This window comes from Lichenostomus cassidix, chromosome 4, assembly GCF_008360975.1.
Source record: "Lichenostomus cassidix isolate B80296 chromosome 4, HeHo_3.0, whole genome shotgun sequence".
Taxonomy (NCBI): domain Eukaryota; kingdom Metazoa; phylum Chordata; class Aves; order Passeriformes; family Meliphagidae; genus Lichenostomus; species Lichenostomus cassidix.
The window spans coordinates 25264303-25384447 of NC_139484.1; the positions used below are offsets into that span (position 1 = coordinate 25264303).

The 120145-nt window shown below is 40.2% G+C and overlaps 7 protein-coding genes across 8 annotated transcripts; 4 read left to right on the top strand and 3 right to left on the bottom strand.

The window, feature by feature from the left end:
- Window positions 1-204: 204 nt before the first annotated feature.
- On the top strand, window positions 205-45660 carry MCUB (mitochondrial calcium uniporter dominant negative subunit beta). The gene is made up of 8 exons (XM_085058381.1): window positions 205-581; window positions 37710-37785; window positions 38053-38223; window positions 41660-41764; window positions 41968-42128; window positions 42810-43013; window positions 44405-44521; window positions 45458-45660. The coding sequence occupies exons 1-8, from the start codon at window positions 483-485 to the stop codon at window positions 45533-45535; spliced, it is 1011 nt and encodes a 336-aa protein (XP_084914507.1). The 5' UTR covers window positions 205-482; the 3' UTR covers window positions 45536-45660.
- Window positions 45661-46037: 377 nt separating this feature from the next.
- Window positions 46038-55742, bottom strand: CASP6 (caspase 6). The gene is made up of 8 exons (XM_085058380.1): window positions 55581-55742; window positions 54013-54054; window positions 53216-53258; window positions 51336-51482; window positions 50844-50920; window positions 50216-50391; window positions 47998-48154; window positions 46038-47469 (listed from the first exon to the last, which is right to left on the bottom strand). The coding sequence occupies exons 1-8, from the start codon at window positions 55609-55611 to the stop codon at window positions 47231-47233; spliced, it is 912 nt and encodes a 303-aa protein (XP_084914506.1). The 5' UTR covers window positions 55612-55742; the 3' UTR covers window positions 46038-47230.
- A 3035-nt stretch (window positions 55743-58777) lies between these two features.
- On the bottom strand, window positions 58778-63348 carry PLA2G12A (phospholipase A2 group XIIA). Its single transcript, XM_085058383.1, has 4 exons — window positions 63008-63348; window positions 61307-61383; window positions 60711-60876; window positions 58778-59678 (listed from the first exon to the last, which is right to left on the bottom strand). Exons 1-4 carry the CDS (start codon window positions 63219-63221, stop codon window positions 59560-59562), a joined length of 576 nt encoding a protein of 191 aa, XP_084914509.1. The 5' UTR covers window positions 63222-63348; the 3' UTR covers window positions 58778-59559.
- Window positions 63349-65368: 2020 nt separating this feature from the next.
- Window positions 65369-77370, bottom strand: CFI (complement factor I). The gene is made up of 12 exons (XM_085058379.1): window positions 77110-77370; window positions 75176-75497; window positions 74406-74550; window positions 72889-73067; window positions 71764-71874; window positions 70902-71018; window positions 69743-69781; window positions 69131-69234; window positions 68405-68520; window positions 67402-67679; window positions 66185-66286; window positions 65369-65812 (listed from the first exon to the last, which is right to left on the bottom strand). The coding sequence occupies exons 1-12, from the start codon at window positions 77167-77169 to the stop codon at window positions 65595-65597; spliced, it is 1791 nt and encodes a 596-aa protein (XP_084914505.1). The 5' UTR covers window positions 77170-77370; the 3' UTR covers window positions 65369-65594.
- A 262-nt stretch (window positions 77371-77632) lies between these two features.
- On the top strand, window positions 77633-83182 carry GAR1 (GAR1 ribonucleoprotein). Of its 2 annotated transcripts, XM_085058385.1 has the most exons (7): window positions 77633-77736; window positions 79030-79202; window positions 79283-79437; window positions 80867-80926; window positions 81341-81473; window positions 82233-82343; window positions 82650-83182. In XM_085058385.1, the coding sequence occupies exons 2-7, from the start codon at window positions 79043-79045 to the stop codon at window positions 82661-82663; spliced, it is 633 nt and encodes a 210-aa protein (XP_084914511.1). In that variant the 5' UTR covers window positions 77633-77736; window positions 79030-79042; the 3' UTR covers window positions 82664-83182. The 2 variants fall into 2 exon arrangements, with proteins under 2 accessions (XP_084914511.1, XP_084914512.1); XM_085058386.1 differs by lacking the exon at window positions 77633-77736 and having other exon boundaries at window positions 77895-79202; window positions 82266-82343.
- Window positions 83183-83866: 684 nt separating this feature from the next.
- On the top strand, window positions 83867-99759 carry RRH (retinal pigment epithelium-derived rhodopsin homolog). The gene is made up of 7 exons (XM_085058387.1): window positions 83867-88905; window positions 93656-93846; window positions 95038-95137; window positions 95815-95968; window positions 96333-96501; window positions 98571-98749; window positions 99629-99759. Exons 1-7 carry the CDS (start codon window positions 88800-88802, stop codon window positions 99756-99758), a joined length of 1029 nt encoding a protein of 342 aa, XP_084914513.1. The 5' UTR covers window positions 83867-88799; the 3' UTR covers window position 99759.
- A 1302-nt stretch (window positions 99760-101061) lies between these two features.
- LRIT3 (leucine rich repeat, Ig-like and transmembrane domains 3) lies at window positions 101062-116287 on the top strand. Its single transcript, XM_085058384.1, has 4 exons — window positions 101062-101270; window positions 102576-103054; window positions 110768-111073; window positions 112100-116287. Exons 1-4 carry the CDS (start codon window positions 101062-101064, stop codon window positions 113161-113163), a joined length of 2058 nt encoding a protein of 685 aa, XP_084914510.1. The 3' UTR covers window positions 113164-116287.
- Window positions 116288-120145: the final 3858 nt, after the last annotated feature.

A 120145-nucleotide genomic window follows, 5' to 3' on the forward strand; every position in this document is an offset into this window, starting at 1 on the left:
CGCAGCGACAGAGAAGCCACGTGTTCTGGTAAGGCAGGCATTAATGGCTATTTTAATCTTTTCTTATAGAAATCCGGTGTCAGTTACAAGCAGAAGGACGCAGAGGAATGGGCCCAGCACCTGAAACCAGAGGACGGTGGGTTGGGCACGGCGGGGCGAGAGCAGCTCCCCGCCGGGCACCGGCGCATCGCTGCCGCCGGGGATCGCCCCGAGCCGCCAGAGGGAGGGAGCGGCACGGCCCAGCCCGGCCCCTCGGGCGGCGGGCGGGAAGGGGCCGAGGGAAGGCGCACACCGCCCCGGGCGGGAAGGGGCCGAGGGAAGGCATACACCGCCCCGGCCGCCGGCGGAGCCGCCCTCCGTGCGCTCGGGCTCGCCCACGCCCAGCGCGGCAGCGGCTCTGCCCGCCCCGAGGCTCGGCAGCGGGCGCGTCCGCAGGGCTCGGACCCCGCCGGGGGAGGAGGAGGCGGAGGAGGTGCAGGACCATGCTGGCGGGGCTGGGGCGGGCGGTGAGCGGCGGCAGGCGGCAGCTGCCGGTGCTGCTGGGCAGGCGGCATGGCTGCCCGCCACGCTCGGCGCCTCAGGTAAGGCGGGGAGCGGGCGAGGGGCGCGGCGGGACAGCGGCGGGCAGAGGCGGGACTGCCCCTCACGGCTGCCAGCGCCTCTGCCCGCTCTGCCCCGGGGCGCGGCGGGGCGCAGAGGGACGCAGCCTGTGCTGGGACAAGTGTCACCCGGCCGAGCTGGGGCCGGACAGGTTCCGGGGTTCCCCTCGCTTGCTCAGGGCGGTGCTCGGCGGGGCGGCGGAGCTCGGCGGGGCGCGGTGACTCACGAGCGGCAGCAGCCGCAGCGCGGGCCGGGCCGGGGGCCTCTGCCCCGGGTGACTCACGGGCTGCTCTGGTAAACAGCGGGGAGTAAAACGCCACTGCAAAAAAAAGTTTCCCTTGCGGGCTGTCGTGGTGCTACTGCCCTGTCCGTGAAGTGTTGAAGTCTGTCCGCCTCTGAGCTTCTCCAGGCTTCAAGAAGTCACGGGGTGAGCAGGAACAATGAAGGCAAACGGGAACTCAGTGGCACAATGAATTTAAAGATGTGCTGGCATGTAGGACAGTGTGATATTAAGAGTCCTGAGCGACTCTTAACTGTTGGGAGAGGAGGCAGTTCAGTCCTTTTTCATTGTTCTTACTAATGGAGATGCCATGTGTGTGCTCGGAAGCATTGCCGTGATGGAGCACGGCAGAACCCTGTCCCTGCCCGGGGCCAGCCAGAGCCAGGGAGCTGTGGGGTGTGTGTGACATCCCAGAAGGAAGTCCAGGGCACTCGGGGCTTCTTACTGAGCAGCGTCCACAGCCTGTGCCTCGGAACCTGCGGCGGTGGGTGGAGTTGAGGAGTTGTGCAAAATGAACTCTACTTTTTCCCAATATTTTTTTCTCAAGCTATTCAAAAAGCCTTTTACAGAACACCATTGTATTTATTTGCCCCACATCCTTCTTTGCTTTGTCGTGTGTGTAGATGAGGCCATCTAATTAGGTAATTTAAGATTAATATTGACTTAGCCTCCTTAATCTTCTGAGGTTCTAGTAGGGTATGCTGAAAGCGCTTTGCACCTCACTGAGAGCATTTACACCGTCATTCAGGACACACTGATGCTATTCAGTTTGCCACCTCTAACTTTTCCAGGGTACTGCTTTGCAGACAAGCTTCGTGCTTTTCTAAGGCTCTAAATCGAGACTGAAAGCTGATAAAGCGACACCAAAAATGAGAGGAGGAGGAGGAGGAGGAGGAAAAGCTCTTACTTTAGCAGCACTGTCATGATCAGAAAGAGCAGAAAAATGATTGTCTCTGTTACTTAGTGGGATGGAATGACAGTCATGTGCATTGCAAATTAAATTCTTACACCAAATAGGTGAAGCAGAGAGATGTTGTAATATTGAGGAAAAATCTAATTGGGAAAAGTGTTTAATACAAGGTTTTGTTTTTTTATTAAGTGGAAAATTTCGGAATAAATTAATATACAATGCTTTTTATATAGGTGGTTGATAGATACAGTTTTCCTGCAGAGTTGGGTGCATGATAGTTTATGAAGCATGTTTACTGATATCCCCACTTCCATTTTCATCTTTGGGCTCCTATCAGTTATCTTGGCTATGTAGTCAGCAGTGCTGTCCAGGCAGTTAAATATCTGTTCTCATAAACTTCAAATGAATGGGCTGTAGCTGTAATTTCAAGCTAGTAAAATAAAAAAGTTCCAATTGTTATTGCAGTCATTTAGCTCTTTACGTCTCGATGCAGAGCAGAACATTAGATTGCGTTCACCTCGTCCAGAGCGAGCACTGTTATGTTAATTTCATTTTCCCCCCCATTATTGTTCAGTGTTCCTATCTCTGCTGTTTGCCACTGCAATTTGGTTGAACAAATACTGTGCTTCTAGCTCTGGAAGGGAAGGTTGGGGTGCTTGTGCAGGGCTGAGGCAAGCAGGTTGTTGCCGTAATGCTTGGTGTGGTCTGTGCAGCTTGATTTGTGCTGTGTTAGGTGATGGGAATCAGCTGCCCATGTACATTTTGGGGCCTTGAGTGGAGTTTCTGCTTGTAAAGCTGGAGGTGGTACTTCAGAACAGGTGTCACAAGGTTCATGCACTTGGTCATCACGTACTGCAAGATACTGAGGTGCTGATGGGCATGTGTGTGAGTGCACAGTGTCTTTGTGTGCTGTGTTTTTGACTAATAAATACACTTCCACGGGGGTAAATGAGGCATTATTGCTATTGTGCTGTCATTTTTTTCAGGATTACAGCAGGGATTGCTGTCCTAAAGACCTGTATCCTTAATCATTAGCTTCTCAGCTCCACTTTTAAACAAGATCCACAACTCTTCCTATGGCTGTCATTAGCTGCTTTGCCTTCAGAGTGACGCTTATACCAATTCTTTATTTTGTAATATTGAGGGTTTTGTTATATGGGTCTTTCTGTATTTAAAGTGGTTAGTGCTGAGACAGACTCTAGATGCCTGGGATGTCCTGGGATTGCTGCTCTGACAAGAATATGTCAGAAATCCAGACGGCAGACTATGTGCAAAAGAGAAGAGGGCTTAGCAGCATAGGCAGTTTTTCAAACTAAGTGAAGCATAATGCATTATATTCTTTGGACAAGCATTATTATTACACATAATTCTGTTGCCAAAAGGCTGCAGTTCCTTTAACTAGAGTCCAAGATCCGTAATTCTGCATTTATTTTGCATGTGGTAAAACCTAAAGGTTGCCAGCTCTTTTGCTTCCTCTTCCCTTGCACATTTTAACTCCTGCAGCCTGTACTGAAGGAAGTGCCCTGCTTGCATTGCTCTCTGTGATCTCCCCTCACCAGATCTCAATGGAGAATACATTTGTTAACACAGAATCAAAGCTTTAAATTGCTGGAGGGTTTGTTGTTTTGTTTTGTTTTAATTTATAAATCTTCTAAACACTGAAGGCTGGATTTTTTTTCAGATGGTCCTAGTTAGTTTCTCTATAATGCTGAATCCTACTGATCTAAAACTGTCTTTCTTTTTATGGCCATTCATGTAAGTGAGATTTCTAGTTTAGTCTGTACTATGGAGATCTCTACCAGCATGCCCACATTGCTTAGGATGTGTGGCAACCACAGAAAATGAAGAAGTCTGGGTTACACGGTTTCTCTTTGCTTAAAACCAGGTTTCTTTGCAGTCGCACAGCCCTGTGTCTTGCTAAAACTGTTTCTATGCTGTGTGCAGGTGCTGGAATAGTGACATTTTCTCTGCAAAAAAGCAGGGCTTACTTTGAAGAAGTATTAGTGAGGGAAATAAAATGGGAACACTTGAATTGATTTCAAAATGTAAGTTTTTTTAGCATCATTAATTCAGAATGCATTCCATTTCGATGTGCAAAATTCTCTTAAAACTGTGCCCCTAGAATACGTTGGCAAGGGGAAAGATCGTGTGTAAGCTGGCAAGAGCAAATTGCAAAGGCTTCTGTGAAAAACATTATGGATTTATTTTCTTTCTTGATTGGGATATCACATATGCTTGTTGCTGAGGGGAATTTTCTTCCTCGTTTCAAACTGCAGCCAGTAGGAGAACCCTTGGGTTTATCTGCAGAAAGCAGAGTAGTGAGAGTTTTATTTTGGGGCTTTTTGTTTTTTGGTCTGTTCCCAATGTCATCCATATCTGTCAAAAATGTTTCTTTCAGTGTTTTCAGCTGGTAGGTTTTTGACTACCCTGTTCCTCAGACTGGCTTGAACTTTTTTCTTTCCTTACTGTTAGTTTTTATAGTAATTCTTACTCCCAAATTACCATAATTCTGCCAGCATTATACCTATCCAGTTTGTCCTTCAGTTTTATAGAGTCTTGCAAGCAAGGATCTAAATGTGTCCTAATAGTCACAGGATAATTCCATGGAGGTTTTTTATTTTGCCTCTTTCTGTTTTGCACATGATCTGCTGCCAGGATTTCTAAGATACTCTGACAAAGCAGCAACCCCAGGACATCCCTAGCAACTACAGAGAAGCAGATTGTCATTGAGTGTCTTATGCAGCCAAATATTTCACATAAATGTGGTTTAAGTCCCTGCTTTGTGTTTTCAGCCCACTCAAGTCCTTTGGAAATTGATATCTAATTGGAGCCAAGAACTGGGAGTAATTTGTGGCTGCTGGGCGTGTGTTCCCTTGTCTTTCCTCCACTTTGAAAGCCTTTCACAACAAAAGTTAGCTTGTTGATCCAAGTCTTATTTTATAAACAGAAAACTCCTGCTTATACTGGCAAATATCAACAAAAACATACAAACTGCTAAACTGTTTGTTTGTGGAAGTACTGTTCACTCTTTCAGATACTGATTTCTAAATGCCTTAAAAAAAAAAAAAAGCTTATTTAGAAGATCTCCAGTGCTTCTGCTGCAAAAAAATGTTCCTGTCTAAGCAAGTTCATTTATTTGTCTTTGATACTCTGTCTGTGCCAGAATAACAGGGTGGCACTGGGAATGGCTGCTAGTCATTTGCTGTTGTCTCTTCTCATCTGGCAGCTGGGAGAGGGCTATGTTTTCCTGGATAAATATACTTTTGGGGAGAGATGTGATATATAGCACAGAAATTCATCTGTCTTTGTACTTTTTCAGGCACTCTCACATGCTGCATTTCTGTGTGTTGTTTCTCCAGTACAGATTCTGCAGTAACTTACTGGGCTGTGAGATACTCTAGTATGTGCATCTACCATTACCTGCCAGACACTCACTCCCTTAGAGGTTTGGGGAATTTCTAATAGCCAGCCTCACTCAGGGTTTGAAACCTGTCTCAACAGGGAGACTTCACTAAATTCTTGGTGGTGTTTTCCAGTGGGGCAATTGACAGAAAAGCAGCTAATTGAGATGTGTAGATCAAATCATCTTGTCTTGCATAGTGTGTTAGGATGCTTCTTGACTGCTCTGAGTGTCAGCAGATGTGTGTCTTTGGTGGTTGTGTGAATATGGCAGTTCCAAAGGAAAGGAAATGAAAACCAGCTCCTGCAAGGCTGGAAAGTGTGTTGTCATTCTCTTCAGGATCACAAGCTTAAGGAAGTTGTAGCTTTTGTGTGCTAAGTCAAGGCTGTAAGGTACTGCAGGAAATGTAAAGAAAACTGAGATGCTGGTCTAACATTATGTCTATAGCAGAATCTGTGTAATATTTTAAATAATTTCTCTAAGAGCTTTCTAATAGGTGCTGTAGGAGTAATAGGTACTGTGCTTCCCAAACTTTGGGAAGTATATTACTCCAAATCTATTCAACAGGTTTATTGCAAAGGAAAATAACAATTTATGTAACTCCCTGTCGATAGTGACTTTTATATTTATATATATATATATATGTAATTTAGAACAGGGTTAGAAATAGTCATACTATCGCATGATACCTCTGTTGGATGCTCCATGATTGATAAAGCAGATGACAGAAAATGATGCTGTGATTTCATTTGCAGTGAATGCTGTGGTTGTACAAACAGTGCTGTAACTGTAATTTTTTGTTGCTCATAAGATGAAGCTGTCTGGCACTGTTCCTTCTAGCACTCTTAGCAAGGCCTTTACTCACAGTTTTTATGTACCTGCAAAAAAATAATACTAAACCTCTAGAGGATGTCTGAGAAAATTGCTTTGGAGTGTCTTAGATGCTCTGTAGATTTACCACAAATCACTGAAGTGCTGTGCACTTAAGACTGTTGACAAACTTTGTTTTAAGAATATAAGCCTCCTCTGATATTTTTTTCTTTTTACATTTTTATGCTTGAAAGCTTATAGGGCAAAAATGTAGACCTTATCCGAGAGTTTATAATATCTTAATTTCTGAAGGGATAGGAGAAGAGGGAAAGGGAAATAGAGATGTTGCTTGTTTGGGTTTTGGTTTTTGCTTTCTTGTACTGAAGGTTTCTCCTCCTGAAGTCCTTACACAGTAAGATTTTTGGTGTCAGAGGGGAAGCAAACAGCACACCTGTTCTCAACATCTAGTTAAACAGTAAAATTTTCATTTCCCCCTTCCCCTTGAGGTGAAATGAGTTGAAGGAAAATGAATGTGTGCTGTGCTTGAGTTAGACTTGCTTTCTCTGGAATCTTCTTCACCCTGAAGACATTCTTAGAAAACAACATCAAAGGTGAATTTCTCATTGGGTTGCTCATGTTGAGAGAGTTCCTACATCCTAATGAGAAGGCAGTAAACTCTTCAGAGCCCAGAGGTGTTTCATGGCCACTTCTGTGTCTTTTTATAATATGATGTTAACTAAGTGTCTGTTAAGGAAGGGCATGTATCAGCAGCCCTTGCTCTGGGTTCGCTTCTTACCTCTTTTGCTCTTTTCCAGAAAGATGAAAGGAAGAGGTAGATTCTCTGTGTTGCTGCCTCATTCCCTGTCTTGCTGTCAAGATATTGAAAAATAACCTGCTGATTAGGTTTGCATAGGAAAGAGATGGCTTTTTATAAGGTCACTTCTGCCACTCAAATGACTGCTCACTCTGTTGTTTCTGTATCCCAACCTAATCTGAGGAGCCCAACAAAAAATTAAATTAAACTCTTTTTCCTGTGGGCTTGCACAGGGAAGCTGGGAACAGGACAATTTTCAGGCTTGCAAGTTATTTGTTGTGACATTTTCCATCCTCAGCTCATGCATGAGTCCTGGATCATCTAGAAATACCTGCCATCCAGGTGCTGGGAACGTGTGGATCTCTGAAGATCAGGTCCATCACTAGGGAAATAAATCCTTCATGTCAGAATGACTCTGTGGCACAGCAGCTGAAGAAGAGAAATTAAAATGAACCTTGTTTGGCTGCTTGCCTACTAAGGATGGTAGCTTTTGTTCATAAACTAATTCTCCTTTGTTGAAGTGAGGCTGGGTGTGAGCAGGCAGCACTGTCAGCTGTCAGCAGTCAGGGCATGGATAAACAAATGGCTTTGTGCTTGTGTGATGGGGACTGGCAAACACAACCTCCCCTCAGTGATCAGGAAATACTCAGTGCTGCCTCGAACGGAAATGGAAAAAAGATGTTTACTCTATAAATGTGACATTTATGCCTCTAAAAAAGCTGAATTTATCATCTCAAGCACAGGCAGTGCATCTTCAAAGGGACAGAAAAATTGAATACATTACACATAAGCAAGATATGATTCACTTTCTTCTTCAGATTTTGAACAACTTTGAAAACAGTTTTGAAGCAGTTGTTTTCGCATTTACTAACTGGTCATTTTAGATCAAAATTCCTTCAGTCCTCATATTCTAGTCAGATGGAGAGAAATAAGTTGTCTTAAGAAATATTTTTTTTATCTGTAAAGTAGGCAGTGATTTCAACTTCCCAGCATCTCCCCATTGTTACCTAAAACTAAAGAGACCACAAATTGATTTAGAGATCACAAAAGCTTCCTTAAATGTATTGTATGTTTGCCAGAGTAGAGGAAAAATTACATTTCTTTTCTTCCTGGCAAATCACTCTCAATAGATCAGGAGGATATCACTTGGCCAGAATGCAGTGGTGAGGAAAGGATCACAGGCTCACAGAATTGTTCAGGTTGGAATGTGCCACAGTGGCTCATCTGGTCCAACCTCCCTGCTCAAGCAGGGGCATCCTTGAGCACATGGCACAGGATTGCATCCAGATGGTTCTTGAATATCTCCAGTGAGGGAGACCCCACAGCCTCTCTGGGCAATCTGTTCCAATCTGCCACTCCAAGATGAGTGTTATGTGTACAGTGTAGTCACTGGTTCTACTTGAAGTGCTTGTGCCATACTGTTCATAGAATAATGTTTCTGTGGGCTTGTTTGAGGTTTCTTTTTTCTAGGGCCTGACCTGACCCTCTCTGTACCTTCTCTTGCAAACTTTTTGTTATTTATACTCTGTACTTGCTGTTTGAACCAGCTGCTCTCTGCCTGTGACAGCACAGCTGTGAGCATATTCCATTGTGCTATCTGTGGAAGGAAGACTTCTGTAAAACACCTTTATGTGTTTGCTCTAAATAGGAGTATAAAGTGCCAGACCCCTCGGACACAGCAGCATCTATGCTCCTAGAGACTTCTGTGGCCTCAGCTACTCCTCATCCAGCCCCTCTACGCTGGAGTCCCTCAAGTGAGACATGGTCATGACAGGGTTCCTGATCTAAGGGGCAAACCTAGCACAAGTATGGGTTTGCAGCTGGGCCCAGGTGAAGGATGCACAGACAGGGATGAAGAGAAGTTTGGTGTAGCAGTGGGATAATCTCCAGGCTGAGCTAGGTAGAGGCTGGGAACTGGGGTGTGATTCATCTGGGAGTGGGGCATGGGTTTTGGCTAGCTTGAGGTATGTGGTTTTAGCAGGTTAATTGCAGTAAAGATGGGCTAAACTGTCTAAACGTATTTTGAGAACATGGCAAACCCAGTGCCTAGCCACAGAGTAGCTCAGCTTCCTTTTCTACAGATACTGTCTCTGCCTTTCCCTAGACAAGGAAATAAGCTGAATGAATTATTTGCAATCCAAAAATATAAGCTGAATAGAAGAAATATATCCGTAATCAAAGCAATGCTGTGTGAGAAGTTGAAGTTAGTGGTCTTGCTAACCTGAGTGCTGGACCCAAGGCTGATGATACTGAGTCAGCTGAGCATTGGAAGTCAAGGATCTTGACCAGTGGCTCAGGTAAATACTTGACACTTTTACCATAGATAAAACAGCTGAAACGTAGAGGCAGTTGCTTTTCACAGCTGTATTGTAAGAGCTGTAAATCTGATCTGCATAGCTGACATGTTTTAGGTAGAAAGGATATTTGTGAAATGGCAAGGTGGGGAGTTTATCTTTACTTCTCAGTGAATAAGCTTCACTTTACTGGCCCCTCTCCTTCCTCTCCTTGCAGCTTTTCAGAATTTTAAAATTCCAGATAAAACTACCACAAAGCTGTTAACAACGTACCAGTTTATTAAAAGACAGCATCAGTTTTTAAAGTTTTCACTGAGATCATGACTTCCCCCAGGTCTGTAAATACTTTTCCAGAGCAATACACATGCTAGTATTTTTAACTAAAGGCAGGAAGTCTCTTAAATTTGGGAAGGGAGGGAATGCAGACACAGCAAATAGTGATCTTGAGCAATCACTTTCATTCTGTAGCCAGAGGGTGAGGATGTCTTTCCTGCCTTCCCGTTTTGATTTGTCTGCTGGATGGCCACAGCTGTGTTGAAACAGGAAAGCTGAATCAAGTCTTGGAGCTCTTTTGTGAGGAGCTTTTGTGTTCAGTAACCAAATACAGAGTAGGGTTGAATCATGGTGTCTCTGTTAGATGGGACTTTGGTTTTTTTGGTTTACACGTTCTCTTTTAATCTTAAATGCTGCTGGCAATATCCTGGATTCCTACTAGTGCCTTCCCAAAGACTGGTTTTAAATGGGTCCTGAACTATTAAGGCATCATGTTACATATGTTTGTGGCACATCTTTTGGCAGTTTGCCTGTTGGCTTGGAAAAGATTTTTAAAGCCATAATGTGTTTCCTGTAATACTGCAAAGCCTAAGCCTTGCTAAAGGTGCCACACAAAGGGGCTGTGAAGGTTCAAAATGGGGAGGTTCCTGGGGGTTTTGCCCTTGGTAGACCTGGGAGATGACCTGCTGCAGGATGAGTTGAAACTCACTGAAATGAAGAAAATTATAATAAAAATCTTGAGACAAGATTCCTGCCAGAATGTATTCCCAGGCATTGGCACCACAGCAGTATCTTTGGCAGTCAGTTCTGACTGGTAAACTTTCTCAGGTAGCTGCGGTGGATTTCAGTCAAAAGGAGTTTTTTAGTGAGGCAGGTAACACTATTATTTTTTTGCAGAGCTGGGGCTAGTCCCAATTTAATGTGCAGGCACTGAAATTTTCTGTACTGAATTGTCTGCCAATTTTTTCCCTTTTAATCTGTTGGTTGTGAAGTCATTCTTCAGTATTCTTTATTGTAGTGATTTTCAATAACATTATTTATCTGAAGCCATTGAGTTTGATAGGCTGTAGGATATGAAAATACAATTCATATATATATCTGAGTGCTTTAATCAAAAGCCAAAGGCGTGTGCTTGGTGTTTGTAGCCTTTCTGGTGTAATAAAATCAGGAATACTTAGAAGATTGCGATTTGAAGGCTGACATTTCAGGCTTGGTCTTGCAGTGCTCTGTGACTTGAAGCACATTGGAAATAGGACTGAGCTGGAGTAATTTAAAGAGATGTCAAATAACCCAGGCTCTAAAACTGAGTTATACCTATTAATCTATGAATGCTCCTCGGAGTACTGACCCCAAGCTGTTCTTCGTGGCAGTGGAAGAGTAAAGTGAATATATTTTGCTATAGATCAGACCCTGATACGACTTTAATCTGTGCAAGCCATCACAGTGGTGCCATTCTTTAGCATTTCATAGTGCTGTACAATCTGTAGCTTGTTTCCTTGTGAGTTCCTGGTTACTTTTCCTTCTGCAATGTCCATGTTACTTTTCTCATGAACAGGGATGCAACTGTCTTTGGGGATTCCACTGAGCCAGCAGATGAAAACTGATCTCACTGGCATTCTAATACAAATAGAGCTTTGGATTGTTGGGATCCAAGGGCTTATAACTGTGCACTCTACTGCTAACAATTACAGCTCATCGCGTCTCACTTGGCATTAGCTATCAGAAGTTAATACTTTTCTTGACATGACAAAAGATGTGGAAGTTAGGAATGATCATAACTAATGAAAGAAGTAACTGCTAAAGGTACATAATAAGGTAGGAGCTATCAAAAGCTATTAACAGGTTTTAAAAAAATGCTGATGCAGAGCATTCATATGCTGCTAAAAACTTTGAATGTCATATAACATTTAGAATTCAAACTCCTAGATACTGCTGTTGGCCTTTGTGGGGCCCCTAACAGTTTCTAGATTTTGGGTGAGTCTCTGCAATTATGTGTAATCCCACAACTCAAGGACTTGAGCTCTAAGAAAAATGCAGAACACCTTGTGGCAGCAGTCAGAACACCAGAAGGAAGCAGGAGCAATGTGCTGGTTCACAGGTCAGTATATGTGGCAAAGGTTAATCTTATCTGCAAGCATGCAAGAGAATAATAAAGTATTTCCATGGCACAAATGTGAAATACACCATATGCACAAGCAATACAAAGTTCTGGGAGTGGCCATCATAAAAAACAGCCAGTCAGCAGCTATTTCTAGGCCTGGAGCCAGCAGGGGAGCCATCTTATCTGCTGCTTTTTCATTTCATTTGCAGCCAGACTCAAGACTGGGATGGCAGGTCACACATTCTATTTAAATCAGTTGGCTGCTGGTATCATAGGGACTCCCTTGCTGCTGTTAGAAGTTAGAATATGTGTCATTTAAAATTAAAAATAAAAAAACAGTTTATCACACTTGTTGCTGACCACAGAAATAGCCCAGCCCAATGCAGTTGGCCCTCAGTGTGCCTCTAGCTCCTGCTCCAGAGGTCACCACTACACAGAGCAGCTCAGAACTTTGCAGAGGGGTGAGGGTCACACCCCTGCAGTGCTGCTTTTTCAGCCTGTGTGGGGTCATGGAGTGGTTTTCAGTGTTCTTAGGGCATCCACTTCAGGGGGAAGCTGTAGTTGGAGGAACTTCTGTTTTGTTCCCTGCTTTCATACTCTCTCCCGGTCTACCCTCCATGGATGAAAGCAGAAAAATCCAGTGTGTCTGAGTTCAGGGAAATATGTTTGCAGCCCAAAAGCACATATTCAGAGAGAGAAAATGTTGAACAACACTTACTCCAAGGCAGTGGTGAAAGCACAGAATTGATGGACTCGTGTGCTTAGCCCAGACTATCAATATGTAGTGGGCAGTTCACCTACATTTTTGCTAGGTGGTTGTTGCATGCTCTGTCTAGAGTAACATGCACACTGTGGTATTTATAACTCCTGATCACTGCAGAACTAACTATTCAGACTATCCTTTCTTGTTTAAGTTATTGTTTGATAATGTCTTTGTTTAAATTTCAGTAGTGTTTGCATGTTGCCTCAGATCCTGCAGCTGCAACAGGTAAACATGGCAGTAGGATCAGAGCATGAAAGAAAATAAAGGGGAAACAAGCTACAGAGACTCAACAGTCTTGAGTGAGGAAAGAGTTTTTTCATTATGTTTATTAATCCATATCAAATCCTGACTCTTGGAACTGAAATACTGAGAAAGCGTATCCCAGTGAAATCCTCTGGAATCAAAGAGATTGTGACTGTATTTTCCCTTGTACTTTCTTCCAGTATGAAATGTTGCAAAGATGGTTATGAGTCTCTATTCCTTACTTGTTGTTGCTCAGGTATTTTTTCTAATTTTCTAGACTTTTAATGAGCCATTCAGACGCTACTTTGCATGCCAGGAAAACACTCATCATAAAGACCTTTAGGACTCAATAAGTTCCTATAGCTTGTGCAGACTGCATTTTTCTCCAGAAGTTGTATAATGTGAGAAAGATTTACAAGAATCCTTTTACTGTGTGACTGTGGGGAAGTCAGCTCAGCTCCCACTGTCTGTCCTCCTGACAACAAAGCAACAAGACAGTCTAAAAGCCTGGCCGACCCCATTTTCTCTATTTCGCTGAGAAGGATGGTGCAATGGAAGAGTCCTGGGTATCTGCTTTCATATTGCAGATGGTCTTGGATATGCAGAGTGGGCTCTGTGAGCATGATTATGCTTTTCACTTTGTCTCGTTCTGAGTGGGCTGCTATATCCAGAAAAAACTGTCCATATGGGGAGGCTAGCTGGGAACCTGGAAGCAGAGTATAGCTGCTCAGTGTGATGGTGCACCTGGACCAGAAAGCCTTTCTGTATCGTGTGTGGGGCATGGAGTTGGCACCTTCTCACTGGCTGGGGAAGAGAGCAGTGATGCCAGAGCTTGTTTGAGGCTCTTGCTTCAGGATGCAGCTTTTTGTCCAAGTGTCAAATTCACAAGGTAACAGAAACAAAAAAATATTTCTTAACCAAAACAGGTTATAGGACACAGAAAACCTTTTGCTCTCTGTATATCTAGCAGTGAATGTCCTCTGTGTCTGCTTCAGTCACTTAATGGTAAGGAGGTCTTCGAATATTTTGTGTGTATTTTTTTTTAATGCCATCATTTCTCAGCAACATTAGGCACTTACATGCTAAACAAAATGTTAGGGTTCTCTGTACTTGCCTTCCACTGAGAATTGAGCCTTTGAGATGGATTTGAGTAGTGGGGTCTTTTTCAAGTTCTTTCACAATCAAGAGGATAATATTTTTTTTTTATAAAAACCAAGATTCTTATCCTGTAGACAAGCAATGACAGAAGGTCTAACATAAATAGCACAAGTATTTGGAGTGTGTGTGTCAGTGGATTGCTGATGGATCTATTTTACTCTCTGGCATTGGACTTTTTTTATTTGATTTTTTCAACTTGGTCAGGAGTAGTGACCTCAGTTAAAGATTGACTTGACTGAATGTGATTGGTGTTGTGTCAGAAGAGAATGGGTTTCAGCATCAAATTGATTGTACAGCAAAGGAAGTTTGATTATTGCTTTGGTATTTTTTCAGGTATTGTCTGTGAAAGTATTTTTGGTCTCATTCAAAAACTAAAAATACTTTCAAATTTAGTGTTCAGCCTCTCCTGCATAACAGAAGTCAATAAATTGTACTAGCATGATTTAATATAAATAAAAACATGTGACATTTATACCTTTTGAAAACTGTAACAAGCAGCCAAAGTCCTAGATTTGGTAAAAGCCAAGAAACTGGTGTTAATCTTAGTAATCTTAGTTTGAAGGATAAACAAGCAGTGTAATTATTTACGTGTTTTGCACATAAGAGATGTTGCTATACTGAGAGACTTCGTTACTATAACTATACTAGAAATCTTTTTCATGGCCACTTTAACAAGCAGGAGACATTTATCTGTTTACCATGAAAGTTCTAAGCTTAAAATACTTAGTATAGCATACTGTCATCATAGTTGCTATGGTTTGGGTTGGAAGGGACCTTAAAGATCATCTAGTTCTAACTCCCCTGACATGGGTAGGGACACCTCCCACTAGACCAGGTTACTTAAAGGCCCATCCAATCTGGGCTTGAACACTTCCAGGGATGGAGCATCCACAGCTTCTCTGGGAAACCTATTCCATGCCTATTCATTGATTATTTTCTGTATTGCAGCAGGTGGCTTTAATTAATGGGGAAGAAAAATTAAATGGATTTTTTGTTTTTTAATTAGGTACTTCAGAGGCAGTAGTAATAGCCAAAGTGCTCACATCGAAATATACCCTGTGTCTTTGTAGAGGTGTTTCCTGATGATAGCTATATCAGTAAGTGCTTTTTAATGCTTACAATGCCTTAGTAGGGATAATGTGAAAACATTTTAAAAATATATAACTGCATCTTTAAGTTCTTAATTACAGAGGCAAGAGCTAAATCCAGTGTTGAGCCAGCTGGACTCTAACTAACCATTAGTGTTCACTAACCATCGCTGTTCAGCAATAATGTGAATCAAGGTGAGCAGCTTGTCAAGAATAACACGTCAAGTTTTCTTTTGACAAGTCAATTTGTCTTTTTCTTTTCTGAAGCAGAGGTTAAGAATTTGGATGGGTGCTTAGTGGAAGCCAGAGGTGCTGTCTCTCAAGAAGAAAGATGCTGCCAGCTGGTTAATTGGCACTATCTTGCCTCTGCGTGAGGCAGTGGCTCTCAGTTTCCGTTCAGTGCAGAGCTCTGTGAGAGTCAGGAGCTGGGAGCTGATGAGGACTCACGATGCACTGGGATGCTGGCCCTGTGCCAGCCTACCAGCATGGTGTTCAGCACTAGCCATAGCATTTCTTTCTGCACCAACACCATGGGATGCTGATGTCTGCTTTGTAGAAAGGACAGGGTTCAAACTGGAAGCTATTTTTCTTTGCCCACTGCCAAATGCAACATAATCGTCTATTTTGTTGCTACTAATGCTAAAGCAATTTTAACTCATGCTCGTTAAATGCCTGCTGTGTGAGTGCTATATTTTTAGTGGAATACAGCAGTGAAACATCTGGTGTAATAATGAGCCCTGCTGCTTGCCATGGATCTGAAGGTATATTTGGGAGTTCAATCCTGGCATTACTCATCTAATGGTGCTGGTGACAGTTGAGCTGGTGTTACAGAAATAAATGATGTTTGAAATCCTCATTTAAAAACCCCAAACAATCAACATCTCCTCTGCTGAAAACAGTCTAACTAGAGTTTTTTGCTGCAAATTAGAGATATGAAAGAAAGCTGCTTTGTCCTATCTTTGCACTGGAACATAAAAGGCATAAAAAGAAATTGCAATGTTGCTTAGACCCGCAGATGTGTCCAGAGCTGTACCTCATATTGGCCCTTTGGATCTGATGCCTTTGTAACATTCTAATCCTTATGAATGCAGTCAATTTTCTTAGCAGATAGATTTACGTATTAGGACCCTGTGACTCCAGCTTTAGGGATTTTTAGGGCCTGTTCTTTTCTACAAGCTGCTCCAGTGATCCCCTTTCAGTTTTGAATGCTGACAGGAGAGTCAGGACTTCAGAGGATTCAACTGACTCTTTTTTCTAAGGACATCTGAATATGCTGGATATGCTAAGTGTGATTTTAACAGGCTGAAGAAGTAAGAATGAGGAAGAGAAGAGGGAGAAGTGATGGTGTAATGACAGCCACTCTCTCATTCAGCCTCCTCAGAGCAGGAGGTGCCTTGGTGCTGTAGTTCTTGCTGTGTGGCAGAGCTGTGGGCACTGGAACAGATAGCTGGAACAGAGAGTAGACAGGATTTGTCTTGCATCCTCAGAAGGGTGCAAAGATTGGAGTTGCTCTGCACTTGCTGCTGGCATTTTCCTCTACCTGCTGGGGCCTGGAGTTGTCTGATGACTTCTTTTGCATCTGCCCTTCCCCATCCTGGTCTGTGCTCAGCTGGAGAACACTTGATCGGTAATTCTGAAATGCCTCCAAACAATTTCAGAGGCTAAGCATTGTTCACTCCCTCTGCTAATAGTTGGGAAAAGTTTTTCTAATCTGTGAAGCTGAAGCTCATAAAGCAACAAGTGTAGAACAAACATTCATATGATTCTTTATCTGAAGAGATAAGAATGACTGAAGTTCATTTCAGAGTCAATGCTATCATGAGATATTAGCAGGCTCCACTCATATCCTAGAGAAGGAGTATTGCTAAATATGATATGCTCTCAGCTTCAGGCCATAAGGGATGATGAAAGCGTGATTCTGAAGTATAGTTAAGGAGAATCAAGCTGAGAAGTATGTTGGCACAGTCCTAGTAGTTAAATATTTACCAGAAGCAGATAGCTCTTAGAGTCTCATTTTTCTTCAGCCATTGCTATAATAAGGTAATAAACCATGCATAGATCATAGTTTTCCGTGGAAGTGGCTGCAAAGGCTGCTTCTTTAGCAAGGACAGTTAATATCCAGTTCCTTAAAAAAAAAAACTAGAATACATTGGATATTTATTAAGAGTCACCAGAAAACAAAGTTTCTGAGCTGTAACTTGGTGTAGCACAGCATAAAGGAGTTGTGCTGATTCCAGGTAGGGTAGAGTTAATTTTCTTCACCATGGCTGGTACAGGGCTAAGTTTTGAATTTGTGCTGATCACTCAAGGCCTCTCTCTGTATCATACATCACTTTTGCAGGTGTGGTCATGAGTTTGTTGTCCTGATTTGATGTTGTCCTCCTTCCCAGCTCTGGTCATTTTGGCTTTTCCCTCTGGACTGCAATCCTTAATGTGCCTGCAGAGGTCCAGAGTCTGTTACATGGAAGGGGAAGAGCAGCAGGAGTAGAGCAACACCTGTTATGTCTTAACAGAGCTGCCAACATCACCCTGCAGCTGCTACTACTGAATGGAGATTGTGCATACGTGTACCTTATGTTTTGCATAGGCAGAATACAAGATGAATTTCTGAAGTGGCTGGTGGGTTTTTTTTCCAGGTCTTGCTGTCTCACTGGTGCCGAAAACAGAGCCATTTGATAAAAGAAATTAATAACTGTAAATTCCTCTTGTGTCCCAGTGAAATTCAATGGCATAGATGTTGAGAGAGAATCTGAAAGGCATGTGAAGAGAAATGTAGAAGTGAGAGGCTTTATGGAGATTAACATATTGCTTATTTTGTAATCTTTGTTTAAACATGAAGTCACTTAATATTCCATTTTACTTGGCATTATCTCAGTGCTAGACAAAAAATTGCTGGTCAAAGGAAAAAGAGCAAATGTGTTACCTTTGTTGTGCCTTTCCTCATCTCCCTATGAGGAAACCCACTGAATTTTGGCACTCCTGAAAAAGGGTTTTAAATGAGGAATCCCTGTGAATATGCTAGGGTGGTAGAAAATATCAGTGCAGTTGTGTTGCATGTGAAGGAGGAGTTGTTTCAGGGGACAAGAGAATAAGAGTGCTGGTATAACAGTACTTGAAATATTGTATTACTGTTCATGTTCCAAAGATAGTGGTCATTGAAGGGAACTCTGAAGCAGTAAATGAGTAGAAGCTGTATAGATTAATTTATGAGGAAAAATGTAAGAATTAAATATGTATAACTTGCCTAAGCAGTGACGGCTGGGGTTCATAAATCTAACAAGCAGGAGAGGTGTAAGCACAGAAAGAAAATGGCTGGGGCTATGTCTGAAATGGAAACTTTGGGTATCCTACACGTGACTTCCTAGATGGATATCAAGTAAATATGTAGCAATGAAAATCTTGTCTTTTTGGGGTGATTAGAGATATCTATTGAGTCTGGCTTCATCCCATGACGTGAGCTGTCAGTGTGATTTGAATCTAGTCTTCACCTAGACTTAACTGTGCTGTCTTGGGGCCTACAGACAAATGCTGATATATAAACCTGACAAACTCCTCACTCTCTTCTCATCCTTGAGCACCAGGCTGGGGGAAGGAGTGTCACAATCCTTTTCAATCTCTCAAATTTACAGGACAATGTACTCTGTAAACTAAACTTAATTAGCTTATTGTGATTGAAAGCAAAAAAATATGTCAAATGAGCTCAATCCACTTTGTACAGACTAGTCTAAGATGATTTCACTAATTCATCACTTGATTCATAAGTGATTATCTTTTAAAGCCCTTTCAGCTAATTTGATTTTAATTCTCTGCCTCAGTACAATCAAGCATCTCTGTCTGTGATCCTCAGAGAACTGCTGCCGGCAGGAAAGAACAATTAGTTCTTTATGTACTTTGAAAAATGAACAGTTTAAATAATCGAAGTTACTTAAAGGTAATGCAGGTTACGTTCGCAAGTTCTCTGATTTGTAACTTGTGTAGCAGTGAGCAAAGTAGTGACCTCACTGGTGATGCTGATCCTTCCTTCTCCTGCACAGCGTGGGCATCCTGGTGTCTCACTGGGAAGCACAAAAGCTTCCACAGTCTGGCTGCTGCTGAATCTGCTTCAGAAGCTTTTTGAGTCAGCTAAGGAAGTTGGGTCTACACCATTCCCATAGGATTCTGGAAAAACTGCCAGGCAATAATGTGAAGGTGGTGGCTGCAGGAGACAGCAAGCTACAGGTGATAACAGCTTCTCTTCCTTTGCCAGGGACTCTTTCTTAGACTGTTGCCCTTCCTTGGTGTACTTTGAGAATGTGCCAGTTGCATTTTCTGCTGCTTATGGTCACTGAAGCATGCAGGAATAACAGAAGTCTACATGAAGCACACCAGAGTCTGGAATAGAGGTGGCTGCAGAGTGTGCAGACCCTCTGTGCTGCACTTGTTGCGTTTGTTTGTTGCAGCTGTTTTCTACGTTTGGCAAAATAGCTGAAGCCTACTAAGAAATTTGATATCCTAAAACCAAGTTGCTGAACGTCTTTAATACATGTGATCTTTGCAGTGATAGTTGTGAGACAAAGCAGAATCAGAGTGTGGCAGGGATGTCAAGCTGCTGCATTTTGTGAAACCCACTTTTGAGCTTTTTGTATTTTTCTCTTTCAGAGTGGAGACCTGTAAAATGGACTGTGAAAGGGAATGAAAATATTACTTCTTTGTTCTCATTCCTCCTTGGCCACCCATTAGGGATTTATTTCCCACCCACAGTTGGGTGGGAGGATGTTGAGCTAACTGGACTGTTGTTGGACCATGAGGGCCATTTGTAAGGTTTGAGAGCAATTCTTGAGTTTACTGTGTTTCTTGTTTCTTGTCGTCTGATGTGCTATGCCCTCAAAATACAGGCAGCAAATGTGACAACACTCCAATAAAACCAAGGGCCCCTGATAAAAACTATTTAAGTCAACAAAAATATGCACTCACAGAAGAAATGGATTTACACATAACAGCTTTAAAATTAAGAAGTTGTATGTGGATAGTTTAAAATGTAATACTTATCTTGGTAGGGTTGTGTTTGGTTTTTTTTGCTGAGTCCTGGAACAGGGAAGCACACGGCACTCTTTCACTTGTGATGCAGAGGTGATACTCAGACAGGGTTTGTTCTTTGCTCTACTATAAGTTTTCTATGTTACCTTTAAGTAACCTAAATTATTTAAACTGCATTCATTTTTCAAAGTTAATAAAGAAGTTAATTGTTCTTCCCTGCCTGCGGCAGTTGTCTGAGAATCAGAGACAGAGATGCTCAGTTATACTGTGAAGAAGAGACTTATAATCAAATTAGCTGGAAGGGTTCTAAAAGATGAGAACATAATTCTTGCCTCCAACCTTTCCCTCTTGTACAAGGCAATTTTTTCTAAAACATCTTTTGGCAGGTTCACTGCTCTGTGGTTGAGCAGCAAATACTGGCAGCTGTTATGTTCCAGGCAGAGGTGCTCCTTGCTGCCTGTGCCTGAACACCCAGCAGTTGCAAATACAGCACTGGAAAGGATCAGGGTGCCAGGTGTTCATTCTGTGTCAAATTTCAGATGCCAACTGTGATTACCACGAAGGGTCAAGCTGTTGAAGCAGAGGCATCTTTCATAGAACGTGGAGTGAGGAGCTGCAAAGGGCTGTCTCAGAGCACTCCTTTACCCTTCCTTGGCAGGTGTCAATCAGCTGCTGTCTCTCACAGGCTGCCAGTGCAGGACCTAGCAGAGCAGCTGCTCCATCCATACTGCTGCATCGGCACTACTGGGACAGGAGCGTGACTTTTTCCATGACAGGAACTAAACAGCAATGTGGACTAAGCTAATGGTTTGGTGTAAAGAAACAGCACTCCATGGAGACCTAGGAAACCTGCAGCCCCGTAAGAATTTTTGCTCTTGTTCCAGTTTAATTTTCAGAAAGCTCTTCTTCTTTTCTGCATTTGAGCTGTTTTCTATTTGTTTAAATGCAGCTCATGAAGCACATTGTTAATTTAGTCAGATACTTTACAGTTACTTTATAAAATCCAAATTAATTACTAAGTGCAAAGTAAATACAGGATTTCAGCACTTTGACTCATACAGGTTTGCATTTACCTATTGGACCGTGGCTAAATCTTCATGCTCCAAGCTGATGGATATTGTTGGTAGTTGTTCCAGTTCAGTCATCCATTAAATATTCACAGATTTATAGTCAACATAGAAGTGAAACTGTCAAAACACTTTCCTGATATAATGACAAAGAAATAGCTATCAGAGAAGTGGCAGGCAGCTTCTGGGCTGGTGTTTCACTTCAGAAATTTCAGTACCATTTGCATTTTGTATAATTTCTGGGAAATACATGATGTGCAAAATGCATTTGTGGTTTTTTTGAGAATTTTGAGATGTCCAAATTTGTCATCTGGCTAATGCTTTTCATGGTATTTTTCTTTGGGAAAAGAAAAAAAAAGGTAAATCGATTAATAACTTACTACATGTGTTACAAAAAATACATGGTGATGGGTGAATTTATACAGCTTAACTGCCTGACCCCATGGTGTGCAGGCAAGTGGTTGGATCTTATTTTTCAAAGTTTTCAAAAGAGACTGTCATATTAATAATAAAATTGGGTAAGTACCAACAAATAGAAATACAGCAGTTGAGGTCAGGTATTTCCCATCTGATTTCTTAAACACAGCTCTACTTCTTAGATGAAGGAAATTAAGTGGAATGGTGCTATTGTGTCTGCTTGGCTCCATGTGGAATGTCTTTCTTTCATGATCCTGATAATAGGAATGTGATGTAGAAATGGTCTCATCAGGGATATAGTTATTGTGAGAGAGTGTGGAAATATGTTTGTGAACGCTCTTAGGAGGCAAGCTAAGAGAGCTGCAGGAGTGTTGAAGATTAACAGCAGTGCTCCCAACAGCTTCCTTTTCCTGCCAGTGCTCCCAAATGCCTTTCTTTTCCTGCCCCAGGCATCTGTTCTTCCTGCCCTGCAGAGCTCCAGCAAAAAGGTTGCTTACCCTTATTATGGAGGGCTTGCCCACCCTGGATTCCTCTTCAGTGTCGAATGTTAAGTCTAGAAACAAAGAAACTAACCCCATAACTGGCAGTTTATTTTTGTTGACATCCCAGGTACTGTTAGAGAAAATGTAGGCTGCACAGAATACCTGCAAAATTGAGGTGGTAATAGCAAAATATAAGTGGTATCTCTGGGTTATTAAAATGCAAATTGAGAGTGAGAGGAAGGTGTCACTATAGGAATGGTGGCACTGGTGTAGGAGGCAAGGCTAAGGTACATAAGGAGCTGTGGAGAGAAAAGTAGCAAGTCTGTGGTGCTATAGCTTGGTGTTGTGATGCTGGTCACACCTGCACTGCTGAATTCCCTCTGATAGACTTAAACAGTACAGCAAATCCAAACATCATTGCTGGAACAAAGTACTTAGATTTTGTACCTTTAGACCTGTAACATGTAAAGGCTTGAGCCATTTTATAGCTACAGCAACGCCCTTCCCTTCTCTATCTGCTATGCTCTCACTGAAGTATCTGCTTTGTTTTGGGCTGAACAAAACAGCTTCTGCTTTGGAACACCAGAAAAAGTGAGTCTTGCCTTGTGGGAACTCTCTGTTCTATGTAAATTTAAGGTGTGTGCAAAACTGATGCAGAGCTAAAAGATCCCTTAACAGCCTTTTTGGATGTTTATGTTCAGGTAGCCTGTAATGATGTGATTCTAGGTTGCATAGGACAAGCCATTGAAGTTAGGTGGCTCATGGACCTAACAAGGCTGCTTTTCTGCAGGCAATTGACAAATATCCCCCCAGTCATCCTTGCCTTTGCCCACAGGACATGCCATGTTGCACTGAGAGTGGGAAGTGTCAGTGGGTCCCCAGCTGGTAATGCAAGGACTGTGTGCCTGCTCTGGGAGTGGGTGATCCACTGCCTTTCCCTCTCTGGGGATGTCAATTCGCATCTCTCTCATCCTCCCAGCTTCAAATTTTTCCATGCAATATGCAAGAGCATCTATACCTTCAGACCTTACCATCTCTCAAGGTTGAGTTAAAATTTGATAGCAGGTTCAGGAGCTCTAAGGTAATTCTGCGTTGAGATTATTTTTTGTCTTTTATCAACTTAGTGTTTTGATGACCTTGGACAGGTGGATTTGGGTGAGTGCTGGGATACATGGTGGATCTCTCCCAAAATGCATTTGTTCAGCGTGCTGATAAGTGTGTAAGAGACTTCTTTAAAGAAAAAACCCAATCTTTAGGGTACTAAGGCCCGTTGGGAGCTCTATGAATGAGGTCTTAAAGCCTGTGTCTGTATTCCCAGTTGGGCTGAATAAATGCTGTGCTACTTTTGGAAAACTGGATGCCACATTTCCAGGAGTTATAGATTCCAGATAGTGAGGATGCAATGCAAATGTTAATTTTCTGAAAATAACGAGCGCAGTTTAGCAGCAAAACAGAAATAGATCATGTTGAATCAAGCCAAAATAATATTTTTGTTCCTTACTAGAAGAAAATTCTGAAATTAACTGGGGAATTCACTGACCAAAATCTGCCTGCTTTTCAGGCTTTTCTAATTTAAGCTATGGACAGGAAGGCTATGTATATAATATATGTATATGTATTTATAGATAGATATAGATATAGATATAGATATAGATAGAGGTATGTATCTATCTATATATATATAGGTATGAAATAGCTAGTTGAAGTGCCTCTGATATCATTTTTCCATAGCTCAGGGTTTGGATTGGCTTATCTTGGCTCTAGGCAGAACATGAGTATGAGTCTAACCGTGTGACCTGTCATTTACCTTTGACAGTTAACATGAAGGTCTGGATAATAATAATTATAAAGAATAATAAAGTATTCTTTGATTTGTTGCTTTAATCTTCTAGAGATAATACTTAGCTTTAGACTTTGCCTGCGCTTCCTGGGAAAAACAGAATTGCTAAGTCCCTTACAGAGGGTAAATGGTTTACTTCTGATTCTTTTCATGTACAGGTGATTGTACTGCTTTTCTTGTAGGACATTATTATGAAAAAACTGAGATTTTTTTGTTTGTTAAATTATGGTGCTGGAGACATTTTACTGATTAGCTTGGAAATTGCCTGTGCCTGGCAGCTTGGGATTTCAAAACAGAAAGGAAAGAAATTTAGCTATTCACTATTTGACAACAGTTGGGCTCTGACTGGTGTGCAATTTTGTAAGGAAATAGGTAATCACACATAATGTAGCAGAGGTATGAGATGGCAGGTTAGCTTGACCATAAGAAAGAAATGTTGTTTTTTTCTTTCTGATTGCAAGGGATTCTTGAGCAGTCATTATGTTTACACAGTGTGAAACCTTTTGCTGTTGTGTCTGTTGCATTTCATCTTTAAATTACATGCTTGAAGCCAATTGTCCTTGTAAAATTCACTTGTAAGCTGTATTTCTCCTTTTTGTAAAGGAGTATCCCTGACACTGTGAAAGGTACCGTAATCCATTTCAGATTCTAAAGTTTGACAAACTGGTGGTGGGAACAAGTAAGGCCTAACTGGGCTCCCAACATACTAATTTCTAACACCTCCTAAAATGTACATGTCTTCAATTCATAAATAAGATGGCAGTAAAATGAGAGCACAAAATAAACTGTAAATGCAGCGATGCCACATGTTTGGTGTGGCTGCATAAGAACTCTTACCTGCTGGTTGTGTTTCAGTATTCCTGAGCGTCTAGGGCAAAATACAATTACTGGTAAGATGTACAGATTACCTAAGCAATATGTTTTACCAGTTCCTTTGCTGAATAATGGAGAGGTCAGTGCTAGGAAACTCTGGGTGCTTGCTGAAATTTATTCCCTTTTCTTCCTTATAATATGTAAAGGCAAGGAGAAGTTAGGTTAAGTGTCATTATTTCCATCTTAGAGGTGCAGTAACAAGTCCAAGGTTTTCCAGTAAGCTGTGACCCAGTAGTGTCATTTGAATATGGAAAAAAGAGAAAGAAAATTATAGTATGTAAAAAATAAGATCCACCATGTGGAAACAGAGAATGTAAATGATAGAGTATGTCCTGAAAAGTGGCATGAGGATACTGAGGGCTGTATTTGAACCCATTGTAAGTTGTAGTCAAAAGATTTTGGGGCAGGTGAGTATGGAGAGTGTTCTGTGAGTTAAGAGTATTATTCTGCCATTGTAACTTTAGTCTAGAGTCTGGAATTCTGAATGCTGGAAAACTGAGAGTTTTCTTCAAAGAAACTACAATAATTGTTTACAGAGCGAAAAAGAATTATTTTACAACAAAAACATGAAGGTTTTCAGTCTAAGCAGCTTCTTGTAGTATACAGGTACCTACAAACAAGAGACATTCCTGAGCCTAGAGAGTTATTAATCTTAGCAGGTTAAACTCTACACAGATTAACTGGCTCAACTCATTGAACAAAAATACAGCACTTGGGCTTTTTTGATTATGCTAGTTTATAATTGTCATCTCTGATTTATGGTGAATCCACAACATCCCTCTATTAAAATCATTTAAATCAAGGCCAAGATACTTTCTGGGGGAAAAATGGCATTTCATCTTAGGCTGGGCTTTGTAAAGAAATTGCCATGCTGTACATGTGCAACTCATCAGATAGGATCAACCTCTCTGGTCCATTGTAGCCTAATATCTTAGGATGTGTTTGCTGATCTGTGCTGCTGTTTTGATTGATGAGCTATATTTAATAGCTGACCAAAATGTCCCCAAACCAGGCAAAAACCCTAAGGTTCTTCCTCTTCAACTTGTACGGTTTTTTGGAAATAAGTGTCCCTGCCTTTCTGTGCTTGCTTTGGTTGCTTGTGAGAGCCCTAAGCTGAAAGAGTGTTAATGCAGTTTAAATAAGATTTTGCCCTAAGTTGTCTTGGCTGCAGTTGACTACTGGAAATACAATAAACAGTATAAATATATTGTGACACTTCCTCACAATTCCTTTTCTAATAAAAATGTTGGAAGATAAAAACTGACAACCAGAGTTCTTTGCTGTCCTCATGTGTTGTTGAGCTGATCAAATCAAGTATTTGATTATGTTTAGTTTTTATTACTGCAAAGATATGGGTTGGGGTTTTTTTGTGTGGTTGTTTATATTAACTTCATGTATATATAGACATATATATAGGTATAGTTGGGCACTACTGGAACAAATTAATTTCTAATTCATTTTTGTTGAGGTTTCAACCTTAACTAAAACAGTAAATTTTATTAATGGCATTTTAAACGTGGGGCAAAAAAAGAGAAAGAATTAATTCAGATGCAGCTAGGTGTTACGTCACTCTCAGCCATTCTTAGGGGTACCAGTCCATCTGTATGCCATTTTTCCTCTGCTCTCTGGTTTATCCTCTGAAGTGACCAACATTTTGTTTGTGATAGGCATTTATAACTAGATCTTTCATTGTTTTGCATCCTGCAGTTCCCCTCAGCTAGCCATTAGCTATGTATAAAATGCTATATACGTACATCTCACTGATATGAAAACACAATGCACCATTGTATACTTTCAACTGAGTCTCCTCATCCCATGAGTTCTGTGTGCCTTAGGGAAACATAAGTGTTGTAGGTGATGAATATAGAACAAATTCCTGTAAGGGTCCATATGGAAATCCTTTGCTTTGATTCCTACAGCCTGGCTCTGTGTTAAGCCAAAATCCATGAGACAGATCTTTGTTAAATCTCATCCTCACAAAATCACAGAATCATTCAGGTTGGAAAATACCTCCTAAGATCATAATGTCCAGCCATTCAGTTACGGCACGTTATGGCTGGCTCCATGGTCTGCTGAAAGTCTTAAAGCTGTATTGCAATGTGAAGCTGAAGTTTAGAAACTGAAAACCCCAACATTTTAAGATGTGCATGCAGGTTTGGAGTGCTCAGCTTGAAGGTACGTGTGACTGAGATTTAGGGTGCTTGATGCCAGGCTTAAACACCTGTGTTTCACCTTGAAGGTACTGCTCTACCTTAAAACTAGTATGTGAATGCCTTTGCCAAGTCTAGACAATGAGACAAAACCAGAATTACCACTTGGTCTGACTTCCAGCTCACCTGCTTGCATTGCCAGCAGCAAGAAAATTGCTGCACTGTAAAGTGGCAGAGAATACATCAGCATGGTTCTTTCGCTTCTCTGGATGTTAAAATTGGTACCTTTGCTGAGATAAGAAAGATACACTCCTGTAATAGACTCCTGAACAGTCTGTGCTATCCTTTTCTGAGGGCAGATTACATTGGGAAGAGCTTGCAAAAGGGCTCTAGGAAAAAGGACTGATAAGTGCAGTAAAGATGAAAAATACATAAAGCCATTTATTAAGCCATTTTTCTACAGAACAGTGGTCTCTCATTGTAGGTTGCACATTTTTTCCATGCTTCTGACAACACCTTTGTTACAACTTGATTATTCCAAGAAGTGGGTGTCTTTGAATATGGTGCCCACAGTGCACTTACCTTGCCAGCTAATCAGGTTTTGTGAGAGACCACTTACTCTGCACAGCAATATCTACAGTGCTACAGTGCCCATTCTGCAGGACAAGCTGCTGCTGACCTTTATGGAAGATGACAGTCTTTTCACATTGATAGGGAAAGTGATTTTTTTGTTTGTTTGGGGATACTTTTGTCCGTGTGTACAGAAAAACAGGTTAAAACTATTTTACATACAAATTAATTGCTGTTAGAAGGTGCTGGGTAAACACATGAAAGTGGAAGATCTCAGCCTTGCTCCTGAACAGCATTACTCCTGCCTCTTGCTTAGGTGGTGCAGAGTGACAAGTGTGCTGTCAGGAGTGAGCAGATGTTCAATGTCAGTTTTGAGTAACCTCCCTAATCATATTTAATTTAAAAGTAACATCCCTAATCATATTTAATTTAAAAGTAACATCCCTAATGCGCTAAAATATCGTGTGTCCTAGTAGAGGCCATGTAGGCTGTAGGATCTTTGAGCACTTGTTAACTGTTTCTGACTGTGAATGACTGGTAGCTGTGTAATTAAATGATCTTAAATCTTAGTGGAAACTGTCTGTGGTAGACGGGCAGGCAGAGTGATTGAGTTTCTTTTTCCTCCAGAAAACCACGCTACCAAAGCAAAAAAGAAAAAAAAATTCAAACCTAACATATCATTCATAACTGCACAATAGTCCTACCTTCAAGTGAGATGGTAATGATAGGGGGTTTTCCTGTTCTTCTGTTGGCAGTATTAGTAAGGCTTTGAGTTGCCCCTGATGAACTGAGAAACTTCACCTGGAAAATAGGTCACTTGGAAATTCAGAAGTGCTAGTTAGTGAGATAGATAACACGGAGCTGCCTTGCTAATGAGTTCAAAAAGGTAAAAGTGAAGACACTTTAGATTTCTTCAGAGCAAGGAGTTCTTGCAGCTGCTGCTTCAACCTATACTATACATCTTCCTTCAGATCAAAGCTGATAAAAGGGAGAAACAGATCCATAATTTTTAAGGACTAAATGTAATTTTGAATTCTATTTTATATGTTTTTTTTTCAATTTGCAATTAATAACTTCCGATAGTAGCTTTCTAGCTGGCTTAGTTGGTGTATCAAAAATGTAGGTTGTTCCTCCATGTTTTAGGGATTAATTTCTTTGGTGTTTTCAAGAAAAGTTGGATGGCTTCCCCCAACTTTCTTTTTCCTTCACAAACTTCATAAATATACTGCTTTACAAAACAAGACAAATTTGATATTCTATGATACTTAATATTAAAATATAGTGGCAGAATATTCTCCTAGTAGGAAATCTCTTTGCATGTACACATTTATGTAACAGAGGGAAGGAGTAACTTCAATTTTCCAGTGATCCCATGTCAAAATTCCAAGATTAAGAACTAAGCAGTTTTCAGGTCCTTTGAATGCAAATATATTCTACTGCCTGCTCTGAGTATTAAAGCATTAATGAAGAGTATATCAAAACCCACAATTCTAAGTTATTTGAATGTGGTCTTCACATAGAATTCCTGTGCGAGTTTGAGTCCATGTTGGGAGTGAGGTGAAGATAAATAGAGTGACCACAGTCCATCCATTTTCTAGGATAGTGCTGTGGCTTGTTCTGGAGTACAATATATAAACATGATAACCTGACATAGAGTATTCTGTGGGATTTATTTATCTTATATTAAAGTTTTCTTCTAGTAATACTTTCCCTGAACAAGATGCTTCCACTCAATTAGGAGCAAGTCTAGGGACAAAATTGGGCTTTACCTTTGTTAACTAACAACCTGAGAGGGTGTATTGGAGGTAGCTTAGAGAAAACTTGCCACCATAAGAGACTTCTGCCAGTGCTGCTGACTAGAGATTCTGCTCTCTGCAGGAGTCTGATTCATAGATGGTTCCTTCGTTTAAAGGCACCCCAAAAGTAGAGCTGGGTAAGAGGTTCTGCCTTATAGTCACTGCGTTATAGCAATCTCCTTGCGTTGGAAGATAAGGTGACTAGATCCAGTATATATACTGATGTTACTAGAGGCTTGAGGAGAAAAAGAGCTACAGGTTTTGGCTACTGTCTGCTTGTTCTGCATGGCAACAAATTCTTGTTTGCTTTAGCATTAAACTCCTAAAAACACATGGTAAACCTTGCCTGTAGGAGATCCAGATTCTTGCCCTGTCTATTGCATCAGTCTTTCACATACATGTCCTGAGTGAATTAATAGAGGAAGAGGAAATACAACAGTTCTTAATTGGCTGGAGTTCAAAGGCTTTGGGGCAAGAAGTGAGCAGCTAACATGCAGTTTTGCTAACTTACCCCTGGGAGGCACAGCAGGCACATCAGAACACAGGTTCTGGTCCATCCGGGGCACACAGAGCCTTTCATCTTCTTTTACTGGTTGTCATTGTTTTCCCTGTGATAATAAGCTTGAGAAAAAACCACTAGAAATCTCTACAGGAAAACTTCATTTTTTGTTTGCTTTGCCTGCTCTGTAGAAAGGGGTAAATGTGTGGGCTTGTTTTACTTGTACAGAGTAAAAATGAAAGGCAGAGTAATGGCTCAGTGTACCACAGCCAGTACTGGTTGTTGATTTCAAAATGTCATTGCTGCCTGTATGCTTTGTGCTTTTACTCCTGCAGGAAGAAGGTAAAAATCTGTCTATGATGTGTTTGGTGTTGCAAATGACTTCACTGAGTTGCTGGTTCAGCTAAGTTGTGTTTTTAAAACACTGATGCCAGCAGCTGAAACAGGAAGTGGATAGTATCACCAAAGCCACAGCCATTTGATGGTTTTAGATTAAAATAGCTTCTTGAACAGAGTGAGAGAACATAGATTTCCAAAAGAAAAATAAAAAATAAAGCAAAAATGTTTTATTTTTGATATCTGCCAACATTTTTGTGTTTCTCTTTGGGAATGGCAATGTTGAGACCTCTGTCCACAAGTATTTGGGAGTGATAGCTCATTAAATGCAAGTCATGAAGTTCCAGGACCATACATGCTCAATGGGACCTTTGCTGATCTGTTTGGGCTAGCAAGGCCTCAGCACTCTTGGCAGCATGTTTGTGTTTCATGCCAGGGTGGTTGGATTTTCTAGGTACCTCTGCTGTGGATACTCTTCTGTCAGGAATTCTCTTGACTCTACTTCTCTTGACAGAGCTCTCTTTCAAGAAAACAAATAGATGGTTTTAAACTTGCCTGCTATATGAGTTTTTGTGGTTTTAAAAATATTTCTGTAGATCTCTGATAAGGACTTTGAATGAAATTATCTTCTCCAGCAAAGTGTTGGTCTTGCTGTGACAATCTTGCTAAACGCAGTTTGTTGTAACTGCTCTGCAAAGTGTGCATGGAGATTGCAAGCTCTTGAAACTGGTGCTTTTGTAGTTCCCTCTTTGATCTTATTCCTTAGAAATGTTTACTTCCTTTGCTTCTGTCTGATTTTTTAAATTGTTATTTTTCTGCTGTCAGGCACTATTAAATGACAGCTCTGTGGTTTCTGACAACACTTGTTGAAGTTTCTACGAAATTGTGATTTTATGTTTGCAGTTGGTTGCTCACTAGGATGTTCTCATAGTGTCTGCCCTATTAAAAAAATATTACTCATCAGAAACTATCAAAAGGGAAGGTATTAGCCTTCTCTGTTTACTACAGTCCCTGTGCCTTTATCTTCTTCAATTACTTTCTAACAAGAATAAAAAGTGTGTTCTGTGCTCCCTGCAAGTAATTTGAGCATCCACAGGAGCGTAGCAGCGTATAAACTAAGTTCCATTTTAGAATTACTTTATAACTATCTAAGGGATACAGATCATTATATCTACATCCTAATGCCAGCTGCTAACAGAGAAAGGCGTTTGATTTGATCTAGTCTGTCAGTTGTTCTGTTCCTACCTTTTTTTTTTTTTGTAAGCAATCAGAAGAAATATGTGTTTTCCTTTTGGAAAGGTATGTGTTTACAGCTGCCTGCAAAACATACGGGTTCGTAAGTGTTTGGGCTAGTCTAACTGCAGACCTCTAAAGAAAAAGGGAAAGGAAATATGATGGTGTTTCTAAAAAGATCGATTTATGATATGCTATTTTAGAATAATTTCTGGAATTGTGGCAGGAGAAAAAGGAGAAACCTCTCTAATAGTGCAGCAACAGATAGCCCCAGTGTAATTTAGAGCAAATCTAGGTGTGACTAAGCCAGACATGGACAGTTACTGTCCTCTGTTGTCTTAGATTTGATCCCTGTCATTTTCCTGTCCCTCCAAACAATGACTAACTGTCTGCATTGCCAAGCAGAGTTCTGCCTTTGGGGTGATGGTGTTTGGGTAGGAGAAATTGCTAGCTGTGGGAAGTGCTCTTCAAGAGAGCAAAGTTTCACTACCATTACATAGAATAGTGCAGTTAAGTTTTCAGAGAGTGGAAGAAAAGGAGTGGTGCAATTGAACAGGCAGATGCTGTCAGCTGGTGTTCATCCTTCTCATCTCCTCAGCACCTCTGATGTTTCTTCTTTGCGCTGAGGAGTCACTGTTACTGAAATCATACTTTTGGATAGAGGAAGGCAAGGTTTAATTTCAGCCTGCTTTAAATGTCAGTGTTTTCAGCATCTATTTTTATGGATTGTAGAACTAATATGGATCCAAATCCTGGTGCTTCCCTAGAGCTCTGCATCCAGAGGTGCGTGGTGGAGAGTCAGATAACCCCAGTGAGATACAATTCAAGAAGAGGGACCTTTTCCCCTGTAACAAGTCCATGACTTGCAGGGGCTGCACAATGGGTTCTCTCCCCTACGTGCACTTGCCTGGTGGAGTGGGATGTGCATGTGGGGAGGGAGAGTTTGGGCAGGGAGTGCATGAGAGCACAAAGGAATAGTGAGGGAGCAGAAGGCAGCAGGGGGATCCACACCTGCCCAGCGGGAGGTTAGGTGGAAGGACTCTGGCAAAATCCCTCTGCAGTGGTGGATTTGACCTGCTGGACCTTCGTAAAAGTGGTTCTTGGTGGCCACAATGCACTTCTTATCATAGCTGTCATTTTGGTCAGTGGTAATGTTTGGCTGATTCAATCTAGTGCTAGGTGTTCTTGGAATCTGAGCAGGGGCAGGAAATGAAAGATCAGCAGGGATGATAAAGGCACAAAGAACAACAGGCACGTGAAACCAAAATTTTGATTGTGCTTGGGCTCTTTCATTGGGTTTTAACAGTGCTGTAGGGCAAGTGAGTTTTGAGGAAAAGCCATATGAATCCTGTATTGCTCTTGCTTCTTCAAGGTCACTGGAATATACATACTCGTGTTGAAACTACTGCCTTGCTGGAAGAGAACCTGCTGGTTATTTTTTCTAAAGATTATTCGTACTGAAGAAGGGGTTAAAAATATTTCTGATTTTGAATTAGCTGCATTGAAAGGATTGAAATAAAAATGTTGCAGTGCAGTTGCTACAGTGCCTTGTGGAACAGCTGGGAGAAAGTATTCACAGCATGGCCCGTTTGAGACAGGAAAGCTTTCTCTCAGGAAAATTAAAAAAAAATCTGTCTTCCTTTTTGTTTTTTCGTCCTAGGAAAAAGACTATATGTCTTGAGTACTTCCAGGTGTCAGAAGTATCTTCCCTGGCTGAAACTGGTGTATTGGTATAGGGGTTTTATGGCAGAATGAGTCATGTGTCTCTTGCAGGGCTTTTGTTTGTTTAATTTAGGTTGGGCTTCCAGAACTTTGAGCAATTGCTAAATCTGAGCAATGTGCTCTGAAGCTGCTGTTTGCATTGAGACTGTTGTTGTGTGATCATCAAAATCAGTTCTGGGACCAGTGAAAAAACAATGACAATCCATTCAATGTAAGCAAAGACAAATAAAAAGTTAATAAGAGAGATGTTTCTGTAGCTCAAATGGGCACTTGTGAGATGACTGTAGGCAGTTGTTAGGGCTCCTTATGTTTTACTTTCCTGATCATGTCAGATTGCTTACAAAATCAGCCCAGAAATTTAACAGCAGGTATCTCCAAAATGGCCCTAGTGACTCATTTTAAAAAGGGAAATACCTTATGTGTACTTCTTGTAAACTTGATCTAAACAGTGATTCATTTTTGGTTAGCTTGGTTGTGCATGATCTGCAAACTCAGTAGACTGTGGCAGCACCTGCTTTTTTCCTTCTTTCCCTTGGTTTTAAAAAATTCTTAAATGTTTGTAGATTATTCTGAAATTGCAGATTGCTAGTCCATAATTAATTAATCTTGGTTTGTTTCCCTTGGAGAATCAGACTGGAGCTGACGTCATTCATATGCAGAGAACTTCTGAGTGTGTTTATTAGGAATAGAAAAACATGTAAGTCAATATGGAAAATATACAGAGCTATTTATGGAACATGTCTTCACTGAACAGTGGCAAACACGTACCTGACTTCATTTTTCTCTTGCCTTCTCTTTCTCTTAAAGCAGGCAGCAGCCAGGGAGGTGACTTGTCCTGCCCTCTGCCTCACAGACTGGGAGAGATCAGCACGTGAGGAGAGCGATGGGCACTGGGGATGTTGGCTTATCTAGTGACACTGGGAAAAAGAGGCCCCAAAATTCATTCTTAGGTGTTGCAACTACTAGTGTACCCCATGAATTGTCTCTCTCCTGTTCCTTTCCCTGAGTCCCCTTTGGTAGCTGTGTGGAGGGAGCTGTAACAGATGTTGGACGAGGACTCCAGCAGATAACTGAGCTCTCCTCTTCTGCCTGTAACACTATATTACTGTTGAAAAGCACACTGCAAGATATGTTTTAATTAGAATGTGTTTTGCTGCAGTGTAATTAAGGGTAAAAAGCTTGTGCTTTGTGGAGTAGGGCATTTCATTATTGTGCTTTTCTATACCAGATTCTCATCATAGCCATAGAGAAAAGGAAATGAGAATATGGGAGACCATTCACATAACAGTCTGCATAATAATTTTTCTGAAGGCTAGTTGTGAGTTTGACTTGAGACAGTCTCAAAAGGTTCTCACACTGAAGGAATAAAGTACTTAACTTTGTAGTATTGCATGTCCCTTCAAGGAGAGGGCAGACAGAGCTGAGCTGACTCTTTTGTTGGTTGCTTTCTCTAATAAATGCAAATTACTGGGGTCTTGAATGTTGAAGGAGCATTACAGTATTTTTGCTGTTGAAATAACAAACAAGAACTACCATGTCTTCCCAGATTTATATAAGCAAAGACAAAACAATTAAAAAAATACGATAGCTGGCTAGCTGCATTTTTATTTGTTACAATATTTTGATGTAGTAGGTCAAAATTAAGTAAACAATAATTCAGTGTTCTGAGGAAGTGTCCTAATATCTGTTTGGAGAATTCCATTTTCAAGATCACTTTTTCATGTGAAAAATACTTTTTCTTTGCTCTCTCTCTCTCTTCCCACCCACATTACAAATTTTCTACAGAACAGAAGTTACGGTTCCCGATGAGGCTTCTATTTGCATATGAAGTGCTAAGGAAGATCAGAGGTTTTCATGTCACCTCATACACTGGTAATGATACCAACTTCTTAGACATAACTGGTAACAAGTAAATTTAAGCCTAAGTTTGCAGAACAATCACTCAACATCATAAGAGGTTGCTTATTTGGAACAATTAATGGAGCTAACTCCAGAAACTGCAGTGTAGGTAGGTTCAGTCATTTGTCACTCTCAAAAGTGAAAAATACAGTATTTCTATTCCAGTCTCTCCCACTCATCATGTCTGGCTGCCTAGTTTTCCAGCTCAGTTATGCTGCTACACTGATCCCTAAAGCTTGGCTGCAAACCACCAGATTGTTGAAATTTCCACTCTTGACTTTAAACAGTGGCAACTTCTCTGCTGTTAGAGACCGGAGGCATCCTTAATGGAGGAAGTACTTTAAACTGCTTATATATTTTCTGTTTTATACTAACTAGTATTTTTAACAGAATAAATTGGATTATTTTTATCAGAATTAACACTCTTCTGCCTTAAATTCTCACGAGTTTTTACTCCCAGGAGAGTCCATGTCTTGAACCAAGTCATGAGACGTGGTCAACTGCTGCTTCCAGGTATTTTGCATTAGGAAGCAGGTATAGCTGAGGGAGAAGGGGTGTTTCACAGCTAAATGCTGTTCATGAACCTTTGACTCCTGAACATAATTGTGGTTGTATTAGAGGGCTGAAAGTGGACATTTAAATCTGGAAACACAGGGAGAAAGTTAACCCAGCCCTTCAGGCCTTCCAATTCATCAATCTATAACTAATATGGAAAGAGTTAATTAATTGGAAATTAGTTGAACTCAATGGCTCTATGGTTTTTGTTTTTCTTATTCTTTGCAGGTGATCTTAATGGGTAGTTGCATTGAAAGACAATCTAAAATAACTTTCTAGAAAGCTCCAGTATATAGAGATTCTTCCAGTGGATCATGAATGGTAATGCCAAAATCTAAAGAATAATAGAATGAACTACCTTAAAGATCTTATTTCAGTACATGTATTTTAATTTAATAAGTATTTTAAATTAATATATTAAATATATCTATATTTTAATTTGTATTAATTGTTGAATGCATTGTTTCTTCTACAAGTAAAGTAGATAATTAATTTCTTTCGTTGTGAATTTGTGCAACCTCCAAGTACAGGCAGGGTGCAGTTCATTGCCTGGGGCATGTTGGATGATCAGTATCTCAGTATTGATTGTGAAGTTACACATTAAGTGTCTGTAAAAAAATTAGTTCCTTATTATCCCTTGTATATCTTCCTGAAGAAACAACAGCTGCTGCTGTGTTCAAAGCTGTGGAGTTTTCCTGTGCTGATCCTGTCGTCTCCATGCTCCGGGCTGTGTTGCTCAATGTTTTGTTGCTCAATGTTTTGCTGCTGCAGGTGACCCCTGTAAATGGGCTGAGAGCTGGTGAGCTGGGCTGTGTCCTGCCCTCCTCTGTTTCTTCTCTGCTGAAGAAACAGACAAGTTACCGGGTGGATTGTAGCTGTGGGTGGCCTTGGCATTCCTGTGCTCCTACAGTCTACCTTTTTTTGAACAATACTCTTGTGTTTAAGGTATTCTGCTGTTTAGTCTAGGCTTCTGACTCTCTTTCATACCTTAAGATTACAATGCACAAATTTCTCAGTGTTGAAAACTCCCAAAATTACTTTCTTTAAATCCTGAAAACTGCTTGTTCCAGGTAAAAAGTTAGGGCAATGTCAGCATCTTTGAAACACGCAGATTCATTTATAGATGATATTTTTATTTAGCCTAATAGCATATTGCTATCCAAACAGCCAAGATTGTGTTTCTTTAAAAACAAATAAATCATGTGAACGTGGTGAGCAGTGTTTGGCGTACTGAATGGCCAGGGCCTCTTGCTTTAGTAGCTTTGTTTTCCTGCCTTGTCAAAGAGTATTATCTTGCAGACTCTGAAGTGTTTTGGCCTTCAGAAAGATGAGCTATAAAGCTCACCAGAGGGAGAATCGATCCTTATAATCTCTCTCCACATTGTTTTCCACCTTCCCCAGCTATCATATTTCAAATCCCAGACCTTGGTCCAGCCTGTGTGTGGTTTTTTTTTTAAACCGGGTTAGTCAGGGAAGGTGATTTCCCCTTTTTTACCTGTTACACTTAGTTTACAACAGTAATGTCAGCTGTGTGGAATTTCTGCAATAAAGTTGTCCCTCTCTTTGTACAGGGGGATTAGCTGTAGCAGCAAAGAACGTTGCACCTTCCACGGTGTGGCTGGACAGCTTTAAGTAATGGGTCTAATAAGAGCAGTTCCTCGTCTGAGTTTCAATGTGACTTTGTTGTAGTGTACTGGTGGTTCTCACCTGTGTCTCTGGAAGCTTTTGGAGTGTAACCATGCAGGTTCAAAAACCTGCTGTCATCCCTGTCCCAGGGCAGAGAGGATACTAACTGCATCTGGCTGTGCTCCCTTCAGTGTGGTACCAGAGGATGGTGGTGCTGGTAGTTGCAGCAGCATCTCTCAGCATGGAGTTGAAACAGCCATTCGTATTTAAAACATGAAAGATCTTCAGTACGTGGGCAAGCTGTGTTGTTATTGTTGTCTTTTAGCAGCAAAGATGTCAGCAGCTTGCTTGTGGTACATGGTATATAATTATGAAGCAACATATAGTGACCTCAGTCCCTTATTATTTTAGTAGTGATTGTTGTTCACAGTTCAGCAGTGAAAGTCTTCACTGAAGCCATGCCCTCCGTTGGAAGTTACACTGTGGAGTTCTGCCCTCAGGCACCGGGAGGGAGAGGTTTTGCAAGCAGCTGTTTTGGGGGGAAGGAGAAGTTTTATTGCAAGAGTTGCATGAAGCACTGCAGAAATATTGTAATTTTTTTCCATTTGTTTTCTTCCCTTTCCGTTTTTTCCTTGAGGTAATTAAATCACAAAAGACAAAAAGTTTTTCTGTGGGCAATACGGTAATAACCTTTAGCAACAATTGTGCTTTTTTATAAGGATGGTTTCACCTTTTACGTAGAATTGCCAGGCGAGGGGTTTGTCTTCAGGCAGCCAGCTCTGATGGCAGATCACACGGAAGCAGATCACCGTGACAGGCTGCCTGCTGCCTTTAACCAGGTAAATCTTGCATCCCAACCATTCTAAGGCAAGCTCCCTTGTGTCCGTGCTGCAGGTGGGGCTCTGGAGGCACATCGGAGCTTGGAGGGGCCGGGAAGGAGCGCCTTACAGCACGCTGGTGCCATCTGACGGTAAGCTTTCACTGCAAGTTTTCCCCCTTCCCAGCAGTGTCAACGAGCTTTTTATTTATTTCATGAGAGTCAGGTGAGATGACATTAGTTGCATGGTTTTATATGTATCTTCCAGAAATAGAAGTACTATATTAATTTTTGAAAATCTAGACTTGTTTTGTGTAATTTTCCTTATTTATCCTGTGTTTTTAAAAGAGCTTTAAATTAAGCTACAGCCTCCAATGTAACTTTTTCACTTAGTTCTTTTTTTTTTTTTTTACCCCCTAGAAGTAACTATTAATTACAGACATGGTCTTCCTGTGATAACTCTTATGCTGCCCACAAGAAGTGAACGCTGTCAGTTCACTGTTAAGCCAGTGGTGACCACTGTAGGAGCATTCCTGCAGGATGTGCAAAAAGAAGATAAAGGAATTGAGAGAGCAGAAATCTTTGCAACAGGTATTTTAAATTTCTGTTTACTCGAAATAAATACATTCCTTTTCAAATGGACTGTACTTCTCTCTTCTGAAGCTTAAGTTCAGTCCTCTGTCAGGTTTAGCACTGTTGCTGCTGAAATAGCTGTTGAATTCTTCTTGGGTTTATTGGTGTTTCAAAGTTAATAACTGAGTCCTCTTGAACAGGCTGATTAAAAATGCAGAATTGGATTTATTACTGTAGCTCTCCTTTTATTCCAGTAGTGTCCTCTATTACCTTTTTCAGTTAGCTTCTCTTTGTAATGCTGTCTTTAAATAAGTTACCTTTTTCAGTTAGCTTCTCTTTGTAATGCTGTCTTTAGGTGTTGGTTTTTTTTGGTCTTGTCATTTCCTTGGTGTCTCTTTCTTTCCTTGTCCTCCATGATCATTCTTAAAAGACAACCTGTCGGGCTACTGAATGTGATGCCTGACAATTGTTCTGTGTTACCGAGAGTAAGAAGAATCCATTTGCCTTGCTACAAACTTGAACTTGTGTGAAAAACTCAAGAGCTAAGCAACCATGTAATGTGTGCAATAGTAAAGGACAGCTTTTAGAGACTTTGAGGAGTTTTCATTTATCAGCTGGAGTATAATGTTTCAGGGCCCTTGGGTTGAAAGGAAACTGATTGTTACGGTCAAAGGGTAACTGATATTTTAGCACTGGTGTGGACTTTCCTCCTTGTAACATCCTGTTTATCCTATTGTGCCAAGTCTTCAGATAATTTTCTCAAGCTTTGCTCACTATTTTATTCTGTTTTGTCTCTTTGATTTGCCTGTTGATAAAAGCTAACATCAAGTTAATCTTAGTCTCCATTTTATTTCCAAGACAATTTGGTTTGTATTTTGGCAGTGCTTTGCTTTTCCACAGCAATGCTAAAAAGTCTTGCAACACGTGTTCTGGTACTAGAGAAGGATTCAATATTAAAAGTAGAATTGGGATGTAGCTTTCTTTGTCTGAATCTGGTAGAGTAGGTACTTCAGTTTGGCTAACTAAAAACATCAATTTTCTCCCCTTTCCCACTCGTGTCCTAAAAATGAAAGAAAAGTAAGGATGACTACATACCTGTGGAAAGATTTATTTAACATCAGGTAACACATCAGCTGAAAAAAGGATGGGGTCAAGGAAAGCTGGTCCAAAGTTTCATAGCTGGGTGCATTCATAACATTCTTTTCTTTCTGGTTGATACTACAGAGGGCTGCAGGGGCTTTTAAAGGAACTGAAAATAAATTGATGTTCCCAGAAGGTCAGGAAGCCACAGAGAAGCTGCTTTAGTTTCCTTTGTGGGCACATTTAGTAAACCAGGAAAACACCCTGTAGAGCAATTTATTTATATCTTCTGGAGCAATAGAGATGTGATCTGTGTAGATCCCAGTGTGTGCATGAGCTCCAGGAGCTTCTTGTACATGGGAACTTAGGTGTTGGTTTTATTTGGTCTTGTTTTGCTTTGTTTTGACAGTGTGTGCTAGGGAGCAGAAGTATAAAGTTCTCTTGAAGAAGACAATTTCCTCAAAGACTCTTATCTGCAGAAGCCACTGTAGGAAATGGGTGTTGTGAGCAGCTGACTTTTCCCTCAACACAGAAGTTTCTCCCTACAGAGGATTTCTTAGTGGGGTGAGGCAGATCATGTGCTGGCAGCAGTTAATCTTTGGGTACAGCTGTTGTGCAGAGACATCCAGGACAGGAGTTTTTGGGATTCACTGCCAAACTGCATTCCTCCCTGGTATGTCAGCAAAAGCTAACTGCTCCTTTTGCTGCAGTGCAAATGTGGGTCACTTGTGAAGCATAAGATAATTTCTGAACAAAACCTACAAGTCTGGCATTTTTGGCATGGACAGGCAGCAGATTCCAAAGTGGAGAGGAATTTGGGTCATTTTCACATTATCTTATCTGTTTAAACACACACCCCATCCCCTCTGATTTGGGAATACTTTGATTAAAACAGTGACTTTCAAAATAGTTCTCTGCTCTGTATTTGTCAAGTGCCAGGCAAATGTAATGTTATAGAACAGGTGAGATGTTTAATTTATTAGGAAAATGATACTGTAAAGAGAAACTATTGGTCAAGTACTGAGAGTTGAATTTAAATATGAATTATTAAAGAAAGAAGTATGAAGCCTTGATTTAGTGTAGACACTTCTGTTTCATTAAACCATTAAATGAAACCTAACCTTAACTGAAATTATCAGTGCTGTGTATGACGACTTGCTTTCATTTTCTGCAGATTTGATTTTGGTCCTGCAAAACTTTTGTAGATGAAAAAGTGACACTTTATCCACATTGGAACACTTGTGTTTAAGTGCAGGATTGAAACTAGCCTTTGTTAGTTTGCCTGTGGGGAATTTTTTAGAATAAAATACCTCCCTTTCCTCCACATTTTTCATCTTTTCAGTTAATAAAAGGTTGCACAAGTTAATAAATCAGTGGTGTATTCAGAACATCAAGAACAAAGAGCCTGTCTGACACCCTTTTTTAAAAGCGTTTTTTGTTTAAATGTCTCTGCATAAATGTCACCTTAATAATGTACATGCAAATGAGCCTTGATGTTTTATTACACTGTAAAAGAAAAAAGAAATGAGTGGATGGGCACATTAAAATTTTGGATTGAAAGTGATAGGCTTCTGGGTTTGCTTTGCTACCCACACAGAGTGGGCAGGTGAGCCAGCTGGGGCGTTTGCTTGCAGAGTTCAGCACTCTCAGCCTCAGCAGATGGGGCCACAGGACAGGGTTCTGGTGAACAAATAATTGCAGATGTGGAGTTGTCTTTGGTGCCTTTCTATAATGGGTGTGTGAGGACAAATGGTGGAACTGGGGCAGTAAGACTGTGACAAATATTTACATACAAAAATGGTACTTCGGTGTGTGTTTGTTATTCATCTTGGGAGTAAAGCTGCCTAGCCCTTGGCAGGAGCAGGGAAGATGCCCTTTGTATATAAAGGAAATGAGAGTCAGCTCAAACAGGTACCACAGGGCAGCTGCTCTGTGGCTTTTCAAACCCCCATGCCACAGTGATATGTCCAGCAGCAGTGGTGAGTGGCTCTGGGGGCTCTTGGGCCATCTGAACCCCAGTGTGCTCCTGGCAGCCACTGTTACGTGCTCTTGCTAATGAGCCCAGAGCTCCTTTTTTGGTAGGAGCTGTAAAATTGCATGTAAAATTCATGGGGTACCATTCATGTAAATTTATGCATTTAAAAGAAAAAAAGTAGAACAGGGTTCTTCAGATCATCAAAGTTCAACTCCATTCCCTACAGAGGACAGCTTCAAAAATCACACTAGGTGTTCCTCCTGACTGTTCAGTATTAGCTAGCAGTTCTAAAAGTAGAGTTCCCTTCCAAACATTATTAATAAAATAACCCAGCATTTTCTGCTAATGTTTAAGATTCTTTATGGTAAGTGATCTGGAACTGAAATCTTTCTTCTGCAGATGGTACCAAGGTCTCTGATGCAACCTTGATGGAGATCTTACTGATGAATGACTTCAAACTTGTTATTAACACCACAACATACAGTGTGTCACCTCCTGTAAAAGGTAAGAGCAATCCTTAGTAACTGATTATCTCACTTCATTTAGGCTTGGGAAGTCTCAGAAAACTGGAAGCTGTCTGGAGAAAAGTATTTCTCTTTGGTTTTGTTTTACCACTGGATGGTCCTGCTTTTTGTCTTGGAGGTGGGGAGAGAAAGAAGAAGGGTGTGTTCTTGAAATGGTTTATATGACAAATATTTTCTTTTCAGATAAGCTGAGTAGCGAGCATGCTACTGAAATGGAAGATATCAAATCCTTGGTTCACAGACTGTTTGTGGCCCTACATTTAGAAGATCACCAGATCAGGAAAGAGAGAGAATTGCTACAGAAACTGGACCATCTGAAAGGAGAGCTGCTGCCACTGGAACAGGTTGGAAAGTGAGGGTCGTTTTGGGTTTTTTTCAACTCAAAAGCATTTACTTGCATCAAGAGTAAGTCCTGTGACAGAAGAAAATCAACATGAATAGCTAGGGTGTGTCTGTTTCGTTTGTTATGTAAATGGAGGTCAACTTAAATAGAATTCAAATTATATTAAATTCTTTTCCTTCGTGTTACTTATGGGGTAGAAGCCACAACACCTAGAGAAAGCTGTCCTGAGCAAGCCTCAGCATGGCTAGTATTGAGATTGAAAGGCTATTTAGTCACCTGTTGCTCTATTAGTTCTGAATACCCATTACAGTAAAACAAACTACAGTGGGGTTGACATCATCTGTGGCTTAGGCTAGTGGACAACAGGAATCCTGCTTTATGAGGGCCAGCCTCAGTGTTACCCAGAACTGCCTTGAATGGTAAATGGAAATAGAACAGACTTAAATCCCTAGTGGTGGGAAGGGGAGATTAAAAGTGATATTTCTTGGTGCACAATGGCAAAAAGATCTGGTTGCCTTTAGATTTCAGTTCTTTTATCCACAGCAGAGTAAGTCAGTAAGAGGTGTTGGTAAGAGATCTTGAGAAAGGATCTAGCCCAGCAGGAGAAAATACAGTTGAGGAGCTGCTCATTAGAGGAGCACTGATGTTTGTTTGAGCAGGTTTCTGCATTTCTTTTCCTTAGATGAAAGCCAGAATCATGCACAGTGCAGATGCAAAGACCTCCAGGCTTTTATGGGTTGGCTTAGCTCTGATGTCAGTTCAGGGGGGAGCACTGGCCTGGCTCACGTGGTGGGTCTACTCGTGGGACATCATGGAGCCAGTCACGTACTTCATCACCTACGGGAGCGCCATGGCTTTCTATGCCTACTTCGTTCTTACTAAGCAGGTGAGTCCTTGCCTTCTAAATGTCTGCAGTGTTGAAATGGAGGGAAACTGACTTGTGAATCACAGTGTTTGTGCTCTGATGAAAACAGAATTCAGTAGGTAGCCTTGCCATCAGACAGGGACTTGTTTGTTCCCAAATGTGGCTGGATACAAACATTGCATCATGCAAAATCAAGCAGGTGCTGTTGCCCATGAGCTGCAGACCAGCTACTGAGCATAACTACTGTCTGTAGCATTTCATAACCTAGGGAATGAAAAGTGAGGAAAGAAGTCTCTCCTTTAAAAATGTTTGTAGATCACTTTGCATACTAAATGGCACCTTGCTCACTGCAGTAATAGGAGAGCAACTGCTAGTGCTGTGCCAGTTTGTGAATGAATGCTGCCTTAACAAAGCAAATCGACCAACTGTAGCTTTTATTTGCTGGAGTTTATGTATATACAGTGCAGGGCACCAAACTCTTTGGAACTCTGGCAGTTGTATTACTGAAATATACCTTATATGGTGCCTGAAGAAATGTTACTGCTTCGCTCTTCATAATCTGACTGCTTTTCCATGACTAAGAATGAATGGAGGTAAATCTAGGACAGCTGAAATGGAGCAGGAAGCAGGCATTGTGTAGGAAAGTTTGCTCAGATCTTAACTTAGCTTCTCAATACAGACTTGTTCTGAAATCCTGTAAGACTTCGAGAAATGTTTCTTTTTCCTGTTTTAGCTCTGTACTTTACTCTCAAAGTGGACATCTTGATGTTGAACTTCCTGTGATGCAAAACTTTTTTTGTTGTGGAGATATATGGAAGAGTAACCAGCACATTCTTCCATTATACCAATGGATCTTGTGACCATTATACCAATATAGACCTTGAGAGACATCAGATTCCTTCAGTGAAAAGCGGAGACATGTCTGTTTTTATGAAGAGCTGGGTCTGAATGTGACTTTTACCCCTTCTCACTGGTTTTTAAGAAGGGCTAAGGCATTCCTGCTTTTTGTGCGTACGTAGAGATTACTACTTGGCTTTTATTGAACAGCTGCTTGGTGCCACTGCTTGAGACTTTCAAATAAGTCCTCAGGAAATAGTATCTGAATTCTCTCTGACTGCTTGGAAGTAGACTCCCTTGTCTGAGGTGGCTCCAGTCATGAAGATCAAGCTATGTCTTTACTATAACTGAAAATTCCTTCAGACATGGTAGACATTACTCCTACCATGTGTTTAAAAACCCTTATGACCTGTATAATTTCAATACAAAGGGCATAACTTCATACGTAGCCTCTTTACAAAACATGCATGTGTGTTGAACTAGGTAAGTCTTCCTGAAACAGGCTGAGTTTCTAATGTGCTGACCTCTACTCGGTTTCCTTGCTAACCACAAATCTGTCCTCCTTCCTTCCCCAGGACTACATTTACCCTCTCGCTAAAGACAGGCAGTTCCTCCACTACTTCTACCGCAAATCCAAAAACCAGCATTTTAATGTGGAACGATACAACAAGCTCAAAGACGACTTGGCAGAGGTATTTAAATGCAGTCTTTCAATAAATGAGGCAGCTTCTGGCTTAAGACTTTTTCAATAAACTCTCAGCTAACAGAAAATTAATCTCAAGGCTTGCTATCAAAACACTGTATTTCAGTGTTCAGATAGCCATACAATGTTTGCCTTTGACATCTAAACTACTTCAGCAGGTCATCAGACTGAGAAAGGGAAGAGAAAGGGAGACCTTCATGAATTTAATTTAAAACAAATAAGTGAGTTTATCAGCACATTTGTTGAATACTCTAATTAATGTTGCATTTTTGGCCATTTAATACAATAGCTGCATTTATTACGGGCACAGTATGTTTGCTGCTCTACTGTGGTAACACACACTCCTCTCTTCTTTGGAAGGAGATTGTCTTGCAGAGTTTAGCATTTGACATCATAATCTTATTTGTTAGGTAAAAGACTTAGATTTACAGAATAGGGGTGACTGGATGGAAAAGGTGGTATGCACCTAGAAGTTCGGTGGCCTTCTTAAAAAGTTGTAGCAGATCTCTCCTCAGTTATTACTCCTCCATCCTATCTTGAGAGCCCTGTGTTCAATGTCTCGTAAAGAAAATGGAAACTACCCCTAATTTTAGTTCAAAATGCATAGTTCAGGGTGTCATAAGTTCCATTTGACATAGTGTTAGATTTTGATACTTTTTCAGTGGCCTGTGGGTATGAATTTTGTAATTTCAGGAAGTACTTTGGGGTGTGGGTGAGTGGGTGGAAGGGCAGGGTTCATGCTTCTCTCTGGAGACTGAATGACCTGAGCAGGTCTGTCAATGTTCAGCATCCTCCATTTGACTGCTTTGGTTCCTTGCCTCCTGAGACCAAAGCCTTCTGAGAAGAGAAAGGCAGTGCATGTGTGGAAGTGGAGAAAACAGAGGGCTGCAGAAGGATGAACTCACTCTCTCTCTTGCATTGGCAGGCAGAAGAATCCCTAAGGCGTCTGCGTCAACCTCTGCGCCTGAGGCTTCCCATCCAGGAAATCAGTGACAAGGACTGACTTTGGCTATGTGTATATTGGAGATGCCCTTTCAATGCTGATATGAACATTTAGTTACTCTATAGCACCTAGGTATTTTTGACCACTAAAGTTTTAAAAGTTGAAATAAATAGCTATAAAAATGATTTGGTCACTTGATGGCTTGGGTTTGTTTTGTTTGGTTTTTTTTTAAACCCTATGAAGAAGCAAAGTTCTTCACAATATTTGTCAAATCTCATTAGTACAATGGAGGCATTCTTACTGTTGATAAAATGACAGAACATCTTATAAACAAAGGCAGTCTTTTTAGTACCATTTACTGTAACATAGCAGTAGCTCACAGGATAAGTAACTTAATTTGGAGTAATAAAGATTCCTCTCCCGCAATTACTGTTTCATTTTCCCTAGTCCGTTCACTGACTCTGTGTAACACCACAGGTAAAGTTTAGATCAGCATGACAATTAAGCTTTTTTAGTAAATAGTGCTGAAAAAGTAAGGTATCTCAAACACACTGTAAGATCATTTATGTTTCACTGTTGCATTTTATTGGAAGAATTTATCAAAATATTGAAACATACATGATTTATACAAAGCTTAAAAATAGTTGCAATAAGATACAACATTCATGACTCAGAACATAGTATATGGAAAGACTTAACTAAAGCAGAGCCAGTAAATTGATTATTTTATCATCAAGGAAAGTGGATTAAGACACTTTGCTCAGTTTGAGTTTTCCACTGTCTCCTAGAGGGACATACAATAACGTAAACAACCCCCCAAAAACAAAGAAAAGAAATATTTACTTCAAGTCAGTACCACTGCAATTATTGATGCTGCAGTAGTAATAGTCGTGTGGTTACCACGCCACTATCACTTTTATGTACACAGAGTACACAATGACAGAGGCTGATCCAGCACCAAGGCCTGAAGTGCAAAGGTTTGCCTATGTTATATTTTGCAGAGCTGCTAGAGATGTCCAGCAGCTTTAGCTTTAGAGATCTGTACAAGGCAAGCTCACCCAGTCACCCTAAGCAAAGCTGCACATGGTCTCATCTCATCACTGCTTGCTTTTCTCCTGAGGATGCAAAGCACCAGCAAGCTGTAATTGTACCCCAAACATAAATGATATTCAAGCAAAAGGAAACACTATTAATCAACCCTATTTAATTAATCCGATATTAATACTACAGTTGTACTCAAGAAACTAAGTTCCTTTTTAGAGCTGAGAGAAAATTTTTAAAAAAGTCTAAAAAGCTCAATAAAGACAAAAAAATTGCAATGTGGATACTGCTGTCTAGAAATTTAAAAAGATGTGCTGCAAACATATTCCCTGTAAACTGTGCTCTTGGAGCAAGACAAGTTAATCTAATGGAACATTAGAAGTGTTTTGGAAATAGTAAAATGTGCCATAGTTAGATGAAGTCAAGCAAAAGGCATTTAAGAAAATGTAATCTAGAGTATCAGTTTCAATAAAATCTGAGCACCTGCTAAGAGTTTTGCACCATTCAGCTTTTCCCAAATTCCCTGAGCTTAATTCCCTGGTGTAATTTTAGCTTTAAAATTGCTTTAAGATTTTAGAAACTGTTAGGCATACAAACTAATGTTTGATCCCAGTCATTTTGCAGACAGTCTTGTAGAGTATTAGTCTCCTCTACTAAGACAGTGTTTTTTACTTCTGCAGCAAGTAATAGTAGTGGTTATCATTGTTATATAATCTACTTAGATTTTGGATGGAAATACAATTTTTTAGTTAACATTGAGGCAAAACAAGAAATTTGTTTCTTCCCTATAGCAGCAATGTTTTTGCACCTATCCACTCTGCGATGCGATACTTTCCGGTTAACAACAGTAAGAAGTTCTGTGAACTCCAAAGAAGATCCATGCTTCCTAAGTGTCTCACACAAGTCTTGGATGTACCAGGAGCCATATACAGTGTCACGATGAGAATAGTAGCCTAGTGTAGAACAAGAACATAAAATTATATCCAAATGTAAGTAGTGATACATCTTGGAAAAATACTTACGAGAGTCACTGTTTGCTGTTTGAATTACTAATGGCTGTAAATCTAGCTTTGCCAATTACATAATTTCACTGGAAATTCTAGATGGGAAATGGGTTTGATATCACTTGTAGTCCTCAGCTAGGAGGAACATGATTCAGGGATTGGCAGCTTACAGGACTGCATCTCCTTAAGAGATGGCACTGAGGACAAGATACATGGGGGGACTGGAGAGAACAGCCATGTAGTGCAGGGAAATTCATAAGCCACCAGAATGCTTCTGTTTGACAAATCAAATGCACCTTGATAATTTGTTTTTATTTTCTTTTTCATTTTCTTTAGTTCTTTCCCAGATAAGTTGTTCCTTATCAGATATGTGAATCAGATTACCTGGAACTGTATTTTTTTGACTGCAAAATGAAGAAATGTTCAGGGTTGTTAGACTGAAGCATCAGACACTGGATGTAAAATATTAGAACTTACCTTGTGCCACAGAGTAGCACATGATAAAGTCTGCACCAGCAGGCAGAGTATAGACACCAGCTGCATCCACTTCTGTCTCATTGACAGGGGATTCTTTGCTGCTGTCTGTTGAATCGTGAGCAATGACTGCATCATCATGTTTATCACCTCGACAGGCCTGTTGGAGAGAAGTGTTATTATGCTTCCCCCTCTGCCAAGCTCACTGTTAATATTCTGACACTAACCAGAGGGACTTCTGTTCAGCTAGGTGTGCCACATTACCATAACTGCATTCAGAACAACCCATTTACTTCTCTTATCACTTAAAATACTGAGGACAAAGTGCACTGAAAGCTCCAAGATGATCTCAGGATCACCAAAACTGGAAGGGATCTCTTGAGATCATGTAGTCCAACCCCCTGAATCAAGCCATTTGTCCAGGACTACGGACAAACAGGCTACAGCAGGTTGTCCAGGGCTATGTCCCATCAGCATTCAAGGATCTTCATATGTGGAGACTGCACAATGTGTGGGTGAACTCTTCCAGTGTTTGACCAACCTCACAGTAAAAAAAAAAAGTGTTTTCTTGTGTTGAGATGGAATTTTGTGTTTTAATTTGTTCCCTGTCTCCTGTCCCCTTTGATTCCCTCCCACCACATGTTTAGAACATTGCTAAGATTCCCCTGAGCCATCTCTTCCATGCTGAACAGTCCCCATACTCCAGAGTCCCTTAATCATCTTTGTGGCTCTTTGCAGGATTCACTGCACTAAGTCTGTGTTTCTCTAGTACTGGGAAGCTCAGAACTGGACACAACACTTCAGATGCAGCCTCACCAGTGCTGCATAGAGAAAAAAAAACAGCCTGCCTTGGACCTGCTGGCAAGGCAGTGTTGAATTACAGTTCTGAAGCACAGCCATCATTACATGCTGCTACACTTCTGCTCTTAGTGCAGTCTCAAATGTGTTAGTTGAGGGAGGGTTTTTTGGGAGAAGTCAATAGCGATCCCAAGTATTGTCACTGACGCAGAAAGTACACATGGGGGAGAAAAAAGAATGGTCAGAAGATACAAAGGGGCATTACTTAAGAGTTACCACTAAAAAAAGAAAACACAGAATCTTCTTTACAGTGATAAAGTTTCATCTTGATGTTTTCTTCTGGTTTCCAAAGGTAAATGCTACGCCAGTTGTGCTGGAAAAGAACTCAGCTGATGAAGTAAGTTAATTAGCTTTTTGATGAGTATACATTATAAATGTTTCCATGTATTACTTGGAACTTCAAATTGAAATATGAAAGTATTTTTCCATCTTTGGCACCAGGTTAAAAAAAAAATTGGATGAGTCATAAGGAAAGGTGAATTAACAGTATACTGCTTCTTGCAGCAGCCCTTTGCCCTAAGGAAGCTTTCATTTCAGAAAAAAAAAAAAAAAGTAATACTTAGAATTACTTTGTATACTACAACAATTACAATCTGCTGAAGGCCAAGTTCATATATGAGTTTGCTAATTGCAATCTGGATAAAGATGGGATAAAGCCCTGCATGACCCCATGACACTGCTTTGAACAGGAGGCTGGACCAGAGACCTCCTGAGGTCCCTCCCAGTTTGCATTCTCCTGTGAACCAAGGAAAGAAACAGGAGGTTACATAAGGGCTTTATCTGACCACTTAGCACAAATAGTATTCCTGAGACAATAAAGCCTTAATTTGATTCTTCAGGTTCTACAAAGATGCCAAGTATAGATCATAGACAAAAGACCAACCAACCAACAACAACATCACTATAACCATGAAAACCCAAAAATTCTACAAAAAAAGAAAAGAAACAAAAAACTCAAAACCCAACTTTGCCGAGGATCAAGTAAAGGCACTTGCCTGGAAGGAAGCAATGAAGATACAAAGGCTTGATAACAGCTTAGCCCAGGGCTGTGAGGTGAGAGCAATAGGAACTGAGCTGAGGCTACACACAACTTTCACAAAAAACCCTGGTACTGCTTTTTCTGCCTTTAAATACACACTGACAGTCATTCTGATGTGGGCCTGTGTTTCGCTTCATAAAACTACTTATTAAATACACCTAGAATAATAACATTAGTATACATTAGGGTTTCTAAGAAAAAGAGAAGAATCCTTGTCTTAAGTGCCTTTAAGGAACCATTTCAGTTGTGGAAAGACTGACATCTGTATTGCAGGAAGACACAGGTCAGTGTTAACTCCACTGAATTCAGAAACAGACATCTTACCTGAATGATAAATATCTTTGGTTTTCCTACCAAACTCTGGCAATTGGTTCCTCTGAACATGTCTGCGATTGTCTGAATTTTGATTTTGTCATCAAATGCATAAACGTGATCATCCTCACCGTGACTCAGGAACACACACACAAAGCAGTCAGCATTACTGTGGTCATCCTCAGAGGCTGAAATAGTCAAGTGGTGTTTAAATGACTAAACAAACATATTCAGGTTTACACAACATTGTACGTTTGTATCATATCATTTAATCCCCAATCAGCCCTTTTTCAAATGAATGCTATTTTCAGATAGCAGGAACAATACTACAGGGATTTGAAGGTGCATTGATTGAACCTGGCTGAAGGGCCACTAACCATAAAAAGAAGAATGTCATTAACTTCTCCCAGCAGCACGCACTTTCTTTCAGTTTTTAGTGACTGTATTAGTTCTCTTCATAGAAGCTCCACTTTCATTGCAATAAAACAATTTGTAATCTAACCTTTAAGTCCTTTTAATGTTAAACAACTTCCTTGTGCACAAAAAATTTATTTCAAGTTAAATGAACAGAGATTGGAAGAAAAGATATCTGGGAATTCTACTGCAATAATTCAGATATAACCAATATACAGTCTCCTACCTTCACGAATTTTCTGCAGCACTTCATCTGCTTTCAGATTATCAAAACGTCTGACTTCAAACCCAAGGTCTGTTAAACTATTGTTAGAATAGATCAGTATTAGTAAAAATCTTGCTCAAATTATGTATCAATTGCTACCAACTCAGTTTCTTTCCCTGTGGGAGAATTAATATCCTTATGCATTATGAACAAAACTATTAAAGATGATTTGGAATTCAAATTGGTGTCAAGTACAGGTCTACTAAAAGTTACTTCAAAGAGTTTGTCCAGAGAAAGCTCAGGATTCACTGAAATCATCAGACTTGTGCCAGCAGTTTCTGTGCCTTGAGGCTTTTTTATTATGGCTTTCTTCACCCAAGCTGCATAGGTGCTATGTCTGCAAAATCTTCTGGTCTCTACTCAAACACAAGATTTAGGTAACTCCTTAATTTGACCACGATTTCTAAAGTTTCGGGGTTTCTAAAGTGTTAGTAGAACAACAAAGTTTCATACCTGCGTGTCAGATTGTCTCTGTCTGCCATAGTCCCACTTCTGTATGGCAGTTTTAAATGCCAAAAAAAGTGCTCATGATTGAAAATTAATGCAACTCCTCTTCTTTGATGGTTCATTTTGTATTCCACTCCAGGATCAAGTGATTGCCTGCTGCCACAGATGGAAAATATTCTTGGTAAAATAAGACTATTTCATTAGTTAAGGCACATAACAGTGCACTTAAGACATGGCTCCAATTCGACATGTAATGTGTTTAGCTAAATATGAACATAATTGGATAGTGCAAATGTACTGATTTGGAATTGTAGCTGTCTGTGATTTGCTTCAAGTTCTAAGTAAATCAAGTGCTGCATTGTATTCAATGAACTATAAACTGGTGATGAGGTGCTAAGTGTAGTGTACCTCACAAGAGGAGAACAAATGTTTATTGTTTACCCAAACAAAATGAAAGCTATGACAATGCATCTGAACATCTAAGTTTTTAGCAACTGGCCCACAGAATCTTAAAGCTGAAGGACAGAGATCTTCTTAAGGACAGAATAAATTACCTACCCAGCTTCTAAGCAGAGGACTTTAAATTATCATGGCAGCAAACACATGGAATACTCGTGACGGGGGGGTAGCATTCAGCAATTTTACTGGTTTATGAACAAAACACAATATAGGATGTGTGACAGCACACTCTGGACTTGGCTGTGGATCCACAGTCATGCCAACACTTGCCAAAAGATCGTAAGTGTTGACATGGCTGTAACTGGAAAGACAAAGCAGACAATCTTTCTGCTTTTGTAGTTATTGGGGGAGAAAACAGAAACTGAAACACTTCTGGTAACAGCACTGGCAATAGAAAAGTCCAGAGTCCCAGGTACACAGTCCAGGTAATGCTGCCCTAGGACTGGCTCTGGTCAAAGCTGTAATTTTTGCCACATTAATATTTTATTTCTTGCCATGGAATGTTCAGGTTTGGTGCAATTACTGGAGAAAGTTGCTTAGAATATTTGCCTGCAAACGTTTGAGATCAGAGTTTCATCAGCAAATGCTTTTGTTTCCCAACAAAATTACCATCATTACCTGTAGACTACCTCTGCTTCTCCACTTTGTTTTGAGAATCCCCTTAATGAAACACCTTTTTGTAACATTTATATAAGAATTCAGACAGAGAACAGGAATTCGGGATGACTGTTCAAAGTCTGGGCTTTCTATGTGTTGGCTGGATAGCCAATAAATGAAGGTGGGTGCTTTACCACATTCTTCACCATTTGAGTATCTAACACGATAAAAAGCAAAGATTATAAATTTTAGCACTGTAATTATTAACAATATTTCACCTGTACCAGTACCAGAATTTTTTCAGATTTTGACAATTTCTCTTCCTTAGGATTCAGCTAGGTGCAAGGCTAGTAGGGATTTTGGACAGTTAGGTCCCTGGATCCTGTGAATAACCATTAAAGGATGATTCCCTAAATAGTTCTTTCTCTGCTCAGCTTGATTTTCCGAATGGAGGCAAATAAACTAATCAGGCAGGTAGTTTACTGTTTTCAGGGCTTCCCTGGAATCACTATGCCATGGTCCATTTCCCCTTCTTCCAAAGGAATATATTCCTGTGCTACAATCTACCACTTAGTCTGTCCAGTGGCTCCTTAGATTGGTATGGTCTCTGCACATCGCCTAAAATAAAAAGAGAACACTCCTACTAGTCCCTTCCACATGCCTTCATGATAAGAGTGCTACAGCATCTGGTGTCGCTAAAACTAGAAACATGTTTTGTCAATGGGTGGAGCTGAATTAAATAATTCTGTCAAATTCTTAACAAAAATCAGAAAACCCTGCACTGACCTCAATCCCTTGGGACATCTCTGTCACTGCCAGCAGAACTTTACCTTATATCGAATGCATCTACTTCTGTGATGTTGTCATTTCCATCTGTTAGAGAGATCAAAAAGTGATTTAGCCACAAAATCATTCATTAAAAATAAACAAAACCAATTTGAACGTATGCATCCAGCCTTAAGGTTTAGCTGTTAATGTGAATCAAAAGCTCATTCACACATCAGGTAAGTAGGCATGCAGTTAAACAGCTTCATTAGCATTTTTCTGCACCCACAGCTTTTGGAGGCTGTGCTGGAAGTTCTCACTCTAACAGTCCGAATCTTAGGTGGTCAAGACATGCATATTTTCTATCTGTCTGTGTAACGGTACTTATAGAAACATATTCAGAGACCATGATTTTGTATAACTAACTAGCTGGCTGTACTTTTTTAAAGAGACTCTAAAGCGTTACAATTTTACATAACTTAAAAATACACTGGTGTTTCTTTTATTTCAGTAGTGCTGCTGATACAAAGCTGAGCATTCCCTTTGAGGCTGGATGCATCACACGAGCCACAGTAGATAGTGAAACAGCCACTGACAACTGAGAAAATGCAAGATTTAAACCTTTTCTTCTGCTGAACTATATAAACAGTAAGTTCCTCCAGTAATAGAATGGACATAAAAGTAACAATGTGGGAACAATAAAGAACACGCACATCCTGGAAATGTGCAGAGCTACAGATTAGCAGATGGTTAGGCCAAAATACTCGTTCCTTTCACTTACACATCTCAGTGGGCTATTAAATCACTACTACTGCTACTGGCAGAGTCTACCACCTTATGAGAACTGTATACTCCACAGTACCTGTGGTGGGTAATGCAGGTCTGCTATCCAGCTGGACATGGTCTGCAATTAAAAGAGAAGAGTCACATAAACGTGTATTTTACTTTGCATATACAGTACTACCTTTGCACATCCATTTTTCACGTTACTAATGCCTTTTGCAAAACTAACATAGTTATGTATCGACATAGGATGAAACTTCAGATAAATAAGAATAAACTTGCAGAAATCTGGATTTGGCTTTAGAAGCATTAATGTTAAAAATCACAGCACAAGAGAGCAGTGGGATGGAAGGAAGTAATGTGCCTCCAAGTGTTACTATGTACACCCAAGCTTCCCACTGGCAAATATCAACCAGGTGTTGTGTCTTACAGTTTTCCCTAGTAACACGAACCACAAAAAAAGCCATTTCACTTTGCCTGAAACATAACACATAGGTCAGGCTAATGACAGAAGTGCTAAAAAGTGAGTGTTGATAGAACATACCAACCCCGTCTGTGACTGTTGGTTACTAGAAGGCAGAAATCTTAAAGAGTCCATCTGTATCTTAAATTTATGCTTTATTTTTGCTTATGTAAATTAGATCTCTCTGATGCTTTTGCCTCAACTGAAGGGGAGGGTGGCAATCCGCTCTCCCCAAAACCAGATCATAAAATGTTACAATCATCCAACTTTAAGATGGAAAATAATTGACTGCAGATGCAGGAACAATAGAATTCCTGGGCCAATGAAAACTAGGAAAAGGTGTTTTTCCTGTTAATTAATTTAGTCCTATTTAGTCACTTCCTAGTCTTTAGCTTTTTATTGTTATTCTCATATTGCAGCTTCATTCAGGTAAACACTATCTGAATTATCATGATTTATGAAAAATTTTCTGCTTGTCTTACACAGGCACAGGCTTGTTCTAAAATACGATTGAGGGCAACGGGACTACTTGTCCTAAATTTCGTGAAGACAGGTTGTTTCAATGAAATCAAAAATCAGGTATGCACTAGCTTACACTGGAATCTCGCAGCATCTTTCCCTGGATACGTTTCAGCTTCAACAGGTCTACCACGGGACCCAAGGGCAAAGAAAACAACGGAATGGCACACAAAAGAAGTCCCTTCAAGCATAGCTGCATCTCCGGGAAGCCAACACATGTGCCTCCGCTGCCCTGACTTCTCTCTGCTGCCTTCCCGTTCCGCGCCCAGCACCTTCCCCGCTTCCCTGCCCCGCGGCCGTGCCGAGCGCTGGGGGGACTTTCCCTTGGGCTGCCGGCGCTGAACTTTTTGCTAATCCATTTCCGCCTTCGTCCTTCGCCTCGCACCTTCCCCGTTCCCCTCCTCCTCCTCTGGAAGGAAGGAAACAAACAAAGGTCCGGCTGCCCGCGATCGCCGGCAGCGCCCCGCGGGCAGCTCTCCCCGGCCACGGCGCCGCTCGGGTGCTTCGGCTGAGCAGCCCCTCTGCCCTCGGCTCCTCTGCCCTCGGCCCATGGCCCCTCGCAGACATTGCCCACGCCGCCCCTCTCGGCGCTGGCCCCGCAGGAGCCCAGCAAGCGGCGCGGCTCTCCGCGGCCCTTCCCCGCCGCCTCCCCTCCGCACACGCACCTGCCTGCGGCTGCTGCTCCGAGCCCGACATCGCCGTGGAGCAAGGCACCGGCTGCACACCGAGACCAACTAAGCCGAGCCCTGCCGAGCCGTCCCGTGCCTTGCCGCTTCCCCTCTCCGTGCCTGCCAGGGGTCGGCCCGCCTCCTCAGCCCGGGGGCGGGCGCTCGGCGCCCTTTGGTGGCGCGGTGGCCGCCTTTGCCGGGAATCGGGCGAGGACGGAGCCGGGAAAGCCGAAAGGTGGTGTGATAAGTGAGTCATCTGTTTTCTGTACACCTGTACTTCAGCCACCGTGTTCGAGTAACTGCACCCTCTTACACAAAACCATCGTTCTGAAATATGGGGAGAGTCTCCGGCGTTTACTTAGTTGAAATTTTCCAGAACTGCACTCGAACTCCCATTACAGGTGCACACTGTTTCCTTTTCTTTTCATTGGGGCACCTGCACACAACCCTTGAGAGGTTTGGACGCGTGGGCCATTGTGCAGTTTTGCTCTATTCTCGAGTCAGGTCTCTCTGATGATTTCGGAACTGTGAGCAGAGTGATAAGGTACTGGATTGAGTGCCCAGGTATCTTAACGAGTGCTGATATTCCCAACCGGGAATTATGCAGCACTTTACCCGTCACTGATCAATTGCATAACAAACAAGTTTCTAAACCAGAGCCAATGACAAAAAAACATTCTTCTGTATAAGAGCTTTACAGATTGTACCCTAGAGGGATCTGAATTTTCTATCCAGCCTGCTTTTAGAGAGGCTCTAGGACAAACTCCTGTATGAATGTGCACTTAAGAAAGTGCTGCTACAAGCACAAAAAGCAAGAGATTTAGAGTGGAATTATAGGCATTTTTACCCAGTCTGAGACGTTCTGGTCTTACACAAGCTTCTTGCACAGGCAAAGCTTTTAGACAAGATCTTTCCCTTTGATTAAAGGATCCATGTGTATTGCTAATTCCTTTTGCTTGGTTTTCCCTTGTTTGGACTTGTTGCCTTCAGACTGCCAGTAGGCATCTGGATCAAGATAAAACTTTGTTTCACATGGTTTTGTGCATACTTTAACTAGAACACAACACTCTCACAAGAGTTTCGTGTTTTCTGCTGGGTAACATTTAGACTTCCATCAAACAGATTCCATTTTTTGCAACTGCAAATCCCACCTCTCCCAGCTCACACTAGAACTGCCCCTGAACCCACTGTAAACAAGAATCCTGTGTGAAATAGCAGCTGCAGAAACAAAACCTAGGACTCTCTAACAGCAGTCTGAACTCAAATCCCCCGTGTTCCTCAGTCCAGCAGTTCGCTTAGATCCCTGTAAGACTAACGTTTTTTCTGCTTTGTTTCGCTGGAGGCTAAGAGCAAACTCAGTCACTCTGTGTTCAGATGAGTCACCGGTAACTTGATCGCAGTGTGTGCAGCCTGAGGTAGCGCTGGACTGGTGAGCTTTGCCTGCTCGTTCTAATGCATGGAAGTTTTTTTGTTAGACAGGCCTATACAGGCTTAGAAACACCTTCAGATTGTTGCAGTAGCTCCCCAGTAAGTGGGTATTTTTTGGAAAAAGCAGTATGGATGGATCAGAACTGAAGTCTGAAGAAGAAAATTTGATTCTGGACACACTGCTGTACAGTGCTTCTGAGTACATAAAAACATGCAGTATTGAGTTAAATGAGCTGCTATATATAGCATTGCTATGCTTTAATCCAGCATGAAGCTAAACACCACACAGTCGATCACTCACTCCCCCCAGTGGGATCGGGGAAAAAAGTAAGGACAGTTTAACAGTAGAGAAAGGGAAAATAATAATAAAATATATACAAGTCACACACACACACACACCAAAAAAAAAAAAAAAAAAAAAAAGATGAAGAGGGATATGAATACTCCCCAAGACAAGTGACACACAATCCAGGTGCTCACCACCCCCTGACCAATGCCTGTCCAGTCCCCAAGCAGCGGCTGGTGCCTCCTGGCTGATTGGGATATGAACTGCATCCTCTTTACGTACTGGGCATGCTGCTCTGTGGTGTGGAATATCCTTTGGTCAGTTCAGGTCAGCTGTCCTGGCCATGCTTCCTTCCAGCTTCCTGTGCACCTCCTCACTGGCAGAGTATGGGAAACTAAAAAGTCTGGTATTTAAGGTAAGCACTGCTCAGCAACAACTAAATCATCAGTGTGTTACCAACATTATTGTCACACTACATCCAAAACACAGCACTGCATCAGCTACTAGGAAGAGAATGAATGCCATCCCATCCAAACCCCGGACATTTAAGCACCTAGTTTAAGCCCATCTGTACTGAACTTAACAAGCCATCTAGCTGAATCATAGTGGTTTGGGCTCATTGTGGTACTTTTTCGTTTTTACACAAACAATGCCATTACTGTTCCCTGCTTTAGTGTTAAAGATTTTTAGGGTTACAACCATGGAATTCCAGGGTAATTCAGAATTGTTTCAATTCTGTGGTAGAAAATAAATGTCACCAAATTCAGGGGACCTACAAGTTCATCAAGCACATTTTTGTAAAACTCTGCAGTAATATTTCTCTTGCAGTGCTATTTCATATCCACAAATAAGAAAAGAAACCTTGGGCATGACGAAGGAACTTTAGCAGAAACTTTTTGTTTATGAGGCCCTTACATTGACTGTCATGTACAATAAGCTCTAGTGACAAACCAAAACCACAACTGGTAAAGAAAAACCACGTAAAATTATACCACATTATAGTCCATGAGTCCAGTGAATTTTACACATTTAATTTCTATTACCTGCTCACAGATGCAATATTTTAATTTGCATTCCTCTCCTGTGGATATCTAAAGCAGAATTGCTTCTTAATGAAGGCAAACCGTTATGTTTCTAACAGAGGACCTAACACAGAAGTTAACTATGGTCTGACACCTGTAGATAAGCAATGAAAGCTGAGTACAGAGAGCAAACCCCAAATAATTCAGACATCAGGGGATTTTAGCTGGAGAAGTCAGAGAGGGCACAGATGACAGAAGTACAGGCTCACATATCCATCAGCCTCACAGAGGGCATCTTAAATAAAAAAGTTTGTTGGACATACTGATCTTAACTGTGGAACTTGCTTTTAGTTTTCATCAAAACAGACTAAATGAAAGCAAAGAGGAATATGGTAACCAAGTTGTGCCACAAGAGAAATATAAACCAACATATTTGAACACTATATCCTTTCCATGTATACAATACACAACAAAAAACGTTTTATTCAAAAATAAGACACTTGATGAATTTTTTAAAAACAACATAGAAACTACATTTCACCATTTTGACAAATCAAAAGTATATCCTCAGGCTGCAAACTATTCATTTTACTGGACAAGCCTTAAAAGGATCAACTTATTTGATCTGAAAAGTGCTGAAGTAAGGCATTGATACAGAATCAGGTAGAAATATGTAGTGTGTGTACACAGGCTTGGGGTGTTTCCCTGTTTTTTTTTAAAAACAAACCTGCAGGACCACAGACATCAGAGAGAACTGAAGGCAATGGCACCAGAAACACACAAGTACAGGCTATGTAAGATGTCATACTGGTACACAAAACACACTCTTTCCTGTTGAACCCATCAGATGCTTCAACTGCTAGGAAACCTAAAATTTGACCTGTATTAAAAATCACCTGAGAATTCAATGCAACTCTTCGGTGCCTCTGACGTTCCCACTGTGGAGTTCTCTTGGGATCATTACAATGGCACCAGTGTTTTACAACAGCATGCCCTAGGTGGACATACACCCAAGGAAAGCAATTTCAGTTCCCAAGCCTCTGACATCAAATGGAGAGAAGGACGACTAGCTTCTTCTCTACATGAATAAGAATATCGTAGTGATTTTCAAATCAGTAAATTCATGTCCATGTTTAATATATTACTGTCAGAAAAGTGTAAAGGTTTGTAACCAAGGCTTTGCTTCATTTCAGCTGAATCTTTGGCTTTATTCTGCACCAAGAGATCTCAGAGTCTTCTTTCAGAGGTCTGTCTTGCCCTCATAACCACACATACAAGCAGCTCTCTGGCTATCCAGGTATGGTTTGCATCCTAAATGTATAACTGCATCAAACAGCAGCTGAACAGTTGATTCACAAGCTGCAAGCAAAGAAGAGTTCAGTTAGAAGTACTCTTTGAGTGGAATATCAAACTAACAGACAAAACTCTGGCAAACTGGGAATGACTCTAAGAAAGAAGCAACCTTCTCTGGGCATAGCAAATAGATTGTCAACTGAAAGAGTGAACCAATAGAGTCATTCAAGTTTGAGTAAAGATTTTTTCATGTGAAACAAAACTAAAAAAATCATTGCCTATCAAATGCGATCTGTGTTAGAAACATAAGGAGTCTTACAAAGATGGAAGAGCTGGTTTACCTGATCACTCTTTGCACCCCAGTTTATGCAGAGATTGCTATCTTTAACATCAGCTCAATAGAATTGAACGAATATTCACCAGTTCTGACACTAAAGACTAACATTATGAGTTAAATGAATTTGAGGAGTTCAAACACAGGGTTGTTCTCAGTGGTAATATTTACTGTGAAAATGACACTGTCCAAATTAAAAAGTGATTATGTTATGTACCCATCAGATGCAGGCCAACAACCAGAAGGAGTATCATACAGCCTGTTACTAAGAAACGTAACATTTATTCACTAGGGGACAGCACTAACTACTTCCACTATGACAGTGTATTACTTTAGTATCTTATTTCATAACAACAAAAGATTCTGTGTTTTCCTACAGTTTATTAGCAATCATACAAAGATGTTTAGAAATCACCCAGCAGAACAGTCATGTAACTGCTATGTTACAGTAAATGCAAAAATTATACAGCATTTGGATCAAATTGTATTCCCATATTCATACTCCCAAATGGGCAGCATTATTTTTTCCCCAGAAGTTAAAACTAACTTTAACTCAAAGTTAGTTTTAACCCAAATCATTTTCCTATGCTGTCATTGCTCTGCTGCAGAAGCATCTGGGCTGCACAGCAGAGGGACAGAAGGTCACATGAAAATGTGACCTTGCTGCACTGCACAGAGATTCTTTGCTGAATTAAGCTTGAGTTAAACTTAGGGGAAAGCAAAAAAAAAAAAGAAAAAAAAAAAAAAGGCTTTTTCACACTTACCCTGGACACTCTCTGAGATTCCAAGCGTTTTCTGCACATCTCTGCAAATTTTTGAGAGGCAGGTCTGAAACTGCTCATCACAGTCATTTTTTTTATTGCCACAAGTATCATAGCATCTGTCGTGGTGATTGCAGCATTTTGTCATTGAAGGGATACCGATGTCAAACTGTGAAGGAAACAGTGTCAGTAAGGACAGCAAAAGTCAGAGCCAAACCCTCCACTCTCACAGGGATACAGCTGCAGCTATTCAATGCTTTCATGACTGTGCAAACAAAACACTAAACCAAATATTCAAAACCCAACAAATTAATCATCAACATTACATTTTATTCTTAAATATTTAAAATTCTTTAATATTTAATATCTTTAATATTAAATATTCTTTAATATTTAAAATGTTTATGCTATGTTCATTTACAATACTAACATTTTCCATATGTTGTTACCAGAGCAAGTGTTAGGAGCTGATAAGAGCAGAGACCTTGTATGTGGATGCTGTCTCATACTTAGAAGGGGGGATGGAAAAAACTCGTCTACATTGAGGAAAGCTGATGTATAGAAGACACACAGAGAAGCCCCAAAACGGAAATACTGACCTGAACTCCAAATAGAGGGGAACCACAGCCATTTGGTGGTGCTGGTTTATATCCATAGCGAGGAACAGGTCTTGATCCTGAAAAAGGTAATTTATCATGTCTCAGATAGAGGTTTTACACAGAATTTTAGCACTGTTAAAAGTCACCACAGACATTTGCTTGGCTTAATACAGTATCAGTTATATTTTTAATTTAAACATATATTCAGGCACCTGCATATCAACACTCCTTTCCAAATTACAACTTAGGGGTACTAAGCAGTTTTTATTAAGAAAGGGGGACAAGACACCTAAGCAAGTGTCAATGTTTGCTTCCCAAGTTAAAAGAAAAAAAAAAAATACTATAATCGATATGTTGGTTAAGTATGCAATATATAGGAGTATATTAACAGAGTACTTTAGTGTAAATTCATTAATACTTCTTTGCTTAATACGTAATCAACAGTAGTTCTCTGATTTTTTTATCTTAACTGGAATGAAACATCATTTTTATTTCTACAGCTGTAACATTAATAGAATTTAAATTAGTAGAGACTGCTAAAGTCATGTTTTCCTGAACACTCACTAGTGCAGCAAGACAAGGAATTCTGCATCCCAAGTTAAGGAAGACTGTGGAGTTAATTTGAAAAATTACCCTCCAGCTTGTTTCAGTACTGGAAACAAATAAGTCCACAATAAAACATAATGGAGAATAAAAACCCCCACATTTGAAAGGTGCATATTCTAGTACAGAGGAAATGTCACAGTGTCCTGGCCACTCTTGTGAAGCCAGCTGGGGTGCCACCACCACACTCACTTCCTGACTTAACAAATATCCACCACAATAAACTGGGGATGAAGCAATTCCACTGTGACAGGCTATGTGAACCTCCTGTTCTGGGGTATTCCCAGGGAAAAGCCTGGCAAGAAACCCCCTTTCTGGAGCATCGCATGGGATGGGCATGGCAGGGGAGGTGACACAGCACAGGTCAGGTTGGAAGGCACTGCAGTGAGCCATCTGGTCCCAACTCCCTGCTCAGGGAGGATTCTCCTAATAATAATAGTCTAATATAATAATAATAGTCTAATATAATAATAATAATAATAATAACTATCATTATCTATTAGGTCATGCCAACTCGAGCTGCCTCAATTAGAGTTCATGTCAATCAGCAGCTGACAGGCAGGGAAGATGCACAGCTGTCCTCTGCCGGTCGCAGGAGGATTTACAAACAGCAGGGTGCACTGCTTCCACTGGCAAACATTAAAACCTGTTCTTCAAGCATGACTTACAAACAACATATCCCATAGCTCAGATTTCAGCTTTTCCGTCCCAAACCGAAATGCCCGTGAGTGCTCGCAAATAACCAGCCGGGAAGGAGCAATTCTTCCCGCTCCAGGGCTTTTCCCCGTGCACATCAGCTGTACATATTTGACAGCAACAAGCCTTTCTCCAAGGCTTTCTCCTCCTGGAGACGTTTCCAAGGAGCTCCCGAGAGGTCACGTTAAGAGCACTGCTCACGTGTCCGCACGTTCCACAAACACGTATTACACACGGATTTAAACACACACACGAGCACAAGGAGCTGCCCGCCGAGGTTCACACGAGTGTTTACAGCCCCTGCCGCTCGGCGCTCGCTCGCAGGCTCGCCCCGGCAGCAGCGGCAGCGAGCAGCCCCGGCCGCCCGGCCCGGGACAAGGGTCGCGCCGCAGCCCCGCTCACCGTCGCCGCACTTGTACTGGCAGAGCCCGTCCTCGCCGCCCAGCAGGTCGAGGGCCGCGTTGAGGTACACGTCGATCTTGTGCACGCCATTGCGGATCGTCTTCAGCGTCGTCCGCCAGTCCGGGCTCTGCGGCGCCTCCTGGCCCCGCGCGGGCCGCCAGGCGCAGGCCGCCACGGCCAGCAGCAGCAGCGGCGGGGGCAGCAGCGGTGCCATGCCGAGCCGAGCCCGCTAAGCCGCCGCCTTCTCCTCCGCCGCCCGGCCGGCCCGGCCCGCTGCCACCGCCGCCAGCCGCACGGCCGCCATGGTCCCGCGGCCCCGCCCTGCCCCGCCCCGCGGTGGGGCCTGCGCTCCGCCCGGTGCCGCTGCGGTCCCTGCGCCGGGCCGCGACACTCCCTCGGCTCTCCCGGGACACGCGGTGCCTGGCGCTGTAGCGGCACCGCTGGCCGGCTGAGCAGCGCCCCGGGAGGCACCGAGCCCTACCGTGATGTGCGGCACCGGGCAGGAAACTGACCCGCTCATGTTCACAGGCGTGAGTGCTTCCCAGAACATCGCCTCAAGTGCCAGGCGGGCTGTCAAACAGAGCCAGATAAAAGTATACCTATTCAACGTTAAAAGTCCCGTCTCGATTTGTCGAAAAGAAAAATCAGACCAAAGTGAACTTAACTACTAAACATCATGTTTGGTTCTGTGGATTTTTATTTTTTTAAATTAATTTTATATTGAAATGCTAGATGCTTTGCAGATGAGCTGGAGTTGAACCAAGTGATAATTGTTTTAAAACCCTGATTGATGTTGTGTGGAATCCCTCGGAAAATACTAATATTTGGCTTCAGGGCAAAAGTTAAATGTAAAGAAGAAGAGGAAGAGAACCAAGAGACTTTCAGATCAGACAGAGTGTAAAGATACATATTCTACTGTTTTGGGGTTTTTTTTATTTGCAGCTTCAGCATTTAATACTACGTGTAGTTAACTGAAGAAATTGGCGGGGAAAGTTCTTCACAGAAGAATGAAGTCAAACAAAAGAGGGAGCTCTTTGTACACCTGTTCAGCTTTTTCCTATGGTTACTTCACCAAGACCCTGATTCAGCAAAATAATTTCTGTGTAGAAATATACTTAAATGCTTTCCTAAACAGCAAACCTTTTTTGAGGGGTGTGTGTGTGTATATGTGTTGAGAGAAGCAATTGATACCCTTACTTTAATTATTGGTGACTGATAGTGTTCTTTACATGACAAATTCATGCTGATGTGAGGTTTTTGCAAGTCTGGAAGATGAAGAAAGGTCAATGAAAATGTAAAAATGTTTGTTGTCTGACTGTGGTGAATTATAGAAAAAATACCACCACAACAACTGTGTTGTGTGAACAGGATAATTAATTGAGAGGAATAAATTAAAGCAGATATTAGTAGTTTTTGTAATTAGGACACAGTGAAGAATGTTCTAAAACTATTGAACATTTTGATACAACTGGCTGAGATGGTCCTGAAGCTATGAGAGTTTTGTATTGAGGGTACCAATCCACAAATCAAATTCTACTACTTCAAAAAGAATTTTTGCTCTTTTTTTGTGCATAGCTCTTGCTGAATCTGAGGGTATTATGTATAGTCTGATGTTTTCTTTATGACAGCAAAGGGTCTAACTTTAGATCTGCTACTTGGTTTTGTATAATTAAGTCTATATGTATAAGGCATTGACTTTTTATATATTTAAAATGTGTAAGTATGAATATATGTATGCACATAGAGTGTGTGATAGTGTGAATAGCAGAGTAAAACTCTACTTGGTGCTGAGTTTGTTGGATATGTGAAATACACTTATACATACAGAGATCTTATGATAGTAAAGATGCTTTTTATTTCAGTTGAAGGTTTAAATTTAAAAAATACTTTGTTGTGTGTGACCAGTTGCTGTTAAATTAATAAAACTTAGAGCTACAAAAATTGCCTCAAGCTAGATGATCAGATGATGTATATTAACTAGGTATGAATTGTCTGAGTTTGTAGCCACAGAAACTACCACCAAGCAGATATATTGAGTAATTGTTGCCTCACAACAAATCTCATGGTCATAGTCAATCTGTCAATTAATAGATGATAAGAAGTCTACTTCTGCAATAAGCCTAAGGAATCAACTGCCAAGCAAAGCAGCCTCCTGAGGGTTTCTGGTGACTTAGACTTCCAGATGATGTAAGTTCTTTAAAGCAGTCTGGCTGCTGTCTTTTCTGTGAAATTCACATATTGCCAGTGCAGTCATTTTCCAACCACTGCTTCCAGTATCATTATCCCTTTTAGCTAAATAAACAATGGCAACTGAAATGCAATGTGAAAAGTGGAAAAGAACCCAAAATAACAAGAAAAAGATATTTTGATATCTGCTTTTATTAGCGGCTTTTGCTGTGGACTTCTGGCTGTCAAATTCTCTTCCCACAGGTTCTGCAAAATTGTGGTATTCATAGAGTGTTAGGAATTTTCAAAACACATTCCTTAAAGATTTGTACTGATTGGTGCAAAGTTACATGACTGCTGATTGTGACAAAGGACTATTTCTGCATGGGTGATATGAAGGAAGCATTTAATTTTCTGAGCTTTAGATATTGTACCGTGAAATGAGACTCCTTGTCACGTGGTGGCTAATCCAGTCATAATAGCTGGCAACTTGTGTGTACACACCAGGGTGACCAGGCTCCCCACAGTTCTCACCCCAGCTCACAATACCCCACACGTAGGCCACATTTTCAGCATCAAAACAGACCAGAGGGCCTCCTGAATCACCTTTACAACTGTCTGTGGAGCCATCGTAAGTACCTGAAGCAAAAAAGGAAATAAAAAGCAAAAATAAGTTAAGATACAAGCTGGCACACAAAGCAGAGCGCAGGAGATTTTTCAGGTCCCTGCTGCTTCCTGACAGGGTTTGCCTAATGGTCACCAGTAAAGGAGATTCTGAACCTCATAAGCCCATGTAATCATAGAAGCTTGTCATGCTGTCATCTGAACTCTGTTTTGAATAGGTATGGAATGGCAGATGCTACAGGCTTCACTGGCTGGCATTTTGCCAACAGTGATTTGTGGTAGTTGTTTTAATGTCTTTCCTAAGCCTAGAATATTCTCAGCCAGTATGTCTGACCTAAACTGAGAGCTTGATGGTAGAGAAATTATAGTAAGAAAATTGATGCTTGCCTGCACAAGCCATCTTTTCGAAAAATCGTCCTGGATACAATTCAGAGCAATTGTGAAATAAATTAACATTTCCCCACTTGAGGATAAATTGTTTTGTGTAACCTAGAAAAGAAAAAAAAATTAAAATGGTAAGTACACATTAGGCACATTTAATATAATGATTTGAAAGTTATTTACTTATTTACAGAATATTATCTTCAGTATTATAAACCAGAAACCTTAAACTGCCACTAACATTTACCCCATATGAATTACAGTACATTGGCCATATATTTAAAAATACAAGCAGAATGGTTTAATTGCAGTGTTAACTACAGTACTTTTGTTTTGTGACATTTTCACCCTTTCCACTTCCTTGTATTCCTCAGGTTTTTTTCCCCGCATTTTCCATATCAAGGTTTCCAGGCACTTAGAAACTGGTATATTGCTTTCTGTGAAATGGAGATGTGGCTGTGATTCATCCCTATTACCTTTTTTCCAACTCTGCACTATCTTTGTGGAGCAGTTACTGAAGATACAGGTGAACTATTTATTCACAGATCTAAAGAGATGCTCTGTTTTGTTCTCTGTCTGTTTGCTAGCAATGCCCAACTTTGCATTTGCTGGGTGGATGCTACTGAGTATGGAGAGGAGAAACCTCACAATCAGGATGTGGTAGCTCCAACACCAGGCTGTAACACCATGATACAAAACAAATGCTTCCCAAATCTTCGAAAGCATGATTACATTTGGCTTATTTGTCTCTTTGCAACCTTCTCTGGGCTAGACCCAAACATGGCAGAGACAGGATGTGTTGAGTCTCATGACTGCTGACTGCAGCTCAGATGCTGTTGGGAAGGGGACAGAGGACAGCCTGTGACTGTGGACCCCTATGAGCTACCAAATGCCATCTCTTACATGTTGTTAACAGGTCTCCACAGCTAATAAATTTATTAGATGGACAACAGAAGAATTGCTTACTGTCAGGGTAATTTTCATCCAGGGGTGTCCTCCATATCAATTTCCTAAGTGGCTGAAACATCAGAGGAAGAAGTACAGAAAAGAGAACCAACAGTGATACCTGAGTGCCAAAACACAGCCTACATTTTCTGTACTCAGCCTCTTCTGACTGCTTTGTGCTCAGCTGTTCTTCAGCCTTTTCAAAATAAAAACTCCCCACAACTAGGAAATGAGTTATACAAATGATACATTCCTGTAGCAAGCACTAAAGCAAATACCTTTCTCTAGTCCCCATCCAGAAACCTTGCATGTGTCACCAGTCTTGAACATATACTCTGACCAGGGGATACAAGCAGGTATGGTGTTTTCTTCCATGGTGCATTCTCCATGCCCAGAACCTTTCAGCTCCAGCAGAGCAATGTCATTTTCGTAAGTTGATGCATTGTAATTTTCATGAATTATCACTTGGTTTAGTTTGAAAGTATTTGTCTCTCTGTCGTACACGATTGTGTTCAACATTCCAACCCAGACGCGGTAGAGATGGACTCGATTTGCCCTGGAAAAAAACCAGCAAAATAAAATTTGGCAAGCACATTTCAACTGGTTTAAAGCTTTAAACTGTTGCATTTTGTGAAAGCTTCTGTAGAATAAAAATTCATCTTAGATACATATATTTTCTTTTCAGACTTCATGCCCATGTTTTTCTGAAGTGTAGCAAATTCAAGACAGATGACACATGCTGAGTACTGCAACTATTATAGAAATAGATGTTAAAAGCCAGGCTCTGTGTTTAGTGTTGTGACAAAGAGGAACCAGGTTTTTATGCTGCTCTGATACAGAGTGAGCAGATGTGCATGGGACCAGTAAATCTTACATGTCTGTTCTTGGCTTGCTCTGGGGAATATATGACCCCAGGGACATTCTTTGGGAACAGATCCTGGACTTCCCCAGGGCAGAGATGGAGAAGATGTCCCCTGTATTTAATTTCAAGCAGGGTAGTTACAATGAACCTTTCCTGCCTGTCTGGTATGCCTGAAGTATGCCATGGTCTGACTGAAGTATGCCATGTCTCTTCATTGTTACTTTTTGTCTTTGTATTCACTGCCAAAACACTATTTTCTCTGAATCTTCCTCATCATTCATGTGGGTGAGTCAGTGTTTTAACCTGTTGTATTCAACAGACAAACAGAAATTAACAAACAGGTAGCTGAGAAGGGCAATAATAGCCAAATCAATCTTTCTGCCTTGCAATAAGAAAATAACTTCAGAGTTTGTTTTTACCTGACACAATGAGCAGCAGTCAGAACCCAACAGCCACCAATATAAACCCCTCCACAGTACACTGTTGAACCTTCATTGCTGGTGTCTTTAATTGCTACTTGCCAAGGGAATTCACCCTATTCAATCAACAAACACAAATAATGAGGAATCATTACAATTGTACAACTTTTAGTGCATAAAGGGAAAAACATCTCTTGGTATCACCTGATCCCCTTGACTATGTCTGATTTAAAATAAAAGATCTCCTATCCAGAAGTTGCAAATTTGGCTCCATCAGATATAAAGGATTTATATACTAAGTTTCAGCAATTTTATTCAAACTTTTGATTTTGTGCAATACCTTCTTCCCTCCAGCTTTTAGTCATGAAACCCCTTGTAGTCAGAGAAACAGACATAGGGGCTGACCTTGTTTGAATACATTTTTGCTGTATTCTGTTTCACAGACACAAATTTTAATTCCATTTTGCCAGAATTGTTATTTTATCTGTAGTACTAATTGTTTTTCTGATTAATTTTCAGCATCTACTTATACAACAATGCTCAATTTTGTAACTCCATATTTTACTTTATAAACTGTGCTTCTCTTTGCTTTCATGCAATGCAATGCCACTACTGCTGCAAAACATGACATAAGTTTTGTTATTTCCATAAGTTTAACAGAAGGCAAATAATGCCCATTTGAATCAATGCTGAATGAACTCATATCTGGTAAGGTTATTTTTTTACCTTTCCTGCAATCTCTCCACCTATGATTCTTTTCCGTCGAGTTAGTGTGTGATTTCTAATACCGCAGTGCACTTGAGGTAGAAGTGTCTTTATCATTTTTCTTTCTTTAACAAAAAGGAAAAATGTATCTCAGCATTCAGGTATACATTCTCTCTATTTGGAGACAGGCTTATCTTTATATCGAAAATTTAAGTGCTGTGAATATGCCAGTTGCTGAAATAGCAGAAAAACAAGGATCAAAAATTTTGGCATATCTTTTTGCTTTGAAAATTGCTTGTGTCTTAGCATCACATTACTTCTCTTCATTTCCCCATGCTGCTTGCATTCAGGCAAATAATTTTAAGGATGTTCCCCTAGATTTGCTGACAGTTTACCTCAGCTGAGAGTTTACCAGTTGCCAAAACATGGAGATGTAGGTGCTCAGCCAGGATGAATTATTACAGCATTCTTGAAATCAGTGAAAAGCAAGACAAACAGTAAGCCCCAGAGTGTGTATTAGAAAATCACAGACTCCAAATATCTCAGTGTTCTGGATCTGAGCAGCTGGCTGGTAGCTAGAAAGTCACTAATAAGATGGTATGCTGTTGATTTTGGAGGGCTAATTACACTTACCTTCATCCATACTGTCATTTTCAGCACGTTCTTCTTTGCCTATAGTAGAATAGCAAAATACTAACATTATTGGCAAACATTTACTTGAATGTATGTTTGTAAGCCAAAATTTTGGAACATGTTTTAAATGCATAAGGGCATACATAGTGTTTCCCATGGAGAGCAGTACTCTCAAGCCTGCTAGGCAGTGCTTGGTTGCCTCAGGCTACAAATGACCTACAGCCTGCAGATACTCATTCATAACTACACAACATCTACTTGCTTTCCAAACCTAGGAAAAAGGTCCCTTCTGCCAGGTAACCCTGAGAAATAACCCTTTCTTTTGTTTGTGATCTCTAAAGAGAGATCCCATTCTCCTCCACCAGAAACCAGTGATTTTTTTCCTCCAGACCCATCAACCCTTTGAAGCATTCTAAAACCCAAAGGATCATTACGTGACAGGTTTTTGTTTGGTTCCCCGCTACCTGTCCCCAAATTTCTATTATGCTGTTGGGTACTGTGGGCCTCCTTTAACAGGGGGAGGATTTCAACAAGAGAGGTAAATTAAATGCTCCCTGAATCTGGTTTCTCAGCTTTTATTCAAAGTGCCCATTGAATTCAGTCCCTAAATGGGGGCTGATCAATGTGTCTGTTCTTATATCACTGACAGTAATGTTTACATTTAGAGTTCACTTTACCTGTACTAATTACCATTTACCAATAGTTTTTACTTTTTTAGCTTTTGTCTCTTATGAGAGAAAGGAAAACATTCTAATTTTAAAACAAGGCGCAATCTTTTCAACAGAGAGGGGCACAGCACAGAAGAATTATTATATTGACAAACTAGTTGAATTCCTCATTTGTGAAGAAAGTATTCCTGCTCACTCTCTCTACACTTTCTTAGGGGATACCAGTTTGATAACTGCCCACATAAACAAAATACACAATCTGCCTTAAGCTTCCCAAAACATCATCTGTTTCTTCCTTCCTTTAGTTTTCTTGATATTCCTTTCCAGAAAGAAAGAAAATTACATAACCTTTTCTTCCTACTATGTATAACATAACATTGAGAAGACTGATTCTTGCATAATAAATAATATAATAATATGCACTGTGTAGACTCTAGTTAAAATTGGGCTGGATGAATGGAAAGAAACAAAAAAATCTTTCAGAAGAAAACCTGCACAGAGAACTCCAGCTTCATCCTCTCCTGTGAGGCAGTCAATTTCTTTGTTGCAGACATTCTTGTTTGGAATACAGATATTTGACCGACAGTGGAAACTATTGCCTCTGCACTCTGTAACATACGAGAATTAGAAATGTAAATCACAGGATCATTTGGATCATCAACCTCACACAGTCAGAGAGCTTTAAAAAATATTAACCAAATGTATATCCCTATTACAGAGGACCTAGCTATTCATAAAGAGATTACAAAAGCAGGCTCTGTGCATGTAAACAAAATGAATATTTGGCTCTCCTCACTATAAAATCTTGGAGTTATAAGATGTGAAAAATGTGGATCTCTGTTACTGCTGCAGTATTGTACTTCTAGACTTGGTGTCACTCCGTACCAGTTTCATCCATAACACATCCACACTCAACCTCAGCCAAAAGACCTCCAATTTTGCCAGCATCTGATCATCTCAAATGTGGAACTGATGATGCTTGTGCCAAGTCCTATCCCCCAGATCGGAGACCAATTACTATTACTAATTACTATTGATTTTTCCCAAGTAAAAAAACATTTTCATTCTAACAGGACTCATTTTTTGTATCAATCGTTATCAGCCTCCTAAATAGTCTCATTGTGTTTCCTCATACTCTGAGGAAATCCAGATTCTGAAGAGATCACTTGCCTGCTTCAAAATGGAATATTATGCCTGCTTTTTTGCACTTGCCTATACATAAACTATGGTTTGATTGCTTTGATGCACTGATTTATTTGAAAACAAAATTTAGCTGTTACATCAGTGTAAAAATTCTTTGTGGGTGGTTTTCTGCTTAATTATTTTGAAGCACCTGACAAAGGAAATTATTACCTCTACAGCACAGTTCATCACTCAGGTCTCCACAGTCATTGATTCCATCACAGGTTTTATTCAGAGAAATGCACTTCTTGTTGACACATTGAAACTCTCCATCTAAACAATCTGTGCAGCAAGATGAAAATGAAGTTAGTGTGGAATTGACTGTAAGTTCTTAATTGCCCAGGGAAATACTCTGCCTGCATATTTGATTCTGTCAGCAGTTTGGCCTATCAGCAAGAGCTATGCTGGGGCCCAGTCATGTAAATAGGAATTTTTTTTATTGTTTTGATTGCCTTGCTGTCAGGGTTTCAGCATGACCACTTATTTTCCTCCTCCAACTTGCAGTAGCCTGGCAAAAGGGAATTTAATTTCTTCTAATGAAAGGAGTGGTGAGGACTAAACCAGAAATGATCAGTTCAAACCCACTGTAAATGATTCAAGAGATTAGGAAGATGGATGTTCCCCCTCTAGAAAGAACTCATCGAGAGTCTGTGAATAACTACTTTTGTATGGAAAAACTGAGATGATTCACAGCTCTTCTAGTCAGCAGCATCTCAGGATGATGCTCACCAGTCTCAAAGAAAGCTCACTACAGAGAATGAAAAACTGTTACAATGAAAAACAAAGCCTTGATTTCTCTTTTATCACTGAGAAATTGAGGAGACCTAACCACCCCAGGAGACACCAGCAGTTTCACCAGAGCCATGCTTGTCTGGCTGCAGTGATGCTGGTGTGTTAATTGACCTCCCTCAAACAATGAGCAGGACATTGTCACCTGTCCCCTCACCAGTTAAGCTGGGAGAGATAAGACTTGTGGGATACAATATACCTTGGTACCCTTGGAAGAGATGGTGTAATAAATAGAACCATGGGTGAAATAAGTTTCCTTTGGGGAAGTAACTGTAAAAATACTTTAGAAGCAACAGTGTTTTTTTCAAACTCAAAAACTCAAGACTGTCTTGACTCCAGATTGCCTCAATTGTCTTTAAGACTGCAAAATGATTATTTAAAACAATCAAAAGGTATCAGTGCAGGTTCTCTCTGGCTTACAGTTCAGCAAACTAGGTCCTCATTATTTAAAATAAACTTAAAATGTAAAACCACCAAATAGATATTAAACCAGAAAGAACTACTAACCTCTGAGATTTTCATGGCACTGCAGGCTAACAAGTCCCTCATTACTATCTCTTGATTTCACCTCTATGTGACATTCAGCAAGACTTGTCTCTAGGCCCCTGCAACTTATTTGCAGACAGTGTAATGAATTTAAGGCAGATTCTGTGATACTGGAATCGGTTTGGTAATATTCAGCACCTCTGTGAAGATACAAATAATAATAATAATAACAACAAATTATATAATTTCAAAATGGATTGCCCACTGCTTTTATTGTTTAGAATTCATATGATTTTCCTCAGTGTTAAAGAATTTTGGCCATGGCTGAGGAAATGAGCGCACTTCCCATGGAGTTGTCTAAGGGTAAAGAGGAGATGTTTACTCTGGAAGAAAAAGTAAAGTGCTAATTTTTGTAGTTGCTGCATAGAACTGTTCCCAAATCCATATGTAGCTCTATGACAGTCACTGTGTGTGATGGACCTCCTTATGTAGCAAAACTTGTAAGTTCAGATCTTTATCTCTGTGTGGACACAGGCAAGCCATAACTTGGAAACCACCCTGCATGGGGTCAGTATCCTTGGTGTCATCAAAACCAATACATATTGAGGGAGCTCAGGCCACTGCAAGGCTGGGATTGGTAAATTTCATCTTTTTTGGGATTACCTGAGCAGTATTCTCTAAACAGTGTATGTATCCTCCTACCTTAAAGAAATAGTAAATAAGTAACTAGAGAGGCTGTCAATGACACTCCGGGGCTTAATGTTCTGTCCCAGAGCAAACCCTTCTCTGCTATCTAAAGATACACTGATCAACACCAGGAAACACCTCTTACCTAGAGAGGCACTGCAATATCAGTTTCAGTTTTTTGGGGATTTTTTAAGTTGGTTTTTTTTTTAGGTAAGGTTGGGGGGGCAACTGTGCCTAAGTTAAATGTGTTGTACAGGTGTAAAATTATTATGTACAGGATATAGAGTTGACTCTTTATGAAGAACTGAATACACGACTTGGGTGATCAGTGTGATCACAGGAAAAAAACCCCAAGTTCTGTGTGGCTTCAGCAATCCCTGGTGCCAGAGCAAGCAGTGGCAGCAGGGCAAGGGGTAAAGGAAAAATCCCCATGTTCTGGTTCTTGTTAGTCTGGCTGGTGTAAGTAGCAAAACAGAGCTGTACCCTGCTGTCAGCTGTCCTGAAAAACCTTTCTCTGCATACAAATCATTGCTCAGAGCTGCTTGGGGATGGTCCATCCTTGCACTTTCCCTAATACAGGCCTGAGAGAACACTTCCACACTGGTCTTCATCTTTATTTTAAAGTAAAACAATTATGGTTTGTATAGTTGTAACCTGTTACAGAACACAGAAATCTGTGTTTTGGCTTTCACTCTCAGGTGTCAGTTAAAGAAGTTTTATCAGAATTTTGTGGCCGATACATTGTTCATGAGTTTTGTGTCTTAACAGCTGGCTGTGACTGACGCTTCTGTAAACATCTCTACTTTTTCAGATCCCTTGCAGTTATCCAGAGATAAATTCCCCAAACTTACAATTCAAAGCCACGGTGCCTGCAAGCCACGTTTGCTTCATTCATAGTCCAACCACTAGCGCATACAAAACTGTCATCCTTGTGGTTCACGGGTTTTACTCGAAGCAAGCCTGAATCTCCCTCATCCAGAGAGACTGAAAATGTTTCTTAAAAAAAAAAAAAAAAAGCAAGGAGAAATGAAAAAAATTCCACAACCAAAATCATATTATATCTGGTAGAAAGACAGCACAAAACCAAATCAGGACTAATTTTGTATTTACAGCCTAAGTTCACATGGAAAGAACAGTAGATTTGAAATCAGAAGCTTCAGGTATTATTCCTGAAATTTCTGAGGACTGACTTTTGTGTCTTTGAGTCTGCTCCTTTTACAGAATACGCCAGTTTATAGACAAATGAGTGCAATGGGTACATAAGAGTACCTGGAGGTCTACCAAGAACAGGTTGCATTTCAGTATAATGACCTTCTTTAGGGGATTTTGATAGCCAACCAGTACACTTGAAGTGAGAGGGCCAGGTCCTGCCTCTGCTACCTGTATGGCAAATGCCTGCAGCAGTCTATGTAGCAAAAAGCAGCAGGGTGACCTGGGCCTGTCAATCACTTCATTTATTAAATTAAAATCAACAGATACTGCCCGTTTTCAGTGACTTTTCATTTTCTGTTTCATGTTGTTATAGCGCAACAAAATGAACAGACTTTGTGAGCTGTAAATAGTGTAAGCATCTCCTCAGCCACCCACAACTGATGAATTTTGGAACAGGAGGCGTTAATACCTTTAGGTATGCATGTTCCCTTGTGCAGAAACTTTGCTTTGGGTTGTTGACACTCATAGCTCTTTAGCTGGCAGTAAGTACGGAAGTTCCTTCCATTGTGAGAACAAACTGAAGTGCCATTCTTTGGGCACTGGTAGGGAAGCTTACAAAGGCATTTTCCCTGCACACAGCGTTCCCATGGGTGACAAAACACTTTTTTACAGGATTTGTGGGTGTAATTGTTGCTTAAGCATTCTCCTAAGAGGTAGGTGTCTTGCTTAGCTGGCTGGGCAGGCTTAACCTGTTGAAGAAAGGGGTTTTCTTCAGCATTAGATGCTGCAGTCTGCAAAGCACAAAAGAAAAAAAAAAAAAGCAAGTTAGGGACTCTATCAAGGGTTTTTTGGATTCCTTCACCGACCTCAGCAAAGTGTTCATTCATAAGCCTTTTGCTATCTAACCAAAAGTTACTAAATATCATTTATAGTGTTTATCCCCTTGTTTTTGGCCACCTTGTCTTTCTGTTTTTCTGAACTCTTTTCTTTCTGGATCATTTACCTGGTGTGATCTTCATTCTTACTGATCTTTCACAAGATCTTTATACTTTTTACTCTTCAAACATCAGCTGAAGTGCACAATAGATTATAAACATTTTTAAAGCCATTAGTTTATAACATATCCTAGCAGTGGGACTGTGAGCAAATCAAAACATAAGGGACTTAACCACCAGAAAAATTAAAAGCATAGCAGTTTGAGGGTTTTTTCCAAAGATTTTTTCTATTAGCCTGGCTGACTTTGGGTTTAAATATCATCTGTATATACTTATGAACTACTGAGTAACAAATAAATCTATAATTAATGATTTGTTTTGCAGAGTCCACCTGACTGCTCAAATGACAAGTATCTCAAGTATCTTAACAAGCATCTTAAAGCAATTTGAAAATTAAATGCTCTTCCTTAACAGCTTTTTTCCTGTATGTTGCACAGCAGTGGATTTGCAGTGGGGTTGGTGACCATCACTGGACTGCAAATACAGATCCTGACCCTCCCTCCACTGGGTGAGTGACTCTGCAACTGTGTTTGTGCAGCTCTCTGGTGACTTCAGTGCTGGCCAAGTGCTTTTGCTTGCTAAGATCTATGTGTAGGATGAATGCTGAAACATGAAAAGTGGATGGACTCCGTGTAAAAATGGGAGAGAAATGTTAGTCTTCAAATGTGATTTATCAGCTGTCACTGTGTCAACTGGATCAATAGAGCTGAAGTTTAAAGTTCTCATGAAGAAATCCTGGTGACAGCAATGTCAGTGAGGATGTTGCTGGGGCAGAATTTAATCAAATACCTCTCCTTTTCATGGCTGTATAATCTTATTAAATTCCTCCTGCTGCTCTCGGGTCAGTAGAATCCAAACTGAGAGCCAGATCCGGCTTGGCACAACTCCCGTGTTGTGCTGTGTGTTTCTCTTGAACGGGAACAACAGGTGCTGATTTTTATCTCAGGATTTCTCTGAAGACTCGGGTTGTGCTGAATGCTCAGCCCAGACTGGCTTTCCAGGAGTGTTCTGCTCGCAGACAATCAGCAGCAAACCTCCCGGCAGTAGGACACACCATGCTGCCATGGTACAGGACTGCAATCCCGTTTCCCAAAAAAGGGAGGCAGGGAAAACTGCAGCACCTTTCTGTGGTCAGCCATGCTTGCAGATTTGGTTTAGGATAGGATCTGTTAGATTAATAGATTAAAATCTATTCCAGAAACGTGCTAGCATAAACCCCAGGCAGAATCAAAACATGAAAGGGAAATAGCAAACTTCAAACATTCAGGCTGAGCTAAAACAAATGGATGAAACACAAATACTGTGAAAGGAAACTTATTTTAAAAAATCAACTGGTTTTCCTTTTATGACAATAAGCTTTTAAAAACATTTCAATTAATTACTGCTAACAAAATAAAACGTTTCTTACCTTTGATCCACAAAGACAAAAGAGAGACAAGAAAACCAAGCAAATTGGGAGCATTTGCATGATGGAATTTTATCTCCCTCCCTATACAAATTCCTCTGGCTGGGATTCTTTTGAATGTCAGCTGTTAGATTTGTGTTTAATTTTTAACCATTAGCAAAATATTTTAAAGTGTGTTTAGAAATAAAGTACAGGAGCCTCAGCTATGAACCGAAAGCTCTGATCTCTCCAGAACATCCTGCCTGAACTGGTTTTACCGTAAGCGCATGAGGAGATAACAAAGTAAAGCCCTTGGAGTAAATGATTAAAAGGAAGCACTTGTTGGGGTTATACTTTTATTTTTTCCGCCCGGAGGAGAGCGATCGATTCATCACGGGGGCTCTCCTGACTGGGGGCCAAGTTGTTGCGCAAGATGAGTGTTTTTACACGCAGTGTCTATTCGGAGGGGCTCCCAGCAGTGTCCCTGCCACCCACACCCGCGGGATGCGCACTGACGGCTCTCGGCGCCTCACGGGCATTTAAACCCTGCCTTTGCGACACTGCCGCCCGGCAGCTCCCGCGCACTGACGGCAGGCAGCCTCCTTTCCGGCAGCGCGGGCGGTCCCGGGCGAGGGCGGCGCGCACGTGCAGGTGAGTCCCGCGCGGGAGAGAGAGAGAGGAGAGAGAGAGCCAGAGAGCCCCTGCCGCGGCTGTCCGTCAGTCTGTCTGTCTGTCTGTGTGCCCGTCCGTCTGTCCGCCCGCCCGCCCGCCGTCCCTCAGGGCATGGCGGCGGGAGCGGTGTCCCGAGGCCCCGCGGGGCGCTGCGGTGGAGCCCGCGCGGTGCGGCCCGTGGGAAGCTGCTGAGGTGCAGCGGGGCGCGGCGGGAGGGGCGGGTGGGGTCGGGGCGAGCCCCGGTATCGCCACAGGCCGGGCATGGACAGAGGGACGGCAGCCCTGCCGGGAGGGACTTGGTGGTGCTGCTGGATGAGAGGCTGGACATGACCCAGCAATGTGCACTCGCAGCCCAAAAAGCCAAGTGTATCCTTGGACTGCATCCAAAGCAGGGTGACCAGCTGGGGACGGAGGAAATTCTGCTCCTCTGCTCTGCTCTGATGAGACCCCACCTGCAGTGCTACATCAGCTCTGGGGTCCCCAGCACAGGAAGGACATGGAGTTTTTGGAGCAGATCCAGAGGAGGGCACGAAGATGCTCACAGGGCTGGAGCAGCTCTTCTCTGCAGTCAGGCTGAGGGTGGGAGTTGTTCAGCCTGGAAAACAGAAAGCTCTCGGGAAGCTTTACAGCAGCCTTCCAGTGCCTGAAGGACGCTGCAACAGAGCTGGAGAGGAACTTCTCACAATGGCAAGCAGGGGTAGAATAAGAGAAAGTAGTTTTAAACTGGAAGACAGTAGGTTGAGATTGGATATTACGAAGCAATTCTTTATTGCGAGTGTGGTGAGGCACTGGAACAGGTTGCCTAGAGAAGCTGTGGATATCCCATCCCAGGGAGTGTTCAAAGCCAGGTTGGATGGGGTCCTGAGCAACGTGTGGAAGGTGTCCCTGCACATAGCAGGGGGTTTGGAAGTAGGTGGTCTGTAGGATCTCTTCCAAACCAAGCCATTCTGCGATGTTCTCACTTTGTGGCACTTGTGGGGATGGAGGGTGTCATCTCACACTTCTCTTGGGGCTGGAGACTGCCATCTTCAGCCTTTATACAGGTGAGTGAAAAAGGTGCTGATCACTGCTAGTCAGTTTTTGCAGGTGGATGTGGCAGTGGATGACATCTTTGGTGTAAACTTGATTTTTCATAAGCCAGCATGTGAGGATAGAAAATAAATCAACCATTAAATTAACAAGCAAGGCTGACAGGAGACTGTACTTTGTGCAGCAAATCAAATGTGACATACCTTTTATATCTTAAACAACTGATTTTTGTCCACAATGTAGGAGGCAGTAGAGAATGTCTTTTCATGGAAGAGGAGGTGGAGGAGGAAGAGGAGGAAGAGGAGGTGGAGGAGGTGGCTTCAACCGTGGCGGACGAGGTGGCTTTGGACGGGGAGGTGGAAGAGGAGGCTTCAACAGAGGAGGATATGACCAGGGCCCTCCAGAAAGGGTAGTTTGTAAGTTACATGGAGAAATTTTATTTATTTAATTTAGAATGACTGCTCCAGGTCCTTAGCTTGTTTGTTCTTTATTTCAGTGTTGGGAGAGTTCATGCATCCCTGTGAAGATGACCTTGTTTGCAAATGTAAAACAGAAGAAAACAAGGTGCCTTATTTCAATGCCCCAGTGTACTTGGATAATAAGGAGCAGATTGGCAAAGTGGATGAAATCTTTGGACAGCTGAGAGATTTTGTATCCTTCAAAAATGTGTGACTTACAATATTTGTTTTTAAAAAAATTGATTGGATATTAAATAGGATTTCTTTGGGATTTTAAAATAGTTCAGGGTTTGGCTAGAAGTTATATGTGAACAGACACAACTCTAGCTGCAGCTGTTGGTGTCAATAGGTGCTTCACTCACATTAAGTGCCTGTCTTGGAGCTTTTTTGATATGGCAGAGTCCTGTAAGTCAATCAGAGGTTTTCACTCCCTACCAGTACTGATGATGTCTTCTGCATCCATGCTGGCTCAAATTCTTACTTTTTCTGGCTAATTGACCAAATTTTCTGCTGTAGGTTACTAAGCCATAGCAGAATTGGATCAAGGGCCTGGGGTGTTTTTTGTGCATTAGGGGACCTTGGTCGTGCTCCAGCTCATTATTCAGTTATAAATTGAGTTTGTACGAAGATGTCCTGTTGCTCATAGTCCAATTTATTACTTCACCTGCCCACAAAAGTGGGATGTGCTAGGACATCCTTTGGCAGAGCTAGCTTGACACAGAGGCACTGGGTCTATTCTGTTTTCACTGCCAGATGAACAGAATCCATGACAAAAGCAGGATACCTGGGGGAGTAACCCTGTAACATGTCAGTGAGACTCAGCCTGTGTTGGTTGGTTCAGCATCAGTCATCAGCTGTGTGCATCTTCCTCTCCCACATTAAATGTGAAATAAAATATACTTGTTAACTCACAGTCACTCTGAATGTATTAATTTGCAGATTTACTTTTTTGTATCAGAATTATTTGAACTGTAATGCATGAAAATAATAAGTGACTGGATTTTGCAGCTCCTTGCTTCCCTCTTTAATTTAGACTAAGTAAGCAGAGTTGGCCAGCAGCTTTTTTTGATCTTGGGAATTGCATAGCAAAGTCCTTCTGCACTGGAGAGCCAAAGGATTCACACAGAACTGCACATGGGGTCACAGAGAGTGTCTGGCAGTTCCCTGCAGGACAAGGCTGTGCATATTGTGTCCAGCAGTCCCTGCTGGCTCATGCCTTTGCACAGTCAGGCACTCAGCAGCACCAGCAGAGCCCCTGCAGCATGTGAATTGTTCCAGAGAAGCCTTGAGGTCACCCTGGGGCTAAAGGGGTCATCACTTGCTATGCAAGTCTGTTTCTTTACAGTTATGTTTTTAGGTACTTTTTGACTTGGTATGTTCTTCATTACACCTTTATATGTAGAAGGAAAAAATTATTTTATCACAAAATACCATATTTGTAATTATGAAAAAATTGAAATAAGTTAAATAGTTTCTGCTGATCTTTTAATTGCAATTGTGATGAAATTTAGCTTATTTCATAAAATACTAACTTAGAAAATGTCTGAATGTTCCTTCCATTTACTAACCAAAATCAGTTTCTAATATTTTGTTACTGCTATGCTCCTTAAATAAGCTAACAGTATTTTTCAGTGAAACTGTCTGATAACATGAAAGCCTCTTCATTTAAAAAAATGCAAAAGGTAAGCCAATCTCAATAACAGAATTTTACTGTATGTCATCAGTTTAGATAAGTCTGCTCTGTCAGCAAATAATAAAAGGTTTATTAAGTTTTAAATAGCTTTAAAAGCTGATTGCCCTTTGTAAACACAGGCATTAAATTCCTCTTCCTTTTCAGTTTTGTGTTTGCTGCATATTCCTTCTCTCTGCCACACAAGAGAATATGTAACAAATGAAAATCACACGAATATCACCTATATTTTAGCAGCTTTTTAATACCGTGATTTACTTCTTGTGTGCTTTCTTTGTTTGGCTATTTGCAGAGGACAACCTGACATAATGGGGTAAGACCAAATTGTGGCTATTTTTAAAGGGAGACATTAATGTGCTTTTTAGTCTTGGTACTTTGAAAGCCTAATGGAGCTCTCTTCCTGCAGTTTTACATTGATCCAGCAAAGCTACTACCCCTTCAGAGATTTTTGCCAAGGCCCCCTGGAGAAAAAGGTGCTCCCAGAGGAGGTGGTAGAGGAGGACGTGGTGGACGTGGGGGAGGAAGAGGTGGTGGCAGAGGTAAGATTACAAGAATGAAAGCTGCAGAATGTTGGAAATTATTTGGGGTGCCATGAGTTGTTTTGTTCATTTGCTCTGTGTTATTTTGTTTTTTAAAGTTGCTGTTGAATACTTGAATATCAACAGCTGTATTACAAAGGAAAATGTTATTAATGTTTCTGTTTGACTTAATAGAAAAGGAAGTGATATCTTTCCAGTGACATGACTGGCTAAATAACAGCTTCAAAGCATAGGGTGGAGAGAATGCTGATTGATAACAAAGACAAAGCTTTTTAAACATCACCTGTGATGTACTCTTCAATTAAAGCTGAAGTTAATTTTTTCTTACGTTGCAGTTTCTTGCATTTTTGCCATACCCCACCCCTCTGCCACAAGCCACAAGTGTTTCTAAGTGGTTCAGTTTGTTTTAATGTTCTGTTGAGTTGTAATTAATAAATAAAAATGACTAATAGTTGTGGTCAATTACTGGTTAATATATGTAATTCATTTTTGCTCTTGTGACAGAAATTAATTGTTAAGTCTCTTTAGTATTTTGGGCATGGTACATCAGTTATTAAATAATACCTACAATGCTCCAGGTGGTCCCTAGAAGAGGCAGGGTACTAGTAGTTGACCTGGTAACTGCCCAGCAATTGACAGTTCTGTTTTTTTCTTCTTGTTTCATTTAATTTCATTTCAGAAGCTGTCAATGAAATAAATTGTTGTGCGTAACCAAAAATTTACATGCTCCTCAAAGGGTAATTTTTTTCTTCTGTTTAGGAGGATTCAGAGGAGGCAGAGGTGGTGGAGGAGGAGGATTCAGAGGAGGCAGAGGTGGAGGAGGAGGAGGAGGATTCAGAGGAGGAAGAGGTGGTGGAGGAGGCTTTCGGGGTGAGTGTGTGATTTTTACCTTTCAGGAATAAGAATAGCTGCTGATTTCTAAAGCTTGTAAATATTAAACAGAATGTTGTGATTTTTAATGTCTTATAGATGTTTATAGTTCTGTGCAAGAGATTTCTGTGCATCCCAGTAGCTTAAACTGAAGCACAGGACTCTGCATTTGTTGATGTGTGTGTAAAACTGTGTTAGTTTTTTGCATTTTATTCTATCAACTCATTCAATGTTATGTATAGAATTTGTTTTAAATGCACCTAAGATGTAAATTGTTTGGTGTGTATTTCTTTTCTCTTAAAATAGGAAGAGGACATTAAAAACAGAGCCATGAGTATCTCCTCATCTTACCATGTCATCTGCAGAAGTGAGGAACCAGGAAAAGTTTTTGTAAAGGACCCTGAATATCTTTTTATAAAGAACTTGAAGCTACAAATGGCAATTATTTTTTACACTTGATGACTGTTGATGGACCCAGGAGGAGAGTGTAGCCCCAGGTGAAGAGCTGAAGACTGCTCACAATATGTCTAAACTTTTCTAACGAAGCCAGGATTCAATGTTATCCTTAAACTGTTTGTTTCTGACAAGCAGTGCAGTCAGTGCTTAACTCCGTGTTGGAGTTTGGAGTAAACAATCAATTGGAATGGGAATTCAAAAGACCCTAAAAGTTTACTGCATGCACATACATCAGGTGAACCTGTTACCTGTGCATGACTGAACTCTAGTTCTCATCCTCGTTTTTAATCAAATCTTCTGGGTTGTTAGGAAATGACATGCTGTTTAAACAACCTTTGTGAACCTTTTTTTATAAATTAAACTTCAAACTTTTGTGTTGATAATTTTTTTTAATACATAATAATGTATAAAAGACAAGACAGATAGCGAAGTATATTTTGTGAATTTTTCTGGTTAAATATTAATGAAAGCCAAAGGCATCAGGAAGTGTTCTTAAAAGCTGCTGTCTGATGAACAAGACAAGGTGAACACTGTACTTGAGTCATCTAATAATATCTAATTACACTGATAGTAAAATGCTAAGGGTTTTTAACTGCCCTTGCATCCCCCCCTTAGCCTGTTTCTCTTGAGGTTTTGCTGTCCTGGCACTGCACCTCTGTGGTGCTCTGAGCTTGTGTAAGGCTAAGATTAAATACCCCATCATGGGGCTCCTCTGCACACAATGCTTTCAGTTATGTATTGCTTGGAAAGACATGAAAAAGTCTGCATGAGTCTTTGGTCTCTAAATGGATGCATGATGAGGATTGTTGAAAAGATAGTGACTGTCTTCATAAGGATGGAGGAGATCAGGGTGACTCTCTGCTTTGGAACTTTGGAAATAAAATAAGAGGTGAAAACTAGAACCTCTCTGGATTTCAGTTGGAGCCAGGAGTCTGTTTGTAGTCTCTTCCAAGCACTTTTGAAAAGGAATCTGTAGAATTATGTAGCATTGTAACAAGTATTTTGAACACCTTGCTCTATGTGAAATAAGTTCCTTTCAGAATTGATTGTACTGTTACACTTTTATGTTACACTTTTATGTTACACTTGATGAATGGAGTAACAGGCAGATTAATTATATTAACTTGCTGCTTAACAAAAGGCAACAGGTAATTTTTCAGTACCAGAATTGGACAGTTACTGGTTGTTTTAACAAATGTGACCATTACTATTAATAACCTGGAGCAAAACTTGAAAGAGTGGAAAACAAATGTTGAAGAATTCACTTAAATATGAATAGATGCTGCCTAAGTTAACAGATTAAAATGTTAAAATGTTAACAGCTTAAAAAAACAAAACTCAGCACACTGAATTTCTGCTAGTTCTGCTTTTGTGAGAAGCAGCTGAGTCTACTGTTAACCCAGTACATTAAGGAAGTGAGAGATTCCAGTTTTTTCCCTGGTATTGCTACAGGCCTGGCTTTAACCAGGTCAGTTAAATCCAGAACTCTGGAGAATGATTAGGCCTTTGTTGCTATGCATTGCTAGGCCTAAGTGCCTTAGGGCTTTGACTTGAGGCATTGTAGAATTACCTTTTATCTAGACAAAATTCTAAGCAAGTAATTTAATTTCGGGCATTCCACATTGCAGCTGAACAATAATGACCAAATGCAGTTGTAGTGTCAGTACTCCCAATGTCAGTACTCCTGTCATGTTTGCAGCTGGATCCTCTGCTGTGCTGGGTTTCTTCACTGATGCTTCAATAGTTCGTTGTTGGCAGCTGGCACAGATCTTCTTTGCTTATTCTGGTTTTGGAAGACTAACATAACACAGTCGTCACTCTTAGACCCGAATTCATGCTCTTTGCTGTTCTTTAGGGATGTGCTTTTTCCCAGGGTGTCAGAAGGCTCCTGCCATCCCCTGTAAATTGCATGGTGTGACAGGCAGCGTTTGGCTGCAGGCAGTGCTGCCGGGCAGCCCAGGAGCAGACCTGTGTGCTGTGAGTCTCTCAGCAGATGGAGCAGTGAGTCAGCCTAAAGCACTGTTTGGCCTCTGTGTGCAGAGGGGCTAAACAGCAATAGCCATTGCAGCTTGGGAGGAAAGATTGGCCTCTTGGTTGTGGGGAGCGGATTGCAGTCCTAGTGGGGAAATGCATGAGGAACATTATGGCATGGCTTGTGCATACAAACAATGCTGGATGGATTTTATGCAAATATTCAGAGAAAATTTATAGTCTTGGGTCTCCATGGAGTTTGTAGGCTGTTCTTAGGATGGTGACATGTCTGCAGTGTAAAGCTGTAATGAACTAAAACAGAGGTTCTTTAATTTTAAATGACACCTTTATTTTTGTCTTGAACTTTTAATTCAAATTCTATCTGTGAGTATGTCCTGGTGCTCCTGATCCTAGTTAGTGAAATGTGCCAGCTTTATATATGTGCTTACAGATACCCTGTGCTACCTCTGCAGAGGCTAGGAAAGGGGCTCACAGGTACCCTGACAAAAATAGGTATGTTAGCAAAAATGGCAAATTTCAAGTAGCTCTAGTGTCTGGGGAAGAAAAATCACAGTGCAGTCCAAAGTGAGGGAAGTGGGTATGAGGTGTCAGTGTTGGCTCTGGATGAGTTTGGTGTTCCCTGTATTCCTCCTTACTGGCAGCCTTTGGAATAAATAGCTGCACCATCTAAATAGCTTCTCACCTGCCACCTGCTCCAGCAGCACAAAGAGGGTTGCTGTCCTGGAATACTCCTCTGAAGCTCAGGTAGGCTTCAGAGCAGCCCACAGTGCACAGCAGTAGTGGTGTCACCTACCTGTGTCCTCCACCACTGCCATGGCAGTGTTTGGCCCAGGGCATTTGGCTGATTTTGAAACTGAGAGCTGGTATATCACTAGGATCAGATTGCTTACAAGTACTTAGAAGACCTGGAGCCTTTTGTCCATGCCACAGCAAAATTTTGGATTTATATTTTACTCTATTTGAGATCTAAATCCTCATTAAAAAGAGGGTAATACATGGAGGTGTATTATAAATATATTTAGCATCCCTGCATTCCTTGTACAGTTGTTTATTTTCCTTGTATTTTCTGCAGTTGCTGGGATAGGATGGCTCAATGAATTTAATAGATTTACTATGTTACTTTGTCAGAGAAGTTTGATGAAGTGCAGAAAAGAATTGGGATATTTTAATGTAAGTCTGCAAAACTGGCAGTTGTAGAACAGAAAGGGTTTTCTCTGGTACTGACTTGCAGACGTGGACTTTGCCTGAAGAAATGCTGGGCTGTCACACACATACTGCTTCAAAGTAATTTGCAGTTGTGTAAAGTATTGTCTTGGCAAGAAACAGTATTGCTTATTAAAAAAAAAGCATAGCTTATTGTGTGATGTATGGCAAGTAAAAAGCTTTGGGGAGTCACTCCTTTTTCAGGGTGTTTTCTTCTGTCAGCTGAAAATCTCTAGAGAGCAAAACTTTTCTAACCAACAGTTTAAATCTAGTAAAAGTCTCTGTGAACGAGGAGAGAGAGGTAAGTTAATAATTTGTTTTCCTTGGGGTTTGAGCTATTTGCAAGTTTGGGAAAAGATTAAAGGGATGTTTTGCCTTAGTGAGCCCTCCAGCGGTGGTAGGCATAATAAATGTGGGAGAGGTTGGGCTTGGGATAGGGTTGTAGTGGGGTTACTGCTGGAAATAGGAAAGAAGAGGTTTGGGGTTTGTTTTGGTTTCCATTTTATTTTTTTTAATGCAAAAGGTATGTTTCTCTACTGTCATCATTCATGCACTGATGTATATTTTACACATAACTGAAAGCAGCTTGCTAAACCCCATATTGCATTGCCCCACATATATATAGCAATACCTGCAAACTGAAGAATGGATTTAAATAGAAGTTGCATTTTTCTACTGATCTGGGACAACTGGGAAGGAAAAGCATTGCATGACTTTATAAAGGGCCCCTGAGACACCAGTAATGCTATGTTATTGGGGGATAAGAACAGCCTGAGGTTTTGGATTTAATATTCTTCCTTGCACCAGTATTAATAAGCTATGTGGTTTAGACATATTTTTTCTGCTTTACAAGCTGTCGTTCCATCATCCTGGATTATTTGTATACTTCAATATTTGATTTCTTGTTTTATCTTTTTGGTGTTATTTTATGAAGTACCAGTGTTGCAGAAAAAAAAATTTGATGATGTCTGCCTTTAATTTTGACATTTTTCTGGCTATTCCAGTTGCTGTAAAATTAGTCAAATTAAAGAAGGGGCAGAAACAATGTGATGGTACATAGGAGGGACTGCATATATTAGAGAGTTGTATTTTAATCAATTATAAAACTTCTTTTGTTAATTGCTACTGTGCATCTGGAATCCTATCTGAGTAAAAATAGTAATGCTTTGCTTTTCTGACACATTCAGCATTGGAAGCTCTGACTTCTGTGGAAGCTGCAAGATCTGAGGTGCTTTTGAAAATTGTGCCAAAGTGCCAGAGGAGGAAAGCAAAGATATCAAATTATCTGCCATGCCTTTATGTTCCAGGGCAGGACAGTGTTGCACGAGGAAAGTGGCTTAGTTGCCAAACAGATCATCTTTCCTTTCAGAACCCTCCCACCCTGTTCCTGCCTAATCCTCTTCTGACAGGAAAAATACTCATAATACGAGTACCGCAAGAGCTGTGGGGCATTAAAGAAAATGTTTGCTCGTAGAACTGTGACACAAGATCATGTGTAGTAATGATGACTAAATGTTGTGACTGCATGAGTTTTGTATAAAAACTTTATATTCAAATGGATGAAAGATGCAGGGTGTCTGTTTTTGGAGAGCTGAGGAGTTGGAGAGAACGCTCTGTGAGTGTTTCACAGGTTAGAAAACAGAGCTCTTCATGTGTTTTCTATGGGATGACTGTTCCTGTGTCACTGCACCCTTATTGCTGCTCAGAAGGCACAGCCCTAGCCTGGGGCCTGCTTGACCTACCTGTGAAACACTTAGAGCCACTGGTGCTCATCCTTGTCACTTTCATAGCCAGTATGAAAACTCACTGGAGGCAAACACTCGTGAAGCAGGACTGAGGGAAAGTAGCTGATTTCTGATACTGTGTATGAACTCCTTGGGCAAGGACTTGTTGCAGTTAATATTTATGCACGTTTTTTTTAAAGGTCTTTACTTTGGTGTGCTGGTACCTCATCACTGAAGGGAAGAAAACATGAGCTTTTGCTGCTCAGGTCTTTGAAAAATACCCAGTAGTTTTCTGCCCAGTAGTTTTCTGCCCAGTAACATGCCTTGGAAAATCTGCCCAAAGTAAGCTTACAAATATTGTGTTTAGGAGGGGGAGGATATTCAGGCTGTTAAGGCATATTCAACAACCATTTTCTATAGACCAGGCTATTTTAGAAATGTAGCAATTGAGTTTTCTGAAAGTCATGCTTCACTTTGGAAAATACTGGAATGTATTTTTCTTGTGTCTTTGTCAGAGAGTTTAAATCAAAGAAAGAATATTGAAGAAGTAGGTCTTTAAAGATTTGAAGGGATGGGCTTCAGACTAAATGTATCCTGCTTTTTAAAGAAACTGAAATTTGTGTCTTCGTGTTGTACTGCAGGTTTTTGTGCTTTGCATGGTGATGGGAATTAGTTCCAAGCTGGGCTGATGATTGATTGAACTGAGTCAACTTTTGTTGAGGTTTCCAAAGCATTGCACAAGAGGTTTGAGGGGAAAAAGTTTGGGGGCATGTGACAGTTAATCTCATTAGCAGTAAGAATGAAGTTTAAGCATACTGTTCAAAATTTACTTAGTTCTGTGCTGCTCTTTGTTTTAATTAACAATCTCCTGCATAGATTGAGAGCGTAAACTTCTTTCCACTTTAGTCCAATTAAATCATGCTTGGAAGCTGTCAATGGCAGGGGGAACTCCTCCCTACCCCCCTTCTTTTAATTGTTCAGTGAGTCTGTTGAAATGAAAGAATTTGCCTGACAGGGTTTTGTAGTGTTTCGTCTTCTTGATGAATTATTGCAGAGGATAGACGACTGTCTTTTGTCGAAAATGCATTGGAATGACTCATCCAATTCCTCAGAAAGTGACAATGAAGCTCATTCAGCCTTCACACAGACTGAGCACAACATAGTTGCAGCTTACTTAATAACAGCAGGTATGGACATTGGCAAATTGTTGCATAACTTTTGAAATTAGAACTTGTAGATCTGAATGCTCATTTTGTATGGTAACAGTGATGGTATTTCATTTTGTGTTAGACAGCTGTCTGATGGCTTTTCTCCATGCTTACTGACAAGTTAGCAATCAGCTGCCTGACTGAAATATGCAGAAACATCTGAAGTGTGCAGAAACATCTAAGTTTTCTGCTCTATATTTGAAGGCAGCATTGTGTCTCAAAAAATACATTTTGTTGATATGTAATTATAGAAGAGAGTGAGAATTAATTTCTGCCAGCTTGCAAAAGAGATAAAAATAGGGCATTGCTGTCACATCTTGCATTTTTCTGTGATGTACTCGCAGCTATCTTGAGATTTCTCCTGGGCCACATGTTTGTAGTAATATATGTGTAGTCTGAGCATGTGAGGGGTGTCTGTTAGGGGGATGTAAGGGGAAGGGTTGGAATGTGACTTAGAGGGAGGGAGCTGGTCATTAATCAGAGAAGAGCAGATTCCAGTTGCAGCTGTATTTTTCACCAATGACACGTGTTAGAAAAGCACGCTGTGAGGCTTCACATTGTGTTTGTTCCCTGTGACTGCAGTGGTCTTTGGTTAAACTTGAATGATTATAGAATTATCTCCCCCCCCCCCTTAAAAACTTTTCTCATTGTATAACCACAACTGCTTCAGTAGAGCTTTTCTGAAGCATTGAGTGCCATAGTAATGAACTATCCACCTAACCAAAACTGAAACCTACTGTGTTTAAAAATAGGCCTTCTGTACCTTAATTATGAAAAATCAAACCAGTTTATTCTTTATTCACAGACTGTACCACAATTTTTTCCATGTTGTTGTTAGATTTTAATATACTTAAAAATATTAATGTATTTTACATTGTATGAAATAGTATCACTGATCGTCACATTTTATTTAGCATTTATATCTGAAGTGGTGAGTATCAAATTGCTGTTCTGGAAAAGTGGGTATTTTTGGATACAAAGACAATTTATTTCAGGTCTTCAGAGAAAGTAGTAGAAGAGCTAGACAGATCAGTAGGCTTCTTAAGTTGCTGTAGAGATAGATAATGGTCAAATATTGGAAGCCTAGATATACCTCTTACATTTTTATTAAAATGGGTTATGTTGTATGTAACAAGGTGATCTAACAGTTTTGACCAGCTGGTGTTCAGGATCAAAGCTATCATTGGTGACCACAGGGTATCGATGGAATTAGCCAGAATCAACACAGCTCTTCTTTCTTAATCTTGCATGGAAATTAAATGTCCCTCCCCCCCGCCAAAAAAAAAGTTGGATTACTTTGTGATTTTAGGTTTTTTTCTTTTATTTTTTCTGATTATAGTTGGGGTAATCTAATAAATCTTTACTTTCCTAATGAGGAATGTTTTTGACAATGAAGTCCATAAAATATTTGAAAGTATGATTGATTGCTTTGCAAATGCCTTACCACAGCAAATTTCACATCTGGAAAATTTAAGCCTTGTTAATAAGCAGATGTCTAAGAATAATAATGAAGTCTGGGTGCAGTGTTCATCATTACGCTGCTCTTTAAAAGGTTTAAATGCTTCTCTCTTTTGTTTTTTGAGAAAGAAAGAATTGTTAAAATTGCACTCTGCAGTGGTCAGTGCATCCCTTTTTGTGATGACAACAGGGATGCTCAGGCAGCAGCAAGCTATACTGCCTCATGGATGTCTTTCTGCTTATAGTGATGAAATGCTCTGGCATCATTTTAAAATGCTAGCTAGAAAAGTATATTTCATGTTATATGTGAATATTTTATATATACATATTATATATATATGTTTAATATACATTTAATATGTTTTATATATACGTTTAATATATGTGATTTTTTTGTTTTGATGCTACTACCTGACATTGCCATGTCCAACTCTACACCATGTGGTCCCTAAGCACCACATCTACACATTCCAAGGGATGGCAACTCACCCACTTTCCTGGGCAGCCTGCTCCAATGCTAGCTCACCCTTCCAGTGAAGAAATTTTTCCTAATATCCAAAAGTACTCTTCCTTGGTGCATCTTGAGGCCATTTCCTCTCATCCTATCACTTGTTGCTTGGAAAATGAGGCTGATTCCCACCTGGCTACACCCTCCTTTCAGGCAGCTGTAGAGAGTGATAGTCACCCCGAGCCTCCTTTTCTCCAGGCTGAGCAACTCCAACTCCCTCAGCTGCTCCTCACTAGATTTGTGCTCCAGCACTTGTTCCAGCTTCATTGCCCTTTTAATGGGCACTGCTTGCCTGCTGCCTGGAGAAACTTCATTCGTCTGCTTGACCTGATCCTCAGAAACAGACGAGAGAGCATTTCTTGTATCTACATGTTTTTTCTTACTTTGTTCAGGATGGAATCCATCTTCTGTCTTATATTTTGTTCCTCAAAACTTTCTTTTTTTTCTCTATTATTAGTTTATTTTAGTGATACTAACATTTTTAATGAATATACATTTAGCAATTTCCATTTTAATTCCCTGCTTTTGGTTGCCTCCCCCCCACCTTGCTTTTAAGACTGTACTCTAAATTATTAAATTTAAGTGTGTCTAGAAGGATCTTTCCTTGACCTTGAGGATACAAGTTTACAGTCCTGTTATATGTCTGATTTCATTCTTGGTAGCTGTAATATCTGTTGAAACATGCCTCATAAGAAACCTGTATTATTAAACTTGTAATTCTCTTTTGCTCCCTCTCTCCCAAGAGATGATATGCTGTCTGTCAACAGGAGAGCTGACAGAACTGGCACCACAAGTGGGTTGGTTTTTTTTTTTTTTACTATGGTGTTCATTTCAGATCCTCAGCTCCTTGGTTTTGTTAATTTTAGGAGCAGATAGCGTCAGTGTCATTCCTGAAAATGTGTGAATATATGAAAATGATGGCAGATGGTATCTCTGTGGCCAAAATATGTTAGACCTTCAACAGGAGACCTGCACCTGAGAACAGGCAATCCTTGGTGGTGTTAAAAGAGAGGTAGCCAAGGGTTAATTATGATTTTGCCTCATTTGATTTTAGAATTACTGAATCTGATCTGAAGAGAATTTTTTAAATGTGGGACATAGGTACTGTTTAATAAAATGCTGCCATGAGTTTTTGAGTTTCATGTATAATAAAAAATATATCAGGGTGACTGAAAGAAAAGGGTTCTGCTTGTGGAAGTCCACATTCAGTATGACAGCCATTCACTCAAGCTCCTTACAGAATCGCTCCTCAGATCTGTGATGACAAAAACTATAGTGTTTCAATTCGTAGGTGAAACTTCTAAAATATAAGCAAAGGAAAACAAACAAAAAAACAAACAAAAAATTTTGAGGGACATTTCCATGGATAATGTGTTGTGAGACTTTTACCAAAATAACATTCCCCTGTGCACTTGTAAGTTAAGGTGCCCAGGCTATGCAAACGTATTTAAGTTTAGGATTTGGTTCAGTGACACTATAACAGCTGTGCCAGACTAGGAAATCTGTGAAAAACGTACAAATTCCTTTTATGATTTGCAAGTTATTTTTTTAATATCTCTTTGCTTGAACATGTTTGAATTTTCCCTTGTATTGATAAGGGCTGTGAGTCCTGTCTCTGCTGAGGTGTAAGATAGAACTTTATAAATAGCTTATAAAAGTTTAGAGGATGAGAGTTTGCTCTGGATGCCTCTACAACAGGCTAGAGTCTGAAGAGAATAAAACCACAACAATAAAAAAAAGCTTTGTGGGAATGCCATGTAAACTCACTCCAAGAGTGAGCAGTAGGATTTGGCTGGGAAAGGGGAATGGCTGGAAAAAAGAGGGATATGGATTATACCAGGATCAAAAAAAGCTTCCTGATGCACAGGGTCCTGAAGAATATCCTAGGCACCTTGAGGAGATTTAGGTCCAAAGTGAATTTCAGAGGGATTGGATGTGATGAGAGCAGAATGTACATTTTAACTTTAGTTTGTTACAACTCTTTTGAGTCCAGACCAAAAAAGTTGCAAACACACAGGTTAGTGAGGCAAGAGCAAGTTCAGTGCAGAGCTGGACTTTTCCCATGGCTGTGACACAGCCTTAGAGCTTGTCAGGTGGAAGAGAGCTCTGGGCCCAGCCATGCTGCTGTGCAAACCATCCAGAGTGCTTGACAATAGAAAATACAGTTTGCAGCAACATGAGCCAACTCTGACGCTGGCAAAGCTTTGGGCCCTCATGAACAGAGAGAGCAGTTTGTCTGGCTAGAATAGTGATACCAAAGTTAAAGCTGCTGTATCCCTTTAGTCAAGAATTATTGTCTGAATGCACAGTGGGAACTATCTGCCCAGAATGGAAACCTCAGGTGTTGGCAGGGACCTTCTGCTAGATCAGCTGCATAAGGTTTTTTTCCAAAACCTTTTTTTTTGCCAGTCACCGATCTGCATTCTTCTTTACCATGAAGGTCAGCACTGCTCTTGGTGGCCACAGTGTTTGAAGTATAATCCTACATGCATTTGAATTTCTGCTATGCTTCTTCTCATTTCATCAAAAGTCTCAGGTTTGGCAAATGCTCCACTGTTGGTGCTCACTGAATCCAAGGGAAGGCTGCCTAATTGGAAAAGTTTTTTCTCCTTTTCAGTTGTCTATCCTCTTTGCAAAATTACACTTGACTGAAAATAAATCTTGTTTGGGACTTACGTATTACAATAGGCTGCATTGTCTTCTGCAGGTGTATTACTGGCTGGTGTGTTTCTTTTGTAAAGTTTCCTTTTTCTGTTTTTACAGGAGTGATAAGCATTTTCAGTAACATTGTTGTATTAGGCATCTTTGTTAAGTACAAAGAGCTTCGGACAGCAACCAATGCAATTATTATCAACTTGGCTTTTACTGACATTGGTGTTAGTGGCATTGGCTACCCCATGTCTGCTGCCTCAGACCTGCATGGAAGCTGGAAATTTGGATATACTGGATGCCAGGTATTGCATTTCAGTTACAGAGAAAGTTTTTAGCGCTGGAAAGCAAACTGGGAGATAAGTAGTGACTTTACCTGGTGTTAAGTTATTTTAGGAGATAAGGTGGAAGTGCGGAATTTGACTCTAGACCTGAAGCTGATGTTCTGGGATGCCGTCAAGTTCTGGAGACAGTATTTCATGTGAATTTCGATTTGAACTTACATTTATCATCTGAAAACATCAAAATGTAACCTTATATCTATCAACTAGACATTTTAAAATAGCTTTAAGAAGGCTTACAAAATCAAATCCCAAAATGAAGATGGTTACAGTAGCACATGCTCATTTGATGACTTAGTTGATACTTAAAAGACTTAGATTGTGGCTACACTCTTGATGGTGAGCTTGACAGATCTTGGTGAGTTCTGCTTGGCAAATGCATGTCCTTTTTTTGTATGGGACCATTAGGATATCCAAAACGAAGGCCTCTAAGGCTCTTGGTCTCCATTAAAGATTTAGCCTAATTTTGATAGCTGTCTATTTTTAAGAATAGACTGACTGAAAAAAATATACAGCAGAGAGACAGTGGCCTTTGCTCACTGTCTTTTGTCATTTTAATTTACATTATTGATAGACTGTGGGCTTAAGTGCCCAGGAGTATGAGTAGTAATGTGAAGGCATATACTGAAAATGTGTGATAAGCAAACATTTTGTACATTTATGTGCTGGAATTGCAGCATGTGTCACTCTGTGCAAAAGATCTGACACACATAAAAATGGGGGCCAAGGAGGTAAATCAGTGAGCCATATCTGTGAATGTGTAGTTATACAACAGATAAAAGAGTGGTAATTCAGAACTCACATTTGCTAGAGCTGTAACTCTTTCTGATGGACCAAATGCTCCTCAGATTTCCTTAACACATATTGAATACATGAAATAAACCCCTCCAACTCTGAATCTCAAAATTTACGTATTGAAAGACAGTGTTTCTTTGATTTTGAGACTGCTGTCTTTAGGATTTCTAATGTGCCTACAAGCAGGTGCTTTTGAAATGTTTGCTTTTTCATGAGCCAGCTTCAAACTGCCTGCATTGAATTAGCTCCATCAAGACCTTGCTTGTGGAAGGCTGAATAGTATATGTTTATTCAGTATACAGATTTGTGCTTGTACCTTTGAAAGGTTTCTCATAAAGGATTTTCTTGTTCTAATTTCAGATCTATGCTGCCCTAAATATCTTTTTTGGGATGGCAAGTATTGGTTTGCTCACTGTTGTTGCAGTTGATCGTTACCTGACCATCTGCAGGCCTGATATAGGTACTGTACTTATAGTAAAAAATCAGTCACTGTTGGGAGGAATAAAATTCTGAATTGATTCTATTGTTTTCTTGTGAATTACTCCATAATTACAGAGCTGTGTACAATTTAAACATACAGTACTTGGTTAAGTAAGTTACCTAGTTGGCATACTGCTCGTTAAAGTGCAAACTTCACCATTAGACTGTTACTTTGTAAGTTGTATTTTCATGGCCATTTTCAGTCTTTAGAGGGCCACATCCACATAAAGAAGCACATAAAAAGCCTCTGGCTGTGTCGAGTTTTGACCTCTGTCAGGCAGGTGTTTGCCTCTGTTGTTTTTCTCTCCTGTGTTGCAACTGTGTTGTAACAGTTAATTCCTGCCCTGCAATCTTCCAAGGCTGTACTTGAATGCAGTGTTGCATAATAAGCTTTTGGCGTGGGGTTGGGATCAGGTATTGCCTGAATGCTGAGAGCTGGAATGGGTGATGGTGTTCGAGGGCCTTTAGAGGCTGCAGGGACTGAGGTGTCAGTCAGCAGTATGAAACAGGTATGCTACAGTGTTTGGGAGTGCAAACCTTGGAAAGGTCTTTATTTAACCCATTGTGTGCTCGCTGGAAGCTACTTGTCACTCTAGTTTGACACTGGAAAGAAGCAGCAGATGACAATTGTCTGTGATTGTCTGTGCTTGGCCACAGGAAGAAGAATGACCTCCCGTAGCTACGCCACTCTCATCCTTGCTGCGTGGATAAATGCAGTTTTCTGGGCTTCCATGCCCACTGTGGGCTGGGCCAGCTATGCTCCAGATCCCACTGGAGCAACGTGCACCGTGAATTGGAGGAAAAATGATGCGTAAGAGTCCCCCTCACCCTTTCTTTTAACTTTGCTGTCTCACTGAAGTCTAAGATTGTTTAATTTGCCACTACATGTGCATAACTTCTTTCTGAAGTATGATGCAAATTTTTTTAAAATTAATTTTAAACAGTGGAAATAACTTAGAGCAAGTCAAGACAAAAAAACCCATGTAAGAAATGAGCCATGCTTCAAAACTGAAATACTTGTAGTTTTTAATTAAAAAATTAAGCTAAAGAAAAATTTCCTTATTTTTTATATTTGTTATTAAATTTCATAATCAAATCAAAATACCAAATTCTTTGGTAACTTTTCCTGGATGGCTATTTGTAAGTTACTCTGTTTTGTTTTTCTGTCTTATCAGGTCCTTTATTTCCTACACAATGAGTGTAATTGCTGTTAATTTTGTTGTACCCTTAACAGTCATGTTTTACTGTTATTACAATGTTTCCCGGACAATGAAACAATATGCCAGCAGTAGCTGCCTGGAGAGCATTAACATAGATTGGTCTGACCAAGTAGATGTGACAAAGGTAAATGAGTGCATGTTTTCTTTCAAACATTTTTTGGTTTTTCGTGTTAAAATCTTAATGGCAAAGGAACGGTGCAGCTTTTTAAGGATTTTGTTTCCCTATATTCCCCCTTTTCTTTCATACTAAATATTAGCTGACACTGAGCCTTAGTGAAAATTCTTGGCTTGACTTACCACACTAGATTATTTTTTTTTGATCTATACTCTTTCCAGATGATTAGCTACTTTGAAGGCTGGGAACATTGTGAATTTTCCTTGCCTCTCTCCTCTGTCATTACCTAGAAATGTATGTCCAAGGTGCCCTAGGAGAACTTTTACTCTGTGTCTGCAGAGTCCTTAGGCTTTCTGCTTGGTTCTCAGATGTGTCTGGTCTGAAATGGATTGGTCACCTCTGATTTGAACTCTTGGCCTAGGAAAGAAAGTGCATTTCCAACTCCCAAGAGGTGTGATTCCAATCTCTTGTTTTTTTCAGCCTGTTCAGCTTATCTCTTATGTAAGCAGTAGAAATGTGAGTTATGGCATGAAATTATATATCCTGCCTGGAAGGTTGACATTCTTTTAATGTATAAAAGTCCTTGAGAAGTCTTGAAGTTTACCAGCTCCTTTGATTTTGTGTAAAGATGTGATTTACGGTTGGGCATGATGAAAAAGTGAGAGAGAATTGGACAGAAGAGTGTGTACCTATGTTTTTGAACTACTTATCAGTGCAAACTTAGCATTCCTTGAAAAACTTTCACATTGCTAAGTTCTGAAGAATAGTATTTTTACCTAAAAAGAGTCATTTGAGTGTTTCACTTTTATGAAGAACTTTCAGAATACTTGAAACCGAGGATTCAGTTAAAAATTTAGACTCATGTTTGTGAAGAAAATGCATTTTCCTATTTTGCAGTTGAAGACACTAAATTATACTTAAAAAAAAAAAGAGAAGAGATTGATGCTTTGGAGTTAAGCAATATCCTTCTTTAGCACTGGACTACTTGCTTTTTGCAAATGAGCATTCTCTAAGCTTTTTATGCACCAAACTTCTAAATGAAAGGGTTCTTTCATACATTTTGGTATTATGTTAGGTATTGTGTTTGTGTTTAAATAGGGACCTTCTGTGAGAGTCACTGCTTGTGTATTGTTGTGCTCTAGAGCAGCTCATACAAACTAGCTGTTTACTTCTTGTTTCTCACTTTGTTCATCACTGAAAGACTGACTAAGGGAACAGGTGATGAGCACTAGGGAATCCTGGATGTACACAGCCCGGCAGTTTTGGTTGATTTCCTAGTGGTTTTTTTGGTCCTCTTGATTAATTTGAGATTTCCATTCAGTTTTCCACTAGTGATTAATGTCCCTGACAAAAGCCAGAACAGTCTGTCTCAGCTGATCCCTCTCCTACCTTCCCATTAGCCCCAGTTTTTCACTGTCCAGGTCTGACTGTGGCATGGTGTGTCCTGGGGGCTGAGCCCCAACATACCTGGGCTGTTCTCTCTGGCAGGCAGGCAGGGAAGACATGACTGCTCAGATACCTCCTCAATGTGGTACTTGAACATGTCTATCATGCTTCATTAAATCTAGCAGACGCTTCTGGGTTCCTTAACTATACGTCCTAGAACATTTAGTTTCTTTCATTTAATGGTACCATAATGAAGCCTTGTGAAACATTTTTATTAATGGCCTAATTTAATATTTGGTTTAGATTTTTGTCTCTGTTCATATTTATGGTTTGTAATAGCATCCCAGAGTGATTTGTTAGGGGAATCATAATTCATATGTGAAGTCCTCCCTGGTAATTTGAACTCCTGATGGACAGAGTTGATATAATGAGTGGTGCTGACTTTGAAGGCATATTGTATATAATGAGATGACAGCATGCCAAACACATGGCAGTGAGGTGTGCTATTAAATCCCCAAAGTGAGACTTCATTGTAAACTGTCAAAATGTGTCAGGTGTGCTTGTTTATATATAATTTCATTCAGGATAGCTCTATTTTCACCAAGGTGCATGTGCTTTTGTTACGAGGTTTTGTTGTGAGGTCTTCACCTTGGGGTAACACTGGTTATGTGCCTGTTCCTCTTGTTTCACAGATGTCTGTTGTGATGATTGTAATGTTCTTGGTGGCGTGGTCTCCATACTCTATTGTGTGTTTGTGGTCTTCCTTTGGAGACCCAAAGAAAATTTCTCCTGCAATGGCCATCATAGCTCCTCTCTTCGCAAAATCGTCCACGTTCTATAATCCCTGCATTTATGTCATTGCAAACAAAAAGTAAGTGTTCCAAATTTAGTACTAGTCTCTTCCATGACTTTAGCATACCATCTGAGTATGGATCTAAAATATGAGTGTAAAATATGGCAAGGTGATTAGTGAAGAGCAAAGGGTTGTAATTTACCAAGGATGATCTTTTGGCCAAGAAAGTCTAAAATAAACTTTTTACCATCATAAGATCATACTGAATTGATACATATTATCATGGCTTTTGAAAGTCCCATTTGTGTTTTTTAAAGGGGATTCATTATGGAATTTGGGTTGCATCAGCAGCAGACTGGTTTGTGGCCAAAGTGTGAGTGGCTTAGTGACATATAACTTACGTAGATTTTCTTGTTTGAATTGGGATATATTGGGATATATCTTACTCTGACTGATTAGGATGGATTGACCCTTTTCATTGAAGTAAATAGGTTAAGCCTATTCTGATTTGAGCAAGCATAATAGATGCTCTGGTCAAGCCAGTGCCTCTGACTGAAGACTGGGTTTTGCAAAGAGACACTTTTCTGTCTCTGCTACCCATCTTCAAGTAGAGCCTGCAATCTCTGTCTAGGTGAGCATATCTGATCCTGCTGAGTCAATGGAAAAATGTCTGTTTTTTTCCCATTCTGTAAGTTCATCTTTGTTGTGGCTGTACTCTCTCCTGGGACAAAAACAAGCTGCTGTGATCCCTGTTGAAGAAATGAAATTAGCTGTACATTCTTGTACATGGAAGTGAAAAAGGCCCAGGTCCCTTTTAATTCCAAAACCACTTTTTAAAAAATTAATTATATTCTACTAAAATTGAAAACTATTGTAATAGTTAAGGCCAGGTTACCCAATTTCTGTTTGGTTCTCCAGCTAATGCTGTTTCTGTTTTCCCTTTCTTGCCCTTTGCAGGTTTCGGAGGGCAATCCTGGCAATGGTGCGATGTCAGACACGGCAAGAGATAACCATAAACAATGCTTTGCCCATGAGTGTGTCTCAGAGTGCACTGACATCACAGAACTCCAGTCATTTGCCTGCATAAGTTACATGGAAAGGAGTGAAATCTGGGTTCAAGTTAATTCATCTTTTGGACGATTAATCTTTTTGAATAATAATCTTTCCCGGCCAGCTGTTTTATGATAGTCACAGTAATCTTTTTAGAGAAGTTAAGGAGACAAAACCTGCCAAGATTTTAGTTTTTGAGAGTGAGGTTTATTGGCCTAATATGTCTGTCCCAAACAAAAAAGGGTAGCAAAGTGACCACTGTGACTCTGACAGAATTAGAAAAGGTGACAGAAGAGCCAGGAGAGACTGAAGTGTGAAGTGCTTAGGTTCAGTAACCCTAGATTTTTAATATATGTTAATTCCTTTCATGAAGTACTTTCCACCAACTTCCCTTGAAATTTTTCTGGACTTCAAATATTCTGGATACTCCCTGTGGCTGTATATTTCCATACCAAGTGTCCATGTTGGTATGCTTTGCAAAGTTCTGTTTCTGTGACTATGTCAGGGAGTCAAAATATCTACCCTGTCCCTGTAGAATCTTTTACTAGGTTTTAGGATTTTGAAGGAATTTCAGCATATTTTAAATATTTTTAAAATTTTGACTTGCAGAACCAAATTAATGTGTAGGAAAGACAGCTTTTGTAAGTACCATGTTTCTAGTGCCTGTGACTGCACAGCAAATGCTGAAAATGTGACAAAATGTACCCTAAAGCTCCACACTTGGGAAGCACATAAAACTGAGTAAATATTTATGGTAATTTCTCATCACTTTTAAGTCAATCTTGTGTTTATATAGGTCTGATGTTTAATTTTCAAGAAATACTTTGTTGGTATGAGCAATGGATTTGTTCAGGATGAAAAATTGACTTTGTATAGATTTAGCTTCAATTATTATCTACGTGTGCACCTACAGTTTTGGCTTTGCAGTGTATAACTTATTTAAAGTATATGTGTATTTTTGGCAAAACCCTGTTTTTACAGGATTTTTTAAAAGCTCTGGAATCTAGGCTTCCTATTAATTTGTCATTTTCAGTATTAAAGAAAATGCCATGCAATATCTTCGTGGTGTACTAGATTTTCTTCAGGAACCGTGGAACTCTTAATAGACAGTAACCAATGCTCTGCCTCTTAGAAGAAGAAAAGAGGTATTTTATTACATGCTAAATCTACAAGCTACATATTAGAGCAGCCTTGGAGCATGGCTGGATGTGATTTGAGGCAGAGTGTGTTCTGAAAGAGTAAGGAGTGAGCTGGTTTAACTGATGCCATTCAGGATGCATTTGAAGGTTAAGCAACTCCAGATCTCGGCTAATCTGCTGTAATCTGCTGTTACTAAATGGATGGCTACATTCACATTCGTAGCACACTGCACACGAGTGCCTAGGAATAAAGCTTTCACATTTTTTTCATGTCAGTTCTTCTGGGAGGAAGCCATGTATCTATTTATTTATTTCTACCTCCTAATAAGTTTTTTTGAAGAAGTTTATGGCTTTTGTCCTTCACAATGCACTTGTGTTTACCATGGCAGAAGTGATGGCACTGGAACAAGGTATATATTTTATTATTTGTTATATAGGGCAATTTATAAGGAAAAGGGTTGAAGAAATTTGAGATAACATTCTCATAAATCGCAAGTTAGTTCTAGCATAGATGAAATGCAGGCATATTTTACATTAGTGTTCTACGGCTAGCAGCATTCCTGAGTAGGAGCAGATGGTGATTATGGCTTTGTACTTAGCAAATAGCTACTCTAAATCTTCATTTTTGCAGGTGGCAATTCCTTTCTGCTCTGTGACTTTCCTACTATTGTAATGTCCTTTCCATTTCTGCAAACTAGTTAACTACTCTAAAATGATTCTGGTTTAAATAAATACAGTAGCTTTTTTTTTTGTTTGTTTTTTGTTTTTTAATCTGCAGTAAATAGTATAATTTTTGATAGTAAGGACGTTAATTTGAAGTGTGGTGACCTGGTATTGTCATGTCAATTTTAGGAGATACTCTTTGTCATTGCTACTTATTGTCACTGCCTAGCTGGTATCATGCAGCTTTATGAAAAATAAAATAGAGGAAGAATCTAGAGAAAGGGGGGAGAAAATTAATGATAAATTTATTGAAGACAGAGGAATCTTTGAGCTATTATATGCAAATAATATACCCCAAAGAAATTGATTCCTGAAATCAAATTACTGAAAATGCTGAGAAATCCCATTTCACTGAAACCATTGTGAGCAGAAAGTTCTTGTCATTTCTATAAAGCAAGTTATTTGTACATAGACTCAAAAAGAGGGCTAGAAAGCTCTTCTTTACTGAATTTTCTTTGGTATATTTTCAATTTTCAGTCTATTGCAAAAGGTAAGTATAGAAAATACTTTGAATCTTCATCATACGGAAAAATTAGATATTAACAATCTTAATTTTGAATTTTAATAATTTTAATAAGAGGGCATGCAGTTCCTGCTTGAGATACATGCATGTATTATTCCTTGTACAATGGCTTCTGTCTTTCACTTGTCAGTGGAGAAGGGGGTAGATAGAGGGTGGTGCTTATATACTTCAGAATAAAGCAAATTTAGGTGGTGCTTATATACTTCAGAATAAAGCAAATCTAGGTTTCATGTGAAAGGATCAGTTCTGGTTTGTATTCCTTTTGTCTTTAGATGCTCCTTGTTTGTGGAGTTTGTTCAGCTTTTCAATGCAGAGAGCTGTTCTTGATTTCCATGTTCTTTGTTCTGGTAGCAGTGGTGTTGCAGAAAGTTACAGTATTTGCATTTAAATCTGAAATTCAGATTTCTGATAAATAAATGCAAATATGTCTCTCCCCCCCCCCTCATTTTTTTTCCCCTCCTGATGCTAGGTCTGTGCTCTGTAATGATCCTGACATGTATGAGATCCCTGTGAATGTTCCTGTGGATACTGTGAAACTTCGAATAGAGAAAACTGTCATCCGGAGGATTCCGACAGAAGCCTTTTACTACCTGGTGGATCTCAAATACCTGTGGGTCACTTACAACTGCATTGCCAACATTGATATCAGCAGTTTCTATAACCTGAAACAGCTGCACGAGCTGAGGCTGGATGGTAATCTGCTCTCCACTTTCCCTTGGGAATCCCTGGCAGAGATGCCCAACTTACGGACTCTAGATCTGCACAACAACAAGGTGACCAGCATTCCCGCTGACGCTGGCCGCTACCTGAGGAACCTCACCTACCTGGACTTATCCAGCAACAAGCTGACCACCTTGCCCTCAGACCTCATGGACATTTGGCCCCCCTTCTCAGGAGCTATCGTGTCCAAGAACACAGACATTTTGGTGACACAGAGAGTAATTTTGGGTATGTTAAACAGTCTGTCTCATTCCTTACTAAAATGTACATAAACGTTAAATTGCACATGAGGGTAGTTAGAGGACCAGCCTAGGATGCAGGAACTGTGTTTGTAGCTGCAAGCATGTCCATTTGCAAATGTTTTTTGCCCGGGGCTCACAAGCCAAGCAAGTAGGTAGAGCTGATGTTTGTATAAAGCCTGTCCTGTGACACAATGCTGCAGATAGTGTTGGTGGTTCAAAGTAGGGCAACTCTGCTCCCCCCAGGACCTCTGCTGACCTTGCATTACTTTAAAGCTGACTGATTATCCTGAAGTTTTTCCCAATTTACATATTGAATATGAGAGAGAACAGGAATCTGACCCCTACGTATTTACAATACTTTTGATAGTGTTTGAGGTAAGTATTTAAGAATAACTTGGTCAGACTCTGATTTTTTTCATCATTTGATCCCTTTCTCTACTATGCAATTGCATCAGTTCTGTTTGTGGCATTGTGCTTTGCCTTACACTTTATCTCCACTTCCTAGTCTTGGTAGGGTAACCCCTTTCTCTTCTTCAGTCTCAGGCTGGAAGAGCTCTGCCAATAGTGTTCTTTTCTATCACTGTTTACATATAAGTGCATGTTTTGATGTTTTTGTAGTGTAGCAGGTGGAAGGGAGGAAAACCAGGTGACTGTCCCTACTGTAGTAATTCTACAAGCACTGGTAAAGATCTGTCCTGCATTGCAGTGTCCAATATTTCCAATTTCTTGATCTAAACCCCCACTATTCAGTGTTCATTTATTCAGCTGCTTTGTTTCACAGCAGAAGCTGCAGCTTGAAACGCTCATTCAGATAATATTTTATATAAGTAACTTAATAGATGCAAGTATGACTTCATAAGCATGGTAACCTTAGGTTTGCATTGTTAAAGGGTCTTTGTTTATTCAGGATTTAAAAAAAAAAGCAAGAAAAAGCTGTAAAAGTAAGTCCATCTCAGGTCTTCTTTCCCTGTCCCCCTGAAGGCTGGGGCTGTAAAGGCTACACTGAAGGCTACAGGAGGCTGTAAACTGGGAGCTGACTGTGCTAGATCTAATCCTCATGATCTCGTGTGGGAGTCCCAGAGGTTAATTGGTTTTCTTGTCCTGCATAGCCCTCACCACCTATAAGACAAAACAAAAGGAATTAACAACAACAACAAAACAAACAAACAAAAAAGGCAGCAAGCCCCAATTCAAAAAACAAACACCAAAAAAATCTTAAAACCACACACACTCTTCTCTCCCCTTAACTCTGGGAACCATCTGCAAGCTTCCTCAGTGCAGGCACTTTTCCAGCCTCTTGTAGTTCTGGCAAACCCTCTGGTGCCAGCATTGAGTTCCTTGGAGACTTGGGATGTGACCTTTGGACTGTTTTCTGTTATGAACTATGACTGGGTTTTAACACAAATCTCCAGAGGGGAACACACACTGGGTTTCAGCAGCACCTTGCTTCTCTTTTAATTTAGTGTTAGGTCCTAAGGGAGGTTCTGTGCAGACATTATAGATTTGCACCTGAGAATGTAAAATGCCAGGTAGTACTTTAATTGCATTGGGTTGAGTAAATGTACCTTAGGTAAGCTGTGAATGAATTAGCTGATTTTCTTTGCATTGACATCATAGTTTTCTGATGAGTATATCCCAATGCAGACAGTGCTTGCTACATAAGAAATTCTACAGTGAATGAGAAAACATCCCCTTTCCCTGGAGATTAGGAAGTGCAGTGCTCTCTATGTCATGGTTTATTTTGATAAATTTATTTAATCTCCACTGAGTATTAGTTTTATTATCTATATTATTGGAGCTTATGAAGTTGTAGTTTTGGCAGTCACACTCATTGGTGCTCTGATGGACTTACAAAGCAGCTGTTTTTCAGGAATGAATGGCTGATTGATAGGAATTATCAGGCTAGAGAAAGATGACTGAGGAGCTGAGATGTTGTAATGCTCCAACCATCTCCAAAGGGATGTTGGCACATCAGGAGCAAGGTGTGCTCTCTGGCACTGCTTCCTCTCTGACACCCCTCCTGTTTCTGCTGGAGCCTGATGAAGAAGTGAATCCCATAGATACTCTCCTTCTCCTCTGAGCTGGAAGGATCTAGCCTGCAGGGATGCAGCTCCAGAGGAACTGAACCATTCTGGTAAAGTCAGTGCTGTTCTTAAAGCCTGTGGCCAGACCACCTCAGAGCCTTCTGTGGCTCCTCCAGTGCTTATGTCAGGGTAGTGAGAAAGTTTCTCTTAAGATCTAACCTCAATCTCCCTTACTGCAAACTAAGCTGATTACCTCTTGTCCTGCAGGGCATGGGCATACAGAAAAACTAATCACCATCTCTTATAGTTCTCTTTCATAGGTTTTCCTTCCCTGTTTGCCATCCTAAATAACCACTCTGTTTCTTTCACCAGCTTCTAGATAATGTAAAGGTTTTTGTGGGTTTTTGTTTGTTTGTTTGTTTGGGTTTTTTTTTGTTGGTTGGTTTTTGTTTGGTGTTGTGGTGGGTCTTTTCTTTGTTTTGGGTTTGTTTTATTGGCGTTTTTGTGGGGTTTTTTTTTGGTTTTGGGGTTTTTTTGTTCATTTTGGTTTGGGGTTCTTTTGGGTGGTTTTTTTGGGTGAAATTTTTTTTGTTGTTGTTTGGTTGGTTTGCTTTGGGTTTTGGTTTTTTTTTCTGTGTATAGGTTGGGTTTTTTTGGGTATTTTTTTCATTTTTTGCCACAGTCACTGGTTCCCTTTGGACTCATTTAGGTTTTAAAAAAAATGTTTCTCTTAAAAAGTGATGGCCAGAAGTGCATGCTTTGATGCTCAGGAGTGTCCTATGTGCTCCAGCCACTCTGTGGGGGAGCATTCAGCCTGACCTATGTACCTGCATGGAACAATCACTGCAGCCAGAACTCTGCTGGGAGCTGGAACCCAGAGTAAATAAACTGCTGGTTTTTGTCTGGTCAGGAAAACAGCAGTCAGATTCCAATTAGTGTCATCAAATATGGCTTGAACTGTCTTCTCTCCTGGTTCTGGCAAAACATGATTGTCACTTGTATGTAACTAACAAGATCAAAACCAGCAAGGCTCTAAACTCATATGTTTGTGCATGTGTATTTTTTAACACCAGGAGGCGATTTTTTCTTCAGTGTCTTGACTGAGCATCAAGGCATATAAGAAAGTTCAGGTTCCCCATGTTTACTTCAGGGACTCTTGGAGGAGCCAAAGGCTGCTTCTGCCAGAGGACTGGCATGTTAGCATCTCCTTATTCCAGTTCATCACCTCTGTTCTAAGAGGTTTGGCCTTTTTAACTAGCTCCCACTGTATGGTGTTCCTTTGTGTGTGCACTGTGCTAAATGAGAGAGGGTCAGGGAATGATTCCTGGCCCTATGGGCAAGTGGTTCACTCTGGCTCTCATCCACACAGTTTAGGGCCAACTCTCTTTAAAGCTGCCTGTCTGTTCCACACTTGGTAAGATTTAGCCCTTGGTTCCCTGTGGGCTCCACAGGATGCTAAAGTGATTCTAGAATGTAATGGGGATGTTTTTTCTTCAGTCTAACTGCCTGAAATAATGTGAAAATTGCATTGGAAACCATTCAACTGTGCTTTTGTGATATGAAATAGCAGGGGAATGTTGTATGCCTGAAAGGCTAGGAGGAGCAAAGCCTGCTGCACTTGCACTGGGGGCAACAGCAGGATAGAGAGAGCCATACTTGGTGTGATCTCATCCATAAGCCTTTCAGGGAGCAATCCCTGGAGTGCAAACTCTCCCTGGACCCATGTCTGGCTTTGTCCTGGAAAGTGCCCTTTGGAACAGCTCAAAAGAAAGGTCTGGAGTGAGCTGAAAATTAAACAGTGCAAATGATTGTGAGAGCACTGTGTGAATTCATGTGGCCCATGGTTACCTCTGGAGCTATAGCCTAATACACTGATCCAAATCACAAGTAGGTTTCAGCACTGGCTGCTGTGCATGGATTTACATTTCCAGCAGGAATGATGGCAGTAGCATGTGGTGGGCTCTAGTGAGTCACTGAGAGGAACAGAAGAGTCCAGTATTCGACGCAGTGGCAGCTATATGAGATCTCTATATGAGATGTTGCATGCAGAGGTGCCAAAAATTTGGAATGCTGCAGGTCTGTGAGGCTCCCAGCTGTTATGCTGGGTAAATACTGCTTTTCCTGGAGCTGCTCCCTAGCAATTGCCATGTGGTGGAAATGCTGCACCACAGTGTTGGATATGGAATTTACTGTTTAGAACCATGGATTAAAATGTGTAGGTTCAGTTGGGAAGAGCCTGGAGTGGGCTGGCCCAAGCTGTGGTGAATATTTATATCAGCCCAAAACTTGAATACTTGGCGTCTTGCCATTTTGCAGCAACTGAAAAGCAGTGTGTTACACAAGTTATGGCCTGAATCTGGTTACTGATTTACAAAGGAGATTTTGCTCATAACTAAAGTCCATATTGACACAGCACAGGGAAATGCTGCTTACTGAGAAGACTACAAAAATGTGCATGCACACACACACATACACACAAGTCTGCCATTGTACATGCAAGTGTACATATAAATGTGTGAGAGTAAATATAAAATATGCTAAATCTAGAATAAAGGGTTTTAGAGCAATTAATAATTGATATTAAAATAATACTACATTGGTCTATTGCAATGCGTAAATATTTATCAATGTTTTTTTTTACCTTTGCTAGTATTTCTTTCTCAGATCAAGAAACTGCCCTGATATTTCTACAAAAGAATCCAGGATTTATAAAGACTTTCTGCTTCCTCAGATACACATGCCATCAGAGACTTACCATTATTTTCATTTTTGCTTCTTAAGAAATTGTATTTTTTTTATTAAAGCTCCCTAATATTTTCCATTTTCTTATTTTTCCCCCTTTTTAACTTTTTCTTTATTCTTTCACGTGTTTGTTCTCATTTCTAACATCTTGCCAACACAAGCTGTTACAGTTCAAAATGCCCCTTGTAGTTTGGAAACTCTGTTTACATTCACATTTCTGTTCTCTTCAACAGTGACTGAAGTGTAATAAAATTCAGAGTTTCATCCTTGCTTCCAACTCAGTAGTGTTTCATCTTTTCATTTTGGGAGCTCATGTAACTTGATGATTTGCAATGGCTAAAAATAATGCTAATAACTGTCAGGTATTGGCAAGACACAGATAAACAGACAAGTTGTGCCATGGAGGCAAGGAAGGAACTCCTGTAGTTGTATGTATTATATGTATTTGTGTAAATTCTTCTGCTTTAGGCAGTTCCACTGGGAGTCATGATGGATGGGGGAGATGAGGTGACTGACTACCCTAATCCTTCTTTGCACTACTCACAGAAGTATGGAGACTTATGAGAGTACAGCTTTCTTCTGAAGCTGAAACCAGGACTTCAGGATGGCCTGAGATGCTCAAACCTCTGTCCCAGACTGGACTAAACAACCATCTAACCTAAGGACTGTTCATCATTGATTCATCATTCCTTTTATTTTGTCAGTTTCTGATACTTATTGTAATGACTTTGGCTTTTCTTCAGGACACTGGGAGAGTATGAAAGCTGTGTAGGTATATACATTAGAAAAGTTCCTTCACTGAAAGGAAAGTCAGGGAAGTCGTGGAGTCACCATTCCTGGAGGTATTTAAAAGGTGTGTAGATGTGGCACTCAGGGATCTGGTTTAGTGCTAGACTTGGCAGTGCTGGGTTAACAGTTGGACTTGATGGTCTTAAAGGTCTTTTCTAATGTAACCATTCTATGATTCTATTTCACAGGCTTTTGAGCACTTTGAGTAAGTTAGAAACAATATTAAACCCCTTCCTTTCCTGCAGCATATTTTGTAGGATTCACAAATGTGTCAGAAGAAATATTGTCAGTAGTGTTCGGTGTAAGGGAGAATCTGCTGCCTGGTGTGTGAGACAAGACTATTTCTTAATGTAGTGAGGAAAATTGACACCTAACAAGCAAGTGAGAAGAAAAAAAAAATACAGGAGTATTGTTGCTAGCTACAAATCTTCCCTAATTGAAAAGATGAGCACAAATAGTTACATACATGTGCTTGATTGAGCAGAATTTTTATCAGCACAAACAGTTGATATGCCTAGATTTGGAAAACACTTGGATGGTATCTTTTCTCCTTATGAATATATGTGTGATGTTCACAGGCAAAATTTTACATTTTCAAGATTTTTTTTTGAGGAAATGCAGTTGCTGATACACCTTCCTTGACTTCTCCTTCTCTGCTCCAGCAAACAATAAGTAGTGAATAGATGTAAAATCTCTTCTGTCTGGAAGGAGTGAAATTGGATTGTGATGTCAAAGTCATGGAATCTCTTCAGGTCAAGTCTTGTTTTAAAGAACAGGGATTAATTGGGGTTTACCACAGTTTTAACCAATCACTACCATTGTGCTTAAAATAACCTAATCTTGGTCTGGTGATAAAAGGAAGCAGTAGTTAATTATTCATATATTCTTTCATCTGCAGGTTTTTTCCGGAACAAAACCCTTCATTTTTCCAATAGGTGTTTTGATAATTCTTGATGATACACACTGAACATTATTTGCAGGTGTTTAGAGCTCTTTTTCTCTTTTAATACTGACTGTGATATGACTTTTCTATTGTTCAGTAAATTCAATAGTGAGGGGTCCTTGCATACCATCCCTTATTTCAGACCATAAGTTTTGCTTATTATTAGTACTTGGACAAAATGAGAAAGGCATACCCAAAAGGGTAAGTCCAGTAAGAAAATACTTGAACTCGTGTGATGTGCTGTGTTGTATTTTACCTGGTGAAGCCACTGTTGCTCTATGAAAGCCAACACAGGGAAATAATCAATACCAACTGAGGATTTAGATTGACATTCCTCAGAAATGGCTTTTCTCTTTCAACATAATAAGTTCACAAAGAGGGAGAAGGTTCTCATTCTAAGACTGGAACCAAGAAGCAAATGTTCTTGGCTCTGACAGAAGAGAGATAGAGTTCTTGTGTGCCATCATAAAAATATTGTAGTCATCACTTTTTTTGTGGTGCTTCCTATTTTCTACTCTTCTGATACTCTTCTTGAATGTATTTTAGAGGCTGTACTAAATTGAAGCCAGATTTCTAACAATATTGGTGTAGTTCAGAGCCAGATAAGAATTTTGTTGGCCTAAAGCTTTTTCTCTTTAGCCTTTATCCCATTTTCTCAAGGGGCAGAGATGTTGGTGTAAGGTCTAAACCATTAAATCATCATGTTCTCCTCAAGCATTGAAAAAAGGGTCAGGGAAGGTCAAGCTGTAAGAGCCCAAAGAAAGACTAAGAGCAGAGGAGAGTTACTGGAAGCAATAGCTCTGAGAAGCTGTCTTTCCAGGAGGCACAGGCAGGTGAAAATGTATCATCAGTCTTAAGACATCTTTTCAAAGGGTTTTTTTCCTAGATAAATAGCAAAGTTAAGCACAGGTAGCGCCAGCACATGACTATGCTCCGGTAAACTTCTGCAAAGAAGAAGTTTAGCTTAATAAACATTCTGTTCTCGCTAACCTCTGAAAATACTCCCCCACCAATCAGCTGAACAAAAATCAGCTGAAAAAAAAAACCTCACAAGTTGGAAGAGAAACTATTAACTCAGAATAGGGCCAGGGCTGTCCTTGATTGTATTTGGTGGTAGCCATGTGTCACACTGTAATCACAATATCCACATATTGACTGACAACATTTTCTTTTCCTCTCCCCTCTTCCCTCCCTGCCTCAGGTTTTCAGGACAACCCATGGTTTTGTGACTGTCGCATTTCAAAGCTGATTGAATTTTCCAAAATTGTGGACACCTCTGTTGTACTTCTTGATCCGTTGGTTTCATGTAGCGGACCTGAGAGCCTGGCAGGAATCTTGTTCCAGAGAGCTGAGTTAGAGCAGTGTCTTAAGCCATCCGTGATGACATCAGCGACAAAGATCACCTCCCCGCTGGGCAGCAACGTCCTGCTGCGCTGCGACGCCACGGGGTACCCAACGCCACAGCTCACCTGGACTAGGTCAGACAATATCCCAGTGAACTATACAGGTATAACTGCTCTTTTGTGGGAAACGGGAGAACCAAAAACTGTTGGGCTGCTTGTGCTTTGAGATCACTATAATGAGTAACAGTGGATTGTGTGTTGCATCAAACTGGCAATCGTATCTGTGCAGCAGCTGTTGTGAAATTCTTTGTCTAGTTCTTGGTCTTAACAGGTCCAACAGATTGTTTTGATTCTGGATGTGTTCTGTTACAAGAACAATGTGTGTGGAAGGGAGAAATGGGTGAAGTGGGGGAAGAATAAAGGAAAATGGAGGTTGAGTTGGTTGGGCCCTAACTCAGAAGCTGGAAAGCAGAAAGGGTAATTTGTTGCTGGAATCTATGTTCTGTTTCAAAATGTTAATGTTAAAAAAGCCAGCGAGACCATAGCTGAGCCACTTAAAACTCAGCATTGCAAACCCAGGATTGTCCAAATTCATGTTTTCCATGTTATTTGCAAATGTTGCAAGGCTGTCATTGTCTGATATCATTCTAGCTGCTATGACAGATATTTATGTAGTAACTTAAATGTAAAAAATACTACTTGCTAATGCCAAGTAGTTAGTTAGAAGTTGTCATAGGTCTGATGAAGGTAAAAATACTGAAATATCTTAGGACAAAGGTAATTTCCAATAGTGCTTTAAATGGGTGGCATGGTCAGGGTCATGTGAAGTCAGGAGGTCTTTTGTTTAAGAGTCAATAGCAGCTTTAGGATATTTGATTTCACTTTATGTGGTTTTGTTTTTCTTAGTGAAACTGCACACTATATTCTAATTACTCCAGACACTAATTTCCATTTTGACCCAAGCTGAGCACTTTTATTTAATAATAGAATATGGCTGGGAATTCCATAGATTGTGTTGGAAATTTGGTTGGAAATTTGTTGGTTTTGGATTTTTTTGACTGCTTGTGTTTAAGTTTTAAAAGTTTAATACATGTAATTATTTCCGGCAGAAAGGGAAGAAGTAGTCTAACAATGTTTACTTCCTCTTTGCTTCCCATTCATAATGTTTTACTCCTTGCATTTTCCTGTAGTTATTCAAGAAACTCCTGGAGAGGGTGTCAGATGGTCCATAATAAGCTTGACAGGAATTTCATACAAGGATGCTGGAGAATACAGATGTAAAGCCAAGAACTTGGCAGGAATGTCCGAAGCTGCTGTGACAGTCACAGTGGTTGGTGTGGTTACTACAACTGTGTCACCACAGAAGTATGGAAGGAAGCCAGAGGCTGAGAGGCAGAATACAACCCAGGAGGAATCCAAGCAGGAACCTGAGAGGACAACCACACCTCTTTCCACCACACCAAACTCCACAGCTCTGGTTAGCACTGAAAGATCGACCAGCATGACGTTTGCTGACAAGAAGCAATCCAGGCTCATGTTAGATGGAAAGAAAATTTCAAAGGCAGTGACAAATGCAAACAAAAAGCAGGCTGGAGATTTAAGAAAGAAAGGTGAGGACACTTCAGTGAACGCAGCAGGTATGGCTCAGCAAAATGTTACTGTGCAGAATCTAAGAGTCATCAGTGAAACCGATGAAAGAGTGACCTTAACTTGGAAAACTGTCAATGCCACAGGCAATTCCGCTGTGACTGTGTTATACTCCAAGTATGGTGAGAAAGATATGTTGCCTCTAAGCACGGATTCTAATAAAAACAAAGTCACAATTGATGGTTTGCAACCTAGTACTCAATATATGGCCTGTGTCTCACCCAAAGGTGTGCCACCTACCAAAGAACAGTGTGTTGTTTTTTCCACCGATGGGTTAAATGATGAAAGCAACTCTGAGTTTTCTATTCTGATAGTGGCCAGCAGTGCAGCATGCGTGGTTGCTTTACCTTTGATATTTTTCTTGCTCTACAAAGTTTTAAAACTTCATTTGAAACCAAAATCTGCAAAGGAAGCTGACCTTGCAAAAGAGACTTACGTGAAATTTGAAACGCTATCGCTGAAGCCTCAAACAGTGAGTGCAAGAGACCAGCTCTGGGCACGAAGGTACACAGACGAGTCAGAAAGACTTCTCCTTTGCTCTAGGTCAAGCATGGATTCTCAAATGACCTTCAAAAGTGAGGGCTCCAGGTCTGAGTATCTGTGCTGAACATGGGTGAGGGTGGAGATGGAGTAAACGATACGTAAAATTAATCCAGAATGATAATCTGGAAGCAGATTGATGCTAGATGGTGGTCAGAATATATTATTGGATGTAATAGAGTTCTACTGGATGGTGGTGGGTAGGAGGGAGACTAGAAGAAAAATGTTGCCTGTTTATTTTCATTTTTTAATGTTTGTGATTTTGGATGTGATGGAATGATGTTCTTCCAAAGAAAAATACAACATGAAATGGTTCCCTGGTTAAAGATATCTTATGTTCTTATTAAAACATTCTGTTTTCTCTCATTTTACCACGATGTGCTAGTTGCATGTATCAAATATGAATCACAATCTGCATGAAAGCCATGTAGTTCAAAATAATAGGAAAATAATTTTAACTACTTCTATTGTGATCAAAACTTTATTTGAAAATACAAGTTTTCTTTGGACATCAGCTTGTGCTTTGAGATGTCAAACAGCTGTTTGTACAGTATCCTGGGTTGAAAGTATTCTCAGGCCAGTCAAGAGTGAAGTCACAATTTACGGTCTCTTGAGAGGCACAATACACATCGTATTGTCATTTTGCAGATTTTATTGCAGAGGGCAAAGAAGTTTCTTTAGTGTCCTGAAGCTCAGGTAAGAAATTGAGTAACTCCGAGAGAGACACTGGATAATAATATTAATTTACATCAAATGATCTTATTGCAAAATCTCAGCCTTAGAATTTACTTGTATGTGTCTGTCTATATACCTCAATTTCAGAAATCTCTGCACAGAAAATTTTGTGGTACTGTGTAATAAAACACACACTCTTATATGTCTCTAGATTACACAGATATTGCACAATGTAATGCACTACACTGCAGTAATATAATACATTTTGAGATACAGTAAGAGGAAGTTTTTCCTCAGGTCATGTTGGATGTGAAGTTTAATGAGCATAGTAAAACTTAATTGTGAGCATGCTTCCCAATGTTTAAAAACCAGGAATTAATAGTAACAATGAATTCAGAATTGCCTACTAATGAAAAGAATGAATTGTCTATTCTGAGGCTGCTTTTTCTAATGCCTGAAGTCAATAAGAGAATGTTTGTTGTTCTAGCTTCAGATATTATGTTTAGAAGTATGTATGAATTGTGAGCCACAGCTTTTCCTAAAAATTACAACTGTGTTGTTTTCTTGGACCTTTTTAAGCCTAGGGGAACTGTTTGATTTGTTCAGAAATTGGGAATCAACATTTTCCAGAGGGAGAAATACTACTCAAAGCTACAAACCAAAGCTTAGTTTGTCAGCTTCAAAACAGTAGCATTTCTCAGTGTCACTAATGTAGGATGAAATTTTGCCTGCTGGAATGCTGACAAGCTGATCTTGTAAGGCATAGCTTGGTGAGGGAAAAACACTTTGTCAAAAAGCCTCCAACATAAAATCACGGCAGAAAAAGAATACACTGAAAAATCTCTGTAGTACCTACATGATGGTTCCAATGACCAGGCTTAGTAGAATTAGTGTTTGAGACTATGGGAGCTGTAATAAAGAAGCAGGTGAGATGTTCAAAAGTGCAAAATTAGCTTGCCTGCTTAGGCTCAGCCTTGGTGTTCCTTTCTGTGTTACAAGTATTTGTGGTTAAAAAAAATCAATCTTTCTTCTTTTTCCATGAATAATTTTGGTTGCAGTGAAAATGGTTTTAGTTTTCTAAGTAGAATATTTTACTTTTGCAGGTTTGTTTTTTTTTTTCTTTTATTTAGAATTTTCTAGGGAAAACAGATTCTTTTTGTGTCAAAACCAAGGTTCATCTGACAAGTTAATGACAAACCAAGTTTTTAACAGGGCCTGAAGTGTTACAATATTTGCCTTCTATTTTCCTGGTAGAGAATATAGTTGGTAGTTTCTGAAGGTGTTTCCAATTAAAACCACCATATTTGTTGTTAATGAGAACAATTGTTTTAACTTTCTTTCCCTGAAGAGTATTTGATTTAAGGTTTCAAAGCTCTAAATTGAGTTCTGGAGTTCAAAAGTAGTATCACCTGACTTGTAGGTGATGCATCAATATATTGAACTGAGGTGGTGCACAGTTTGTTTGAGAGAGCTCACTTGTGAGCGTTAAATCTTTTTGTTTGACTAATCCTTGTGGAATTAGCATGTCCTAAAGTTAGAAATTAATCTCTGGCCACATGGGCTATCAGTATATCAAAGATGGAATTTACTATAACGAGCACGTTCTTTCAAGAAAACATGTTATACATTATTTTTTCCACAGTTCTTGAAACAAAAGGATTACATAATCCAGACATGCTTCTGTAACTCATGTCAAAACACCAAATTTGCTGGGGAACTTTGATAGGAATTTGATAAAGAGGGCAAATCACACAATAAAGATATTTGCAATGTATCACCCAGGATTGGTTTAATTAAAGAGCTGAAAAAATATTTTACTATCAATGTAATTTTTCATATTGTCAATTGTTAATGATGGAATCATTGTGAGATAGAGTTTGTCACCCATAATCATTTGTACAATGTCTTCTGAAATGCAATACTGAATCAGTCATCAGTCACTCTGAACAGTGATGATATGTGCTTGCCTGGTGGGTGTATTGGAGAGGATTTAACCTGAGTTTGTGTAGTTTTTAACATATTTTGCACTTTGTTATCTGAATTCATCCTGCTTTTCACCAAAAAGGTTAGACCTCTTTTTATACCTTACCTACAATGGGTGTGTCAAATTTGGGTGATTAATGAAATAACTGAGTAATGTGAGCAGAATTCTAAGTAAACCTCATTTTTATTTAGATCTTTATTGGACCTTAGTACTTACCATAGTAAACCATAATCTTGGCTTCAATGTGCACTTACTAATCCAAACTTAAGGCATCCATGCATCTATTTTAGTCCTTGTCATTGCTCACAGTGGGCTTTACATTCCTTGCACCATCATCGGGTTCTCATGCTTTTCTCAGGCAGGGAATTAAGAGACAAAACTCTTCCATGTGTAACATGAAAATGTCTGTAATAGCAAAACCATTCAGACTGGGACTATATCTGGGAGGCTAAACAAAGGACATTTTAAACCCAGTACCTTTTCAAAGAAGTAATTAAAATAGAAGTTGTTTTGATGTGAAAATAAAAAAGTTGGTTTTATACAAGACAGTTTTTCTGATCCTTTTGTCTTTGTTTATAGCTTTAGACAATGTGTGATGAGTGCAGCTGTGGGGACAAACGGAAATACGAAAAGAAATGAGAAAAAATACAGAAAGAAGGCTGAGAAACAGCAGAAGGGTGATATCCTAGAGAATTCTGGGACTGTGTGCCACAAAGTCTTTTGCTTGCAGTTTTGCTGTGTACATGGCAAGGGTGCTGGGCCATCTGCAGACAGGCAGCTATAGAATGATGAAGATGCTGCCTGCTTATTGCCCTGATTGGAGCTCTACACATGCCCAGGTTTGACAAGGTGGGAGCAGCTGTAAAATTGCAGTTTGTAACTATGGCACCACGGGAATTTGAAGAATGCACTTGAAGCTGGTCTTGAAGTCTGCCTGTGTCCCAGTGAAAGCTGTGAGAGGATTTTGGAGAGCATTGCCTTTAATAGAATTACCTTCTCAATAGAACAGATGTTTTCTTTCATTGATAAATCACTGAAATTTTTTTACTCTGAATTTCAAACTATCAGAGTTCCCTTCAGAGTGGAGGCACAATTAATGTGTCATTTTGATGTGTCTGAAAGACTCCCTTACTAAACAGTGGCAAAATCAAGCTGAATTATCAGTCTAAAACAGCCTGTATCAAGGAGAGATTTATTTTTTTCTTACAAAGCTGTATTATTCATCAGTGTTCAAGATGGGAATATTTTCAATCAAAAAGGCAAAAAGCAGCTATGAACTAAATGATATAATATTTCCTAATATAAAAGTAACTGCCCTTTTCCCCATTTTTCTATATTTTATGAAATAACATCCTAACCTTGTGTTCAGAAAAGAATGTGGAATTGCTGCAGCAAGATCAGTAGCACCTGCCAGGTATATATTTTAAGTATATTTGTTCTAACTTCAGGTCTGGCATTTTTGAAAGACCCTTGATTGACTGAAGAGTATTATGAAAGGAGCTGACTGTGCAAACAACTACAACTAACCTCTCATAGTAATGGAATACCAGTTTACTGACAGTATATGAATGTCTGCATTTTGCAGAAGAAGCTCAAACCAGAAAATACTTTATTCTAAAACATGATGAGTTATCAAATATTTGGCACATCTTTTTTAAGGAGGAGTCAAAGGAACTTGGTGTGGTTTCTTGTTTTTTTGTCTTTTTTCTTATGCTCTTTTATGGAGCTAAGGTGACAGAGAAGTTTTAGTGAAATGCTTACACCCTGAGAAGGCTAAAATGGAGTGTGTTTTCTTACTCTCTTTTAATACAGGAGAAAGGAGATTTATATGTGTGTGTGTATTGAGGGCAGGAATAGAGCATTCCAAGGTTGTTGCCTCAGATAAAGTTCAAACAGTTTCTTCTAAGGCCTCTGCTATGGGCTGCTGGTACTTGAGAATGCCACTGGATGAGATGGAAAGTAAGAACAGTCCAAATGACAATTACTAGTAGATTTGGTGCAATAATTTAAATTTATTAGGTTGCTTGTTTAGTCAAGTAAACGAGTGCTTTGTTGATTGTTGATTTTTTTTAGTAAAAAAAATCTACTAAAATTTGATTTTAATAAATTTTTAGTTTATTTTTTATTCACTTAGACACACAGTTGAAGGAAACCTCTAGCATCCTCAAACAAATTTATCTAATACTTCAAAAAGTATATTCATAAACAAATCTCTAGATCAGGTTCTTGCTTGACTCTCATTTATTTTTTCTAGTTTAGTATTGTTTTGGAAAACAGGAACAAAACAATACATATAGTCTATTTTTTATTATTTTCCAGTTGTTAAAACAGTCACAACTTTGTTGAAGAAAAATTAAATTAAATCCAATACTCATAAGTACTGTTTTTTGTAAGAACCTGATTTAATTAATTATGATGGAATCTGATGCCATGGGCTGATTGGATGGACTACTGAGTCATGTGTCCTGAGTTTTTGCCTGCTAATATTTAGCCAAATGTTTGAGGCTCCAAAAACAATTTGTACCAATTATATTTTTTGATTTATAGCCCAGTCCCTTGTGTTCAAGATCATGCGGAAATTAAATCACAGAGGTAGAAAGAAGACAGTATGAGCATAAAGTAAGCAGCCAGCTATATAACATGGCAAGCTAAATTCAGAATAGTATTACTCTCTTTTAATGTTACTTTTCTCCTTGTATAGAGCCTTCTTCAGTGTTTGACTAATCCTGCAGTGTTTTGCTAGCTTCTGATTGCACATGAATGAGATTTTCTGTATGCTCTCAGGTCTTGAGTGACATGTTCTGGTTTCTCACTGATTCTCCAAAACAGAATACTACTTTTTGGTTTTTGTTCTCTGGCATAGAAGTGACATGGTGGAGTGATTTCCTCCCTGCTGAAGCAGGAATGTGAAAACAGGAATCATAACACTCCTCCTTGTTCTGGGCATCATGTTTCATAGCTGAGGATTAGAGAAAGTAATGTTATTCTGAATTTAATTTGCCATTCCCCTTAGTTGGCTGCTTACTGTGCTCTTGTATTTTCCTCTTCCTCACTCTGTGATTTAACTTCCACATGAACTTAGGCACTGCACCTTGCAGTTGTAGTGTTTGCTGTTGTGTCTGGATCAATATCTCCAAAGCACTCAATTCCTGGAGTTCTGTGTCAATTGTTCTGAGTTCAGCCTAAAATCTGAGCATAGCATTTTTCAGTAGAAGATTGTGCTAAATTACTTCTCAACAGTAGGAAAGGAACCCTCTAGAATGGCAGAGGCATATTTTCATGCACAAAAGTGCTGTTTATTTGTTCCTTTCTTGAGCATTCTTTACTCTTTGACAGAGGAGCAGACATTCCCTTTGGATAGAGTAATCAGCAGCAAAAACAATGAAAGAAACATTTTTCACAAGCCAGAAAAATAATGGTCTTTGTTCTGGTCAGGCAAAATGATTGAATAGACATTATGCCCAGTAGCTATATGAACTATTTCTTTCAAACTGTAATGGGACTTCATGAGGAGAGGTAACTAATAAAGTCCCTTGTTTATTGGTAGAAAATTGACATTTTCCTGTGTCTCTGACAATGACTTAACATTAGAGAATGCTTTGAATGTGGACTGGCAGAGACAATAGTTTGGCCAGTCACAAGGCGATTGAGTGTTTGATTTCTCACTACTGAAGATTCAGAGATTTAGAAATGAAATCCGAATCAAACGGTATGACAGAAAAAATGGTGATTCTTGAAGCTCGTTGTCCTTCATAAAGAAACTAGAAGAATGGTCGTGGAAATTCTTATAAGGGGTGATTAGTCAGAAGCTGTGCCAAGGAAAGGAATAACGTTAAACAATTGCTCTTTTTGAAATAAAAGACTGGAAAAGTTCAGAATCAATGGATGAACATTTAGAAAGGTGCTTAGTACAAGCAGAACACATAAATTATAGTTCTGTGGCTGGAACATGAAAGAAGGATTTTTAGTGTAACTGTCTATGAACAAGTCTGCCTTGAAGTTGAGCACTGAATTGGCACCTCTTCAAATGCAGATTCTAAATTAACAAAAAGGCTGTAGTGGAGGGGTATGCATGAGAAGCAAAGGAGATTCCTACAGAAAACATACAAGTAAGATTAAGTAAAGAATAAAAACGCTCTGCTGAACAGTATGCAGTTCCCTGAGTGGAAGGTCCTCACCCTCTAATCATTTGGCTTATAAAAACGTGGGCAAGAACTGAGAGGAGAAAGAACAGTAACAAGTCACCAGCTCCAATAATGGATCCAGGAAAGATCTTCAGTACAGTTTAGAGAGATCTGACCTGGGGGACAAAAGACTGTATTGTTGTACATTATATTTTCATTATATTTGATATCAATTCAGAAGCTGAGGTAACTGCTTTGCAAAAAGA

Excerpts from the sequence above, each read along its gene's own strand:
- CFI (XM_085058379.1), bottom strand. The coding sequence starts at position 77,169 with ATGCAAATGCTCCCAATTTGCTTGGTTTTCTTGTCTCTCTTTTGTCTT. Across the intron at positions 75,498-77,109 it reads TTTGTCTTTGTGGATCAAAG|ACTGCAGCATCTAATGCTGA; the intron begins GTAAGAAACGTT and ends TGTGCTTTGCAG. Across the intron at positions 68,521-69,130 it reads GTGGAGAGATTGCAGGAAAG|GGTGAATTCCCTTGGCAAGT; the intron begins GTAAAAAAATAA and ends TTGATTGAATAG.
- LRIT3 (XM_085058384.1), top strand. The coding sequence starts at position 101,062 with ATGGCTACATTCACATTCGTAGCACACTGCACACGAGTGCCTAGGAAT. Across the intron at positions 101,271-102,575 it reads AGTGATGGCACTGGAACAAG|GTCTGTGCTCTGTAATGATC; the intron begins GTATATATTTTA and ends TCCTGATGCTAG. Across the intron at positions 111,074-112,099 it reads TATCCCAGTGAACTATACAG|TTATTCAAGAAACTCCTGGA; the intron begins GTATAACTGCTC and ends ATTTTCCTGTAG.
- CASP6 (XM_085058380.1), bottom strand. The coding sequence starts at position 55,611 with ATGTCGGGCTCGGAGCAGCAGCCGCAGGCAG. Across the intron at positions 50,921-51,335 it reads AGAGACAATCTGACACGCAG|TTTAACAGACCTTGGGTTTG; the intron begins GTATGAAACTTT and ends TTCTAACAATAG. Across the intron at positions 48,155-50,215 it reads CAAAGATATTTATCATTCAG|GCCTGTCGAGGTGATAAACA; the intron begins GTAAGATGTCTG and ends TCTCTCCAACAG.
- PLA2G12A (XM_085058383.1), bottom strand. The coding sequence starts at position 63,221 with ATGGCACCGCTGCTGCCCCCGCCGCTGCTGCTGCTGGCCGTGGCGGCC. Across the intron at positions 60,877-61,306 it reads CCCCTCTATTTGGAGTTCAG|TTTGACATCGGTATCCCTTC; the intron begins GTCAGTATTTCC and ends TTTCCTTCACAG. Across the intron at positions 59,679-60,710 it reads AATCTCAGAGAGTGTCCAGG|CTTGTGAATCAACTGTTCAG; the intron begins GTAAGTGTGAAA and ends CTTTGCTTGCAG.
- GAR1 (XM_085058385.1), top strand. The coding sequence starts at position 79,043 with ATGTCTTTTCATGGAAGAGGAGGTGGAGGAGGAAGAGGAGGAAGAGGA. Across the intron at positions 80,927-81,340 it reads CATTTAAAAAAATGCAAAAG|TTTTACATTGATCCAGCAAA; the intron begins GTAAGCCAATCT and ends CTCTTCCTGCAG. Across the intron at positions 81,474-82,232 it reads AGGAAGAGGTGGTGGCAGAG|GAGGATTCAGAGGAGGCAGA; the intron begins GTAAGATTACAA and ends TCTTCTGTTTAG.
- MCUB (XM_085058381.1), top strand. The coding sequence starts at position 483 with ATGCTGGCGGGGCTGGGGCGGGCGGTGAGCGGCGGCAGGCGGCAGCTG. Across the intron at positions 41,765-41,967 it reads TGTGTCACCTCCTGTAAAAG|ATAAGCTGAGTAGCGAGCAT; the intron begins GTAAGAGCAATC and ends TTTTCTTTTCAG. Across the intron at positions 42,129-42,809 it reads AGCTGCTGCCACTGGAACAG|ATGAAAGCCAGAATCATGCA; the intron begins GTTGGAAAGTGA and ends TCTTTTCCTTAG.
- RRH (XM_085058387.1), top strand. The coding sequence starts at position 88,800 with ATGCATTGGAATGACTCATCCAATTCCTCAGAAAGTGACAATGAAGCT. Across the intron at positions 95,969-96,332 it reads AATTGGAGGAAAAATGATGC|GTCCTTTATTTCCTACACAA; the intron begins GTAAGAGTCCCC and ends CTGTCTTATCAG. Across the intron at positions 96,502-98,570 it reads ACCAAGTAGATGTGACAAAG|ATGTCTGTTGTGATGATTGT; the intron begins GTAAATGAGTGC and ends CTTGTTTCACAG.